The following is a 144,179-nucleotide window of genomic DNA, read 5'->3' on the forward strand; positions in this document are numbered from 1 at the left end:
TATGGAGTCTTCGCCACTGATACCTATTACCTATGTATAATCGATCTAGGTATGATCTAGGTATATATGTAGGTATTGCGTGGTAATTATCCGTACATATACAGGTTCTTGCCTTAGTACCTACTCCAAGAACAAAGTAGAAACAAATAACTCTCAAATAACAAAAATAAATGATTCAGTTGTTAGGTAGGTACTAGGTACATATATATCTGGCCAGTTAATTTGAAAACAGGCCGATCGAGTTTTAGTTGGATTAGATTTATTTAGGGTGCCCACGTCTGCTCACTGGCCTACCAATATGTCCTACCTACCTACCTACCTATCCGACATTTCGTATTATTAATTCATCGATTACACACGCATCCCAGATATAAGCGAGAGTAGGGTGACCATAATAACGACTCGAGACGTTTCCGAAATTTACTGTGTCATTATTTTTTGGTAAATTACGGTTATACCCATGGCCCCCACATACTGAAGTGGGCCCTCAGGCTAAGATCTTTGGCGGGTCCACCTACCTATCGCTAAGGATGGAGGCAGTGTGATGCTCTGCAGTAGCGTTTTTCAAAATGGTGTACGCTGTAAAATTAATGTGTAGGTATATTTAGTGTTTTTTTTTATGTATATTTTAATACATCCATTTGAATTATGGAGTTGTCGAGTATTGATACTCAATTAAAAATTGTATTACAACCGCATAATTTAAAATAATAACATTAATGAAAGAAAATAGTTCCGCAGGCGACTTTTTTTAATGTTAGAGAGAATTTGTGATGTGTACATCTGGTCGACTCGACATGCCGGGCCCTTCTTGACCCCGGGCCTCCAGTCTAGAGCCCTGTCAGCCCCCCCTTGTGGGGGCTATGATTATACCTACCGGACACAGTCGGGTGAAAACGGGAAGCAGCGGGATGTAGTAGCCCTCAACTAAACAAGAAAGCCTACAATAGGCAAGCCGCTGGGATCGGATTACGTTTATGACACTAGTTAAGTGTCTAAGTAGGTACCTAATCGGTGTTGTCGCCAACAACATTGAAAAAGTATCCACGCATATAGTCCATGCTTTGTTAAGTCAGTACCTACCAGCACCGGCGGCTCATAAAATAAACAACTTCTTTTGTAGTTTATGAATGCCATGCTTGTTTTGGGGATTTTTACGATGGTTTTCAGATTTTTTATGTTCTATGCTTAAATAGAACGTGGCCCGAAAAATGTTATAAGTATAACGATACAACGAGTTTATGCTTATAACATACATAAATAGATTAATTAATTAATTTACATAACATACATAAATCGTCTCGAAGCGGTACAAAAGCGATTTCGTAACCCCGTTAATTTTAAAGCTTAATGTTATGATTTTTCTAATTCTATTTCGACCACTGCAACTTTTATGGTACCATCATTGGAAAGTCGACGTTCTATATTAATTTGATCAATATTTTCTTTTTAAAATTATCAATGGTTTTGTTGACTCGCCAAACCTACTCGAAAGGGTGGGTTTCCATTGTCCATCAAGATTTACGCGAAACAAACCAAACTTTGTACCATATCAGTCGTAGCGATTCTAATTACGCACAAAATTATTTTATTCGGCGTTCTTGTTTAAATTATAATATGTATTTCTCCATCGTTAATCCTTTTAATAATTCACGTATTTCATTTAAACGCGCTATCTCCAAAATGTTGTATAAATAGATATATACATTTATGTACTTATATATACTGTATATTTTTTATGTTACTTTTCTTTGTATATAATTTAATTATTCATTATTCTTCCTCATTTTCTCATGTAATTTTCTTATGTAATTTCTTTATATTTATGTTATTCTTACTCTCTATCTTGTTAGGCTTAACTATATTATAATGTATACATGGAAACTTTGCTGGTTGCAATAACTTTTCATTATTATATTTTAAATTTTTGTAATCAATATGTAACTGTTTGCTTCACAATAAATAAAATAAAATAAAAATAAAAAAAATAACGAGCAAATTCAGTCTTATAACCTAGTTTGACTGTATAAATTTTGAAGAACACTCGTTTCATAAAAGTCTGACGTTATTGAAAAACGAAAAAAACGTGTGGCCACCTCGAAAATGCGCAGCGGGCTACCTCAGGTCCGGGAATCGAACCCGCGCCCCCGTAATAGCCCAAAGGCACGCGACGTCTGCAGACATGCCTCTCCGACCTGAAGATGCTTCGTGAAGAATCAAGAGTCCACCGGAATGGACGGTGGAAAGGTTACTTTGGATTGGTTGCTCGTTAAAAGGGTTGGAAGTTAAGTGAAATTATGTAAATTGGTTGCTACTCAGAAAACTTATTTTACAAGATAGATTAGTCGTTAGGTGGATATCTATGAAGTGTGGGAACCGGCAGTTAGACTATCGACGTGGTCGAAAATTAATTACCATTTCTTAGGCTTTGGTATCCACCTACCATTATATACAGTCGAACTTGGTTATTAGGGGAAGATGGGACCGACTAAATTTGTTCGTTATAAACATTACTCGTTATATCGTTGGTTGAGCTTTTTAAGTGGACTGTAATTATTTTGTGGGAATATGAGGAGGTCGGATATAGGGGTGGGGCCGATGAAACAGAATGCCAGACACTGACCTTTGTGATGATGTATGATGGCTCCGTGGTCTGGTTTCAACTTTCGCTCGAGCGGTGTTGTTGTTTTGGGTCACCCGGTTCGTACACTCACGCATTTTGTGACACAGTTTTATGGATTACATGTGTGGGTGTATGAATGATGATGATAGAATCTGAATGAGTCTATATTTATTGAGTCAATCACTTAAGCGACGGAAAGCTATTAGAAGCCCGCTCACGCCCGCTATCGAGATGCAACTGAATGTTCTTTGTAACACCGTCTCTCATGAACCGTAATTGCTTATTGATTGTCTGGTGACAATATACAATAGGAATTAGGAGGTGGGTGAGGAGATAAGGAGTGGAATGGGAATATAAATGGCCCAACCAATCGTTATATAACATTTTTCGCGCCACGTTCTATTTAAGGCTATACTTCAGCTGAGGCATGGTCTAAAACGATCGTGACTACGCGACGTGCAGATTGTGCAAACGACGCGTGACGAACAAAACATAATTTGTCATAAAAATTTGACATGCGTCCATTTAATATTATGTTTATTATTATTTAAGTAATAATAATAATAATATATTCATTGACATGTTTTGTTTTTCGAGTAAATAGTAACGTTTTTTAGTCATCTTTACAAGATTTAAGAATTAATTCCTCCGACGCCATCACAAAACAAATTGACCTGCTCACAGGTCGACTATCGCTCTCCAATTGGCTACGCGTGCGAAATTACGTCCCACCTATTGCTGAAAATTATTTGCTGTTTCACTGAAGTATGCTCTTAAGCAAAGAACGTAAAAAATCTGAAAACCATCGTAAAAATCTTCGAAACAAGCATGGCATTCGTAACTACAAAAGAAGTCGAGAGAAAGAAAGAAAGAAAGAAGTGAGCCGCCGGCGCTGGTAGGTGCATACTGACTACAGAAAGCTTGGATTTTTTACATGCAACTTCAACCATATGCGTGGATACTTTTTCAATGTTGTCGGCGAAAACACCAATTCAGTACTTAGATACTTAACTATTTTCATAAACGTAATCCGATCCCGGCGACATCGGTCTAGTTAACTGCCCGGTCGGGTTTTATTGCTTAGGGTCGAAAATGTTGTTTTTAAACGATCGACACATTAACAGTTTTGCTCGGTATACCAGAGAAGTAGCTCGTTATAAAGTACGGAGAAAATCATAAACTAAAATGTCAACGAATATTTCCTCATTACATCCGAGACCTCGCTATTTCCGTGATTGTAATCGTTCGACTTAAGTTCGACTGTTTTAATATAAACATATCTACATAATTCTGAAAACACTCATGAGAAAATATAGCCAATAGATAAAAACAGAAAAAAATAAGACACCGAGCAGGAATCAAACCAGCGTCTCTTGGGTTTCACGCCCTGTGCATTACCACTATGCTACGACTGCCATGCTTAATTGCGACAAACTTTAACTATTGGCCTTTTTAATACTTGCTCATAAGCATGTCTGGGTGTCTTACTTTTTTCGAAAAAGATTTTTTTTTATTGGCTATATTTTCTCATGAGTGTTTTCAGAACTATGTAGGTCAATAATTAGAATGGTAGGTACATTCTTAAATCTTGTGAATTATTCGTTAAATAAAAGAAATATATAAATATAATATTAATATAAATTTACCTGCCAGTGGCGAAGACACCTTATAGTAGATGATTATTTAGAGCCTTGTAATTAGTCTGTAGGTACCTGCCAGTGGCGAAGATTCCATACTAGGCGGTTACTTAAGAGTTACATGTAAATTGTACGTATTTGGTACATTTCAACGTAGCAAAGTTCGCCGAGAGCTTTCTTATCGGAAAGAGATGACCGTATACCAGTGGCGAAGGGTGGAGGTAGGCTGTTAAGATCCGCCATAAATAGTGCATACCTACTAAACTTTGTCAGTAATACGTATTTGTTTTCATTGAAATAAAACTACAATTTAAAGATGGTATTGGTTAGTTTATAAATTTCAATTGAACCATGCGAAAACCAAGCCATAATAGATACTAATAGTCAAAAAAACTCATCTATCTATAAAATATTTAAAATTATGCGATTAAATCATATATAACTTTGGATATTTTATAGATATAATAATATTTTTTATCTATTATAGTTTGGTTTAGGCAGGGCTTAATGTATTTAAAAAAAATAACCAACTGTATGTGTAAGTACCTAATATGTATTCTTAATCCAGCAAAATCAAATAAATATGAATGAAAAATTGTACAAAATACCAAAACTATTATAATTTGATTTAGGCTGGGTATAATTGTTGTTTTTTTTAAATTGAACAACTCCATCTGTAAATTGTAGTCGTAGTTAAATAAGAACATATAGGTACGTATGACTGACAAAGTTTAATGTGCACTATATACTTATGTCAAATCTTAACAGCATTCCGCCACCCTTCGTCACTGGTTAGTAGGTACCTACCAGAGTAATGATGCCACCAATTCAATTGCAAAAAGATTATTAATATTGTAAACAGAGGTGCCCAATATATTATGCAAGACGCCCCCAAAAGATATCTCAGTTTTTTTCGCAAAATCAAGACATTCACTTATCTACCTAACTATACTTATTCCGATGGTTAATTACAGGGGCATTCAACTGAGCGCCGTGTAACTCGGAGGCCGCGGTCCAACAGCGTCCCAATTAGCTGCGCCCGGTCGAGAGGAGTCGAACCGGTGACCTCAGCGTGCGCAAGTGGCCGCAGTTGCCATTCGCTGAGCGACTCCCCGAGTCGCTTAATAATTGCCAATGTTATTTATTATCTCCATTATCGAGTAGTGGATTCCGGGTTTTTATACACATGTATTTTTTATTGTTTTCTGCGAGTGTAATAAGTTTATTTATTGTTGATTAGGTGGAATTTTTTTATAATTGGTATAGCTTTCATAAACATATTTATTATTTTTTACTTGTCATGCATAGGTATTAATTATTAATTATGTCAATAGGTAGGTACCTGCAGGGGCGTAACAAAGTATTTTAACGCCCGAGGCATTAACAAAAAATGCACCCTTTTATAGTGTGTAGGTACCTACCAGTGGCGAAGGGTGCAGGTAGGGTGTTAAGATCCGCCATACATAATGCAGCCTAACTTTGTCGGTCATACGTATTTGTTTCCATTGAACTCAGACTAAAATTTACTGATGGTGTTGGTTAGTTTTTAAAATTCAATTAAGCCATGCGAAACCAAGCCATAAGTGGGCTCTCACATCAGAACTCGCCGCATGCGTCTTACGACGAATTCGTCGATGTGACGTCATCGTAAACCAAGAAACAAACGTTATCAAATGGAGCTTCGCAGATTGGCCGATGCAACTGCGACTCTGCGACCCTGCGACATGCCTCGAGTTGCATTGGCCAAAGCCTGCATGTCGATCTCGAAAAATGTCGATTCCGCGCATGCGCACAGCCTGCGGCCATCGGCCATTTCTGTCTCTGTCTACACTGTCATTGCTCGCTCATCGCTGGTCACCGCGTTTGACGTTTGTTCATACAATCAACACAATAAAAATGGCAGACGAGAGACTTCTCCTTGTGCGAGGTTGTAGCATACAACATTCACCGGCAGTCTCAGAAGTTTTGATTTATGGCCGTCAGGCACACAAGGCGAGTTGTGATGTGCGAGCCGGCTAATATATAATAGTCAAAAATACACATATATCTATAAAATAGGTATCTAGAATATCTAAAATTATCCAATTAAGTCATACATAACTTTGAATGTTTTATATGTACAATGATATTTTTTATCTATTATAGTTTGGTTAAGGCAGAACTATGAATTTAAATAAATGAACTGACAATATTTGTAATATGTATTCTTAACCCAACAAAAATAAATAGGTACATATGATATTGTTGTATCACCCATCATTATACCTTAACTATTATGGTTTAGTTTAGGCAGGATTCAATCGATTTTTAAAAACTAACCAACACCATCAGCTATGAATTATAGTTTTAGTTCAATAAAAACAAATACGTAATGTATGACTATCAAAGCTTAATGTGTAGGTACTATTTATGGCGGATCTTAACAGCCTACCTCCACTCTTCGCTACTGGTAGGTACCTACATTTACATACCTATTTCATAATTATTCAAACAGATGTTAAGGTGTGTTTATTTTTTTGGATTATGCAGATCAATCGACATACTAGTAATTTGACTTTAAACTCGGACGAGATAACTCGCGAAATTTGTTTGTGCGGTCTGCCGATCAGGTCCTTATATAGCGAGATAACTCGCTGAAGGGATAGAAACGGTTAAAGTGATTACTATTCACAATCAGGGTCTTGAGAAGTTTTCCTGGGACGCTACCAGCAAACTTGAAGAGCGCATCGCGTTTGTTACGCTGTGATCCTATATGTCTGTAAACATGGCCCCCATATACTGAAGTGGGCCCCTAGGCCAGGGTCTTTGGCGGGTGTCCCTACCTACGTTAAAGGTAGAGCGTTACTCTACAGTAGCTTTTTCAGTCTATTTTTAGCGATTTTTTTTTTGAGCTATGATTAGTTGTCAGGTAAAGAATAAAATTAGTTGTGGAGTATTGACACACAATATTAATCAAAAATTATATCTCACAATTAGTTACTTACATATTTTAAAATCTTAATAATCTTGAGTAAAATGACTTTTTTGGTAGGTAATAGAGGAAATTCATAATGTGTGTTTATCTTACTTATTTGGTTGAGTTGGGACCACAGAACAGATAATAAATAGAATACCGATAGGCTATATTCAATACGCCGCATGTTGATGCAGGCTTTTGAATGTACGAGTGTCCTAATGAAGCATGCATTATCCACGTGCAATAATGTGTGTAATACACCAACATTAAATGAGCGTAAATGCATGAACCGAGAGCAGTTTTCAGTATTTGACATAAAACGTATTCTTGACACGTGTGTACGTTTAACACGGATTCTTCCTTACTCGAGTCGGTTACCTGCTATCGCCTTACCGCCCTTACCCGTTATGTATTTCAGTTCCCATTATTTCTGAGTTCCCTGGTTGGGACCCTAGGATAGAGCCCTGTCAGCCCCACGCATGTGGGGGCCATGCCTGAAAAGGTGTAGATAGGAAGCATGTGTATAATGTTTATTCTTCAATTATCATCTGTATTTATAAATGTCATTGGTATTTATCTATTAACGAAATAATGAAATTAGTATTTATAAGCGAACACTGACAAATTGACATGTAGGTAGGTACCATGTACCTAAATAGAAATATAGCTATAGCCTCTACCTTATTAGGTGATTTTCTCTGGCGAAATAAATTCGTCAGAATATTAAAAAGGGGCAATGGGACAATTAAAACCATTCATATAATTAAGTATTAAATTAATCCAAAATCTTAAAGATACTTAGGTACCTATTGTTGTTTTTATTTAATAAAACGCATTTTTTGGTAGTACTTATTCCACTTTTATATAATAGATTGGGACCGGTTTCGTCCGTCTCAGAGGGACATTTTCAACAGAATTTTCCCTCTGAGGCGGACGTAACCGGTCCTAATCTATTGATTAAAAATGGAATAAGTACTACAAAAAAATCCGTTTTATTAAATAAAAACAACAATACAATGCTGTTCCACCATGAATTGACAGTTAACAAAATAAAAGAGATACTTACCTATGTCAATATGCAATTAAAAAATATTTTTCTTAAGAAAGTAGGTAGGCTATAAATAATCGCCTAGTATGGAATCTTCGCCACTGGAATATATAGTACGTGAATGAATGAATGAGTTGATTGAATAAATGGAACTCCAGGTTATGAGACCGTCAAAAGTCGGTACCTGTAGGATTAACTTAATACTTAATGGATATTATATACCTGCCTACTAGTAATTGAAAGAATAATGGCAACATTGGTTGTAAGCTTTGATGCATAATGATCAATACAATATTACCACACTTTATCTCCCACTAACCCAACAAACAATCGATCACCATTGGTTACCTAGCTCAAAAACATCAATCAGTTATTGTGACACAAAATACCTACTTATTTTCATCAGAGGCGTATCTTCCAAAAAAACAGGGTTTATTACATAATTACCCATGTAGGTAGGTTATAATTCACATCGACAAATTTATTATGCACTAAATTTCTTCATTTGACAGCCAAATTTAAAAAACTACACAATAACAAAACGAATTACCAAATTGTAGCTGTAAGCATGTTTCTTTGGCCATAATCTATAATTACATAGGCACCATTAAAATAATAATGTTCTAGAATAACCATAAACCATAATTACGATAAATTCTCATAAAAAAAACTTCACTCGCTGAAGGTTAAAGCTACGTCCAAGTTGATACAATATTGTAAAGGGTATGGTAGGCAACATTGCTAGGATGTGCACTTTGAGGGCGAGATTTAGGTATACCTACTAATACCGACAGAACTGTCTGCCTTCAGCAAACGGCCCCTCTATGGTACGAAAAGACCGGATCATCGCCCTCCAGTCTATTAGTCAGCTGGTCTTGAATAATTAAGTAACCCTCCTCCTAGCTACCATTCAAATATAATGAAAATATGTACTAAGTAATCATAATAATGTTAAATAAGTAGTATTAATTATATTAATATTAGAATCAGTCAACCTTAAAGGGTTAGAGACGTGGCGTGATATATACAGGTCGATCCGTATTGGTTGAGAGACCTCGTATGATGTGTCGGATAGCCTGTCGACTCTCCAAGGACAAGAAGCAAACAGGAGAAATGAAATTAAAAAAAATAGTAGTAGGAGAAATTCTTTTCTAGTGAGATGACGTCTAAGGGCGTGAGAAAATGTTAAATTGCGATTAAAGATAAATGTTATATGATAAAGCTATTGTATTTAATTTAAGTTATTGTGAGAAGTTATTTAAGAGACTTAGTGAAAATATAACAGTTAACTTATGCTGAGTTATTTATTGTGAACCCTTCCCTACTCCCGGCGAGTTAAGAAATAACAAAAAAGAAGTATTAAAAATGTGGTGAAATGTACGAAGTATCACTACCTAGTGTTTGACGTAGGTACTTGTATCTAGTCTAGCTACGAAATCGAATGAAATTTGAAAATAAATAGACGTTCGTGAAGTAGGTATAAAGGTAAGTAGGTACCTACTTTAAAAAAAATGTAAGTACCTATTTAGGTAATACTTGGTGAGAATTGAAATATAATTATCCACACGTAAATAATGATCTCCAAAGAGAAGAGAGTTCTTTTCTGTGTGCTTATATGAAGCGTCAAACTTAATAATTCTCAATCCGTAAGAACCTTTGTGTTAATCTGTTAAGGCGATACATCAGCGAAACAGCAAATAATTTTCAACAATAGGCGAGACGAAATTTTGGACTCGCTGCCATTCGGAGAGAGAACGTCGAGCTGGAAATACGTCAATTTGTTACGTGATGGCGACGGGCGTATAAATTCTTAAATCGTGTAAAGATGACTAAAAACGTTACTCATTTACTTTAAAAAGAAAACATGTCAATGAATATATTATTATTGTTACTGATAGAACTAAACAGAACATTAAATGGACGCATGTTGTATTTATATGTCATATTATATTTCGTTTGGCATGCGTCATTTGCAACCGCGACCCGCAATCCGCGCAGCCACGATCTTTTTAGACCGTGCCTCAACTGAGGTATAGCCTTAACTGCCGAAAGCGAACTTATTCGCCGTAATTACACCAATTCTTACATTAATTAATACCAATTAAATAATTGCGGCATAGAATCCCTCTAAAAATTTGAAATTGGAACAGAATTATAAGTATTTTTGAAAACTTATTAAATGATGATTTTCAAGTTTATCGTGAATATTTTTACAGCCAAAATGATAAATATTGTTTAAAAAATATGCACAAACAGTTCATTCATTCAGAAGTTATGAATTTTAAAAGAACGCATGAGTTAACTCGTCCATGGCCTGGCGTGACATACAAGCTTTGATGAGGTAACTTGGCTCTCGCAGTCATCAGGTTTTAAGAGCAAAAACAATTAAAACTACTTATCTAGTAGTAGACAGAACCTTGTCTGGTTTCTGTATCAAATCGTAACGAACGTCTATTTATTTCGTTTAGACAGTGCGTTGCCCACATGTCCTGATTGTCCAGTTATCCCATTGACCCATGCCTATCAGTAGGTACTACTTATATGATTCTCGTTCAGTTCAATATATACCTATTACCTACCTATATTTTTTACACACCAGTAAATTTGATGATTTAAGATTACGCTCATACAATCGATATTGGTGTATTTGAAAGTTTCAACACACACCATTTCATGTCTATCTATAACAGGTATGTGTTTCATTTTCGTAGGACACTCACACACAATGGCGGCTGGTCTATTAGGTCATTTGGTCAATGACCCTCCAAAAATAAACATCTTACAATCTATGTAGGTTATAATCTAAGATGTAGGTACAATGTATTATAATAATTATCAGCTAACACATCAAGGCGAGACGCACACGGATGGACGAACTGTGTGTATAAAATTCAAACAAACAGAATCCGCTTGGTCGCTATACTTTGGGTCATTTTGGAATACGCCGGGATAAAATATTTCTAATATTTCTCTTTCTCTCTCATTTTCCATATGTGAAACGGAGAAAGCACACATTTTGCCAGTCTTTTTTTTAATTTGTTTTTACGCAGCATAGGCAAGATTTTCGTCATTGTCCGAGAAAGAGATAACAATACATTTTTCAGTGTGTTAAAGGAAACAGGTATAAAACGTTGTTCTGTTATTAATTATTATTGCCTCGCGATTTCATCGAGCATGTTTTGTTTTACCTACCAAACATGCGATTTCATTGAGCATGTTTTGTTTTACCTACCAATTGTTTCAACCGTATTATTTTTATCTGGTTAACCTTTTTATATTTTTATTATTTCAAACTTCCTATTGTTGTCTGAAAGTTTCATATGCAATGTCATTGTTTGTTTTGTAATATTATAGTACTCTACCAAAAATAGCTTTTTAGTTTAGTTTAAATACAACCTTTGACTAAAACGCATCGACTGCATTCATTGTGTTAAACAGTTAAACCATTGTATAAATGTTACCCTTTAAAATGTAATCTGCTATAGGTATCAATCATAAAAGTAACCTTCTAATAAAATCAGTGGAAATATAAAAAGTGTTTATATATAAATGATCCCGCCATTTCATAACAGTACACAACACTTTTTCTGATAGTGACAGTTTAATGAAAAATGAAGCTAAAAAGCTACGGAGTTTTTATTAAATATTTTTGATTGTTTGATGTGAAAATATACATTTTTTTGAAGGGTAAGTAGGTACCTATCTTTTCTATCTTTTCTATCTAACAATCTAACAATTTATAGCACTTCTTTTATAATGTTTAAAAAGCCAGTTTGCTATACGTCTTTTAAGTGTACAACGAAAAGGCAAATTAAAATAATATAAAATTATTTAAAACTGACCTCCCATATTATCTAGCAAAGAGCCGCCAATGCTCACACATTCAAAACCCTGCTTCAAAATGTTGTGTATGGGGGTATTGCCTATCTGAATTATATTTATTAAACACTTCTGTGCTTAGCGGTAATAACAAGTAGGAATCTAGATAAGTATTCGATTTATTCATCTGAGTCGTTTTTCCAGGTTAAACTAAGAATACCGCATGAAAAAATCTTGTTTTATTTCCTTCGCTATCCGGAAAACTCTAGTAAAATGTTACATCTCGTGTGGATACAGCTTTATTATTTCAGAAAAGGAATCTGGAATTTTGAATTGTTATTATTTATTTACCGGGCGGCTTCCGATTGGTCGGATGGGAGGATGCGAGCGGCCAATGAGACGCCGCCGCCCGCTGGGCCAATCAGCGGGGAGCACACCCCCGTCGAGTGGCTCCCCGCCAATAGCACGGCGGGTAGCGGGAAAATTTACATTCCGAAGAGGCCTGCAGACTTTCTGTATTTCTCTCTCTGGCCCAACCGAGCCCGGGATTTTCCACCGAACAACAAATTAATAAATAAAATGATTTATTTATATGGTTGTGGATTCAAGTCCCATTCGAAGCATTTTTTTTGTAATACTTATGATATAACTTAGAATGTGGCATTCTTTAATTAAGGCACGCGAAACAATATAATTGTAGAACCTCAAACGGGCAACGGAAAACGTTATTGGGTTAAGTATGACGATACGCAGTAAGCAGTAGGTACCTCATGGCCCACACATTCTGAAGCGGGCTCTCTGACTAGGATCTTTGCCCCCCCCACCTATCGCTCAGGTAAAAGACAGTGTGACGCTCTAGAGTAGCATTTGTGGTGTTAGATGAGAGGTAAAACTAAGGATAAGTAAGTTATTTTTAGCGGTTTTATTTACTTGAGTATTTTTTAATACATTCACTTGAAATTATGGAGTTGTCGAGTATCGTCACGCCGGGCCCCTCCTAAGCCCAGGCCCCCAGGCTAGAGCTCTGCCCCACCCTCGTGGGGGCCATGAGGTACCTATCCGGCAGAAGTGAGAAAAACACTCGAATGCTGGACGAATTCTTTTCAGTAGTCAGAATAAAAAAGTTCTCAGGTCCTTTCGAAAGTTTTCTTTTGAGGAAGAAGACGTTCGGACGAAAAAATTGGTTCAGGAAATGATGGCTAAAAAAAACATTGTTTATGCAAAAAGAGACCTCTCGAGAGACCTTTTTGGGAAATAGCCTAAGTAGGCGATGTAGAACCATCTGGACAACTTGGCAATAAACACCATCCAGAGTTGGTAATTTAGCGTGACTTGTCTTTATTTTAATTAATAGTTTCGTTCTGGGTCACTGCCTTTTTATCGTAGATTTACTACCCTCTATAATGACGTACAGTGGCGAAGGGTGGAGGTAGGCTGTTGAGATTCGCCATAAATTGTGTACACTAAACTTTGTCAGTCACAGTCATCCGTATTTACTTTCATTGAAATAAGACTACTTTACAGACGATGTTGATTAGTTTTTAAAATCCAATTCAACCATAAGGAAAGGTATGCTATATCGTACCACTTCGTACTTAACTCCCTTTATTTATCGATTGAAAAGAGTCTGTAAAGTGAAAGAGGATTTAAATGAAAGTTTATCAAATTTCAGATAATATTTTAATAAAAAAAAACTTTTTAATAACAGAAACATATTAAAATATAAGTTAAAAAAAAGACTTTCGGTACGATTTGACGAACTGGTAGGATGAATCGTACCACAAGTTCGGTAAATCGTACCTAGGTTCAAGATTTCAAATTTGCAAGCAGGAAAATAAAATATTTTTGGCAAAATACCATTGGTAGCATTTTCTTATCGATGTCACCTGAAATGATAACATGAAAACAGTTTGTCACAAAACAACTAATGGTCTTATTGTGGTAAGGTAAATCGTACCTGTACGACTTACCAAATCATGGGTGGTACGATTTATCCAACTCTGAGTTTTGTAAAATTAATATCACCAAAACGTAACCTATATATTTAAAACATTTTTACCGTGACTCAATATTAAACTGTATGAACATGTTAGCAAAACTTTGTTTGAGAAAAAAATTAAAAGACTTCTACCTTCACCCACGAAATCACCTTACGCAAGATCCGAAAAAGTTAGATGAAGAATCCAAAAAAGCGAAATTACTCAATAACAAACGTACGCGTGCATTAAACATAAATCAAACATGACATGTCAACTATGAACTTGGCTACGCTTCGCTGAATGTTACTCGTCTTAGAAAATTTTGGCTAGTTTTATAGATATTGAGGTGGTACGATTTATCTAACGGTACGATATAGCATACTTTCCCCTATTACCTATAAGTACTGTGGCACCCCCGTATGGACCCCATTTGGGGATGTCTCTGTGTATCTGGAGAGGCCCGAATCGGTATCAAACCCAACAAATAGTAAAGCGCTGATTACGAAAATAAATAATAATAACAGAGCCGAGCCGGCAATGCCGTAGATTACGACCGTTGAAATATTGCAACGTCGCCGTCTTTCGAGAACGGCTCTCGTTGAAAAGCGAAAACACAAGATGGCGCGCAGAATGTTGAAACAGCCAAACAGTAAACGCGCGAATTTCTCTCCTCCGTAAAATAAATTATTAAAAATGTAACTATTATATAATAATAACTTAAATATACCTTGCCGCTTCCAAAACAATTCCGGTGTGTTATTTGTTCACCTCCATTTACAAAAACCCAGACGAAAAACCGGACAACTAAAGATAAAAGTGGCAGTTTGCTAATTACAACAGAACAATAATTAATGATACCCACCTTCAAAAAAAACCGAAACTGAGCTAGACCAGAAGTGTGGTGGTTTATCAGTACCTATCCATAAAATATCTAAAACTATGTCATTACTACATTACCTACGTATACCGACATAAGTAATTTTAGATAATTTAAAGATATAAGAATATTTTTTATCTATTATGGATTGGTTGGTTAAGGTGATTCATCAGTGAAACGGCAAATAATTTTCAACCATAGGCGCGACGAAATTTTGCACTCGCTCCTATTCGGAGAGAGAATGTAGAGCTGAAAACACGTCATTTTGCTTCGTGATGGCGACGGCCGTAATAATAATTGAATCGTGTAAAGATGACTTAAAACGTTACCCATTTACTTTAAAAAGAAAACATGTCAATGAATATATTATTATTGTTACTGATAAAAAAATAAAAAGAACATTAAATGGACACATGTTGGATTTATAAGACAAATTATATTTGGTTTGAAATGCCTCATTTGCACCCGCGACCCGCAATCCGCGCATCGCCTAGCGACGATCTTTTTAGACCGTGTCTCAACTAAGGTATGGCCTTAAGGCAAGGCTTACCTAATGAATTTAAAAAAAACTAACTGATACCATCTGTAATACTAAGTAGGTACATTTTTAATTCAACGAAAACAGATAAATATGACTTACAAATTTTATTGTGCAATTATGTAGAGTCTTCGCAGCCTACCTCTAGTACCTATTTTACCTTTCGTACTGGAAGATAGATAAAATTACCTGGGTAACTACCCCTAGGGAAGTCTTTAGGTAGATAATTACTTAACAATCGACATTTAGGTACTTATCTAACTATTAAAATATTTAATTGTAGGTATGTACAAATTTACGTCCTACATATTATGTAATAATACATATTAGATACCTATATATTGTAAGTAGTAGTACCAAGATAAGATACCTAATACAACATTTAATATTTAGAGTTAAAGAGTGAACAGCACTAAAAAAGATTTCTCTTTCTAACAGTACTGAATATTTTCCAGTGAAGTTAAACCGATACCCGCAACACAGATGGCATTCTGGAAAATATTACTTAATATAAAATACGTGCATATTGATAATTTCGAGATACGTACCTATAGATAGAACATATAGGCTGGTCCTACTTAGGTATACAGTTCAAAATAAAAACAACAATTATAGTAGCAAACTCTTTTAATGAAAAATATATGTAGGTACCAGTAGCGAAGACTCCATAGATACTAGGCGATTATTTGAAGCCTACCTTCTAAAGAAAAATATTTTTTAATTACATATTGACTTATTTATATAATCACCTGATTATATATTCTATAAAATAAATTATTTTGCCAACGAGAGATGCCGTATGTGTAGGAATGTATTACACAGATAATGACAAAACAATCTGCAAAGGTTTTAAAAAATATACCACAGCGCGCCATCTGTCTTGACGTAAATAAAAGTCGGATTATGTTTCAAATAATTCTCAATTTTTTTCATATAGACTGGGCGGGGCCAGTCTATCGAATTGTATGAACTAAGGTAAGCTCCGATTTCAGAGCCTAAAACTAAATAATTAATGATTGGATAATTAAAAAAAATAATTTCTATGGTGCTTAATCGAATATTAATAATAAATATAGACTGTTTTTAAAAATAAAAAGAACTTTTATCAAATGATTTTTGATGTGTATGTTTTGAAAAAATACGTACTTAATTTAAACTGATCGCTTAATAATTTTATGTCGTCAGTGAGTTTTTGAAGTTTCATTAAATTAGTGTGTCGTTGTCATTAGTGTGTACCCACCTAATCATTAGTAGTAATATCGTATTATCTTCATATTTCTCGTAAGTATACCTGACAAGTGTGTTCTATTTATCAGATCTTCACAGCATCTATTTCCAAAAGTCACCCTTCGCCACTGGTAGGTACCTATCTACCTAAGTAGATTTAGCATTTATTAACTAATTTAAGTTATCTATCAATGTTTTATTTTTTTGAATTACGTAGGTACATAAGTATTACCTAGCAGTAGCAAAGGGTGAAGGTAGGCAGTTAAGATCCGACATAAATAATGCACAGTAAACACTGTTTTCATTGAACTAAGACGACAATGTATCGATAGTGTTTGTTAGTTTTTAAAATTAAATTAAATCAGACATGTTGGATAATAGTCTAAAAATATTCTTGTACTCGTATCTATAAAATATTTAAAATTGATTAAACCATACAAAATTTTAGATATTTTTTTTATAGAAGAATATTTTTATCGATTATAGTTAAAAATAATTATAATTAATTACAAGATAAAAAGAACTTTTTATATATCTACTTACAACGTTTTTAAATTTTCTGTTGAATCATATAAACTTGACTTGACTAGCTTAAACGATCAAAAAAAAATGTACTTGACATGTCATATTGATTTCCATAGTAACGCACGTATATATTAATAATTTAGTTGCTAGGACCCCAGACCCCTAGCAACCAATAATGGTGTCGAAGTAACTTTTCATACAAAACAGAATTAACTGAAAATGAATTCAATTCTAGAGGTGAACTTAACATTTAAGACGGTCAATAACACAAACATAATATTTGTTATCCGATAGAATTTGCTTTATATGGCTACTCATTGGCCGATATAAATAGTCAGTATTATCAGTTATTTTAATTAAATTTTATTGTTAGCATATAATCTTTTAGTTTAAACTATTATTTTTGAGAACAAAAAGCTACACAAAACAGACTTATAAATTTGTACTGAGTCTACTTAAAGATGGCTAAAAATATTTAAAAAAAAATGCATTGGCATCGTGTTCTGCTATATTCTAAAAGTTTCAAATGTCTAACTAGTCGATATGTACGGGACAAAGAACCACCGGACAAATAAGAATACGAGCTAAGAAAAACGTTGTAAAATAACCAAGACCATCTTTAATTTGTAAAACAAATGAGTATGACTGAAAAAGTGTGCAGTATTTTTGTTGTATCGCCGATAGCATGCCTCAACTATTAGATATGGGCTTGGTTTACACAGAGTTTAATTGCAAACTAATCAACACTAACTGCAATTTATGAAATACCTACGTATGGCTGACAAAGTTTAGTATGCACTATTTATGTCAAATCTTAACAGCCTACCTCCACCCCTTGCACTGGTATATTCATATTCCATACCCAGTAATGTGGAGGGTAAACATGCGTTTAGTGTGTACGTTATTTAGACATGCATAGACCGTGTTTTATGTTCATTTATTGTTAATTATTCATTGACATTATTTTTCTTTATGAAGGCAATTCACAGTCACAATTAACAACCCCTGAATCGTACACTCTTCTCGCTTCCTCGCCGAGCCCCCCCGTCAGGCGCAGACGCTCCCCCCCGGAGGCGTGGCGACCCCCGACCGTGGGACCCCGCCGAGAAGTCCCGCAGTCTTCGTTCGGCCCCTCAGCCGGCTGGTCGTCACGCGAGATCGAACCCCGGACAAAAAAACGTTTAATAACAAACGGCAGCTCAACATAATAATATCCACTTATTGCTACCTAAGAATTTTCCGGAAAATTGTCGACAATTCGGAAAAATACTATTTTATATGTCTAACTCTGTGCCCAAGAGTTAAATTATGTTGACGATTTTTATGTGATTGTGAGTTTTAAATACTGTGTTATTTTTGTGATATTGTACTTACATACCTAATGGTGAATTATCCATTGTCAAATGGTTAAAAAACGACATTAAGCACTAATCTATATAAAATATTACAATATGTAGGCTTAAAGTTATGTTATACCTATACCCAATAATCATTATGACTAGATTAAAATAAAAATATGAAGGACTATGTAGGTATTATTTTAGGAATTCAAAAATTGTCAATAAAGGGTAGGTATTTCAAAGACCTTTTGATAGTTAGGTAATACCTATGTTATTATACCTACCTAGTAGGTACCTATCATTTATTATGTGACATACGTAGGTATCTATCTGTATTAGATACTTATTCGAAAGATCAACCGAATTTAATAATTATTTGCCATAAAACTCTGAAAAGGGTCACCCATATGTAGGTACAAATTATTAGGCAGCAGCGAAGGGTGGAGGTAGGCTGTTAAAATACACCATAAATAGTACAATCAATTAAACTCTGCATAACCAAACTATACCTACCTAATAATTTTGGTATCTTTTGGGTGATACAGCAAAATTGTGCACACTTTTTCATTCATACTTAATTGTTTTCGTTGGATTAAAAATGTACCTATACCTATTACATATATTGCTTCTTCATTTTTTTTTTAATTCATTAAGCCCTGCCTAAACCAAAGTATAATAGATAAAAAATATTATTATACTTATCTATAAAATATCCAAAGTTATTTATGATTTAATTGTGTAAGTTTAAATATTTTGTAGAATGACGATTATTTATGGTATCAATTATGGCTTGGTTTTCGCAGGGTTTAATTAATTTTTTAAAACCAACCAACACCACCTGTAAATTGAAGTCTTATTTCAATGACAAAAATACGTATGACTGACAAAGTTTAATGTTCACTATTATTGGCGGATCTTAACAGTCTACCTCCACCCTTTGCCACTGATATTAGGTAGGTACTAAAGTACGATTTTAAAATAAAACGATCATAATTCTGAATAATCTGGTGGTACAAAGAAACATCTTCATCAATATTGTGAAAATAAATAACTAGTGAATAAAAAACTACATAGTTTACGTACCTATATAGGTATTATCTACATTATTCACCGTGAGCTGTCTACCAGATACAGATGTCTGTATAGCATTGAGATAAATACGGGTTGTTCGTGGTGCATCACAGTCCCTAATGTTCCAATTTTATTAGATTCAATAAGAACATTAATTTGAAATTTATTGATATGTACCAAATATCTGATAATCGCGATGTCTGTATTATCAGATACATATGATATGATTGTACCCATTTATAATTTAGATACTTTCCTAGCTATTTTATTATGTCTTTCCCTTGTACCTACCTATTCCAGTGGTTTTTATTTCGTGTTTTATTTAGACTTTTTATCTCAATACTACACGATCGTCTATTTTCCGATACAGCATCTCACGGTGAACTGTGATACGGTCAACTGCATGTGTTAAAAAATCTGGACATGTTATACAGTGGTGAGTTTTCCACGGTTGCTTCATCAGAAAATAGTAGGTATCAAAATTCTGATTCGTAGTTATTTTTCTCAATATTGAATGGATGCGATTCATCGCACAAGTGAACTAAGGGGGCATTCAAACCTGTCATAGCCACAGTGAATCAAATACCTATCTTATTTGGGAAGGTTCGTGTTAAACAATTTAATATATGTACCCACCTATAATAGTTTGGCGGAATGCACCAATGGAACCATTCTGTCAATAGACCACTAAAAATTCACACTTTGCTCATTCAAATTGTTGAACCGGAAACCTCAATATAGAGCCCCTTCAAGAGTAAATATGGCACTGTAGGTACATAGGTAACACTCTAGTAGAAAATGTGCATTATTTGTAAGTTGCAATTGGGTATTCCATATAGACAATGAACATTATTCCAGTATTTAATAAACTCTAATTGAGTATTTAATAAGTGTTTGTTAATCAATCGTCTCAATTTATTCACGAAAAACCGTTTTAGGTAGGTATACAACTTTTTTTTACAGGAAGAGCTTTTTATAGTTCTTCCTATCAAAAAAAGCTTAATTTTTTCTATATCCGGTTGAACATATTCCACATCATTCAATGTGGTCCAGCGAAGTCAAAAGGTTGGACACATAGGTATACAGTACATATAATTAAATATGTAGGTACCTACCTACATTAAACAATGTAGGTATTTGTTGTCAGATTCTTTACAACATAATAACACTGCTATAATATAAAGAGTAGGTACCTACTTATTTGTCACACCCATTTTCTAAAACAGCTGTATAGACCTGATACCCCAGTGCATAAGACGCTAGCCTTTCATCTGGAGGCTCCAGGTTCGATACCCAGTGAGGTCACAATATATTTATGTGATTTTCTCAAAGCCTGTGTGTTTTAGATTGTTTCACTTCTATTACTAACTACACTACTGTCATTGTGCCTCGTTGAGCTGTTGAAAGAATAGGTAATAAAGACATATTGTATAAATATATATAACAGTGGCCAAGGGTGGAGGTAGGCTGGATCAGGCATAAATAGTGCACATTAAACTTTGAACTTAAACAAACAAATTTTGAAAATAGCCGACAGGTACCTACAATTCACAGATGATAATTGTTAGATTTTAAAAATCAATTTAATCCTGTCTAAACCAAACCATACTACTTAGTTTTGGTATACCCAGTTTGGGCGATCCGACAAAATTGTGCACACTTTTTCATTCATAGGTACTTAGGTATTTGTTTTCGTTGAGTTAGGAATACACATTACACATGTTGTTGGTTAATTTGTTTAAATTCATTAATCCCTGTCTAAACCAAACTATATTAGATTAAAAATATTCTTCTATCTAAAATTATATATGATTTAACGGCATAATTTTAGATATTATATAGATAGACGAGTATTTTTTGACTATTAGGAATCTATTAAGGCTTTGTTTTCACAGGGTTTAATGGAATTTTAAAAACTAACTAACACCATCTGTGAATTGTAGTCTTGGTTCAATGAAAACAAATACGTTTGACTGACAAAGTTCAGTATGCACTATTTATGGCGGATCTTAAAAGCCTACATCCACCTTTCGTCAGTGATATATAAGTATATATTATATTCTAAATAAAAAAGATATAGATTAGAAAAAAAAAACAATTCAATAATGTAGGTAATTTAAAAAAAAAACCTTAATTATTGGGAACTTTCCCTAAATTTGGTCAGTACCTATACCTATACTCCAACTATTGTTATAGGTACATTATAATACAACTTATAAGACTATAAAACATTTCAAGTGAATTTTAACTGTGACAAAAGAATTGAATCTTTTTAACTGTCTATTTTACTTTTTATCAAAAACAATCGTAAACCTAATACGATTATGTTTAAGACGATCAGTTTAGAGCGGTTTCAAACGGCCGATTTTTTTTTAACTTTCCTTTATAATTTTTTTTTCAGAAACTTCGAGCTTTTCAAATAAACATTCATATTGTAACGCTCTGGCGATTTTCAATAGATTTAGTTAAAGGGTTTAACTTGTTTTCTAATGATTGAGAGGTTTACAAAAAAAAAACACGTCAAAGATACTTTTGTGTCCAAAACAACGAAGGATTTTCCTACCTACATGAGATACTTAGGCCGTTTAGGTATAAGCTTTTTTGATACGTATGTTTAAAAATATATAAGTTAAGTAGGTACACAGAACAGATAATAAATAGAATACCGATAGGCTATATTCAATACGCCGCATCTTGATTCAGGGTTTTGAATGTGTGAGTGTCCTACGAAAATGAAACACGCATTATGCACGTCCAATAGTGTGAGCGTAAATACATAAACCGAAAGCAGCTTTCAGTATTCCACGTAAAACGTATTCTTCACACGTGTGTAAGTTTAACCCGAATTCTTCCTTACTCGAGTCGGTTACCTGCTATCGCCTTACCCGTTATGTATTTCAGTTCCCATTATTTCTGAGTTCCCTGGTTAGATACATCTTTACACGATATACCTTTGTACACGATGGCAGTATGCACCCTACTTAGTTACGTGTCCGGAAACTTGTACGTATGCAGTTCGCCGTATCACACTTCACCGTGAAATATTGTACCTATCGTAAATAATAATATATAGCCGTGTACTAAAAAGACTGTCTGACATAAAATTCATGTCTAAATAAACACGGCTCGTGTCGGTTTACACTTTACAAGACGCCAGCAGCAAACAAATTTAGCCTATTAAAAAAATAGCCGATATACTAGATTATTTGTTAGGTTAGGTTAGGTTAAGTTTTCATTCTTGAATTCATGATTTTTACCAAAATCAGCTATGATAATTGAATTAATGTTCATATTGAATCTAATAAAATTGGAGACCGTACTTATAGTACACGGTCATCTCTTTCCGATATGAAAGCTCACGGCAAACTGTGCCACGGTGAAATGTTTTTCGTACAATTTACATGTAACCGCATTGTTAATAATCATATCTAGACGAGATACAGAGATATGGAAATTGTACGTCTTACATTTCGCCGTAGCACTGTGATATCTACGTACAATTTACATATAACATTTTTAAATTGTTTCAATCCATTAAAAATAAGCTTTAGTCTAGTAAGAATCAGTTGCAAAGGGTGGAGATAGGCTATTAAGATCCGACATAAATAGTGAACACTAAAATTTGTCAGTCAAACGTATTTGTTTCCATTAAAAGTAAGTAATTTTTAAAATTCAATTAAACTCTGCCTATCCAATGAAGAGTAGATAATAGCTAAAAAATATTTGTTTATCTATAAAATATATAAAATTATATATAATTTTATATATTTTGTAGGTATAAGAATATTTTTTATCAATTAGGTATATTGATTTAAATTGTTGTTTTTATTTAATAAAACGCAATTTTTTTATAGTACTTATTCCACTTTCCCACTGAGGCGGACGAAACCGGTCCTAAAATTGCGTTTTATTAAATAAAAACAACAATACAATGCAGTTCCACCATGAATTGACAGTTAACAAAATAAAAGAAAATATTGATTTGGTTTAATGAATTTAAAAAAAAAAGTAACCAATACCACCAGTTAGCACGTATATTTTTTTTGTATTCTTAATTCAACGAAAACAAATTTAATAAGTAATAATGAAAAAGTGTGCACAATTTTGTCTGATCGCCCAAAACACACCAAAACTATTCTTATATGGAATTTCAAAAACTAACCACAACTTGTATTATTTGTTTAATGAAAACAAATAAGTATGACTGGAAAAGTTTAGTGGGTACCTACTGTTCGGTTATACCGGAGGCAGCGGAAAACGCATTTTGAAAATAGCCGATAAACTGGATTATTTGTTAGGTTAACCTAACCAAACCTAACCTAACCTAACCTAACCTAACCGAACCTAAACTAACCCAAACTAAGAAATAATCCAGTTTATCGACTATTTTCAAAATGCGTTTTCCGCTGCCTCCGGTATAACCGAACAGTACCGTTTAGTGTGCACTATTTGTGTTGAACAGCCTACCTCTACCCCTCGCCACTGGTCAGTAGATATAGGTACCAAATTTCCACAAACCTACCTACCTATGGTTTTCATGGAATACAATAGGGAAGTTAAAGATTTTTTGTTTTTTTTTTCATTGTTTTGTCAATGTTTTGGATTCATTGATGAGGTCATTCTCATGAGATAATAAAAATGTTATCAGTGATGGGAAAAATACACGGTGACAGCCCCAAAAACCAAATACAATAACGGCCAATCGCATGTCTCAAACAATATTTTATTATAGACGAAGGTTAGGTATCTATTGATTATCACTTAAAAAGTTTTAATTACATAACATGTACATTACCCAGCGAAGGGTGGAGATAGGCTGTTAAGTTCCGCCATAAATAGTGCACACTAAACTTCAGTCATACGTATTTGGTTTCTTTGAAACAAGACCACAATTTACAGATGGTTTTGGTTAGTTTTTAAAATTCAACGAAACCTTGAGAAAACCAAGCCATAATAAGTAATAGTCAAAAAATGCTCGTCTATCTATAAAATATCTAAAATTATGTAATGAAATCATACATAACTTTTAATATTTTATAGATAGAACAATATTTTTTATCTATTATAGATTAGTTTTAATATGTGTAATATGTATTCTTGATCCAACGAAAACAAATAAGTAGTATGAATGAAAAAGTGTGCACAATTTTGTCATATCGCCCAAAATATACCAAAACTATTATGGTTTGGATTAGGCAGGGTTTAATTGATTTTTAAAAACTAACCGATACCATCTATGAATTGTAGTCTTAGTTCAATAAAAATATATTCGTATGTATGACTAACAAAGTTTAATGAGCACTATTTATGACGGATCTTAACAGCCTACGGCCACCCTTCGCTTCTGACATTACCTATAGATAGATATTAGTTTTGATAGAGAAGAATTTATCAATAAATATTACCTAACAAAGCTTTTGTTTCTAGGTGAATAAAAAATATTTGAAAATAGAATATTTAATGACATTAGCATTGACCGTAAAAAAAAATGTGACACAAGAAACTATGGATATTAATTTTTAATCAAATAACCATAAACAATCCCGACTTTTATTAATCAAAGACAAGACAATTTTATTTAATTAACCGGACTTTATTTATGTCAGATTAAAATGTTGCCCAATACAAAGACGTTGTTGTAATTATTAAAAAAATAATACATAACAATACGAGAATGCGGATTTCTGTCTTATTTAATTTATTGAAATTATTGCAATAATAAAATAAACGAAAATATTTTAACTAATTTTTATATTTTATACAATTAAACAACAGCAAAAGTTAATATCTAAATAATGATGTTTATTTTTCTAAGAAAAACAAAATATTAGATATGTAGTTATAATAAAATAATAAAACTGATATTGTTTAAAAATATAGGTATAGAATATAGATAAATATAATATTAATGAACTAGGTATTGTATATAAATAATAATATTTAAAAAATATAAATTAATAAATGCAGAATGTTAATATTTTAGTTATGTAGAAACAACTGATAACTATACGATAAAGTGAATGATTTGAAGATATTAATAAGACAAAAGTGTAGTGATTGTTAAACAACGAAGAATATCGCAATTAACGCGATGCCTATGACATCATGATGAATGCCTTTATGGAAACGTCTCACCTGGCCTCATTCGGCCTCAAAATGTCACCACCGCAACCTCCAGCGCCAAACCACGAGGCACACCACCCCCACTCGCATCCACACCCTCTACCACATTCACAAACGAATGCCTATCACCCCCACCTGAATACTCATCCAGGATACGCAACGCGGGATTTTTTACTGAGGAGAGATGATTTTATGACGCATCAGCCAAATACTGGAGAATTATTTCCGCCACCTTTACATGACCATCAAGGATTAAACCATCATCACCATCAAGCATTAGCGAATCCTCACTTTAATCACCACCACCATCAAATGAGACTAGGCATGGAATGGAGAGGTGAACCTCACTATCATCCACAAACAACACCTCATCAATTTCACCCAATGTCTCATCACATAGGAACGTTACCGCACCATCCAGCGCATGGCGCATTTTTCCGCTACATGAGACAACCTGTAAAGCAAGAGATGCAGTGTCTTTGGGTGGATCCTGACCAGCCTACTCCGAGGAAACAGTGCGGGAAGAACTTCGGATCGATGCACGAGATAGTCACGCATCTGACGGTGGAGCACGTCGGAGGACCGGAGTGCACGACGCACGCGTGCTGCTGGCAGGGCTGCTCGAGAAATGGGAGGCCATTCAAAGCCAAGTACAAGCTGGTGAACCACATCAGGGTGCACACCGGAGAGAAGCCGTTTCCCTGCCCGTTTCCTGGATGCGGGAAGGTCTTCGCAAGGTCGGAGAATCTGAAGATACACAAACGAACGCATACTGGTGAGTCCAAAATAGTTTTTTTTGTATTAATTAGAAGTATTTTTTCCAGGTGTCTACTTTTATAATTATCTAAAGTATGGAAGCATTTATTGACAAGACACCAAGTATTTTTTACTGGTGTCAACTAGTATGTTAGGACGAGCATGTTGAATCGAATCGACGTCGATTTGGGAACTAGTTGTCAGAATTATTGTTAAAATAATTTTGTGTACAAGTCGGTTATGGGGAAGCCAGGCGGCAACCGCGCTAATTAATTGTCATAGCCGATTTTGGCAAAATTCATGAATTTTAAGAATGAAAACCTAACCTAACTTAGCCTAACCTAAATTACCCCAACCTAACAAATAATCCAGTAGGTATATCGGATGTTTTCAAAATGTGTTTGCCGCTGGCTTTCCCATAACCGACTTGTACCTAATTTTGCACGTAGGTAGCTAATTGGCTTGTAAGTAGGGTTAGTACCATCGCGGACTGAAATTTCCTTGTTACATCATATCCGGGTAGTATTGTCTTGGAACTTTATGGAAATCCATGAACCAAAATCACACCTTTTATTTCAGTAAATTTCTTGATAACTCATGAAAATTGCCGTCGGCTTCGGAGAAAATGAAAACGTCGACGGGAAGTTTTCCGGCGGCCATTTTCCGACGGATAATATTTTCATAACACCGTTTTCTTTTTTAGAAATTAGGTAAATAATTTATAATAATACATACTCTAGTTTACACCTTTTCTACACGTTTTCTACACATCAGTTCGTGTCCGGTAATTTGTACGATTATTAATAGATATTACGGGAATGGTACAACTGGACGCCAGGACAATTGGACGCCGTACTGTCGTAGATACGTATACAGAACGTAGACGAGGAATTTTAATCAGTTTCTATCTACTACTTAGTAGTTTTAATTCATTTGACTCTTAACATAATGTTTTTTTCATTGTGGATTGAGAATTACCATGCCTAAGGCTTTATATAAAAATTGAAAACTCATTTTTCGTTAGAACTTAAACATATGCACGATTAAATCATTATTTACGTGTGCATATTTAAATCCTCACCAACTATTAAATCATAATATATTAATCTAAACATAAATAATAATATTAAATATATTTTTTAAAAGTCTACCTAGGTATAAGTACATAACGTCTATTTATTTTCAAATTGCATGGCGTCCAGTTGTCCCGGCGCCAAATCGTCCTAGACCCGATATTAATTACATAATATTACGTACCTATAATATTATACATACTAAACTAGAAAAAAATGATAAAACAAATCTCTGCCATTAGTCTTGCCAAGAACTATACTAACTGGCCACGGAGCACTGAGAGCTTATCTAAAAATATTTAGGTACAAATCGGTTATAGGGAAGCCAGGCGGGCATCGTGCTAATTGTCATAGCCGATTTTAGCAAAATTCATGAATTCAAGAATGAAAACCTAACCGAAACTAACCCAACCTAACAAATAATCCAGTAAATCGGCTATTTTCAAAATGTGTTTGCCGCTGGCTTCCCCATAACCGACTTGTACCAATATTTAAATTGAGGGACGATTACTGCTGTCCATGTGACGGATATTATTATACATCTCAAACTGTGTGACATGTCATCAACGACTGTCCAATACCTACTCTAAAAAAAGCGATGGACTCTCGGAGTTCTGTGTAGATAACATAATCTCGAAATTGACCTCAAACACCTCACGAAGTACTAAACAACAAAACAACAAAAGAGCAATACACAGAAAATTTAATTCTGGCCATAAAGAACATTAAAGATATAAATGGGGGAATATAATTATCTTCATTCCTACTTCACCAAATAATAGTAATCGAGAATTTTTTTAAAACTAAACAACACTACTGCAAATGGTAGTCTTAGTTCAATGAAAACAAATACGCATGACTGATAAAGTTTGCTCTATTTCATGTCGGATATTAACAGCCTTCCTCCACCCCTCGCCGCCGGTGTATACCTAACTATCTTACTATCTTAAACTGAAGAATACAACAACATGACGTACATACATAATTATCGTCAACTGAGGATAGGAGAATTCATACGAAATCACTATTAAACCGCAATGGTTTTAGGTGTATGAATATCTTATGCACTGGCATATTTGGAAGCCCCCTTGTTATTTCTTTAAACTACGATTTCGGGGCACTTTATAACAAAGTAACCTTATCGTCCGCTTAATTCAATAGAAAATCGCCACTGTTTTCATAATTTGTTATGGTGGGATTAATTCCTTTATTTTCCGCCCTTAAGCAATGCATAGCCTGCCCACCCCCATGATACGTCAATGTTTCAAGATCAAGAAACCGGAAAGTGAACGATGTGTGTTCGAATTCCACTCGGTCCAAGATTTTTTTCTAGGATTTCTCTTCTAAGTTTCTGAGACTTAAAAATTGTTAAGTTTTTTTTTATATTTAATTCATAGTAGGTATAATCACAGGGGTTCCTTCTGTTTCTAGAATAAATACGTAGTTAGGCTATTAATAATATAAAAAAATCAACTTCTGTGCAAATGGTAGCTGGTTTGTTTACGTAATGTTAATCATTTTGAGGGAACGACACCAAAATACGATAGCTTACAAGTATCAGGTTACAATTTCAGAGGCATTATAAATATTCAGCAATTGCCAACGTTTTTAATATTGTATTTTTATATAGTGTTTCTATCAATAAATAAATACATGGAAAAACCTTTTATTTTGTTTAATTAATCCAGTTCTTCTCATTATTACATAATTTCGTCATATCGTGAAACATTCTGTGACGATATTAATAATTAGGTAGGTAAGTAGTACATAAGAATAAATCTTATTATAATATCACAAATAAAAATATTCTTCATCAAAAACTAATCTATTGTAGTTAAACTTACTTACTTGATCTACTTGTAGAGGTAGGCTGTGGAGATCAGAGAAAAAGAGCACACTTGTGGTATACTTACGGGAAATAAGAAAATAATACGATATTCGTACTACTAATGAATAGGTACGTACACACCGTCAGAGACGTTAGTGTTGCGGTCGACCATCTTACATATTACACAAATGACAGCAGTCATAACCATGACCTATTTTGGGTCAGAACCAGTGACGTCCCTAGACAAAATGCCGACCCTAGGCAGCGCCAAAATGCCGCCCTATTTTCTATACAGTATTTTTTATCATTCTTGCATGACTCCAATATCTAATAAATGTGTTGTTTGGATTGGTACATTACTAACAAAATATATAACATTAAGGGCCCGCTGAAGAGGCCGCCGTTCAAATATAATTCAGTATAAAAAGGACCTCGGCGTCGTAACTACGTCAATTTAAATCGATCTTTTCGCAAAAATCACTAATCATCGGAGATTTTATTTCAAGAAATATTATTATTATTACTGATAATTTCTGCCGCGCGGAGAATTATTATTATTTTATGAACACCTGCGAGATGAAGCCGATCAGAAAACAGGGCTGTCAAAATAATATTAAGCATTCATATTTTTTAAATGTTAATTTCATCATGGTTTTTAATCAAACCTGTGCAAGTACGTACTGATAACTTGGGTGGATTTTGTAGCAAACATACTATTGATATATATATACGGGTATATTATTATTATAACCCAATTCAAATTGAACATAGGTTGATACTCAAATACTATTATAGTATGTTTATGATTTCGAGAAAATAATACGATGGTATAATTAATCCATATCAATTATTTGAAAACATTACATTCGCACTTTGCACAAAATTTCAAACACATTCGAAGTTTGCCGCACACGTACAGACCACGTGATATTTGTTTACGCAAAATCGTCGCTTTTCAAAATGGCGAATTTGATTACCAGATTTTACTGCGATGAATCAGTATGTTCCTTTTTGTCTTTTTTTATTCGTAGGTTTGTTTACTATGTACACCGAGAAATTTCCATTTATAAACTCGGAAACGATTTTTACAGAAGAGTTTTGGAATATAATGCAACCAAAACTGGAAAAAATTCTATCATGGGTGTTGACTTCCTGAATTAGCTAACCCCAGGTCCATGCCACTACGTGAACCACAGTGGATATTAAGCCATTTCCACACTGGCAACAAGTTGCTGGCAACCTCATTAAATTTTACGATACTTACCATAATTGCTTAAGAAATTTTACAATAATCATCGTAAAATCTAACGAGGTTGCCAGCAAATTAACTTGTTGCCAGTGTGGACCCGGCATTAGATGCACAAAACTTAAATAATATATATTATAAATAAAAATTTAAAATTATAAATATATATTATGATTTATGTCTTCGACAGCCCTGATGAAATAAATGTGAAATATGAGTCGGATCAGTCACAGAGCAAATTTATTAACACAAACAACTTTGACACGACCTTTTTATATTAACTAGTAGACCAGATATTATGGACCACATGTTAAAAAATCATATTTTCAATTCTCAAGGCCAATTCTGTAGAACGTCCTCTTAAGCCAGTTCACGGTTTCAGATACATTAAAAAATACTCCTGACAACTTTCGAAACTCCAAGTACAACGGAAGTAAACTAGACATCGAAATCCCGATAAAAATACAGTCCTGTTAAACCTTTTATGTTAATTAATACATTTTGTTTCCGACCAGTGAGCTGAACTTTTTAATTGAAAGATATAAGTGTAGGTACCTTATACCTAATGATTCTTCTCGATTTGCCGCCCTTCGAGTAACTGCCGCCACCAAGCGACGCTCAATCTGCCTACCCCCATGGGACGTCACTGGTTAGAACCGTTTCCTCGTCTCGTCAAGCTTATCAGGCACCATTGGGGGTGCAAGACTAGTCAATGCGCTCCCCAAAGACATTTTAGTGATGTGCTGTGTATTTTGTTTTTGAAATTTAATTGTACAAGATTGTTTATATTTATTTTTAATTAGAAATTAAATCTCATGTTTGTATTTATTATTTAAATTTAGGTTTTAGCATATTGGGTATCAGTTTCACGGAATTGACAACAAAACTCATACGTTACATATTGTGAATAATTGTACATATTACAATTCTCCGTAGCACAGTTCACAGTAAGCTGTTTTATGGAAAAGAGAGTCGTATAACATTGAGAACAAAAAATAATGCATTGTTCGTAGACCATTGCAGACAATAATTTTATCAGATTCAATAAGAACCATTAATTTGATATTGATTGGTATCAAATATTAAGGCGATACTTCAGTGAAACGGCAAATAATTTTCAACTATAGGCGTGACGAAATTGAACGTCGAGGTATGAATAGGTCAATTTGTTTCGTGACGCCGACGGGGATATTAATTCTTAAATCGTGTAAATATGACTAAAAACGTTACCCATTTACTTTAAAAAGAAAACATGTCAATGAATATATTATTATTGTTACTAATATAACAATAAACAGAACATTAAATGGACGCATGTTGGATTTATATGACAAATTATATTTCGTTCGGCATGCGTCATTTGAACCCGCAATCCGCGCATCGCCTAGCCACGATCTTTTTAGACCATGCCTCAACTGAGGTATAGCCTTAATTTATAATAACGCCGTCATTATTATCAAATATTTGATACGTTTACGTTAAATTAATATAGAAGACTTGATACTTACAAGCACCTTCTAGAATTTTATATTAATAATTATACGATATGATTGTATTTATAATTTATTTATTTACATAATTATTCTCTCCTGTCATTTCCTTATTTTCTGGTAATTTTTACTACATAGCACCTTACCAGAATTACGATTTAAAAAATTGGTACAAGCAGGGAATTCAGAAATAATGGGAACCGAAATACTTAACGGGTAAGGAGAAGCAGGCAACCGATCTCGAGTTAGGAAGTATACGGGATAAATTAAAACACGTGTCATTAATACGAGGGTGGGTCAATAAGTCCTTAGAAAAGCCGACAGGTGGCGTGACTAGTACTGTAAGCGGTTTGTTTTCATGCAGCGGCACTACCGATTCAGTATGCTGCGAAATTTCAATCAGATTGGTCGGGTTGTTGTTTTTTATTTTCGTACATTTAAAAAAAAAATTGCTTGTTTACAAAAATGGAGAAAATTGAGTTTAGAGCTGTTATTAAACATTTTAATATAAAAGGGTTAACAGCAAAGGAAATAAAAAATGAGTTGGATTTAGTTCACGGCATATCTGCTCCTTCACTTGCAACTATTTATAACTGGTTAAATGAATTTAAACATGGTCGTACATCAACAAAGGATGAACCACGCTCAGGACGTCCTGTAGAGGTGACTACACCAGAAATGATCAATAAAATCCACGATATGGTGTTAAGTGACCGAAGATTAAAGTTGAGTGAGATAATTGAGGTTACAGGGATCTCAAAAGGTAGCGTCATTTCTATTTTACATGACAAATTGGGCATGAAAAAAGTTTCTGCAAGATGGGTGCCGCGTTTGCTCACAGTCGACAATAAACGCAATAGGGTGGTGGCCTCTAAAGCCCTGTTGTCGCTCATGCAACGCAATCCGGATGAATTTTTTCGTCGCTTTGTGACTGTAGATGAAACATGGATACACCACTATACTCCCGAGACGAAAGAACAGTCAAAGCAGTGGATTGCGAAAGGCGAACCATGTCCAAAGAAGGCGAAAACCGTAAAATCAGCTGGTAAGGTTATGGCTACTGTATTTTGGGATGCACGTGGAATTATTTTCGTTGACTATTTGGAAAAAGGAAAAACAATAACAGGGGATTATTATGCATTTTTATTGGACCAGCTAAAAAACGAAATTGAAGAAAAACGGCCTCATTTAAACAGGAAAAAAATCCTCTTTCATCAGGACAATGCCCGTGTTCACACATGTTTACGATCAATGGCTAAAATTGAAGAATTGAAGTTCGAATTGGTCGACCACCCACCGTATTCGCCAGATTTAGCCCCCAGTGACTTTTTCCTTTTCCCAAACTTAAAAAAATGGCTAAGTGGACAACGTTTTTTTTCAAATGAAGAAGTCATCGATCGGACAAATGCTTATTTTGAGGACCTTCCGAAAACTTATTTTTCTGACGGTTTAAAAAAATTGAGAAACGTCTAACCAAGTGTATTGAGCTCCAAGGAGATTATGTTGAGAAATAAAAAAAAAATACAAAAATAAAAACTGTTTTAATGCTTTTTTCTAAGGAATTATTGACCCACCCTCGTACGTAATACGTCGAATACCGACAACTGCTCTCGGTTTATGCATTGTATTGACGCCCATTTAATATTGGTGTATTACACACACTATTTCACGTCTATAATACATGTTTCATTTTCGTAGGACACTCACACATTCAAAACCCTGCTTCAAAAATGTACTGTATTGGCATATAGCATATCGGAATTATATTTACTATCTGTTCTGTGGGTACAAGTCAGAACATGACAAAACAGAATAGTGACAAAACAGAACAGCCAGAGGAACATTAATTTTTGTGGAATCTATTTAGGTTAAGTTAGGTAATTATTTCGTTGTACCTAGTCACCCAATCATTTTGAACATATTGTATTGATTAAAATGAGATATCCTAAGCTTGCCGCCAAAGTCCCGTTTATTTGAGGCTTTCTAGCGATTAGCGAATGCAGAAATTATGTATATAATTTGATTTATTATGGCGTATTAAAAATCTGTGCTATTAAAAATCTATCAATATAATAGAGAAAGGACAATTTCAATATTAAATTTATATTTTTCCTGGAAGGTCATAGTTTTATTTATCGTTATTCGGTTTTGTCACTGTTCTGTTTTGCCATGGAACCAAATATACAAGAACCCAAAATTTTACCACAGTGACTTTTTTATTACTGGCGTATTGCCACACGGGCCACGAGTAACGTAGCACTGTACGAGACGAATGTATCCGATTTCACAGATCCTTAATATTATTTTAAGAAGTTGTAAATCCTGATCGTTTATATCTAAATCTAACTCCAGATTCCTCAGACGACTGGTTATCTTGAGCCCAATATTAATTTCTCAGGAATGTGGTTATTCATTTCAAAACTCAAATAAATATAGGTACTGAAATTAGTAAACAGAGTGATATTTTTTAATACCAGTACGATACGATGGTCGAATGATTACCTTGACTTAGGTACTTACCTATTCTTCTTCTTCTTCCACGGCGCTACATCCCGGGGTGGGATTTGGCCTCCTCCACAACCGCTCTCCACTCACTCCGGTCTCTCGCCACACTTCTCCAGTTACCGGGTCTTCCTATATGAAGCCAGTCCACTTCTACGGCGTCAGCCCATCTCCTTCTTGGACGGCCTCTGGGTCTCTTCCGTTGGGTAGCCACTTCGTCATGATCCTTGGTGCTCTAACTTCAGGCATTCTCTCCACATGTCCCACCCATCGTAGTCTTTGGGACTTACGGTATCTTATGATTGTTTGCTGTTCAATCAGCTCTTCCAACTCGTGGTTCATTTTTATTCTGTAGTTCCCATTTTCCAACGTGGGTCCAAAGATTTTGCGGAGTATTTTGCGCTCGAAGACAGCTAATTATATAATATGATATAGAATTACAAATTAAATATGGGTCTAGGACGACTTGGCGCCGAGACAACTAGAAGCCACGCAATTCGAAAATAAAAAAAACGTTTTATTACACGTAATTATAACGTATTATTATGAAATTTATATTTAAATTAGATTAGAAAGATATTTCCGTTAGGTATTACTTAGTTTAGGTAAGTACCTATTCCTATATATATATATATATATATAGGTAAAGATTCTCCTCAATTTACCGCCCTTCGAGTAACTGCCGCTCCCAAGCGACGCACAATCTGCCTACCCCCACGGGACGTCACTATGTAGCCTATATTGATATATTATGATATCAGAATTTTATTTATAAATCTGTTCTGTGTATAATGGCCACAATCTTCGACCATGTTTAAAGATTTGTAATGCAACAGTGCAACAAGAAGTTATAGGTATAGTATGCAACTAGCAAAACAGTGCCAAAATCCAAAACCGCAGTTGGCACCAACACTCCATGGACATAGATTTAGAATCTACCCATTTATTATACATGCATAATATAAGAAGATGTCCCACCTAACAAAAGAAACATCTGGACGTTAGATAAACGAAAAAACCATGAGAATAATAAAACTGCTTGTCTTCGTTCAGTGGCTTGCGTTTGACCGTTTGTAAATCGTGTTTGGAAAAATTGTACGTATGCAGTAGGGCAGGGCGCGTAGAGGCCATAATGAATACCTAATAGTTACACAAGATAGGTTTTCTAACAATATACACCTACCTAGCAGTGGAGAAGGTTGTATATATGCTGTTAAGATCCGATATAAATAGTGCACACTAAGCTTTGTCAGTCATATGTATTCGTTTTCATTGAACTATGTGTAGTGTAGGTAGTGTTTGTTAGTTTTTTTTTTTAATTCAATCAAACCCTGCTTAATCCAAGCCATAGTAGATAATATTAATATATCTATAAAATATTTACAATTATGCCTTAATTTTAGTTATTTTACAGATAGAAGAATATTTTTTAACGAATATGGTTTAACTTAGGCAAGGCTTAATGATTTAAAAACAACTAGCCAACACCATCTGTACCACCTTTGTAATCCAACGAAAAGAAATAATTATCATGACTCAAAAAGTGTGTACTGTTTTTGTTTGATCGCCCATAGCATACCTAAAATACTATGGTTTGGTTTAAGCAGGGTTTAGGGCTTGCGCAGACAGAGAGCGGTCAGGCGGTCTGCGTTCCGCGTTCGGAGTTCTGCGTTCTTTGTACTGTATGGACTTCATACTGTATGGGTACACAGCCGGCGGTCAGACCGCGCCAGTCAATTGGAACGCTAGCGTTCTAGAGTTCTATTCCCGGAATTACAAAGAACGCCGTACCTCCCGTCCAGTCCCGTCATAGGAATTTGAGCAGTCACACAACATAGAGCGAAACCACACGGGGGAGTGAGTACGCAACAGCGGTGCTTTCTCACTTCCACTCGCAGTCGGAATATAGCAGTCTCGCATTATGCAGCGCCTGTGTCACTACAACGTTTGTAAACAAATGGAACGCTTATTGTTGACCGCCACCTGTCTGCTGTCCCTGAACGCTAGCGGTCAACGGTCGGTTGAACGCAGAACTCCGACCGCTCTCTGTCTGCGCAAGCCCTTAATTAAATTTATGAACTAACCAACACCATCTGCAATTTGTATGAAAACAAATAAGTATGATAGACAAAGTTTAGTGTGCACTATTTATGTCGGATCTTTACAGCCTACCTCCACCCTTTGTCACTGCGTAGACTGTATCACAGTTCAACACAAGTGGTTAAATCGGAAATATATGGTCGTATAGTACTGAGATTAAATTCTTCTCTAAGTAAAATACGTAATAAAACCCACCAGAATACAATGGAAAGACCGGAGAAAATAGGTAGGTAATTAAATTATAAGTAATACGATGTCATCGTATATATTTATATGAAATCCTGGTAAGTGCTCGTAAGTATCAAATCGTACCGATTAAATAACTGATAAAGATAGAGTTGTTATCAGATACCAATCTATATCCAATTATTAATGTTCTTATTGAATCCAATAACATTGGAACTAAGGATTCCAATCCCGGGATCCCGAGCTATTTCCGATACCTATGAATCCCGGGATTGATAAACATAATCCCGAAACTTTCGGGATTGATTTTTTTATCAATTTTTATGAAAAATAAAATAAAAACGAAAATATAACAGAAAAAATACTTTTAATAACAAATAACTACATCAGAAATAAACTAAGTTTGAATGATGTTTGATTTATACCAATGTGTAAATTGCCGATTCATTTTATTTTTTCACATAAATTAATAAAAATGAGAAATATTGGAAAAAAACAATGCTTCGCACTATTAACAAAGTAATTCCACCATGATCTCATACGTTTTACGGCAGTTTCATATTTGGCTGACTAATTAGATTTATGAAGCGGAAAGGCCATAAGTACACCATGATTTGCTTTACTATTTTAAATCTCGCTAACCCATTCATTATGTCTTTACTATCAGAAACAGCAATCTCATATTAAATTCACATTACTAATTATATTACAATATTATTTACTCCATTAAACTTATGTATTTCCAAGATTGAACGTACCTATACAATATTAACAATAAATGACTTAAATAGTATAAATTATACTAGATTTATTTTTGACCGATTTTATCAATGTTATTTGTAAATATAAAATTTTTATATTAACTATGGAAAAAATGCCAATCCCGGGATTGTCAAATTGTAATCCCGAAATCCCGGGATCAGAATTTTGTCTCGGGATTGGATTCCCTAATTGGAACATTACTGTCAAATGATTTTGTATAATTCGAACAACTTACTTCACGGTGAAATACTCCACGAACAATGCGCAATTTAATTAAATGCTACACGGCCATTTGTTTCCGGTTCACTACCTCACGGTGAACTCTATACGTGCAATTTATATGTAAACGATGGAGTGTATTTATCTATCTCTAGTATCTTCTATCTCTTTACTCTACCAATGTCAGAAAATAATAATCAACTATTTAGAATTCTAGGAATGAATCAATCATTATAATAAATTATTATGTTATCTAATATTTTTTATGTACTTATTTAAATAATAACGTTTTATTATAATTATAATAGATGTTTCGTTTTTTTAGTACGCCACTGCCCGCAACGTCAAAATGAAAGAATAATGGGTTTTCCTAAAATATAACAAAATAGTAAATTGATGTGCATTATTTTTGTGAAATAAGGAAAAAATTCAAAGCACCTTTGAATGGAAGAACAGATAGTTTTAATTTATGATCTTTTTGGGTTTTGGATATATTTTTAACCAAAAGATTTAACGACATTATTCTTTGTCGTTTTTCACAGAAATTCGGTTTTATTTTATTATTGCATTATTATACAAATGCAGTTCATCTTGAGTTGTTAAATGTTATTGATGGCCAAATAGAATTTAATTAAATGAAATACATCTACCTACATATAAACAAAACACTATAAAATACGCAATGAAAACCATCGGAAAAGACACAAGAAATAGGTAGGTATGTAAATAAATTAGAAAGACACATATAATTATCGTATAAGTAGGATTTGACAACTGTTTCCCCTTTTCAGACTCACCAGGCACCAATAGCGAGGCCTGTGCGGCTGGTCAATGCACTCCCTAGAGATGTACACATTTTTAGCGATACAATATGTTTTTTGGGTTATACCTATACGTTTATCCTGGATACAGCGGCAAACACATTTTGAAAATAGCCGATATCCTAGATTATTTGTTGGTTTAGGTTAGGTAAGGTTAGGTTATCCTGACAAATAATCCAGTATATCGGGTATTTTCAAAATGTGTTTGCCGCTGTATCCAGAATAACCGACTTGTATCAAAAAATCAGCTCACTGGTTGGAAACAAAATGTATTAATTAACATATAAGGTTTAACAAGACTGTATTTTTTTGTCAGGTTCACGATGTCTAGTTTACTTCCGCTGTCCTTGATGACTAGCTATGACACGTGCATGTTTGCGAATTAAGTTTGAATTATAAGCAAGTACATGCTTACCTAATTAATTTATCCTATGTTTACCAGTGATTTGCGAGTTTTGAAAGTTGCCAGGTGTATTTTTAAAGTAAGTATCTGAAACCTTGGACTCGCAATGGTTTGTATTGAAGTAGAGATGGGATTTAAATTAGATTTTGTGGTAGGGTAGGTATATATTTTGTTAGTAATGTATCCATACAACACATTTTTTAGATATAGTCATGAAAGGATGATAAAAAAAATACTGTATAAAAATGGGGTGGCATTTTGGCGCTGCCTAGGGCGGCATTTTATCTAGGGACGTCACTGTAGGGGCATATCTCTAAAACGACGCCACTCCCAATACACTACATTTTGACGCAGGGCTTTGAATGTAGACCTAAGTGTCCTACGAAAATTAACCACGCATTATAGACGTGCAATCGTGTGTGTTGCAACCAATATTAAATAAGCAGGCGTCTCTCGTGGTGCAGTGGGTAAGGCGTTGGCCTTTAACCCGAGAGTTCTGGGTTCGATTCCCGGTCATGACAAAAACGTTTATGTGATTTTTCAAAGCCTGGGTGTTATGATTGTTTAAAATTACTAACTACCACCTTGTACGAAAAAGCAAGGACATGGTTATTAATAATTCTATATAAAAAAAACTATGGTACTGTTCGGTTATGAGGAATACAGTGGAAAACACATTTTGAAAATAGTCGATAAACTGGATTATTTGTTAGGTTAACCTAACCAAACCTAACCTAATCTAACCCAACCTTACCTAACCCAAACTAACAAATTTTGTTTAGTAATAATCCAGTTTATCGACTATTTTCAAAATGTGTTTTCCGCTGTATTCCGTATAACCGAACAGTACCATAGTTTTTTTTTATAAAGAATTATTAATAACCATGTCCTTGCTTTTTCGTACAAGGTTGCCTGTTTCTCCACACCCGTTAGGTATTTCAGTTCACATAATTGCTGAGTTCGCTGTCATTAGATATAGTGTAAATAATTACATTTAGATACTTACCCAAATCTTAGAGAATTGTCAGTGCATATGGGCTGAATCGCGAGGGGCGTTTTAATCTACCGGTGTTGTATTTTTTTTTCGATTTTTTTTAGTTGTCATACACCTATATCTTAGATTATAGAAAAATATAGATGGAGCTATTGCTTGTGTTTGTACTTCAAAACATGACGAACTTTTTCATGCACTTGCCACGCCCCCTTCACGCTTCCTCCGCAACCCTTTCCTGGGGTATTCGAAAATATGTGTGACAGTGTGCGTGTTGCCAGATATCGAATATTTATTCCAATGTTATAATTTTACAAGCGATGTTTTTATAAATTATATTATGGAAACACTGGCGTGTTGGCTATGCACTTGGTAAAACATTACTCACTAAAATCGACTCATGCAGACTCACTCAGAAGAGTTTTTAAATTATGTCGGTTTATCGGTACAAATCGGTTATGGGGAAGCCAGGCGTGAACCACGCTAATTGTCGATTTTGGCAAAATTCATGAATTCAACAATGAAAACCTAACCCAACCTAACTTAACCTAACCTAAACTAACCCTTCCTAACGAATAATCCAGAATATCGGCTATTTTCAAAATGTGTTTGCCGCTGGCTTCCTCATAACCGACTTCTACCATTAAATCATCTCAATGATTACCTATTAGTTAGATCGAAGATCTTTTATGATGTAATTAAAATGACCCTGATTCCAGTTAAAAATCGTCTTTGTGAAAAATTATAAAATAGATAGATAGTAATTAAGTTATTAAGTATAGAAGAATTATAATACATATTTGTTTAAATAAAATTAGGTATCTACCTAACTATATTCTGTCAATGAATTGGATAACAATAGAATAGGTAGTATGTATAAATGGGGTTAACTACCCGAGTATATTATGTATAATAACTAACTAAATAAAAATACTCATCTAAAAATATTGGGGTCCCGAATAATATAATATTGGAATCGAAATGATCGTGGGCGCAAAACTGCCTAATTTATGTTTGGTGGAGTGGCGGAGGTCAAGTCTTACCAACCTTGGCTTATTAAAACGTGGGAACACGCTTCGACGTCCGATCATCCTGATGAGTAATATTTTTTTTACATAAATTAAAGCTTTCATCAATGTGTGGTACTAAATGTGCATTCATTTAATTATTATGATAAATTGTATCAGTTGTAGTCAGTCCACTACTGAATAATAATTCTCGACGAGTCTGTTCACTCGTCTTATCTTATTTAAATGGGTGTTTTTTAAGCCTGATTGAATTTAAAATTGTCAATACTAGTGGCAAAAGGTGGAGGTAGGCTGTTAAGATCCGACATAAATAGTGCATACTAAATTTTGTCAGAAAAACGTACCTATTTGTTTCCATTTAACTAAGACTACAAAGTGTTTGTAATTTTTTTTAAATGCAAATAAACCCTGCCTAATCTAATCTATAGTAGATAATAGTCAAATAATATTTGATGGCCGCTCGGTTTAATCGTCGGCCTATATGCGTCGTGAGTCCCAGGTTCGACACCTGGGTCTGGCAGGCACACTTCAATTTGTGTATGAGTCAGAGTATGGACCTAATAGGTTGAGCAAGCGGCTGACATCCATTTCTAGTGAAAACAAAACCTGTTAAAACAAACCTCCACTCCTTGGAGGCCCATATGACCTTATCAGGATCGGATATGGTCGAAAAAAAAAACTATAAACTATCTAAACTTATACCATTTAACCATACCTACATAATTTTAGATATTTTATAGATAGAAGAATATGTTATAGAAGAATATGTTTTATCTATTACGGCTTGGCAGGCAGGGCTAAATGAATTTAAAAAAATTAGCCAATACCATTTGTAATATTATATACCTATTCTCAATGATAGGTCATTATATGTCATTGATATGTCATTGCCTATTCTTAGTTCAATGAAAACAAATAAGTATGAAAGAAAAAGTATGCACTATTATTGTCGGATCGCCCATAGCATACCTTAACTATTATGTTCGGCATCCTCAGGCACTATGACACGTGTTTAAGTTTATCGAGTGCGGAAGAATACGGGATACATGTCAAGAATACGTCTTTCGTCGAATACTGACAACTACACTTGGTTTATGCATTGACGCTCATTTAATATTGGTGTATTGAAGGTTGCAACACACACTATTGCACGTCCATAATGCGTGGTTAATTTTCGTATGAGACTCACACATTCAGAACCCTGCGTCAAAATGCAGTGTATTGGAATATAGCCTTTCGGAATTATATAATATATTAATCGGTACTGTTCGGTTATCAGGAATACAGCGGAAAAACATTTTGAAAATACCGATATACTGGATTATTTATTAGTTTGGGTTAGGTTAGGTTTTAGGTTAACCTAACAAATAATGCAGTTTATCGGCTATTTTCAAAATGTGTTTTTCGCTGTATTCCTGATAACCGAACAGTACCTACCTATTAATCTGTTATAATATGTTTGTCTGCTTCTCCACACTCGTCAGGTATTTCAGTTCCCATTATTTCTGAGGTCCCTGGGTTTGAGGCATAAATAGCACGTGGCCGAGACAGGACACTTTACCTACCAGAATCATTGTATTATTTACAATATATTAACAAAACCATTTATTTTAAAGAATATTAGAAAAACAAATGAATAACAGATAGATAATAAATAACTTAATATTTGACGTATTCATGCCTAGGTCAGTAAATCAATCATGTTGTATAGAAAACGAGTAGGTAGGTATTCAGTCTTTTATGATTATTTCATCAAAATTCTAGGAAACCGAGGCATTTTTTCTTATTTTCTAAGGGCCATGGAATGTATTGTATTGTGAAATGTTTTGCACTTCAGTTGAGAAAAGAAATCGTACTCAAAGGTGGTATTACAGATTTAGCTACTTGTCACAATTGCTTATAGGGTGGTTAGTAAATTTGTCATTAGCAGCAAACGATAATCTCAGCAATAAAAAAACGGTAGATACAGTCTACCTAACCTACCTAAGTCTGTTTACAGGAAGTCAGGCGGGAACCGCGCCAATTTTCACAGACGATTTTGGCTAAATTTATGAATTCAAGAATGAAAACCTAACCTAACCTAACAAATAATCCAGTAGGTGTATCGACTATTTTCTAAATTTATTTGCTGCTGGCTTCCTGTAAGCGTAAACCGACAAGAACCAAAAACACTAATTTCTTTAATTTAGTTAACTGTCAATTCATGGTAAAAATGCATTGTATTAATAATTTTAGTAAAACACAATTATTTGTACTGAATCCACTTTTTATTAAATAATTGTACCGGTTTCGTCCGCCTCAGAGGGAAATTTTCAACTGTTCAACTGTTGTTCAACAGAATATATTTTATTGATTATGGTTTGGTTTAGGCAGGGCTAATGAATTTAAACATAAACGTACCAACTCCATCCGTAATAATAATATGTACCTATTCTTAATTCAATGAAAACAAATAAGCATGACTGAAAAAGTGTCCACTATTCTTGTCGAATCGCCCATAGCATACCTAAACAATTATGGTTTGATCTACGAAGGATTAAATTGAATTTTAAAACTAACCAACACCGTACTTAGTTCACTGAAAACAAATAAATATGACTGACAAAGCTAAGTGTGCACTATGTAAAATGTCGAATATTAACCGCCTACCTACTGCCCTCGCTACTGACGTATATTTTCGTATTTATACATTTTTTTTGTAAAACTAAACAGTAAACTCTCAAACAATTTTTAAACACACTGTAGCCGGGTAAAAATCCTCAAATTTCCGTATTGTCAGTAAATAAGCATTATTCAACTTTCTCAAGAGTCTTAACTTTGTTTGATTTCTCTAATTTTAAAATACACCCCTCATTATTTTTTGTTTAGAAATTTAGAACAATAAAAAATGTGACAAAGTTGTTTCTTTTTATTTTTCAGATATGTAGTACACAATATTTATTACTTGGCAAGGTTAGAATAATATTTTTTCTATAATCTAAGATTTTAACCAATATTTATTTTATAATATATATATCTATTGTAATTAAAAGTACCATAATATACCCTACCTACCATTTAGAGTGGGTTTACATTACAACAGTATTGTCTCTGATTATGATAAGAAAATTTGGTAGAAGTTTGTTTACTGGAAGCCAGGCGGGAACAGCGACAATTTTCATAGACAATTTCGGCAATCATGAATTCAAGAATTTTAAGCTAACTTAACACGGTGGGGAAGAGTGGAAGTAGGCTGTTAAGATCCGCCATAAATAGTCCACACTAAACTTAGTAAGTCATATGTATTTGTTTTCATTGAAATAAGACTACAATAATTTACAGATGGTGTTGGTTAGTTTTTAAAATTCAATTAAATCCTGCGAAAACCAAGCCTTTATTTTAAGAACTTTATTAGTCAGTCAATCCAGTGGATTTTAGAGTTACTATGTGGTCATTTAGTGCCACTTGGGCACCACGGTATGGCGGCACTACTTGCCTAGTAATATGTACAGTCCGTTGACATTTATATGCGACCTTTATTAAAAATCGCGTATTCTTAACATTTTTGTGGTCTATTCGCGTCGTGCCCAACATGCACCACCTTTCCATACCACGTTGTGCTACTCGTAGTTTTTATATTTCTCTTACATTTAAATGAAAATTTATCTATTAAATTGGTGCCAATGATTCGTTCTAAGTTCTATCAGTAGATATAATTGGACCAAAAGTTTTTTTTAGTTATAACGGAAAATAAAAATTAACTGACAGTCAACAAAATACAATAAAAACTCTGATTCTTGTCGGTTTACTTACAGGAAGCCAATGGAAAACAAATTTTGAAAATAGTCGATAGGTGTAATGGATTATTTGTTAGGTTAGGTTAATGCTTCAAATACACTCTATGACGATCGGTCATATATATGTCGAAAAACCCGTTTCTTATGTTGGCGTCCTGTGTCACAGGGTGTCACAGGGTGTAAATACGATGTCATAGCTGTCATACAATATGTATGTATAAATGTCGGAATGGCATATATTTGATCATAGCCACTAAAACGCTCTTAGCATATATGTTCCCGATCGTCATATAGTCTATTTGAACCTTTAGTTAGGTTTTCATTCTTGAAGATCAAAAGCGAAATATTTCGAAATCACATATGTACAAATACTCAATTTTGTATATTTATTATGGTAGATTTTTAATTCAATGCATAAAATATCTACCTACCTACCTACAAGATTCATAAATTTGTTATCTAGGATATATAATGGAATGTTTGTTAGGTTAGGTTAAGTTAAGTTAGGTTTTCGTTCTTGAAGATCAAAAGCGAAATATTTCGAAATCACATATGTACAAATATATACTCAATTTTGTATATTTATTATCATAGATTTTTAATTCAATGCATAAAATATATACCTACAAGATTTATAAATGTGTTATCTGGGATATTCGACGATCCACATCTCCTGTTTGCTGATATTTCAATGTTTTGACACATTTTTAATGCCACATTTGATCCTGCGACATATCTAAATACCACAATAGACGATGTGGGCAATCCGTGATGCTTGAAATCGAACCAGGTAATCCAAGAAACCGAACACTTCATATTTAGCCATTATTCTGCGTGGCCTTCCTACCTGAGAAATACTATACGCTGTGTGAATTCACCAGATCTTGCCGAAAATGCTGCAGTCCTGAACGTCTGGCATGCGTGCCGTGCAATTAAATTAGATAATAATATATTTTGATATTATAACAATCTTTTAAGTTATTGATGTACAAACAAATGCTGTACGATCTCAGGGGTAGACAAAATGAACAAGTTAGAATTGGTTCAAGCAAATATATTAGACAACCTGGTAGGTACAAGCCTATACCTATGTCTGGAAAAATAATATTCACACACTGTTCATTCAAAAAACTGAACAAAATTCCGAAGGGTACTAAGCACATTAATACCAAGGTCATAAAACAAATTAGATTGAAATAAATTTGATTTTTAGGTTCTTGTCGGTTTACAGGAAGCCAGCGGCAAACAAATTCTGAAAATAGTCGATATACTGAATTATTTGTTAGGTTATGTTAGGTTACGTTAGGTTTTCATTCTTGAATTAATAAATTTTGCCAAAATCTGCTATGAAAATTGGCGCGGTTCCCGCCTGGCTTCCTGTAAACCGACTTATATCGATTTTTATTTACTTTTCTGTCTTGTGTATTGAATTGTTGTTTAAGTTCTATCTACCTACATAAAAAAAATTACATCGATTCAAATAAATTTGTCTTAATAATATTACAAACATACAATGTTAATGATTGTAGGAGGCGTTTAAAATATTAAATTTGTGAAAGTATATTTTTTGTTCGCTTTAATTTTACACAAATTTAACCATTACCAATGGTTATAAATAGCTGCTCTCTTCATACAAAATAGTAACAAAACAGTCAAAATTGAAACCTCATCCGTTTATGGTGAAGAGCATAGTTAGTAGGTATCCACCTTTTATTATTATTTATTGTTGTATAGATTTCACCTTTGGCAGATTTTCAATACGAAAAGTGTTTGCAAACAACCAGGAAAGCTTTTGTATTGTTATTCTATGAGCTTTCAATATATTGGTCAAATATTTGTGAAGCTTTTCAAACTTCGTCTCGGAATACGAATGTTAATTTTATTAGGTAATAATATTGTAGTCTTAGCTGGGGATGTTTTGACGATTTAATTAAATATATCAATCGGTGGTTTCATGGCCACCACAAGGGTGGGGGGGCGCCGTGGTGGGTCGACCAGACACGTAAGATATGCACACACATAACACATATAATCTAAGCATAACACATTTGCTCAGACAATAAAAAAGGGCCTGTGTGTGTATATTATAGACAATAAAACGCTACTGTAAGGCATCACCAGTGAACTCAGAAATAATGGGAACTGAAATACACAACGGGTAAAGCGATAGCAGGTAACCGACTCGAGTAAGGTAGAACCCGGGTAAACTTACACACGTGTCTAGAATACGTTTTACGTCGAATACTGAAAACTGCTCTCGGTTTATGCATTTACGCTCATTTAATGTTGGTGTATTACACACACTATTGCACGTGCATAATGCGTGCTTCATTTTCGTAGGACACATTCAAAAGCCTGCTTCACCATGTGGCGTATTGAATATATCCTATCGGTATTCTATTTATTATCTGTTCTGTGGGCATCACACTGCCTTCCATGGCGATAGGTAAAGGGGCCCGTCAAAGATCCTAGCCTTTAGGATGTGGGGGCCATGGGTGGTTTCTATTACGAATTTTTAAATGTTTTAGTCAAACTTGCATTTGATCTCACAACTATAAAATATACCTCTTCATAAATTGACCAGTGTTCGAATTTTGAACTAAGCTCATCACAGAATAAAAAGTATTCAATTTTATGTCAAATGTTAGCATGTGGCGCCCTCACTAAGTGGATAAGTTATAATTTTGGATCTATATACGGCCATATATTTCTGAAAGCACGGGCACGTGCACTATGATACGGCCAACTGCATATTATCTGCAAAAATTCCGGACTCAAGCCTTTATTTATTCCAATGCAAGCAATAGTAATAAAATAAAACCGAATGCTCGTGAAAAACGATGAAGAATATGTCATTAAATCATTTGGTTAAAAATATTTCTAAAACTTTGTTTAAAACCCAAAAAGATCATAAATTAAAACTATATGTCCTTCCATTCAAAGTGTGCTTTGATTTTTTTCCTTATTATATACAAAATATGACCTTCAATTTACTATTTTGTAGACATTAATCTGATCTCAATAATATTGAGGGGGTCCATTTTGAAAAATTACCCGTAATATTTTTTATTGATTTGGCGAGGGAGGAGGCGGGGTTAACAAAAACTAGCAAGTGCCACTGGCTTTCACATTTTACTCCGCCTACTATCTTACAGATTCTCGTAGTTTCAACCGCGGAATATAGTACTTTTATGGGTACATTCGTCATACCCAGACACTCCACACTTTCGACCTGTAAATATAATTTAATGTGTTATTTCGTGCTGTCGCATCCACAAGCGGCCGTCATAATTAAGTACATATTATAAGGATTGTTAGTGTCCACTTGTGTCAACCGCGCTGTCTTGTCTTTTAGAATATTAAAGCAAACAAACATTAAGCGGTCCGGACCCGACACCCTCCTCTTCCTTACGTGCGCGCCTGACTCACGATGAACTGTGATATGGCCAACTCTATACGTACAAATTAATTACCTGATTCGAATTTTAAAAACTTTTAAATTCAGCTATTACTGAATATATATGCAGTAAAACCTCTGTTTTTCGCTTTTCCATAAAAATCATTTATTTCACGGGCTCCCTGTAGTACCTATGTGTATACTGAATACTATGTATTGTTACGTGGTGCACGCACGCAGTCTTATCAGTAGATCTTAAATCCATTTTTCTAACAAGATTATTTCTATGAGCGATTGATTTTGATTTCAGCTACAGATACTATCGTGCATTTACGATAACATCTTAGTTAAACGTTTGACTATGCCCAATTTACACTAGCAAGTGTGAAAGTACGTAATACGTAGATGTTTGGGGCGTTTACACAGCGTACTAACCAGGCACACACAGAAATAATTACAAGATAAAAAGAACTTTTTGTATACAACGTTTTTAAATTCTGTTGAATCCAAGGCCTGAACAAAAACGATGCATGAGTGCGAGTGAGAAAGTATTCGGCACCCTTACAATCTCTGCGACACGCGCTAGAGTAAGATAAAAGGTCTACATATCTGTGAGCTAGTTTCCAAAACTATCGCCATCAAATCGGGGTGAAACGCTTCACATAGCGTTGATAACTTGCGAGCTCGAGTTGCTAAAATTGATATTTTTTGTGTTAAACATAAAGTCAATGGTAAATATTTTTAGTTAATTAAGTAGAAAAGATGGTTCTGTGTGTTGTCTTAAAATGTGGTAGCCGTACTGATAAGCAAGAAGATGGTATTACGATTCATAGGTAAGTTGATACATGTTCGTGATAATTTATTTGTATTTTATTATATATTTTAATATCAGTGACCTAGTGTTTCTTTAAAATAACTTAAATTATGGATATCTTTACCTAATGGTTGCATTGTGACCGCTTAAAAATACTATATAACGTAAAAAAATAGAAAATTATTTTAATTCTGAGCGTCTAGTGCGAGCACTTTGGGCGAGCACTAGCGAAATGGTCTATGGTCTCGAACATTTGTAGGCGAATGCGTTCGCTCGCCCACAAACCAAACGCAAGGCACGCGGCTTCATTTAGCAATGCAACGGGTGGCGTCTAGATGTATCTATAGTCTAAGGTTGAACCATATAAACTTGACTTGACTAGCTTAAACGATCAAAAAAAATGTACTTGACATGTCATATTGATTTCCATAGTAACGCACGTATATATTATTAATTGAGTTGCTAGGACCCCTAGCAACCAATAATGGTGTCGAAATAACTTTTCATACAAAACAGAATTAACTGAAAATTAATTCAATTCTACGTAAAGATGGCTAAAAGTTTCAAATGTCTAGCTAGTCGGGAAGTTAGTTAAAAATCGATTGCAAGATTTGTACCGGACAAAAAAGAATAGGAGCTGAAAAAAACGTTGTAAAATGGTGCGGCGGGTCCATGGTCCATTTTGAAAAAAAATATCTTTGATATCATAATCCGCACATGCTGTAGGTCGTGTCCGGAAATTTGTACGTAAGCAGTTCGCCGTATCACACTTCACCGCGAATTGCTGTATCGGAAATATATTGTCGTATATTAATTAAAGACCACCCAACCTCTGTGGGTCGTATAGTACCTACTGTCATAAAATTCATGTCTGAATAAAACACGGTTTTTGTCGGTTTACAGGAAGCCAGCGCCAAACAAATATTAAATAATTATAAGATAAAAATAACTTTTTATATACAACGTTTTTAAATTTTCTGTTGAATGATGATGCTGAAACTTGTACTTGATAAGTAAATAAAATACAAACAAACAAATATAGAATACTAAAATGCTATTTTGACATTTCATTTTAATTTCCATAGTAACGCACGTATATATTAATAATTTAGTTGCTAGGACCACACCCTTAGCAACCAATAATAGTCTTTTACTTTTAACGGTTATTTCTGAAATAACTTTCTATACCAAACAGAATTAACTGATAATGAATTCAATTCTGCTTAAAGATGGCTTAAAGTATTAAAAAATGCATTGGCATCGTGTTCTGATATATTCTAAAAGTTTCAAATGTCTAGCTAGTCGGGAAGTTAGTTAAAATTCGATTTCAAGATTTGTACCGGACAAATAAGAATACGAGCTAAGAAAAACGTTGTAATAAAATAGTCGATATACCTACTGGATTGCTTGTTAGGTTAGGTTAGGTTGAAATTCTTGCCGAAATTGGCTATGAAAATTGCCATTGTTCCTGCCTGGCTTAAGTTTCTTAATTTAGACTTTAACATTTTTAACTCATTTAATATTTAGAATAACAGTTCCTTATCCAGGATGATCAGCATAGGAATAAAATATACAGAAACAATTTACTGATTGGGTGGAGTTTTTACTTAGTAATTGATGCATTGAGATATATAATTGAAGAAAAGCCACATACTGTAGCGGGCAGTAGGGGCAGGTGGAGATAATTGTTGGAGGAATTCAGGACAAGACCAGGACCCATCCCGGTTTGATGAGCCCACTCCGGGTGATGATTATGAGATGCCTACTTAGGTACCTGTTTTAATACCAACTCGCTATTGGTTTAAATCCCAGATCGCCATATTTGCTACAGTTTTTTCAACAATTTAAAATAAGGGGTGATTAAAATATCGCGTGAAGGGTGGAACTCTATTGTTGACGCATAATGCAAATTACCCTATACATAGGCATGGATCAGAGAGAAGATTGTTACAATAAAAAAACAGTTTCATCAAATCGGGGCAGTCCATTAAATTAATAAATTTATTACCAACGTATGTCCATACAGTAATACCTTGACGCTTGGAAAATCAAATTGCAGGAAGTAACAGTCTAGGTGAATATTTATGGGACGGTTCGGACATGGGGATATCACAATAACTGTGACGGACAATAAATTCTCCGCAGCCGTTTTGCCAGTCAGGTGGAACTCTATTGTTGGGGTATAATGCAAATTACCCTATTCATAGGCATGGATCAGAGAGAAGATTGTTATAATAAAAAAAACAGTTTCATCAAATCGGGGCAGTCCATTAAATTAATAAATCTATTATCAACGTATGTCCATACAGTGATACTCTGACGTTAGACACATTTGGCAAATAAAACGCAATTACAAATTGCAGAAAGCAGCAGTCTAGGTGAATATTTCTTGGGATGGTTTGGACATGGGGATATTACAATAATCGTGACCTTGGGGCGGCAGGTTATATAAACGTATGGTGAGGCAGGCTGGTAATCAATTTGCGGCAAGATTTCCACATTAACATTATATCATATGATTACGTTGTGATGGCCAAAGTAAATCCTCCGTGATGCCCAGCTTTTTTTTATCGAGTCGCTATTTCTCGTAAGTTGTCGGCTATCGTTGGCCTGCTTCGTTTGGTTGTATGAGAAAGCCGATTCCTTGCCCCTCTTTATATTTAATACCTCTATGATCGTGACGGATAATAAATTCTTCGCAGCCGTTTTGCCAGTCGCTGTATCGTGCTCGCAATCCACGTATTTAGTAACGGGCGCTCTACCAACTAGGTCACAGTAGCTGCGTACGAATAATCGCCGTCGATAATTTGGCGGTTTTTTCTATTTTATAATAATATTCTCAAAAATGACAAGGGCGGTACAGCCACTTGAAAAATACACTGCGCCCCAAAAAGATTGGCCTTATAGAAAAAATAATAAATAAAGATACTGAATAAGTAATACGTTTGTATTCAAACGCGTTTCAATGTTGCACAATGAGTAGATTTTAAGCCTTGCGTAAAAAAGGTTTTTTTGTTACTTTTCTATAGACATAGATAGCTATAAACACGTGTGTCGGAGCGAAATTCGCAGTTTCTCAAACGTTTCGCAAAAGTATGTCACTGTGTGATGTTGACTTAATCTTAGTCCCTGACCGGTGTCCGCTCCTCGTACAGATGATCATACATTTTATCGTGTCCGGAAACTTGTACGTATACAGTTCACCGTATCACACTTCACCGTGAAATGTTGTATCAGAAATATATGACCGTATATTAAGACCGTCCAACCTCTTTGGGTCGTATAGTACCTACTGACATAAAATTCATGTCTAAATAAAACACGGTTCTTGTCGGTTTACACTTTACAGGAAGCCAGCAGCAAATAAATTTTGAAAATAGCCGATATACTGGATTATTTGTTAGGTTTGGTTAGGTTTTCATTTTTGAATTCATGAATTTTTCCAAAATCAGTACGAAAATTGAATTAATGTTCATATTGAATCGAATAAAATTGGAGACCGTATGATATACGGGTATACCCACGGGACGTCACTGCATGCAAGCACCTAAAGTTATGCCCGATGCACCCATTTGGTGGTATTTGGTGGTCTTTTATCCGGAATCATACTGACTTGAACAAGACAGGCCAGATTCAGAATCTCTTGAGCATCCTTATATAGAACCTGTCGAAATATTGGGAGTAGGTATATAATTATATTATCCTTAACTTGTTATGGATGAATTTGTGGGTATATATAGCGGGCCATCAGATCTATTCCAACTACATAACACCCAATAACACCATTACTACGTTCTGACTTAACCCCAATATGTGAGAGAAATATTCTGTGTGCAAAACCGTTATCTGCGTTCAAACTCGCGGTGCTCGAAGTGAAATCGTACTTACGAAATGCTATGTGTACCTACTATCGCTAACGTCACAGTAACATGACAGCTCGAGTATTTATCTAATAATTAACATACCCAGCGAAACTACCGTTAGAGTGTTATTTCATACTAAACGCATAGAATACATCATAGCATTTTATCAGAGCTGCAAAGCATAGATACTTATTACAGAGATTCTCTCTATATTTTGTTGATGAGGGTGTATAGTTGGGAAGCCCTGTTCCACTAATGTATCTAACGAGTCGCGAACACCGTACCTTCCGCAAGGCATACAACAAATGCAACCATTCACCCAACGCTATTCAAAATAACAATGCATGAAAATCCTAGGTGCGTTATCAATGTCACAGGCAATATGTGAAGTGAAAGTATAACCATTTATTTATTTAATTGTTAATTTTATAAATTAATTATCAGGTTCCTTTGATCCCAATGGACACTACCTTAGAACCAAGATCTCAATTCAAAAGCCGACATGTTAGCAGAATAATCCAAAGTCATAATATGCAAGGAATTTATTTTTTAACTACATACAAGTTTGCCATTTTGCTATCACTATCCATCCACAATTACATGTATTATTACATTCATTGCAAACAACAATGATTTTAATTCTGTTTCATATCAGATATATCATGTTTTTTTAAATGGTTAATTAAACAACAAAATAATAAAATTAAAAAAAAACAATTTTCTCTTGTCCTGGTTAATATCTACACATTTAAAAAAAATATATTATCGACTCATCGAGTGAATCTAAGATTATGTTAAAATTCTTGTGGTGACAATAATGAAACATTTACTATAATGCAAAATGATTTGCAAAATCACAGTGGTGAAGGGTGACTTTTTGAAAGAGGTAGGATGTGAGAGTAACCATGCTTGTCAGATATATTTACGGTAAATAAGAAGATAACCTAATATTACTGATGAATAGGTACGCTAAATCGATGAAATTTCAAAAGCTTAATTGGTTTGTCATAATTAGTTTATAAAAATAAGCAATTGGTTTGAATTCCATATGTATTTTCCTAAACATTTATAAACGTAACATACACTCAAAATATATTACCTACCATCTTTGAAAATATCCGTCGTTGTTGTATGTTCCATAACAAGGCATTTTAAAATACTTATATATTTAAAACACAGACTTTGATTATATAATTACGTCAATATGAAAATAAAAAATATTTTTCTTAAGAAGGTAGGCCTTAAATAATCGCCTAGTATGGAGTCTTCGCCACTGCAAAATCATTACTCTTAGTAATATTCATTCTAGCTACATGTATGTATTTTGCCTCTGTCTATGTATAAAAGATTTTCTCCGACGTTGTTTGTATATTAATTACTTACTTCACCCAATCGCACCCCAGTTTTAGAGCATACCTAGTTCAAGCACGATATCGCGCCAATTCACACAGTTTGTCGCTACATCTCATGTTTCTCGCAGCGCGTAGACCACGGCGTTGGAACCCTAGAGGTTGTGTCACAAGGGTACCGAGTGTTTGACTCTCTGGCAGTATCTCGATAGATTATTCCGACCATGTCCGATCCTAATAGGATCATATGGGCCTCCACAGAGTAGAGGTTTGTATTAACAGATTTTGTTTTTTTACGAGAAATGGATGTCAGCCACTTGCTCTACCTATTAGGTCCATACCCTGACTCACACACAAATTGAAAAACAATATGTATACTTGCCAGACCCAAGATTCGTACCTGAGACCCACGGCGTGATAGTCCAACGCTTAAGCCGCGCGGCCACCGTGGGCGTTAGACTATACGCTCTACGACTTCTATAGACTATACGCTCTCTTTATAGTAGATTGTGAAATAAAAATATTATTTTATAATTATTATTTTGATATCTATTATAATGTCATAACTGGTTATTTTACCAAACAACCAGATTCTTACCACTAACTGCAGCTTGTCGATAATCTCCAGATCTAAATATTTCTCTCACCCTTGCAGTTGAACAGCTCAACCCCTGGTCCCCGATTGGTCAGAACCCACCCTCCAGACCAGGCGAAGGGATGTTTTTTGCACCCCGCGTAAATATTTTGTAAACACCGTGCACTTTTCGGCGAGGGGTTGAAAGCGTAACGCATTATACTGTTGTACTTGAGAGGATATGGTTGAATGAACCGAGATATTTTAAATATTTTATTGGGTGCCTTTCAATATCATCATCCGTTGGGGTCGATCCAATGCTGGATGAAAGCCTCTCCTTCCACTCTTTTTACTCTCTGGTTATTTCCTAGCATATACCTGTTTCCGCCGAGCAGTAGCGAAGGGTGGAGGTAGGCTGTTAAGATCCGCCATAAATAATGCACATTAAACTTGGTTAGTCATACGTATTTGTTTTTATTGAACTAAGACTACAATTTACAGATGGTATTGGTAAGTTTTTAAAAATCAATTAAGCCCTGCCTAAACCAAACCATAATAGCTTTAGTATATTTTGGGCGATACGACAAAATTGTGCACACCTTTTCATATATGTACTTATTTGTTTTCGTTTGATTAAGAATTGATATTATAGATGTTGTTGGTGCATTTTTTTTAAATTTATTAAGCCCTTCCTCAACCACAATATAATAAGTAGATAAAAAATATTATTCTATCTATATAATATTGATAATATGATTAAATTGCATAATTTTAGATATTTTATAGATAGACGATTATTTTTTTACTAGGTACCTACCTATTATCTATTATGGCTTAGTTTTTATGTATGATCTGTTAGTTTAAATTGCCGTAATTAGATAGGAGGCTTGTAGCATAATTGGTTAATGCACAGTTAGCACGATATCAGTGGTTATACGAGTTCAAATCCCGTCAACCATCGTATTTTATTCAAATATGATTTTTTCTAGTTGGTAGGTAGGACCTATAATATGTCTGAGGTATTTTCAGGTTATGTATGTTCAATAATGAATTTTGTTAGTTTTATATCCTTTTGAGTGGACAACGTCTGCTTATATCGGCTGTTCGATGACGACGAGTGACTTTTATTATATATCTAAACAATTAATTATTAGTGCAAGGTGTCAATACCTGACGCCATCTTTAAATCAATATAATAATGTCATTACTTCGTTTTAAATTACATTGATCATAGCATATTCTTAATGATATTTCAAGACCTCAGTTAATATCCCTAACTACTGTCCGACAAGAAGATCTAGGCAATAACCGGAAGTCGCTGGAGTCGAAGTGCGATTAACTAAACATTAGGGACTTGTGAGTTCACAGTTTTAACACGTGGACAACTTGTCGATAACCGGAAGTCCGGTTAAAAACAGGAGTAGCTTATTAGTGCACAGTTTTGACACGTTGACAAGAAGATCTTGTTCGACAGTATTAAGAATTAATCGCAAGAAAGACCGTTATAGCTTAATTGGTTAAGATTAAAAGTAATAACCCGAAAATTGATGTTCAAAAGCTACACGGCCATGAACTGTTTCTATAGTTTTTAGGCTTGAATGCTTTTCTGCCATTTATTGATCGGCGTGATGGCTTCGACCATTGCCCACTGAAGAAGGAAGCCGATACATTACACGATTGGTCCTACTTTCCCCCCCTCCCGTTGTCTATGGATGACCTTTCATATATATAGAGTGCTCATACTGACGCGTCTGTCATGTTCACTTGTCGGAATATTCTTAGTTTCAGATTTCTTTCAGATTATTTTAACGTATCTTGGAGACCTTGGAGTTCATCTGATTTAGTGGTTATATGTTATTAATAATTGTAAGTGACGATCAAAGTAAATAAACTTCTTCTGTGTAATATAATATCATAATACACTAGGACGTTTGTCAATGTGACTGTCGATTCTAAACGACAATAACTAATAACTTATTTATACTCTTCAGTCATTATAGAATATCAAACTCTGCTTGCAAGTACGTTATCAATAAATAGTATGACAGTGGACCACTCGTTGCTTGTGCAAAAAGTTATGCTTAGGCTTTATTAATCTAAAGATGGCGGTGCTTCGGCCAATATTCCATTGTACAACAATAGTATCGTACGAATATAGTATAGGTGACCATGAAGTCTAACTGAGGTGACCCTTTAGGCATATTTTTAGCCCACGACCAACATGACTAGGTAATGGTTCCTTTTAATTAATCTTAAAAAGATGTTCTCACATATTATCTGTCACTTGTATAGTTATGAATCTGAGTTAATAAAAATATAGGAATAATCGCGTACCATTATTTTCATCCCTCTTTTCTCGTCCATCCCCTATTAAATCTGCTGCAGGCGTCAACGCTCTTAATAAGCCTTCAATAATCGGCATATGTTTGGTTAGGTATTTATTTAGTTGAAGGGGGACTGTGATTGAAAAGAAAATGATCACTTTGATGTCATAATATTTTGAGACACACTGTAGGTAGGTACCGACACAAATACATAATTATTGTTAAATAATATATATTAGTCAGTTTAACTTATAGATACCTATTATTGTCGCCCTCTGTAACAATAAAATTTAGCTTGCCCACACCGAACAGAAAAATAAATGCTCCATTCAATTGTTTTGACACTTAGGTATCTATCCCCATCTGTTTCGAAATTTGATGTATGTACCTATTATGATTTTCATAGCCAACTCCTATGACCAGTGAACTTGTGTTTTTGAAGAACTTTAGGACGTTTAGCGGGGAATTTGTATTTCTTGTGTTTTATGGCCTGCTCAACATTAATTATTGAAGGCTTTCGTATTTCTTATTAATTTGTGCTGTACCTACTTGCAACCTATTAACGCCACATTTTTGATAGGTAACTATCTCAGCGTTTCCAGCCTGCTTTCACTTGTAAATCCAATTTTCGATGCATTTGGTTTACGACGATTTATTCCCCGAATTCAGAGTTCATTGCCCCATAGGAACAAACAGTATTAAATCAGTTATAACAAAACAGTATTCGCCCATTATCAAAAACATTCGACCCCCTCTCTCCCGCGATTCCACATCGGACCCATTCATCTGTAGGTAGTTATTTTATTATTTTACGATATATGAATTATTTATGTTGACAGCTGTTTCAGTCAATGAACCCATCTTCAGAAGGATCAGAAGTTATAGTAGAAAACCATAGAGTTTGGATTATAGCAAGAAGAACACTGGATAAAAATTCTGCAACGTTCAATCAATTTCTCTAAACCATTCAAAAATCATTTTCTATAAACAAATTAATTCAGTCAAACTTGGTTATTACGATCACGAAAATAGCGAGATCTCGGAATTAATGAGGAAAAATTCGTTGACATTTTAGTTTAAGATTTTCTCCATACATTTATTCACTTTAACAACGAGCAACTTATCGGGTATACCGAGCAAAACTGTTAATGTGCCGATCGTTTAAAACAACATTGTCGACCCTAAGCAATAAAATCCGACCGGACAGTTAACTATACCGATGCCGCCGGGATCGGATTACGTTTATGACACTAGTGAAGTGTGTAAGTACCTAATTGGTGCTTACGCTGACAACATTGAAAAAGTATCCACGCATATGGTTGGAATTGCATGTAAAAAATCCAAGCTTTATGATGTCAGTAGGTACCTACCAGCGCCGTGCCGTCTTTAGAATAAACAACTTATTTTGTAGTTTATGAATGCCATGCTTGTTACGAGAATTTTTACGATGGTTTTCAGAATTTTTTTTATGTTCTATGCTTAAATAGAACGTGGCGCAAAAAATGTTATATAACGATCGAAACGAGCAAATTCAGTCGGTCCCATCTTCCTCGTAATAACCAAGTTCGACTTATTCTTACTCAAATTCCTGATATTTTCCACAAAAGGTAAATTTTCCACAGTATGTTAAACTGCCCAGTTGCGCGATTCAAAACCCAGCGTTCAGGAGTGCAATACAGTTCTAATATTATTATAATATAACCCCGTTCAACGACAAAGGTCTGAAAATAAAACCCCGCGTCCTCCACTTTCTGCGAAAACGGGAATAAAAATAAATTACGTCGCTTTGATTCCACACGCCTCGAAATGATCTACGGGAGTAGCCTGCCTTATCTGGTTTGAAGATCCAACCGTTCGTTATCGATCTCAGCCGATCTGGAGTTCGTGCAACTTCGGAGAGAGGAGGGAAGCGATAGCAGCCCGCGAGTGACGGAGGGAGACAGGGTTATTGATAAATTTACGGACATGCGTCTGTAGGTAGTGGATTGTAAACAATGAAAGGATTGCTGCAGTTTTTTACATAATATTTTTTGCTAACACGCTTGGAGAGTAGATATAAAGCTTTTATTTTTTATCAAACCACAATAGATTCATTTTATATGCATCCAATTACATCTTTAGTATAGTCTATAGGTAGGTACTATAAGTACATATAACTAATAAGTAAATTAATTAATGTTCATACAATAAAGCCGATCGCAAATAATCATGTACATATTTCTACGAGTCCGGAAACTTGTATGTTGTATCGGAAATATCGCCGTATATTAAAGACCGTCCAACCTCTTTGTGTCGTATAGTCATCATCATCAGCCTAAATCTATTCACTGCTAGATGAAGGTACGCTTCTAAAACTACACTTCTCTCGGTCCTGTGCATTGCGTTGCCACGTACCTCCGCAGAACTTCAGAAATCATTTCATCGATCCAGCGGCCTCTAGTTCTACCTTGCGGACGTTTTGTACCTCTTGGATACCACTGGATGAATAGATTTGTCCAACGACTGTCTCTTCTTCGAGCTATGTGTCCAGCCCATCTCCATTTAAGGCTTTTAATACACTCTATTAAATCGAAAACCCTTGTCTGCTTCCTTATCCACTCATTCCTCTTCTTTTTCTTTCGCGTTATCCCCAGCATGCACCTCTCCATACCACGTGGTGCTACTCTAAGTTTCTGGATCTCTCTTTTACTTAGGGACCATGTTTCACACGCATATGTGATCACGGGAAGCACACACTGGTTGAACACTTTGCGCTTTAGGCAAAGTGGAAGGTCACTTTTGATGACATTATTCAGGCGGCCAAAAGCACTCCAGCCTAGCTGGATCTTATAGTACTGACATAAAATTCATGTCTAAATAAAACACGGTTCTTATCGGTTTACAGTTTAAATGAAGCCAGCAGCAAACAAATTTGGAAAATAGCCGTTATATTGGATTATTTGTTAGGTTAGGTTTTCATTCTTGAATTCATGAATTTTGCCAAAATCAGCTAAGTATATTAATGTTCATATTGTATCTAATAAAATTGGAGACCGTATAGTATACGGTCATCTCTTTCCGATAAGAAAGCTCACGGCGAACTCCACGGTGAAATGTTTTACGTAAAATTTACATGTAACCGTATTTCTAAGAGTGAACATACCTACCTAATTTGAAAACATCTCATGCAAAAAAACACGACAACTGACGGAACCTATAACCGCTGCATTCGCGCCACTGTGCTTCTTGAATAAAACTACAGCCACTCTACTTAATTATAAACAATTTTAACTAGTAGTTACATTAATTGCGCATTTTTCTACTGTGATTCCGTCGCCAACTTCATACATGTCTGCATATTTGTTCCAGACTTGTAAGTGCTACAGCACAAGCTTACACTCTATGTTCATTTGTTTATTGTCGATGACTATCCTTTTAAGGAAATAATAAGGATGATTCAAAAAAAAAATTACTATTATGTTCGATCACATATAATTTATAAATTGTTATTAAAAATAAATATTGTATTTCGTGATTATTATTTAGGTTACTTCAGTCATAACATGCTGTTCACAAATCACAGATCACGTCATGTTGACATTTCAAAGACGGTGATAAAATTTTATTTTATACTACAAAATTCAGTGTATTACTGTGTTTTGAATGTGGATAAATTATCTCATATTGTACCGAAATCATTCGTCAGTGCTTTAAATATATTTAACTTTAAAAGCATTTATTAAATTGTGTAGTGTTCCGATTGAAAGTGAAAATTGTTGTGCGATTATTCCCAAGTTTGACGTTTCTTCAAAAATCAAAAATTATCAAAGCTTGACCTTCCAAGGGTTCATTTTGATTTGAATACAGCAAAAAAACTTATATAAGACATTTTCACACCAATTTATATGATACATATACGTTTTTAACTGGCAGTTATACATTAAGCAAACTTTTTTGTTGGCCATACGCATTGTTTGCTAAAGAAAAGTCTCCGTGGAGATCTACTGGCATAAGTGATTTAAATAATTTGACAAATTCAGCGGTGAAACATATGACCAGTGTGTCGTTGTCATTAGTGTGCACCTATTCATCAGTAGTAATATCGTAAGTATTATCTTATATCCCGTAAGTTACCTGACAAGTGTGCTCTTTTTCTCTGATCTCCACAGCTTACCTCTTTCCAAAAGTCACCCTTCGCCACTGAAGTTTAGTGTGCACTATTTATGACGGATCTTAACAGCCTACCTCCACCCTTCGCCACTGAGAGGTAGCGGAACAAGACAATCTCTTAGATAGGTACATTAACATATTGGCGGACAAATATAATACCGTCGAACTTGGTTATTACGAGGAAGATGGGACCGACTGAATTTGCTCGTTATAAGCGGTACTCGTTATGTCAGAGAATAGGTATTTTTAAATGGGGGCGATCACTTGCTTTCTTTTTTTCCTCCACTTTGTTTTTTCTGATTTTCCTAACTGATTACTTGTAATTTTTATTCTAAATGTCATGTTGTGAACGTCCTGAATTAATAATTTGTTATGTACTCAACGTGTCTTTTTCAAATAAATAAATAAATAAATAAATAAATAACAAAAAATGTCGAGAATAAAAAATCTGAAAACCATCGTAAAAATCCCCGAAACAAACATGGCCTTCATAAACTACAAAAGAAGTTGTTTATTGAAATGAACGCTGGTAGGTAGGTACCTACGGACTTCACAAACCTTTAATTTTTCAACCGTGCGCGTGGATACTTTTTCATTATTGTCGGCGAAAACAACAATTAGAGACTTAACTAGTGTCTTAAACTTAATCCATCCCCCGGCGGTATCCTGTCCGATCGGATTTTATTTAATTTTTTTTTTCGGCCATGTCCAATCCTAATAGGATCATATGGGCCTCCACAGAGTAGAGGTTTGTATTGACTGATTTTGTTTTTTTACGAGAAATGGATGTCAGCCACTTGCTCAACCTATTAGGTCCATACTCTGACTCATACACAAATTGAAAAACAATATGTGTACTTGCCAGACCCAGGATTCGAACCTGAGACCCACGGCGTGATAGTCCAACGCTTAAGCCGCGCGGCCACCGTGGGTGCATAGGGTCGAAATATTTTTAAACGATCGACCCATTAAGAGTATTTTAGCTCAGTATATACGATAAGTTGCTCGTTATAACAGTGAATAAATGAATGAAGAAAGTCATAAACCAAATGTCAACGAATGTTTCCTCATTACATCTGAGATCTTGCTATATCCCGAGATCGTAATACCCGAGTTCAACTGTATTACAAAGTCGATTTCATAATTTTACTCTGTCCATTCCCGATCCATTTCCAGCACGATCGCCAATTGTTACAGACCACTGTTTCAAAACGAAGCGAGTTGACCTCTCATTCTGTGTGATATATCTTAGTATTGGACGCAAACCTGACGTTCAAATAAATAAACGAATAAATAAATTATTACACCGGGGACACTTATTTATTTTATATCACTTTTATTATTGCTTCAGCTGCCTGTATTTATTTTATTTATTGTTGCAACAAGTACCTAAGATTCAATGTTATTTTCAATGTAGGAATAGGTAACTAGCATCTGTCATATTATTGGTACCTACCTATTTGAAATCAATACATTCATGGGTACTGTTCGGTTATCAGGAATACAGCGGAAAACACATTTTGAAAATAGCCGATAAACTGGATTATTTGTTAGGTTAACCTAACCAAACCTAACCTAACCTAACCTCACCTAACCTAACCTCACCTAACCTAACCCAACCTAAACTAACCCAAACTAACAAATAATCCAGTATACCTATCGGGTATTTTCTAAATGTGTTTTCCGCTGTATTCCTGATAACCGAACAGTATCCATTCATGTCCTTTCGCAATATTCTATTTTACAACGTTTTTCTTAGCTCGTATTCTTATTTGTCCGGTACAAATCTTGCAAATCGATTTTTAACTAACTTCCCGACTAGCTAGACATCTGAAACCTTTAGAATATATCAGAACACGATGTCAATGCATTCTTTTAACACTTTTAGCCATCTTTAAGCAGAATTGAATTCATTTTCAGTCAATTCTGTTTTGTATGAAAAGTTATTTCGACACCATTATTGGTTGCTAAGCGGATGGTCCTAGCAACTAAATTATTAATATATACGTGCGTTACTATGGAAATCAATATAAATCTCAAAAGGACATTTTTTAAGTATTATTTCTATCAAGTACTTACAAAATTTTTTGATCGTTTAAGCTAGTCAAGTCAAGTTTATATGATTCAACAGAAAATTTAAAAACGTTGTAAAAGTTCTTTTTGTCTCGTAATTATTTATAATACAGTTGAACTTGGTTATTACAAGGAAGATGGGACCGACTGAATTTGCTCGTTATAAGCATTACTCGTTAAATCGTTCTATAACACGCGCCACGTTCTATTTAAGCGTTGAACATAAAAAATCTGAAAACCATCGTAAAAATCCCTGAAATCCCTATGGCATGCATAAAAACAAAATTAGTTGTTTATTGTAATGAAGTGTTGAGCCGCCGGCGTTGGCAGGTAGCTACTGACTTCACAAAACTTGGATTTTTTACATGCAATTTCAACCATATGCGTGGATACTTTTTCAATGTTGTCGGCGAAAACACCAATTAGGTACATAGACACTTAACTAGTGTCATAAACGTAATCCGATCGATGTCGCATTCAACTACTGTGCGGAGCTCCATTTGGCAATGTGTGTTTTGTGAATAACGAGATGTCATATCGACGTATTTGACATGTTGCAGACGAGACGAATTTTGATCTGCGAGCCGGCTAACCGTTCCAGATACTGTAACCAACTTCTAGATGCGAAATATTTATTTAGCGTCCATACCTAGCTACTGTATCTGCAATGGTTACAGTTACGACAGTTCACCATTAGCTGCTGTATTAGAAACAAATAACCGTATAGGATTGAGAAAAAAATTGTGTCTAAATAAAACACTAAGATATTATCTACAGATTTTACCACGTGTGACAACTGCTCATAAAGTAGTTAACGATAATTTCATAAATTAAAAAAAAAACACTATGTAGGTAGGTAATAGTCGTTTTCGAAAAATTGTACATATACAGTTGGCCGTATAACAGTTTACCGTGAGATGTTGTATCGGAAACCGATGGGCATAATATTATAAATACAATTTTATCGTATATATGTATATAGAACTCTGAATGATTCTAAAGTAGATTAGCAAGTAATTAAAATGGTCCACGAACAACGTGTCATTTTTTTATCTCAATGCAATACGGCCACGTGTTTCCTATACAACAGCTCATGTGATACGGTGAACTACATACGCACAATTTACATATTGTAATCACATGAATTAATAACCGATTTGTAGAGTTCGATTTATATGTATATATTATACCTACCTACGGCCCTGCCGAAACTAAAAAAATCCTTTATAGTCCAAAATGTTTCAATTTATAGAAACCCCGAGGCCTATTTTAATGGCTTCATATTATGAGGTCACTCTCGGGATCTTCTGCCTACATAAATTTACCCGTTTGTAAAAACTTCAAAAATAAAGAAACTGGATACCTATATTATTTATAAATAACTATAAACAAAAGGACATTAATGTGAATTTTTCGAATTCCATTCGCATTTTTCGTCCGGTCCCTGCGGGTCCCGTGTTTTGGGTCAAAATTAAACATCAGAGATCGACAACCAAATCAAAATAATTTACTAATATGAAACTGCATTTAAAAAAAAAACTACTATGACGTTTAAATTAGATCTGTGCGCATTGCGGAATCATTTGTAGGATTACATATAAATTGTACGTATTACATTTCACCGTAAAACAATTTCTAATTTAATTAAATACCTATTTTCTACCGTCTTTCCCTTGTATTTCGGTAGTTTTTATTACGTATTTTGTGTGTTTTAGGTACAAGTAGGTTTACAGGAATCCAGGCGGGTACCGTGCCGATTTTCATAGCCGATTTTGGTAAAATTCATGAATTCAAGAATGCAAACGTTACTTAACAAACAATCCAGCATATCAGTTGATTTCAAAATTTGCCGATGGTTTCCTGTAAACCGATAAGAACCATGGGTACAGTTTGGTTATGAGGAATAGGCGGAAAACACATTTTGAAAATATCCGATATACTGGATTATTTGTTAGTTTGGGTTAGGTTGGGTTAGGTTAGGTTTGGTTGGGTTAACCTAACAAATAATCCAGTATATCGGCTATTATCAAAATTGGTTTGCCGCTGTATTCCTCATAACCGAACTGTACCGAACCATGTTTTATTTAGATATGAATTTTATCAATGAAGAGCAGGCAAGCCAGGTTGAAGTTCTCTTCTGGTATCCGCAGCACGTGGCCAAGCCAGGTCCAACGTCGCCTCTTTACTTTCAGCGTGATGAGAAGCTGCTTGGTGCGTTCTCTTATCTCCTCGTTGCTCCTAAAGTCATACCACCGCACACCCAGTATTCGTCGCAGACATCTGTTTTCGAAGCTCAGTATACGGTTGCTCTGAGCCTTCGTAAGGTGCCATGATTCGCTACCGTAAAGCAGCACCATCAGAATGCAAACGTCGAATATGCGGCATTTGGTTTTGACCGAGTACAATCGTGAGTCCCAGCCATTCCGCATCGAGTTGAACGTTGCTCCAGCCATTCCCATTCGGATAGCGAGCTCTTTCTGCAAAATGCCATCTCCCGTGATGTGTACCCCCAGGTACTTGAAGCACTTGAAGACTATTTACTTACACTGAAAATACTTATTTCGACCATGTCCGATCCTAAATATTATAATATATTATATTATACATATATATCCTAGTATTTACTCTGTGATTGATCAACTGCGTTGATTTGTATAGAAAATATTTTGGTAGGTAACTTAAATGATTATTCTGTTACAAAGGCCGATGGTTGTTGACTCAGCAAATTTTCGTCTGGTGCGTGAACAAGGATTCTCCTTGCCCCGGGCGCTTAAGGATTACCGTCTGACCTGACATTTAATATTTTCCAAAAAACAAAAGAAAAACTAGACGCCAACTTGGAAAATATGTTAGACAGAAATTTTATGATCTCACAAAACGACAACCAAAGAAACAATCATAACTCATAATTATTTAGATTTTTAGAGTTATGATAGTTTACTCTCTTTTATATAAAATACAATTTTGCATTTGCTGTGGCGTAAGGTATATTAGGCGACCTTCAAAATCTCACTGTCCCCAGCGCAAAAATTGTAGGAATAACATCCTGACATACAAATGCGATAGTTCGGAAAAGTTAAAACTTTTTTGGCCAAGTCTTCAATCCAGGTATTTTAGGAGACTACAAGACTGCAATATTGAAAGAAGATAGAACGCTTCTCTAGGTTTGTTTTGTTGGAAATAATTTCCACAAATAGTGCGAAATGGTTTATCATTCAGTCCTTGGTTTTAGCAGTGTTAAGTTGAATTAAAAAAAAAAACTAACCAACACCATCTGTAAAATATTGTTGTCATATTTCAATGAAAACAAATACGAATGACTGACAAAGTTTATTGTGAACTATTTATGTCGGATCTTAACAGCCAACGTTCACCCTTCGTTTCTGCTATACACAAGGCGGCTATCGATGGTAGTTTATCATATATGTATGGGTACAAGTCGGTTATGTTGAAGCCAGGCGGGAACCGCGCTAATTGTCATAGCCGATTTTGGAAAAATTCATGAATTCAAGAATGAAAACCTAAGCTAACCTACTAACTTAACCTGACCTAAACTAACCTAACCTAACCCAACATAACAAATAATCCAGTATATCGGCTATTTTCAAAATGTGTTTGCCGCTGGCTTCCCCATAACCGACTTCTATCTATGTATGTATTGAGGCGGTTAAGTGTTACAATAAGTTAACCGTTTAAAACTTTAAACTGTCAAAAAGTGCTATGTTTTAGCAGCCCCTCTCTTGGATGTGTTAATTTTTCGATCGAAATAGACAGTTTTTGACAGTTGAGACGGCCACTTATTTATGTAACAATTATAAACCTCAATACATAAAAGTGATAAACTACCATCGATAGCCGCCTTGTGTATAGAATAGACCCACACGAATAGTTTTTTTGAAACCGCAAAAAAGCTGCAGTCAGGAAACTGTTATTTACCTACATTCAATTTATTTTTTGTGAAATAGTAAGTACACTTGATACTTCTGGCCGCTAATTTGCGACTGGTGCGTCCTGGCCCTCACGAATATTCACGCCAATTAGATAACAACGTCATAATGACGTCATAACGCTCAAAGCTAGGCAAACGGCAATAAATCATGCGTTACAAAAAAAAAGTAATTTAAAAACACGAGATTCCGTTGACAGAAACAAAGGCTGTGGAATGCCGACGGCACGTACAACGAGGAGTGGAATCCTGATAAGGGTCGGACTCGACGCGAACTTGCCCGTACAAAAAACAGCCACGCTAAGAATTCCGAAAATGGACGTAGGTACAAAAAAATGTTTTATTACCTAGACGGAAAACATTTTTATTTAATTTTATTCGTCGTGAGTGGTTGGTTTTTTTTTTTTTTTGAATAAACGGTTAATATACATATTTTTTTAAATATGAGATATTATGGGGATTTTTTGGGAATTCCGAGATTTGTTACGGTGTTTGATTTATATTATTTCAGTGGAATACCTACGTGAAATAATATTTAAATTCGTTTGCATATTTTCCGAAATTCCTCTTGGTAAGGTATGTGGAAAGGACCGCCTGTTAAAAATTGGTAAACAATTCTGTTATATCTCATAGAAGGTCAATACCTATTTCAATTTCAATTTATTTATTTTTAACATATTGTGAACATTACAAATTATAAGTTTAAGACGTTAACAACATGACATTTAGAAACAAAGAAATATATTTTAAGAATTTATAAAACAACGTCCACCTATACTCATCCTCACGTAGGTGGAATATATCAACACCCGAAGCAATTTCGTTGAACATAGTTATCGCCCTCCCAATTGGCATTACCAGTGGCAGGTTGGTTCTGCACCTTGGGAGAACGCTACCTACCTTATAAAAAATATGCATGTTAAAAATAAATTATTAAACCTGACATAAACTTACTGTTATGATTTATCCAATTCCATTTCGACCACTGCAACTTTTATGGTACCATCTTTGGAAAGTCGACGTTCTATATTTGATCAATATGTTCTTTTTAAAATTATCAATGGTTTTGTTGACTCGCCAAACCTACTCGAAAGGGTGGGTTTCCATTGTCCATCAAGATTTACGCGAAACCAAACTTTGTACCATATATCAGTCGTAGCGGTTCTAATTATGCACAAAACTCTTTTATTCGGCATTCTTGTTTAAATTATAATATGTATTTCTCCACCGTTGATCCTTTTAATAATCCACCTATTTCATTTAAACGCGCTATCTCCAAAATATACTTAATTGTATTTTTTTTTATGTTACTTTTTTGTATATAATTTAATTATTCTTCCTCATTTTTCTCATGTAATTTCTTTATATTTATGTTATTCTTACTCTCTAACTTGTTAGGCTTAACTATATTATAATGTATACATGCAAACTTTGCTGGTTGCAATAACTTTTCATTAATATATTTTAAATTTTTGTAATCATTATGTTTCTGTTTGTTTCCTTAATAAATTAAATTTAAAAAAAAAACCGAAATACATAGGTACATACCTACTAACAAACCGCCCTCTTGCTCCAGATGATTACGATCGCGAATCATGGAATAGTAGGAGTGGAAATTCTATCTTGTATGAGGATGGAATAAATTAGGTCTGTTTAATTAACTTTTTTCAACATTCATAAATGATGTCTTATTTTTATGACAATAAAAAATATTGTTTTTTTGTAAGTAGTTGACCTTGAAAAGGTGCCTACAAGTAAAATCAAAATATTTAAATCAGATACGTTGCTATAAAAATAATTAGGTAGAATGTGCTTGTATAAAATTTTATAAAAAGAACCTACACAGGAAAAGAGTTTATAGAACGTAATCCAATGTTAAAAATAAAATACTCCACACAGTTACACCAATACTTTTAATACAGCTTTGGTTTATGACTTGATGACGGTAAGGCTATAAAACGCAAAAAATACAAATATTACAAATATTGAATGCGCGTTTCGTTTACGCGACAAAATTGAATGTATGTAGGTATGCGTAAATATTGAAAAATATCTTTATCAACCATTTAAGTTAATCACATATTTATCCACACTCGATAATCGTACTTTATTACAGCCACACCCAGATTACTTGCTTGACTTACAAGTCAGGTTAAAACATTCAAATCAGATACCTACGTTGTTTCAAAAATAATATTATAGTTACCAACACAGGAGAGGAGTTCAAAGAATTTAATACAAATTTATTAAATATTTTTTTTATACAAATCATTTTCGCCCTTAATTAAGAGGGTAGGTATGTGCTGATGCGAAAACGGCCCCTAACACTATATGTCATAATATATAGGTACCCTTTCAATCCTCAGCCAATTAATTAGTCATTGCATGTGTGGCTTCATTTACCTACTTATAATATAAAATATAACTATTAGGTTCTTATCTATTAATTATTGAAAGCCAGAGGCCAGAAATGGCCAATACATATACCTACTGGATTATTTGTTAGGTTAGGTTAGTCATCATTCTTAAATAATTCATGAATTTTGGCAATATCCACTAAGAAAATTGCCGCTCTTCCCGCCTAGCTTCCAGTAAACAGACTAATTGTACCATACCTATATTACAGTAGCGAAGGATGGAGGTAGGCTGTTACGATCCGCCATAAATAGTGCACATTTAACTTTGTCAGTCATACGTATTTGTTTTTATTGAACTAAGACTACAGTCTACAGTTGATTTGTTTTAAAAATCAATTAAACCCTGCCTAAACCAAAGAATAATAGATTTGGTATACTTTGGGTGATACGACAAAATTGTACGCACTTTTTCATTCACACATATTTGTTTTCGTTGGATTAAGAATACATGTTACACATAGGTATAGTTGGTTCATTTTTTTTAAATTCATTAAGCCCTGCCTAAACCAAACTATAATAAAAATATTAGGTATTCTGTTTATCTATAAAATATCCAACGTTATGTATGATTTAATTGCATAATTTTAGATTATTTATAGATACTTATACGAGTTTTTTTGACTTATTATGGCTTGGTTTTGCAGGGTTTAATTGAATTTTAAAAACTAATTGACATCGTCTGAAAATTGTAGTCTTATTTCAATGAAAACAAATACGTATGACTAGGGAATCCAATCCCGAGCCAAAATTCTGATCCCGGGATTGGCATTTTTTTCCATTGTTAATATAAAATTTTTATATTTACAATAATAACATTGATAAAATCGGTCAAAAATAAATCTAATATAATTTATACTATTTAAGACATTTATTGTTAATATTGTATACGTATCTTGGAAATACATAAGTTTAATGGAATAAATAATATTGTAATATAAATAATAATAATGTGAATTTAATATGAGTATATGTTTTTGATAGTAAAGACTTAATGAATGGGTTAGCGAGATTTAAAATAGTACAGCAAATCATGGTGTAGGTACTTATGGCTCTTTCTGCTTCATAAATCTAATTAGTCAGCCAAATATGAAACTGTCATAAAATGTATGAGATCATGGTGAAATTACTTTGTTAATAGTGCGAAGCATTGTTTTTTTCCAATATTTCTCAATTTTATTAATTTATGTGAAAAAATAAAATGATTCGGCAACTTACACATGGGTATAAATCAAACTTCATTCAAACTCAGTTTATTTCTAATGTAGTTATTTGTTATTAAAAGTATTTTTTCTGTTATTTTCATTTTTATTTTATTTTCCATAAAAATTGATAAAAAAATCAGTCCTGAAAGTTTTGGGATTATGTTTAGCAATCCCGGGATTCATAGGTATCGAAAATATCTCGGGATCCCGGGATTGGAATCCCTACGTATGACTGACAAAGTTTATTGTCCACTATTTATGGCGGATCTTAACAGCCTACTTCCACCCTTCGCCACTGCTATATTATCATTATTATTATTATTACTAATTATTTCAACATAGGTAGACTAAAAAATACTATTATTTATTTATAGTAGGTAGATATTGGTTTCACGTTTCACGATTTGTATTGTGTATGAGTTATCTTGGGTTAATAACCCCATTTCTCATTACATTTACTAATTAAAACAGTTATATTTTCACTCGATAAATAACAAAAGAGGCAATATTGTGGTAAAAATAACGACAGTGTAATAAATAATAATGTTTTCCCTATTAAAATAAACATCGCCTCACTAAACGGCCGGACGGATTATAATTAAAAAGCGTAAACGAAGAAAAAGAAAACACAAACATTCCTAATTTGAAAATCACGACGCGCGTAAATAAACAAACAACGATGTTCCTAATTTGAAAATTTCCCGCGCCTCCATTACATTATTTTCACCCTAATAACGTTTTAGAGAACAACGATTATCATGCGCTGTAATTTACATGTTACACATACTCGCACACAAATGCTAGCGCAAATTACGTCCACTTTCACTATCGTACATCGCCACTTTTTAAATTAAAATACGACACTAGATACCAATTCTCTATCTATACTCTATTTTCGACCATGTCCGATCCTAATAAGATCATATATGGGCCTCCACAGAGTGGAGGTTTTGTATTAACAGATTTTGTTTTTACGAGAAATGGATGTCAGCCACTTGCTCAACCTATTAGATCCATACACAAATAATTGATAAACAATATGTGTACTTGATACCCAGGATTCGAACCTGGGAAACCATGACGCTGTAGGCCGACGCTTAAGCCGCGCGGCCATCGTGGGTGTTAATATTCTATGGCTACATATTATTATATCAATGGCGAGAGGTGTGGGTAAGCTGTTGCATGGCCCCTACAAGGGGTGGCATGACAGGGCTCTAGCCTGGGGGCCCGGGCTTGGAAAGGGCCCGGCGTGGCGGATTGACCAGTTAAATAAGAAAAACACACCACAAATTAATATTCTCGAATAGTTAAAAAAAGTAGCCTGCGGCGCTATTTTCCTTCAATAATGTTATTATTTAAAATTATTTGTTTTGTACCATACAATTTTTATTTGTGTATCCGATACTCGACAATTCCATATTTAAAATGGATGTATTACAAATAAAATTAAAAAAATACCAATTAATTAATTTTACCGCGTACACCATTTCGAAAACGCTACTGTGGAGCGTCACACTGCCTTTATCCTTAGCAATAGGTAGGGGGGCCCGCACAAAGATCCTACCCTAGGGGCCCGCTTCAGGATGTAGGGGCCATGATGGTGTTATTTGATGTGATATGATGAATTATATAATTAAAAGATAATTTAAGTGGTTAAGTTTCAAAATCCGGACTCGCGAGTTGAATAATATATTCCTGGGATTAATTCTCGAAAATCTCATTGTCAATTTCTCATTACCTCTTGTGACGGGAATTCGCTATGACAAATTTTAGGTGTATGGTTCTGAAAATTGACATCCCAAAATCATATGAACTCACACAAACGTGTTTATTACAACATTATTGAGATGGGGTTGTATTGATAATGCAATGTATGATAAAGTTTAAATATATTAGTCAGGATGTATACGTATATTGTATTAATAATATGTTTGTATGTGTTTGTAAAGTGTAATACATAAATATACAAGTGTCCAGACCACAGGCCGAAAATGAAATACTGTCTTGGGAAACCTCTTATTCACAGTTCTCTCGGCGCAGCTCTTGTCAACAAGTGGAGAGCGAACTTATTTCTTTTAAATTAACAATTCGGAAAATCCTAGAAACATATTTTCGACGAGGCATGTCCAATTTATTACAATTAGACTGTGAATGCTGAGATCTACTGTCCAGTATCAAAACTGACAATGATCTATCACAATCTCCCATTGTTATCGTTTACTTTTGATAAACGTATTATATTTTAATTCTAATGGATTTAAGTTTTGTACTATTCGTCGTTTTTTGCGACCGGGTTTCGCCTTTCGGCATCTTCAGGCACTATGCACACTCAGCAAAAGGCAAATATACACTGTCAACGAATACGATAATTAAATCTAACTTATATAAGAAATCAATAAAATAAAGTAGGTAAAAACTTTATCACCTACTTATTGAATCAATAAAAAAATATACAACAAACAAATTATGAATAGTTGAAGTGTTTGTAAAAACCCCCTACCTCATTAATAATAATACATCAAATTCCATCAAGTACCTTCGGTCGATAGTATTAATATGAATAATATAATAGTATTATATTTGGCTGATGACAATTAAATAACTACACTTGTGTCTTTTACCACCACAAATAAATACTTAATTTCCCATATGTCGTGAAAATTATAAGTTTTGGACTATTTTTTGTAAGTAGCTACCTTCTCATTGCACTAAACGTCAAAACTATTTTCCTAATACGTAAAGAGCCTACTCCTCAACGGTAAAGGGAAAGTACTCTCATATATATTCACATCTTCTCCATTTTTCACTTCTTCGGCAGACCGTGATGTACCTAATACTAATAAATTATTGTTACAAGATCACACGGGTTTTGTCATAGTATAATTTGAAAACTTCTTTCACGTAAGCTGTTTGAGAAAATAAAAATAGGATTTGTTTATGTTTCCCATATTTTGTAAATAATATTGGTGCCGGACGCGACTTGAACCCGCATACGACGGATTAGTGCGTTACCAATTTTGTCATGTGAATCATACTTAATAATGACGAAATTAACTAATAATTATGCGGCCGTGGTGAAATAAAATTGTAATAATATCAGAGACCAAATGTTTTAATTTGAATCAAGAATATGTATGCATTTATCTTAATTCATTCCTAGACGTCAGTCTGGGGTAGTTTTTACGTACTTGTACTTTCTTATATTTTTTAAATAAACCACTTCTTCTATTCAATGTACAATGATTATATAAGCTTTAAGAATGTGGACTCATTAAATCTTGTATGTTGTTTATTGTTTTACTCATCACTTTGGTAAACTGTTTTTTTTAATACCTTCCTACGTCTCAATCCATCTGCACCATGCAATAAAACAATGTTAACGATTTTTGAAAGTAAAAAAAAGGTAAAACGATGACTTTCTACTATATTGGTACCCAAAGATATTGCATATAGAAGATGCGGTCTTCTGTGATTTCTCTTAGCGAATCACCGAAGCAATTTGTCATAAGTGCATATACACAATAAGTTTCCTCTCATCTTTTAAGTTTTTGTATAAAATGGGTCGACCAGGGGTCTCTTTTTCTTCACTTTCATAGGCTCCGTCGATACTTATAGAATAAGGTTTTATTTAACATCATTGAGGGTTAATTTGCATATTGTGTATGGTCGCTATCGCCGACAGTGTTAACTCAACTTCTGTCGTATTAGCTTGCCTAGTTTAGTCCCCTTCCAGCCTCTTCCTTCTTACTTCCCACCAATCATAGCTATAAGTATATACTTATAATATAGTGTTGATATTAAAATGGTTAAAAAAAACTCACTAAAAACAATAAAATCACACATTTCTATTGTTGGAAACCTTTTTAATGCAATTTTTCTTCTTATATAAACAAAAATAAACTTATTTCTCTACTCTAGAATCTAAAATAACAATAGATTAATATTTATTTATTTTTTTAGTTCGTGATCCAATGTTTTCGAATTTCTGGAACAATATGTCTAAAAAACGTGTGACACGAATAAGTGGAAGCGAGACAGCATCGAATTCAAATAATCAAACGCATATAAACCCAATAGGTGCGAAAGAGAAAGCGTTACGTTTTCCCAATGCTTCGAGAAGTAGTTGGTCGTTTTTCCGAACGGAATATATATTCCAATGAAAATTTTAAATTTTATGTCACGTGTCAATTCTGAAAAGTCGCAAGTGCTAAACGCGCTCCGCAATTGTGGCACAATTTTTATGTAATTATAAGGTCCATAATTTCGTATCAAACGTTTGACGGTTGTGGTATTCTTGTTAGGACGTTTACTCGCATCCTGGATCTGATGTTTATAGATCGTTTCCCACACAAGTGAGCGATGTTTTAACACAATTACCTAAAAGTAGTGATATGCGAAGTAAAATGTCACAATTACCTACGCAGAATGTACGTATGAACGAAATGTGAGAAAATTATGAGGGCATCATGATATGCGAGGATGTTATCAGTTCTTGGGTAAACTAACGTCAATAAAATAAAGACAGATAAACTTTAAGCTTCATTAAAAAAACATTGATTAACCTATAACACAAATGGTTATTTTATTCGCATTTCGATGTGCTAATTTCCTAGGCATAAAAATTGACAATATTATGTTTTTTATAGTAGGTACCTAATAGGTTTTAATATAAACAAATATATCTACCACATTAGCGTTTAACATTAACAAGTTTAATAGTTTTGAGAGAAATCAAGATATTATAATCGGAGCGGTGCCGACCAACAGAAATACAATAGGCTTGATGTAAAAGCAATCGAGCAACCGTAACAATAATCATATTTATTCTGCCTTATTGGTGCACACTAGAAGAAATCGCAATTCTGCATGCTCGAGGATTTTCTTCACATTTATAAATTTCAATATGTTTCAGATGGTTAATTTGTAATTGAATGGTCATTACGAGGTTTTAAGTATCTATCTATTTGTTGTAACACGTATCTACATTTTTTCAATTACAATTTATTATTTACGTACGAAACGTATTAAAATCGCATTTGGCTCGAATAATACACCTCATTTTTCACTGATTGATTTATTAATAATATCGATAAGATTTAAAAATGCGAATTAAATAAATAAATAAAGAAGAAGAAGAAGAATAAACAATATTCATAATATATCTATACTTACACACTTCTCTATTATTTATAATTATTGAGTAACGATTTAAACTTCTATCTTATCATGTTTGATCTTAGGACGATCATAATATTATGGACCTTCTCGAAGTGAACAGACTTTTTATTTTACGAGGAACCATTGATATACTACTGGATGAATCATATGCTTCTTAAAATGACGCCCGATTTTCAGCGACTCGGCCAGTGTTAAAACTTACTGTTTTAATATCAGCGGACTTAACTCGATATAAGCTCACTTAATATTTGTCTCGAAAACGACCTGGCAATAATTATGAGTAAGCCCGACCTAGCTTGCATCTTACTCTAACTAATATTCAGCGCATGACGACTTGCTCTGTCCGCTCACACATGAATTTTTGGTATCTTGCAAGCTTTTGGTTGCAAATACCCTTAGGGTCACTATTCCAAGAACGCAAATTTAGTTTTACAGCCAAAGCAATACGGGTGAAATTCGGGAATCCATGTTAACGGTCTTAACGCATTATACCTACAAGGAAATATTATAAGACGATATTCGTAATATCTTCTTTTGTGGTACATTTTTAAAATGACACTTGTATGGGAACTCCTCATCTAGTAGTATATCAATGCGAGGAACGGATGATAATTTTCCAGACCAGGGATTTGACCCGGGACCCACGATATTATAAGCTGAAACGTTACGCTCGACCATCATAGGCGATAATAGTTGTCTTATTTTATATTTCGTTGAGCTGTAGATATATTTTAACTATATAGGTACCTAATAATTATATAACTTAATATAATATTATTATTTCTTAATATTGCTCATCTTTGCTGGATAGTATTTTTTATACGTTCTATAAATCGAACGAAATTTGAAATCTTCCTTCATAGAATTTGTATCTCGGATCTTCATCTCAGAACAAGAAGGTAACACGTATCTTACGATATATTAATATTTTGATTACACTATTGTAGCACGTATTCATTGATTCGATAAGAATTAATTTCCTCTGATCTTATTCACTCAGCTTAGGAAGGTACTTGATATCATTTTTGTTTTTAGTGGGCCCGTGTCTCGATTCGAATGTTTATATTTTATTTACGGTTGTCATGGCAACACTGATTCTAAATTTGTGTTCCTTTTTTGAATATAATTTTTTTGATAAATCGTTTTACTCACGAAATTTTTCAAGCGTGTTCGATTATGACACACACAAGCGAGCATTTATCATAACATGCGTGTTCGATTATTCAGATTTTATTTTTTACTTTTACCTGGTCCAGTGACAGCTGCTCTAGAGAGTTATAAAATAAACGAATTAATTATACCATTAGGCAGGTACCTATCTACCAGTGGCGAAAGGTGGAGGTAGGCTGTTAAGATCCGCCATAAATAGTGCACAATAAACTTTGTCAGTCATATGTATAAAAAATTATATGTGTTTATATTTATTTAGAAATTTGTTTTTAAATTAGATAAATTAACACGTAGGTATATTATTCTATCTATAAAATATCCACATTTATGTATGATTTAATTGCATAATTTTAGATTTTTTACAACGTTTTTCTTAGGTCGTATTCTTATTTGTCCGGTGGTTGTTTGTCCGGTACAAATCTTGCAATCGATTTTTAACTAACTTCCCGACTAGCTAGACATTTGAAACTTTTAGAATATATCATAACACGATGCCAATGCATTTTTTTAATACTTTTAGCCATATTTAAGTAGAATTGAATTCATTTTCAGTTAATTCTGTTTTGTATGAAAAGTTATTTCGATACCATTATTGGTTTATAGGGGGTCCTAGTAACTAAAAAAATAAATTATATATACGTGCGTTACTATGGAAATTAATATGAAATGATATTTCATTATTCAGTATTTCTATCAAGTACAATTTTTTTTTGGTCGTTTAAGCTAGTCAGTCAAGTTTATATGATTCAACAGAAAATTTAAAACCATTGTAAGTATATAAAAGTTCTTTATATCTTGTATCATCTACATTATCTTACATTATCTATTATGGCTTGGTTTTCGCAAGGTTTAATTGATTTTTAAAAACTAACAAGCACCATCTGTAAATTGTAGTCTTATTCCAATGAAAACAAATACCTACGTATGACTGTCAAAGTTAGTGTGCACTATTTAAGACGGATATTAACAGCCTACCACCACCCTTCGCCACTGCATCACAAAGAATACCTATAATTTATTCAAATGTTAAAAAATTAACCACACTAAAAACATCTGGAATCGCTATTAGATGTTTTAATACAAAAAGTATCTACTCAGTGTAGGTCTTACAATCATAAAAATAACTCCTAAATTGGCTGTGTTCGTATGCTACGTCTGGAACATGATATCATTAAAAATTCAATAACGCTACGCTACTGATTCGAGCGCATGTACGAACATACGTCCATTTGTAAAAGGCGCGCATTTTTGTCTGTTCGATTTTTGAATCTGTACGGCTGTCAGGTTTTTATTTTATAAGCCCGATGACTCTCTGATTTGTTTCGGTTTGTAAATAATTACATTTTCGGACGGGAGGTGGGCCCTAATTTTTTTTGTATTTATTTTAATCGAATTAGATTAGGTTTTTATTCACTTACCGATAATATACTCAGCAGTGATTGATTTGTAAGTAATGATTTGATTGCAATTAAAATTTAACAGACTGGCAATGTAATGAGTCTGATTCGAAGGATGGAGACGAAATCAAAATAAGCAAATATTAATAGGTACCTATCATAAAAAGGTAGGTTAAGCGCGAATCAAATTGAGGTGCATGTCGCCTACTGTCACGCCGTCGCGGCGACAAATTTAATCTATGGTTTCGTCATTTTCCAGAATATTTTGAACGAGCACCATCTCCGTAAATTCACTGATGAATGACACTGATGAAGAGTGCCAACTGTACTGTATTAGTAATTTGAATTATTATTAATTATTCATGCTAATTTCAATTAATTCTAACAGTTTCTACGCGTGTGTAGGTTAAAATGACTTCCGACATGACATCCATAGATAATACTTTGAACAGAAACCAACCTGCAGATCATAGATAATAGACAACATTCTTATAGAAAATAGATAGTGCCAACCGTTAAAAAAACGTGATTTTGACATGACGGTCTAAAAGTGTAGGCATGTAGAAGATGATAAAAACGTTCATTGAGTCATGCATGTATCGATGCAGGGCAGTTCAACGTGAGGTGACCTCATTGTTGTTCTGGTGATTTCGGCAGATTTTGCCAACCAACAATTTTTGTTCCAACGTTTAAAGGTTGAAAATATGCTACGGGATGGGAGCATCAGTATGATAACATTTTAAACACGTTAGATAAACGACGTTATACACTTCTTTCCCGTAGCGGTAGCTTACTGTGACATCACGTGATAATCCGCGACATGCACCTCGATTTAGTTAGCGCATAAGCGACCACCTTGTAACAGCGGTTACAATACTCCCATCACACTGGTTCGAATATTATATATATTTGTACGATAATATTATCATTGTAAGTATTTCTAATTTACTCCACCATTGATAATTTATATAGTATCTACGTAATTGATCGATATAGTAAATCTAGATTTACTACAAATGCTAGCGATAACTTATGTGTGAAATTTTGTTACAAATGAATAATTCCACCGCCATCTTTAGATTAATAAAGCCCGATCATAACTTTTTGCACAAGCAGCGAGTGGTCCACTGCCATAATATTTATTGATAACGTACTTGCAAGCAGAGTTTGGTATTCTATAATGGCTGAAGAGTATATATAATAAGTTATTAGTTATTTTTGTTAAGAATCGGCTGTCACATTGACAAACGTCCTAGTGTATTATGATATTATTATACACAGAAGAAGTTTAGGTACTTACTTTGATCGTCACTTCCAATTATTAGTATTTAGTAATTAGTATTTAGTGTATTTTTAAAACTTACATCCACTTGAATTATGGAGTTATCAAGTAATGACGTAATTAAAAATTACATCGAAAGGAAAATAGCGCGACTTTTTTACTATTAGAGCAAATTTGTGATGTGTGTTTATCTCACTTAATTGGTCGACTCGCCACGCCGGGCCCCCCGTGGGCCCGGACCCCCAGGCTAGAGCCCTGTCAGCCCCCCCTTTGTGTGGGCCATGGGTAGGACCAGTCGTGAATGTATCGGCTTTCCTCTTCAGTTGGCAATGATAATTCGCATTGCAAAATTATTTCCCAATTCAGTTTACCTTTTTAGGCACCGTTTACAGAGAAAGTTTTGTTTAATTTATTTGTCTATATCGGAGTTTCATCCCAAAAAGAGATGTCGGTAGATAGAAATTTATTTGTTTATTATTAAGGTAACTTCAAAAGCAGGTAGCAATAGCCTCAGGCAACAAACACATTATTTAAAACAACAGAGATTAAATTCATCTCCCACATTACAAACCAATCAAAGGGGCGGGGTAGTTTCGGACCCCTAAGTGGCTCCGGTCCTCCCATAATCATTTAGGCCCCGGGCTCATCAGTAGGACGACCACTGAACAAACACTGCCTTTAATATAGGTACAATTTAACACCTGAACGTAACTTCTTAATGTTGCACTACCTGATTCCGGTCATTTAAAGATGATTTAGGGCGGTTTTTTTAGATGTTTATAAATGGGGTTTGTTTCAGCTGATAAGCAAATAGTTCCTGCCCTCAGGCATTTAGGGGTTAAAGCGTTAATTACATGGTTGGTTTATTTAATATTAAACTTTTGTTTAAAAAAAAATATAGTAGGTAGGTAGTTTTGAAAATATAAAACATACGATTCGTTCAGTGACGTCCCTAGACAAAATGCCGCCCCTAGGCAGCGCCAGAATACCACACCATTTTATTATACAGTATTTTTTATCATCCTTTCATGACTCCAATATCTGAGAAAGGTGTTGGATGGATACATTACTAACCAAATATACCACTAAACCTAATTTAAATGTCATCTCTACTTTAAGGCCGTTGATGCACGGTCTAAAAAGATCGTTGCTAGGCGATGCGCGGATTGCGGGTCGCGGGTGCAAATGACGCCTGTCAAACGAAATATTATTTGTCTTATAAATCCAACATACGTCCATTTTATGTTATGTTTATTGTTCTCCTACCCCCACGGGACGTCACTGGATTCATTATTGTAGGTGTGTCAGGTGTGTGGCTTATCTCAATATTATGATGTAGGCAATATCGTACATATTTTTTACAGGATAAAGTTATGATGCAGATGACAATTTTGGTGACATGTAAATTGTACGTAAAACATTTCACAGTTCGCCGTGAGCTTTCATATTGGAAAGAGACGACCGTATACTATACGGTCTCCAACTTTATTAGATTCAATATGAACATTAATTCAATTTTCATAGCTGATTTTGGCAAAATTCATGAATTCAAGAATGAAAACCTAACCTAACCTAACAAATAATCGAGTATATCTGTTATTTTCAAAAATTGTTTGCTGCTGGCTTCCACTAAACCGACAAGAACCGTGTTTTATTTAGACACGAATTTTATGTCAGTACTATACGACCCAATGAAGTTGGACGGTCTTTAATATAGGCTATATACATATTTTCGATACAACATTTCACGGTAAAGTTCAAGTTTCCGGACACGCCTTGTATGCGCGTCTGGAATCAAGCAAGAACCACTAGAGTTTGAGTCAATTTTCTGTAAACTGCAACGCCGTATATTTTAGCCCTAAAACTTCACAGGGCGGGGAAAGAGACTTCTATTGGCTGATAGTGACAAACCTGGTATAATAGATCATTATAATAGATAATTTTTAAAAACTAACTAACACCATAATAATAACTATATGACTGAAAAAGTGTGCAATATTTTTGTTAATCCCCCATAGCATGCCTAAACTATTATGGTTTGTTTTTAGGCATGGCCCTCACATCCTAAAACGGTCCCCCCGGCCAGGATCTTTGGCGGGCCCCCCTACCTATCGCTAAATTTAATGGCATGTGTGACGCACAACATATGCGTTTTCAAAATTGTGTTAGAGGTAAAAGTAAGGGCCTTCGGTTTATTTTTGGGGATTTTTGTAGTTTTAATTTAATACATCTACTTGAATTATGTAGTTGTCAAATATCAACACAAAACAATCAAAATGCATCTAACGACCTCATTTTTTGAATGTAAAATTCTCACTTGTGAAATAGCGCCGCAGGCGACTTTTTTAAATTTGTGATGTGTGTTTATCTTAAATATCTGATTGACCCACCACGCCGGGCCTCCCCTGAGCCCAGGCCCCTAGGCTAAAGCCCTGTCAGCCCCCCCTTTGTGGGGGCCATGGGTTTAGGCAGGGTTTAATTATTGAATTTTAAAAATAAACCAGCACCATCTGCAAATTGTATTATTAGTTCATTGAAAGAAGATAAGTATGACTGACTAAGTTTAGTGCACACCAGCCTACCCCACTGATACATTGTCAATTTGACGTTATTTAAATTTAACGTAATTCAATACTCTGTGCATCTTGGACTAAGAATTGAAGGCGTCCCCGGAAAAGGGGTCTATAATATAATACGTCATCATGTCAAAAAGTGATTTTATTGACTAAAATGGGTCTATATGTATAAATACGGCATTGCTCGCGATCAGGGAACTAAGAGATAATTATTATCTGTTCTGTGCTCACGATATTGGAAAGTTTTATTATTTTAACTGCCACACTTTTTGAGATTTATTAGCAACACTAAAATGCTTACGTAGAAAAAGGGTCTAAATGTATCTATAGCAAGGCCTGAACAAAAACTATGCATAAGTGCGAGTGAGAAAGTATTCGGCACCCTTATAATCTCTGCGACACGCGCTAGAGTAAGATAAAAGGTTTACATATGTGGAGATGGTTTGCTACGGTGTAGCCGGCAAATCTTAGCTTATTGCTTAAGTAAGCGTCGATAACCGTGTTGCTAAAATTGCTATTTTTTGTGTTAAACATAAAGTCAGTGGTAAATGTTTTTAGTTAATTAAGTAGAAAAGATGGTTCTGTGTGTTGTATTAAAATATGGTAGCCGTACTGATAAACAAGAAGATGGTATTACGTTTCATAGGTAAGTTGATACATGTTCGTGATAATTTATTTGTATATTATTATATATTAATTTAATATCAGTGACTTAGTGTTTCTTTAAAATAACTTAAATTATGGATATCTTTACCTAATGGTTGCATTTTGACCGCTTAAAAATACTATATAACGTAAAAAATATAGAAAATTATATTTTAATTCCGAGCGTCTAGTGCGAGCACTTTGGGCGAGCACTAGCGAAATGGTCTATGGTCTCAAACATTTGTATACGAATGCGTTCGCTCGCCCACAAACCAAACGTACGGTACGCAGCTTCATTTAGCAATGCAACATGTGGCGTCTAGATGTATCTATAGTCTAAGGGTCTATATGATTATTTTATTAGATATCCAAATTAAAAAATAAATAAATAATTGTCAATGATATTAAAGAGTGTTTTCATGAACATAATTATTATCAGAGATATACTCCAAAAGTCCGCATGATCGAATAAAACATTTTTTTCCTCTCCTGAACAATTTTCTTTTGTTCAGGAGATGTATTTATAGACCCCTTTTCCGGGGACGCCTTCAATTAAAGAATTAATATTGATTTAAAGTTTCTTTTATGAGAGGTTTACTGACCATACCGTAAATCACGGCAGATTTTTTTTTACTCTCTTTCGTGACGTAGTTCGTATACAAATTCCGATTTTATTATTATTTGCGTTCCAAATTTAATTTCGAATTATTATTTTTTTTTGCTCTGCGTTTTGATTTTTTTGTTATTATCTATTGGAAGTTATTTATTTCGATTTGTTTATGGTCGAGCTCGGATATTATTATCACGTCCAGAGATCGATAACATTGATCATAATATTGTAGGTATAACTCATAAAAATATTTTTATTATTTATTATCATGAAATAACAAATTATCGTTATCTATAGGCAGGGTCGATTCAACGGGAATGCGACAACTGGACGCCAGGACAATTGGGCGCCGCACTGTCGAATGAAATAAAATATACCATACATAATTTTTGAAAACACTTCGGAGAAAATATATTAAAACCGATAGGAAAAAATCTTTTTGAAAAAAGTAAGACACCCCGCAGGAATCGAACTTGGATCTCTCGAGTTTCGTGCCCACGCCCCTATACCTACCACTATGCTAAAGGTACCATACTTAATTACAACAAATTTTAACTAATGGCTCTTATAATATGTACTCTCTGAAGCGTTTTCTAAATTGAGCTACTATTAGCTATCGGCTTTTGTATTTTAAATCAAAGTAGGTTACTTTAATTAAAAGATGTTTTCTATTAGTTGTAATATATTTTCTGAGATGTGTTTTCAAAAATTATATATATTCAATAATTAGAATGTTACATTCTTAAATCTTGTAAATTATTCGGTGAATAAAAAAAATGAATTAAAATAAATAGACGTTCGTTGCGATGGTATACAGAAAGTAGACGAGGAATTTTAATAAGTTTCTATCTAGGTACTACTTAGTAGTATTTATTAATTTTGCTCTTAACATAATGTTTGTTTTATTGCGGTTTAAGAATTATCATGCCTGAGGTTTTATATAAGTAAGTACTTAATAATAAAAGAACTCTCTTCTCGTTGGAATTTAAACAAATGCACAATACTTAAATCATTATTTACGTGTGCATAGTTAAATTCTCGCCAAGTATTAAATAAATTCGATAGGTATTTTAAATGTACCTGCAATTCACGAACGTCTATTTATTTTCGAATTTCATTCGATTGCGTGGCGCCCGGTTGTCTCGGCGCCGAATCGTCCTAGACCCGATACCTACCCCACTAATTCTCTTTTTGCCTTTACTCGAAAGCACTATCGCAATATTACAATGGAAAAGACAAGTCTTTCAAGCAAAAACATGACCTTCATCTACTTTAATAGAGATCAAACGCGCGCACAAGGATGGGAGGGAGGTTTCGAGCCCGGACCCCCCCCCCTCCCCGTCAGAAACGGAAATGGAATATTTATTCTTCAAAAATATTCTTCGTCAAGACCTCATGGCTGAGAATCGTCACCCAGACGGACACGTGTTGAAGCTATTTTTAATATATAATTTTTAATATTTAATATATTATATTATGCTATTTTTAATTTCAATAATTACATGTGTAACATAATATGGATTTGTCACGTAAACGAAACGCGCATTCAATATTGGTAATATTTTAATATATTCAGCGCGCTTTGTGTTACTTCGCTTACCGTCATTAAGTAATAAAGCGAATCCAACTTCAGAGCCTTGGTCCATGGACTGTAAATTATTTTTGTTTTATCTTATTAATCTGTTATGTGCAATATCTTATCTTAGGAATTATTTATTACCTACCCAAGACCAGGCGATGTGCACATTTCCACACCCTTCGTCGCACGTTGTCGAAAACTTATATTTTTTAAGGGTGTCTCACCTAATGTAATTATTATAAATTAAACAATTTATTGTTCGCTCTCTCACCACGGGTGTAGATCGCTGCAATTATTATTAAAGGAACGATGACAAATCATTTTGTATTGATTCGCTCATTTTGTTTTGTGGCAACATTATTTTTTAAATTTATTATTTTTATTTAGTTACGTTGGTATCCATCCATCTCTACATAAGTACCTACTTGCGTACGGGCAATGTTACTAATGTTTTAATTATTTATTGTTATGTTCAATCCATGTTCCGTTTAAGTTTTTTTTGTTGCTTAAAAGGTTTTTTAAATATCTACCTAATAGCACATAGGCGTAGAGTCAGGCATTAAAAAAAACTTTATATGGGGTCTAATATCTATATCAGAAAGTTACCAAGCTAAGAGATATCAGCTTGGCTCATTTCTAAGTCGAATCAAGATTAGGATAGTATTCCAATGTAAAATAGTTATATCACATCGTTACTACGTCAACGTCATAGATGAGGGATCTAAGACGATTCGGCGCCGGGACAACTGGGCGCCACGCAATCGAATGAAATTCGAATATAAATAGACGTTCGTGAATGATAGGTACCTACTTTGAAATATATATTTAATATTATTATTTATATTTAAATTATTATAGGTATTATTATTTAATACTTGGTTAGAATTTAAATATGCAGACGCAAATAATGATTTAATTGCCCATATGTTTAAGTTCCAACGAGAAGAGAGTTTTTTTATTGTTATATAGCCGCAGCCATGACCTATTTTGGGTGAAAGCTATAATGTCTGGCTCACCAGACACCAATAGCGAGGGCTGTGCGACTGTTCAATGCACTACCTAGAGATGTAGACATTTTTAGCGATGCATTATGCATTCTATTTTATTGTTTCATTTGTATTTTTTTTTTGAATTATTGTTCTTTTTTATTTCTTTTCTATAAAATTGTTTTTTATTTTGTTTTTTTTCTCCGGTTGATTTACTTGTACTTTTTTTCCTAAATGTCATTTTGTGAACGTCTTGAATTAATAATTTGTTATGTGCTCAACGTGTCTTTTTTTAAATAAATAAAGCCTCAAACATGACAACTCTCAATCCACAATAAAAAAAAAACATTATGTTAACATCAAAATGAATTAAAACTACCAATAGATAGAAACTGATTATAATTTCTGTGTTAAATCCTAACTAACGTTTATTTATTTCATTCGAGAGTGCGGCGCCCAATTGTCCTGGTGTCCAGTTGTCCCATTCCCTAGGGCCTAGATAATGACATTTTCTTTGCTCATTACATTAACATCGACTAAAATATTATTGTATACCAAACTAAAGACAAAATATTACACCATACGATCTTATTATTTACTTATTTATTCATGTACTTATTTGTATTTCGACATTATTAACACTTGCTTTGTGTCATATCCTGAAAGCTTTGTTTACCGTATTTGTCTCTTGGTATACCTATAAACGTGCCAACATGACAATATTATATCGAATTATTTTAATTTAACGGAACATCACTGCTAATAAATGGGGAAGACAAAACCTATTCATCGTATTAGCCACAAAATTAAAAAGAAAAAACAAACGCATCAAGTCAATCGGCCGTTTCGAAAATGGAACGACGCGTCGCCCCTCCCGCCCTTTCGCGTCTGGGCCATAGACAAAACGGAAACAATATGGCGTCCGCTTGAGGTTGTTAATAAGAAAAATGGTGTTGGGCAAAGCGTTTAGTCACGGTTAATTAAATTTGGGTCGCTCGGAATGATCGCTTAGTCGCGGACAATTAATATTAGGTACACTGGGACGTTCACCGCGTAGGTAGGCATCTATTATTATAGACAAAAATATGTCCGTATGTAGATACTATGTTGTTTCAGACTTACAATATTGGTTGCTTGTTATTTAATTTGATTAATGTGCTTTCACCGCTGATTCTTCTTTTTTCTTTCCTCGACGTTTCGATCACGTTGAAGAGATCAGACTTCGTACTCGGCAGTCGTTTACGAGATAAATTTTATTGTCGTGGAAGTAAAAATAATTATATTGGGCAGACGCCGGGGACGATTGAAAAACGTATTGGTGACATTCGGTTTTTTGTTGTGTGATATCGAGATCGAAATACTGCGCTGAAATACTGAAATGAGATCATCGAAATGCAGCAGAACTGTAGCAGGATGATGGGTTTCGTTTTAAGTCGACATAACTTCTGGCTCTTTCAGCAAAACCCAAATGTCCGATCTCCCATATACCTACCTATCTCTTCTAATAACCATGTAAACTACATTGTTTTAATCTGAACAATGTTCTCTGTCAGATAAACCGAATGCTTTTTTGAATTTCGACATACTTTGGCGTGACATGCGGTGTTTGCATACATACACTTAAAACCACACTTTACTGTGTGAAAATGGCTGCTGCAATGAGCCCTAAACGTCTAGGGAAAAGGGCGAAAAAATACACGGTGACAGCCCAAAAATTAACCTTATCACTGCCAGCCAATTTTTATTAGGTGAATACATATAGGCCAGCTATATTTGAAATAAAATAAATCCTTTAAAAATATGTATAAATACAACTAAAATGATAAAAATTGTTTAAAAAATATACACAAACAGTTCATTCAGAAGTTTAGACGTTTACAATAACGCACGAGTTAACTCAGTAGTTAGTTAGTTCAATAAAAAGAAATACGTATGCCTAACAAAATTTAATGTGCACTATTTATGGCGGATCTTAACAGCCTACCTCCACCCTTCGCTACTGCATGGCCCATGTATACAAATTAATCTGAGACCCACACGATTGATCTAATTAAATCAAATCGTAGATCCAAGGAAGGTTGTTGGAACTTTGTAATCGTTGTATAGATTAAAGATTAGACTGATTATAGGGTGGGTATGTCATTGTTTTTTTTTATATATTTCGGTATAACCTCACCACAATGTACAATAGGCATGTTCTATGACGATTTCTCGTGAAAAAGTTATTCTCCAACAAAGGTTTCAATAATGTATAGAAAACCGAAGTGAAAACGATTTTCCTTCCGAGAATCTCGACCATCATGACAAAAACGGTCGCAAAATTTACGATCTGCAGTAAATCAATGCATCCACTGGGACACCCCGTATGCAATATCTTTAAAAATAATAATATATTGCACGACGAAATATGTATTTAACATATTGTAAAAAAAACAAGGTAAAGATTGTCTTTGTTTGTAATTTAGGAAAGATAGCTTAATTTTACCATACACTCGAAGATTTATAGTGGAGTTTTTTTAATTATCTTCTTTTTATTTATTTATCATTTACCGAGTATCTAAAATCATCACTAGATCTACTGCTGGTTGAAGATATCTCCTAGCTTCCTGCACTGTTTGGTCCCCAGTAGAGATGGGAAAACTGGTCGATTTTGGAGACTAAGTATACTTACTACCAGTATAAAAAAATACTTAGTATCAAAACTTGTTCCAAAATACTTACTAGTATTTGAAATACTATATAGAGCGTTTGGCGTGCGTAAGCGACAAAAGTTTCGTACTCAACTCAAACTAAAACCAACTCAATATTAATATTTGAAATATGTATCGGCTCAGGGAACTCAGACTGTGTATCGGCTTCAATAGAATCGCTAAAAATACGCTGAGCTCCGCTTGCAATATTATTGTTAACAAAAATGAATAACAGTGATTTTTTTAATTTTAAACATGTTTTGAGCGGTATATAACAAGCCTAAGCCTGTGCGTCATCTCACCACTGAGCTGCGACACAAAATTTATGACCTATTATTATTCATACATTCGAACGCAATAGACTAATAAATTAAAATATACCTATATTCAAGTGCTATTTCGTTCGTGTGCATTTAATGTCAATAGTGTTGAAAGTCTACCAACTGGCGAGTGCACAGAACAGCGACTCGCGATGATATCATCACAAGTTTTTTGGAATAAGTTTATTGGGCCACAAATACTTAGTATGGGTAGTTTCATCTGAAACTTGAGTACACAAACTGGTGACAGTATTTCCAACTCACCTCTAGTCCCTAGGTCTTTTATGCTATTGACATCCGCCGGACTTCAATAAATTCGTTGGTCCGGCGGGTTTTAGACCAACCTGTGTTTTTGTATAGTGTTACACAGGGAACTCAGAAATAATGAGAACTGAAATACCTAACGGGTAAGGAGAAGCAGGCAACCGATCTCAAGTAAGGAAGAATACGGGATAAATTTATACACGTGTCCCCGCAGGAAGCCAGTATCAAACAAATCATGAAAATAGCCGAAATACTGGATTATTTGTTAGGTTAGGTTAGGTTTTCATTTCTGAATTCATGAATATTGCCAAAATTAGCTATGAAAATTGAATTAATGTTCATATTGAATCTAATAAAATTGGAGACCGTAGATACTTAAAGTATACGGTCATCTCTTTTCGATAAGAAAGCTCACGGCGAACTGTACCACTGTAAAATGTTTTACATACAATTTACGTAATGTAACCATCCTATACCAGTTTCCAAGAGATTTAAGTTAATTCCAATACACGAACGCATTGTTTCTGACTATATTCATTTTTGAAGTTAACTTCTTTAGGCGCGTTTGGAAAATCAGATCAAATTTTATTTTTGGCGTGTGACATGTAACACATAATTTATTTTTTCACACAAAAAAACACACTCGATTGGATTCGAACCAACGATTGTTCGGTTATCAGCCGAACGCACAACCATTTCGCTACATAATGATACTGCAATCGTGACGATTATACAGTGTAATATTATAGTTTAGAATTAATCCGCTGCTAGGCAGCAAATTTATTATTGTCGGCCATTTGCAATTCATTACGTAAACAAACTATTAAACGTTATAGTGGCAGTTGTTACTTTAAAAATAAAAACAAGGATAAATAATTATATAATATAGTAATATAAGTTAAGGTATATAGAAATAAACCAACGGCGTTCCAATAAGCGGTCCTTTTTCTTGAGTGTGTAATTTAACAAGATAATCAACTTAATAACAATAAGAGCGAGTCGAGGAATCTAGTTTATCACAAGTTTTGTTTTTGTTTTGTTACGCTAAGGAAGTATAACTTCTAACGCGCGTAAATAAGTACACACACCGATTTTTTTTTCTTAAGGCTATACCTCGGTTGAGGCATGGTATAAGATCGTGGCTAGGCAATGCGCGGATCGCGGGTCGCGGGTGCAAATGACGCATGTCAAACGAAATATAATCTGTCATATAAATCCAACATGCGTCCATTTAATGTTCTGTTTATTATTCTATTAGTAACAATAATAATATATTCATTGACATGTTTTCTTTTTCAAGTAAATGGGTAACGTTTTTAGTAATCTTTTCACGATTTAAGAATTAGTGCCCCGTTGACATCACGAAACAAATTGACGTATTCACACCTCGACGTTCGCTCTTCTAATGCCAAAATTTCGTCGCGCCTATAGTTGAAAATTATTTGCCGTTTCACTGAAGTATCGTGGCACGAAATATCCTTCGACTGTATCAATTGGCAATATAAACGAAACCACGTCTTCAATCATTCGGATCGAAGGCCTCGGATTTGATCCTCGGACCTTTGCGAAAGTCCACCATTGTATAGCAACACACTATGAATAATGATAATGTGCAGTAAATACAAAATTTATGAGGCTATAAATAACCGCATTTAGGCAAAACTTAGAACAAAAGTATTTTTTTATTATCATGTTCGACTAAGTCTCAATTATTTTCGTTGTTTTAGCATTTTCAATGGATGTGATTTCACCTTTATGGCTCTGCTTATGTTATGATTTATGGCTGCGTTATGTTTATATTATCTATACAAATAGTAAAATGAAGATTTTTTTATTTGAAATATTGAGGTAGGATAAATTTGTTTTGAAGTCATCAATTTTATTTTTATTATATTTTGAATTTTGTTCATAGCTATTATACCCACGTAATGTTGTACTTATATTTTATTTGGACTATTTTGAATGCTATATTAGGTACTAGTCGGTTATCCTGGATACAGCGGCAAACACATTTTGAAAATAGCCGATATACTGGATTATTATTTGTTAGTATAACCTAACCTAACCTAACCTAAACTAACCCAAACTAACAAATAATCCAGTAAATCAGCTATTTTCAAAATGTGTTTGCCACTGTATCCAGGATAAACGTATAGAACCCTATATTATGTTGAATAACACATAGTATTATATCCTTAATTAAAATTCTACCTACATTTTAAGTAAGTCATGTTGCTTTATAGATTTGGTTTTTGGACATTATATTCATCATCAGAGTTTTACAGGCATAGATCACAGAACAGATAATACCTAGTTAATATAATTCCGATACTCAATATTAAATACACTACATTTTTATGCAGAGTTTTTAATGTGTAAGTGTCCTACGAATATGAAACATGCATTATGCACGTGCAATAGTGTGTGTAATACACCAATATTAAATGAGCATCAATGCATAAATCAAGAGCAGTTGTCATTTTTTTTTTTAATTATTAATAACCCCATCCTTGCTTTTTCGTAAAAGGTGGTTGTTAGTAATTTTTAACATTCACAAACACCCAGGCTTTGAGAAAAACACATAAATATTGTGTCCTCACCGGGAATCGAACCCAGAACTAGACCACCAGACTAACTACAGAATCGAATCCACTCTCGGGTGGAAGGCCAGCGCCTTACCCACTCCACCACGAGAGCCGCCTAGAGCAGTTGTCATTATTCGACGTATGGCGTATTCTTGACAGATGTTTAAATTTATTCCATTATCATAAATTAACTTTACAGTAACACATTGATACCTATTAGTGTTGACAACGTAAAAAAATCTCTTCAGAAAAATATCACTAATATCTTATGATTTTAAAATAAACTAGTTTTGTTCATTCTCTGGGGGGGGGGCGTTCATTCACTGGAAAGCTTACCCTATTGCCAGTTTGAAAAATTAATATAATTTTCTTAAAGCATACGATTCCATAATATTAAAATAACACAGGCACAATATTAGATCATAATTATTAAGTATAAAATAAACTATTGTAATGTTAGTAGGTATAAACCCGTTTTAGTATGGATTCCAAAATATTGTATCAGGAGGTACCTATAAAGATTCTAGAAAATATCTTATAGGTATCTAACATAGATTAAAATAAAATAATTATGTGATTTTTTACTGCCATCTGGTTTAGATAGACTAAAGCCTTTTTAACGAAAATTGATACTTATAGGATTTATAATAGATGGCATTAAAAGTCACATTTCATCATAAATACCTATAAAGAATTCACATTAAGATTGTTTTGGGTATGGTCAGTATTAATGATTAAATTGCAAAAGATTTTATCACATTTTCGATATTTTGCTGTCGCTTTGAGTGTGTATGTGCGAGCCCGCTAAGAATAACACGAATAATATCTACTAAGGCATCGTTAGCAATGTCACTACATTCCAACAATGATCGTATTCCCTTATAATTCTTCGAGTTTAACACCCATGTCGCATAAATCACTTTAATTCTTGACAAATTAAAAGAAATGCCTCGCAGCGGGTACGAAAGAGCTGAGGTGACAACTCTAAAAGAGCTCAAGCGGCTAAGCCCATTTAAAAATATGTTAAAAAACGCATACAAAAAGTCAAATAAAGTCATATATCTGACTTAACTTCAGACGATATTATGTAATATTTTGTTAAATTACAACGGCATAAGGATGCGTTTAAATTATTACATTTTTTATTAATTTTATCAACATATGAAAAAAATTTAACGTTGAATTTTGTATTTTATAAAAGAAGGACACTTTGATAGCGTTTCTGGAATTTTTTAGTGTGTCGATTTTGGTAGTCAGAATATAATTAATATGTTTTGAAGTTGGCGTATTGAAATTTAAACATGGCGACTTGTTTACAGTTTGTTTTACTGTTCGATACAAATGACTTAAATATTCTCGAGTGTGGATAATTATCGAATAAACTTATATGTTACGCATTCAAGTTTTGACACTTGTAATATTTGAAGACATTCGGCACGCTTTGTGTTTATTGCGTCTTATGACATGGTCACCTTAAATTAATAAACTGAATCCGCCTTCAAATCGTTGGTTTTATTTTCTGTTTTATTTTCCCATTTATTAATCTGTTATGTGGTTTAACGCCATGTTGCCCATATGGCTGTCTTCATCTTATAACAATTCAAAGGATTTTAAAAGTAGGTACCTATAAACTGCTTCACTTTTCTTGGAAAACTAAAATCGTCATTTCTCTGAATCCATGTGTCATTCTATATCCGGATTGTCCCATGGTAATTTTAACAATAAACTGACATAATAATATGTAGGTATGTCTACAGTAATGGCGAGGGGTGGAGGTAGGTAGTTTTTATACTTATACGCGGCGTAAATGTGAACTCTGCCATTCTTGGTGGTATTGGCTTGTGTGTCTCTGATAATTACCTTAGGAATCGAGGGCATCCGTTGTTTGGTCTGCCACGGTGCAGAACTAACATGCCATTAGTAATGCCAATTGGGAGGGCAGTAACCATGTTTAATGAAATCGCTTCGGATATTGATATATTCCACTTACGTGAGGGTGAATTTAGGTGGACGTTGTTTTATAAGTTTTTAAGATAGGGTCTATCAAAGTTCACTCTGTGTGCTTCCATCTACTTTTATTTTGTTACTTATTTTCTTATTTTATTACTTATTCCCTGTATTTTTATTTTTAAAAATTATTAACACTTATTTTATGTCATGTCGTGAACGCTTTGAATTTATAATTTGTTATGTTCATTATATGTAAAATAAATAAATTTGATTTGATTTGATTTGATTTGATTTAGGCTGTTAAGATCTTACATAAATAAAGCACACTACACTTTGACTTTGTCTTATTATATATTTTCATTGAACTAAGAATACAATTATTAGTGATGGTTAGTTTTTAAAATTCAAAGCCCTGCGTAACCAAACCAAAATGGTTTAGATATTATTTATTATGCTAAGGGTGATTCGACAAAAATAGTGTACACTTGTTTAGTCATACTTATTTATTTTCGTTGAATTAAGAATAGGCAGTAGGTACATGAGGTCACAGTAATGTATTAGAATGCTCGCGAGTCAAAACACTCCATGTGGACAAGGCCTTAAAATTATTTACTATATAGTTCTCTTTATTGTGTGATCGACCAAATCTATCAATGCGTTCGTTGGACATGCCTGCCCTATATGAACCGCAAAGCGGAATGCAGAATCCAATATTTCGATCTTAAGGGGGGACATGCTCGTCGAAGGTCAAAATTGAGTTTTTATTATATTTTCAAACCATGATCCTGGACACTCCTTAAACGTTGTAGATAATCGATTTATATAATTTTGAAGCCTTATTATCCTTTATAGTTATTTTAAACATTTGATGACTGCATGAAGTATTTTTGTTACATAAAATAGTATTCTTTTAAACCTCTCGCTCTAATGTTTCAGAATATAGTCATATTTCGGTACATAACTGTGCAGTGGTGTTAAGATTTTTTACATTTATTAATTTTTAAACGCATTTATAAAACCATTAGTATAATTTATTACGAGATAATTTTTGTAGAATATTCACGATAAAAAATTATTTTGATAATCTCTGTGATCCCAAATTTGACAAGAATTAGGCATTTTATTATTCAAAAAATCGGCAAGATTAACACATTTGAAGATAATTCTAAAGATACTTATTATAAGCTATGTCTTTGACCATTCAAGTGTGATAAACATCTTATGAATAATGATCGCTTTATAATAATTATTGACCTAAGAATAAGGTAGTGTTTTTTTGAAATACGCCATTTATTTTGTCATTCCCTAGTGGTTAAGCTACAATATACGGCCGTAGCCATAAAATGACAAACTATAATTAAAGTAGGGAGTAAAATTATGTTAACGCGCGTGTTTGAACATGTACCTAACCGAATTTTTTTTTATTTTTTTTTAAACGGTACATGTTCAAACACGCGCGTCAATATCATTTTACAAAAATACTTTATGCAGTCATCAAATGTTAAAAATAACTATAAAGGATAATAAGGCTTCAAAATTATATAAATAGATTATCTACAACGTTTAAGGAGTGTCCAGGATCATGGTTTGAAAATACAATAAAAACTCAATTTTGACCTACGACGAGCACGTGGGCCGTTAAGGTTAAGTTGCCGAAAAGGATGACTTAACTATAGACTATACTGACTATAGAGTTAAGGAATCCTTAACCATAGACTACTTTTGTTATGAACACGCCCCCTTCAGTATTACCATTTACCACTGACAGCTTCTGTCAAAATAAATTCGCGTGTCTATAAAACAGTCCATACACTCAAATTTATTTAACAATTTATCTCAATATGGATATTGATAGTGTTAATTTACATGCAGAATATTATTTTACCTTTTATACGCCAGTCCGCGCAGATGACAGACAGAATGACACTTGACGCTAGTGTTACCATGTTAAAACAAATATCTTGCGGTGCCTGTGAAATCACGTATAATGACTGATAACGGAAACATAAGAGTATTGTAATTAAATATTAATTATATATTTATAGTTATTGCATATATAAAGTGCAGTTGTCATATTTTTGTCATCGTATAACAATTACAAAATAATTTATCTAAACTATAGGAAAGATAATTTTTAAATATGGTAATATTTTCAATAGAAAAAACGAACGAAGCTTTTAAGACGAGGTGAACCATAGACAACATGATCTTAACTAAGGACATCTTTATGCATGTTTGTAGTAGGTATATTGTAGTGTTTTGTGCTAAAGAAATTTTAGTTTGACAAATGTTTCTGCATTCTGCTCTAAGTTTATAAAAAAACAGAATTAACAATGGATATGTTAGCAGAAGAAGCCGACGGCAAATTTATAATATCCACTCATATTGTGCAATGCAGGTAGAATTCATTGTATGCTACCTACACAGCAACAAAATGCATTGTAAATATGTGACAGTAGTACCTAAATATTCATACGACTAGTATTTCTGCGGCCCTCCAAATGGGAAACGCTGATCTAAGGGTTGACAACCGCTTTTACAATACATACATACATATACTTGACCTAATCGTTATACAATTGTCCATTCAAATTTCTTAATACAGTTTACTTTGAATGCCATGTACGCTAATTCGACAATCCGATTTCAGTATTTTGTAGAGCTCACTGCAGCTGTAAACCCGGCTTAGGTATACTAGATCGGATAGAATTATTAAGCCGGGCTTATGTCCTATCGATATCTATAATATTGAAAACTTTTGGTGTAATACCTGCATACTAAATAAAATAGAAAGCCAATGAATTTCTGAAAGGGAATTAAAAACTAGTTGCCTAACTAACGTCATGTTATTATTAATAAACTGTTTGTTTTATTCAACGAATATTTCACAAGATATGCTAATGTAAGATTCTATATATTGAATATACATAATTTGAAAACATCTCATGCATATACCCACTAAGAAATCCCTTTTGAAAAACACCGCTCAGTAATTAGGGCATTTAATCATATTGTTACCTACCTTGATTTAATACGCGAACCGATACCAAGATTATTAAAGGCCCACATGCTCAGCGTAGGTCAAAATGGAGCTTTTATGGAATTTTCAGAGCATAACCCTGGACATTCCTTAAACGTTGTAGATAACCTATTTATATAATTTTGAAGCCTTATTATCCTTTATATTTATTTTAAATATTTGATGGCTGCATAAAGTATTTTTATTACATAAAATAGTATTCTTTTAAACCTCTCGCTCTAATTAGTCTTAGAATATAGTCATATTTCAGTACGTCCATGTGAAGTTGTGTTTTTAGATTTTTTAGTTTTAATAATTTTTAAACGCATTTAAAAAACCATTAGTAAAATTAATGTTAACATTATATAGTGACATATTTACGATAAAAGAATATATTTTATAATCTTTTTGATCCCAAATATGACAAGAATTAGGCATTTTATTTTTAAAAAGACCATTCAAATGTAATAAACATCCTACGAATAATGATTGCTTTATAATAATTATTGACCTAAGAATAAGGTAGTATTTTTTTAAAATACGCCATTTCTATTGGCATTTTTCAGCGACTAAGCTACAACATGCGGCCGTAGCCATAAATTGACAAACGATAAATGAAGTAGGGAGTAAGATCATGTTAATGCGCGTGTTTGAACATGTACCTAACCAATTTTTTTTTTTTTTTTTAAAACGATTTGATAAACATTGCATGTAAGAACTACTAGTTAAATTCGTCGTAATTAAGTAGGATACCCGTAGCTTAACTGGAAAATGCGAATCCAGTGGTTACAGGTTCAAGTCACGACGGGTGTCGTATTTTTTTTCAAAACAGATTTTTTCTTATCTTAGTAGTGGTTATTAGCCATTCAATTTACATATTGGGTTTATAAATATAATTATGTCACATACCAATAGAAAATAAGATGACAATTTATTTGATCAGTTATAATTATTACAGGAATCTAACCAGTGACCTACAAATTTAGAGGCAAACTTTATGTATTTCGGTTTTATTTATGATCATATCCCAGATGATTTTCAAAGTCTGATCGAGATAATTCTTACCTATAAAGTTAGAACTCAATCAACAAACTAAATTGCGTTTTTTTTTCAATTTCCAGGAGAAAAGCCGTTCAAATGCGAGTATGAAGGCTGCGACCGGAGATTCGCCAACTCTTCAGATCGGAAGAAACATTCCCACGTCCACACCTCCGACAAGCCCTACAACTGCCGCATATCCGGCTGCGACAAGTCCTACACGCACCCTTCAAGCCTCAGAAAACACATGAAGGTCCACGGCGCGGGTCACGGAGACGACCGCTCCACGCACGGCTACGACAGCGACGGCGAAGACTCCAACTCATCAGAGAGCATCAGCATCACCAACGGCCCGGCGAGCCCTATTCCTGCGCCCCCCGTCAAAAACAACATCAACCCTGCTTCTATAACTGCCATGGGAACAATCCACGACCAAAACCATTCAATTACAACCAAATTAGAAAGCCTAAACGATAAATACTTTAATTCAGATCACAAGATTAGCGGCCTAGTACCATCGTCAAATTTAACCAACTTAACAAACTCTAACAATATTAATTTAAACAATAATAATAAACACTCAAATATTGAAACAGATAATTTTGGTCTGAGTAACCACCATCACCATTTACACCCACAAGTCAACACCCATCCTCATCACCATTTAAATCACCTCAACCACCACCACCAAGTAGCTACAGCGAATCTTTCCGAGTGGTATGTCTGCCAGTCGGCGAGCGCCGGTGGATTACAGACGCCACCTTCGCAGGACCACTCTCCGGCACCACACCCTTTGAATCACCACCACTTTGCAAATCACCACCACCATTTGGTGCACCACCACCACCATAGTGGGGCCGCGACGGCTTACTGACTCCAGTGATCTTAGGGACTATTTTAAATTGTTGCTATACATAAAGTTTTTTTTATTAGGGCCAAGGCACACCAGACGAAAAGTACAGCCGACGGTTGCCAAAAAAACACGACTGTATTTTTCAAAATCAATAATTTTGACCGCATTTAACTGCTGGTGTGTCTAAGATCTTTACTTGCACTGTAATTATTATTATATTTATATTTTTACTGTAAATATATGCAAATATTTTTAAGAGAAAATGTTTATTTTTAAAAAAAGAGTCTTTCAATTTATGCCGTCATGCAAAAACATTATATAAAAATATTAAACAAAAAACCTTGTTTCCGCTTAAAAACTAAATTAAAATTCTATACAAAATGTTAACTTCAAAATATTTTATTTATCAATGAAGCTTTGTCAAGCATTGACTTATTAATAATGCACAGTACCTTCCTACCAACTTGAGAATAACATATAAAGCGACAATATTATAATATTTTACACGTTGGACAAAATAGTTCGCAATCTGTACCCATATTATAATATGAATTATGTTTTCATGTACTTGCCAATATTTAATGCCTAAACCATAAGGCGCGGCAAATTACCACGTTGGCGTGAATTCTGAGTCAATTTGGTGATTCCAAATGTGGATTACGTTGTATGTCCGTCAAAGCAGCGCGGACGCGGTAACTAACAGCGCCGTGTGTACCAGTCCTAACATTTTACTTGTGAAAATAATGTCATCAATATGCATTAAACATGGCCCCCACATTCTAAAAGCGGGCCCCCCTACCTATCGCTAAGTTTAATGTCATGTGTGATTCACAACATAAGCGTTTTTAAAATTGTGTTAGAGGTAAAAGTAAGGGCTTTCAATTTATTTTTAGCGATTTTTTGTAGTTTTAATACATCTACTTGAATTATGGAGTTGTCGAGTCAACACAAAATAATCAAAAAATTCCATCTTACATTATCATTTTTTAATGTTAATGACCCCGTCATGAAATAGCGCCTATTAGAGCATATTTGTGATATGTGTTTATCTCACATATCCCCGATTGACCCGGTACGCCGGGCCCCTTCCTGAGTCCGGGCCCCTATGCTAGAGCCCTGTCAGACCCTTTCTTGTGTGGGGCCATGGTATTAAATATATCTATTAACGAAATAATAAAATTCGAATGAGCAGACCCAAATGTGTATGAGCAGGAAAAGCAATTTTATTTGTAATGTGCAGTGTTCATTAGTAAGTCAATGTTGTCGAATTATTGTTTTCCATATGTGCCTAGCAGTGATGCCAGCATATTTTTAAAATTTCATTAAAATCTATAGTTATAAGCCGCGTACTCATTAGCTAGCCGTAACTGTGACCGTTGCAGATACAGTAACTAACTAGTGTGGACGCCAAATAATTAGTTCGCATCTAGAGTTGGTTACAGTATCAGAAATGGTTACAGTTACGACTCGCTAATGAGTACCCGGACTTACGAACAGAATATCGAATCGTATATCCATCCAATATAAGTTACCTTATGTTCGAAACGCACCAGCCGCAAAACGCGGTCGATAGGGACCCAGTAAAACTTGAGAATATTTATTTGTCTGTGGACAGCGGTCGTTTTGATCCGCCGTTAATTACGACGGTTATACGGAACTACAAATCGCAGGAAGTAGCAGTCTAGGTGGCTAGTATATTGAGATATTTTGCAGGAGGGCTTGGATGCCCATCAATCTGCAGCACACATCTTGATCCATCTGCTGCTCCCTTCAAAATATTTCCATGTGAGAATCGTCCCATAAATGTTTAACTATCTGTTACATTCAGCGATTTGTGGTTTTATCTGGCGGCAACGAAACTTCTTGTTTTACAGTTGGTTTTACAGTTGGTGCATCATGTAACCTTCGTCTTCTTTTGGTACCGTCTTCCATCGAAGGTCGGCAGTATACCTACCTATCCTGAGGACAACCAAACCATAATAGTTTAGGTATGCTATGGGCGATCCGACAAAAATACTGCACACTTATCTGTTTGTGTTGAATTAAGAATAAATATTATTACAGATTAGTGCTGGTTAGTTCTATTTTTAAATTCATTAAGCCCTGCTAAAACCAAATCATAATCGATAAAAAATATTTTTCTATCTATAAAATATCTGAAATTATGTAAGTATGGTTTAATGGCATAATTTTAGATATTTTACAGATAAACGAATATTTTTTTGACTGGTATCTACTACGCCAACGTTAGCCGTGTTGGCCTATAGCGTCCTGGGTCCCAGGTATAGGTAAATCGTTTTACAGTGGCACTATAGGTATGGCAAATACGGCTTGCAGTTGTAGTGGTATTGTTTGCTAGCATTGAAACAGGCATTGTCGCAAGCAATTCAATACACGCGCGAATCGCCTATGGTGCCACAGTATAATGATTTACCTATACGAATCCTGGTTCTGGCAAATATACATATTGTTTTTCAATTTGTGTTCGAGTCAGAGAATGGACCTGATAGGTTGAGCATGTGGCTAACATCATTTTCTCGCGAAAACAAAAAGCTGTTAATACAAACCTCCAATCTGGGGAGGCCCATAATAATATGATCCTATTAGGATCGGACATAGTTTTAGATATTTTATAGATCAACGAATATTTTTTGACTATTATCTACTACGGTTTGGTATAGGCAGGGTTTGATAGAATTTTAAAAACCAAACAGCACCATCAGAAAATTGTATTCTTAGTTAAATGAAAACAAATAAGTATGACTGACAAAGTTTAGTGTGCAATATTTATGTCGAATCTCACCTTGCCACTGATAGACATCACACTGAACTATTTTACATACTCACCCGATTTTCCGAACAGCAAAAAATTAAGTACCCTTAGTTATGACTGCGTTAAAAAGGGTGATTTTTAAAAAATCTGTATAATAATTAGTAAATTTTGTGATTATTGTATAATATTTTTTTTTTGCACAGCGTTTGTTTATCTATATTAAGATTTGTATGTTTTGTGCTATATTTTTGAAAATTTTTAGTTATCACCATTTCTGTAAAAAAAAATAAACGAAAACAATACCAGTGCTGCCTTTGGCATTTATAAAGATGTAATTATTATATTGTGCGAAACTTGCGACGTTGAGCAGTTTTGCAGTGCTTCAAATGCATTTTTTCGAAACTGCGAAATATCGACAAGTTTCAATGAATTATTGTTATTTTTATTGTTTGAAATAAAAGAATCATTCTTGAAATTGTCATATGAAAGAAAAACATGTTATTAATGACCTTCTCCAATCCCAATCAATTTATAAACTAAACGAAGACACAATAGAGCTATGGAACCACAGATACACAACATCCGCCACAGGATCAATAACACAGAAATTTATGCCAAAAATAAACTCTGCCATCACTCAATTGCCAGGAACATAAAAATATCAAACGAACTCACACAGATACCAACAGGCCACGGAGCGGTGCGAGCTTATCTAAAAAGATTTAAACTGAGGGACGATGACTGTTGTCCATGTGACGGTAACATATCTCAAACTGTGTGGCATGTCATCAACGACTGCCCTATACTAGAAAGGGAGCGATGGACTCTCAGGACAGGGTGTAGACAGCATAATCATGAAATTGACCTCACGAAGTACAAAGCAATAGAACAACACAAGAACACTACACAAAATATTTAATCCTGGCCATAAACAAAATTAAAGATATAAATGGAGGAACCTAATTAGCCCCCCCATCAATGGAACTAACCTACCCAACCACCTTGTACGAAAAAGCAAGGGCATGGTTATTAATAAAAAAAATCAATTTATATTTATCACATTAACGGTGTCTACATTAAAATTTATTAATTTTACACATCTATACATACCCTAGCTATACGGAAACAATTCAAAATTTAAATTTACTATGTCTTTTATTAAACGAATAATTCACAAGATTTAAGAATGTACTATTCTATTATTGAACATTATATACATAATTTTGAAAACACTCATGAGAAAATATATCCAATAGAATACAATCTTTTTTGAAAAAAGTAAGACACCCGGCAGAAATCGAACCAGCGTCTCTTAGGTATCGCGCCCAGCGCATTACCACTATGCTACGACTTCACAGAGAAGGTTGCGTAGTCGCATGGTTGTACTGAAACAATCACAGAATATCCAGGTTTGATATAATATGTAATTACAAAGATATACTGTGACCTCAGCGAGAATTGAACTAGGAAGGTACTGTTCGGTTATCAGGAATACAGCGGAAAACACATTTTGAAAATAGCCGATAAACTGGATTATTTGTTAGGTTAACCTAACCAAACCTAACCTAACCCAAACTAACAAATTTAATAATCTATTATATCGGGTATTTTCAAAATGTGTTTTCCGCTGTATCCCTGATAACCGAACAGTAGGTACCATATAAATCTCTAAAACATTAATAGTTTATAGCACGTGCCATTGCTGGTCTTAAACGACGTTGAAAGGCGATGGAAGTAAACCAGCCATCGCGTAACCAGATATAAAAAATACATTGCTGTTAAACCGTTTAAGTTAATTAATACATTTCGTTTCCACTTTCAATCCCGAATATATCGGTATGGTCCGATTTTTAAAACCGATATTTTGATTACTGAGGTACCGGTTTTAAAATACCGATATTTCAATCCCTACGTTGGACTACTAAGGTTGCCACTGATGAAGTTGTGTCAGTTTTGACCACAGAACAGATAATAAATAGAATACCAATATGCTATATTCAATACGCCGCATTGTGAAGCAGGCGTTTGAATGTGTAAGTGTCCTACGAAAATGAAGCACGCATTATGCACGTGTAATAGTGTGTGTAATACACCAACATTAAATGAGCGTAAATGCATAAACCGAGAGCAGTTTTCAGTATTCGACGTTAAACGTATTCTAGACACGTGTGTAAGTTTAACGCAGATTCATCCTTACTCGAGTCGGTTACCTGCTATCGCCTTACCCGGGATGTATTTCAGTTCTCATTATTTCTGTGTTCCCTGGTTTTGACCATATCCATCGCTCGATTAAATAATAATATTAAGAATTGTATAGTATTTTATTTAATTAAAACATTTCATATACATACAATATGTCAACCACAGACTCGACTGCTAATCTGCAAACCAGCTAACTCCACTTTTGACCAATGAAGTTTCAATGGCATCATGTTATAAAATAAAGCATGTTTCCTATGCTCACACAAATTTTCAAACTCCTAAACCTAAAAATAAATGAGTTATCGTTCTTAACACAAAACAGCCAACTGCTAGTGCCAAATTTCCAATATCGTAAATGGAACAACTCTGCTCTTTATATAACTTAGGGCTTGCGCAGACAGAGAGCGGTCGGAGTTCTGCGTTCAACCGACCGTTGACCGCTAGCGTTCAGGGACAGCAGACAGGTGGCGGTCAACAATAAACGTTCCATTTGTGTACAAACGTTGTAGTGACACAGGCGCTGCATAATGCGAGACCGCTATATTCCGACTGCGAGTGGAAGTGAGAAAGCACCGCTGTTGCGTACTCACTCCCCCGTGTGGTTTCGCTCTATGTTTTGACTGCTCAAATTCCTATAACGGGACTGGACGGGAGGTACGGCGTTCTTTGTAATTCCGGGAATCGAACTCTAGAACGCTAGCGTTCCAATTGACCGGCGCGGTCTGACCGCCGGCTGTGTACCCATACAGTATGAAGTCCATATAGTACAAAGAACGCCGAACTCCGAACGCGGAACGCAGACCGCCTGACCGCTCTCTGTCTGCGCAAGCCCTTATATATAAAAGGGAAGCTAAACTAGAGTATTAATTTATAGTGCAGCTTCTTTGTAAAAAAAAGTCCAAGTGTGTATTTAGTATTTGTTTGGCAAATCATCATGGAAAAATACACAGTTATACAGGGTGTACACATAGTTATAGTTGATTACATCAATAATGAATCTATTCATGCTACATTTTGGGCATTACGTGGAATTTATAGTCAAAATAATAGACATGCAGAGCTTACTTACTATTTGTAATTTATTTGGAAAATTGGCCTTTGTGGCGACCAGGTTGGACAGTCCGGTGGGCCCAACAGCTGGTTAAACCGACTTGAGGAGCTCTTCCCTTTCCGTACACATTTTAGGATATTTCCAGATTATATGGTTTGCAGTGACGAAGACTCCATCTAGGAGATTATTCGAAGCCTACCTTTTTAAGAAAAATATTTTTTAATTGCTTATTGACTTATTTACATAATCACTTGATTATATTATATTCTATAAAATAATTTATTTTGCCAACGAGAGATTTCGTATGTGTAGGAATGTATTACACAGATAATAACAAAACAATCTGCAAAGGTTTTAAAAAATATACCACAGCGTTCCATCTGTCTTGACGTAAATAGAGGTCGGATTGTTTTTTTTTTTTTATTTTTTTTTTATTAAGCTCTGAAGTCTCAATTGAGTCTTATTTAGCTTTACTTTTTAACATACACTATATATACACATTATAACAATAATTTCTCATACAGTTATTACAATACAAATTTACGGTAGAGGAAGAAGAAAAAAAAAAAGAGAAAAAGAAAAGAAGTTTAGACTTGTAGGCCACACTCACTCAGAAACATTTGGACACACTGGAACGCCTTGATATTCGGCCGAGCCAAAAATATCGTGAGATCCAGTGGCAATTGGTAGTTTTGTTTACTTAAATCTTTAAGAAGCCGCTGTCTCTGGGTGTCATACAAAGAACATTGCCAAACTACGTGGTTAACATCTTCAGTCTCACTTCCGCACCGGCACCCAGGGTCATTTATTATACCCAAGCGAGCCAGGGATGAGGCAAGATTATAATGGTCTGCTCTGCAGCGATTGATTGTGACGATTGTTTCTCTATTTAGCATTTTATTGGTATACCATGGTTTGGTTTCAGGATTGTAATAACTTTGAAAGTACTTTTTCCCCTTTGTTAGACCTTGTTCTTTTAATAAACTATCTGTTTCAGTTTTGGCTATTTTCTTGAATGTTTCAAATACGTCTGTATACGGTATGGGGAGTTTATCACTGCTCCTCTCAAGAGTTGCTGTTTTTGCAAGGCTATCTGCGTTCTCGTTCCCCAGAATTCCAACGTGTGAAGGAATCCAGTAGAATGTAATTTTGCTGTTATTTGAAGTTGTTTGTATAAATTTGTTAAACCTTTTTTTAATCTCAAGTATATATAAATTGGTTTTTACGCCAAATTTTTTGAAAAAATACTCAATTTAAACTGGTCCCTTAATTTTATGTCGTCAGTGAGTTTTTGAAGTTTCATTAAATTGGTGTGTCGTTGTCATTAGTGTGTACCTATTCATTAGTAGTAATAATAATTCTCGTAAGTATACCTGACAAGTGTGTTCTTTTTATCAGATCTCCACAGCCTACCTCTTTCCAAAAGTCACCTTTCGCCACTGATGGTTTGTATCACAGAACAGATTAATAAATATAATTCCGATAGGCTATATTCAATACACTACATTTTGACGTAGGGTTTTAAACGTGTGAGTGTCCTACGAAAATGAATCAAACATTATAGACGTGCAATAGTGTGTGTTTCAACCTTCAAAAGCACCAATATTGAATGAGCGTCAGTGCATAAAACGAGTGCAGTTGTTGAAATACAAGCGTATTCTTAAAACGTGTTCCAGTTTATCCTATAGGTTACCTGATAGGTTACCTGTTTCTCTATATACGTTAGGTATTTCAGTTCCCATACGTGGTTTGCATCCTGTATATTTCTCCACCATATAGACATGTTGAATGGTCATAATTGGTCTGGTCAAAAGTCCGAAAGGATGTCGAAGAGCTACTTACAGAAAGACAGATCAAGTCACGGATTTTTCACTGACACAGAGCCTATGTACCGCTGAATGTTGAGTGTGATGGACCCAAACCGTGTAGAAGGCTGTTAAAAGGTAAAATTTAATTTTGATGTTGATTTACTTGTCCAATTCTTTCCATTATCAGCACCTCAATTGAAGGGGTTATCGCAAGACAATGATATGTCACATTATGAATTTGTTGATTTTGATTAAAACCAATTCCCAGGGCATACACTCACGTTTTACTTAAGGCGACACATCAGTGAAACGGCAAATAATTTTCAACTATAGGCACGACGAAATTTTGAACTCGCTGCCATTCGGAGAGAGAAAGTTGAGCTGGAAACACGTCAATTTGTTTAGTGATGGCAACGGGGGTATTAATTCTTAAATCATGGAAAGATGACTAAAAACGTTACCCATTTACATTAAAAAGAAAACATGTCAATGAATATATTATTATTGTTACTGATAGAACATAAAGTGCCCACCACCTTCGTCATATATGCACAGCCGTGGATATGCACGGCCGCTTTCTTTAAACGTGTCTGAAAGAAGTGATTTTAAGTGCTCATTCCGTCCCGAGACGGAGCCGCACGGGACTGATGCTACAACCATGCACCGTAGTGCTTAAAAAAGAAAGTTAAGAAAGAAAATTTTTGTTTTTTGGACTGGCTCTGCTGTCCGCTGACGTTAAACGCTTAGTGTACCCATATACTGAGTGTCACGATTGAAATAGATGGGTCTACAGAAGAGTCGGGACTATCCCGCTCCCCATATGACGCTGCAAATTTCTCAAATGCCGCAAAGTTGGCCTCGGTTGCTATTGGATCTCCATGACCAATTGGGCTCGTGTGAGGACCGACCCTGGCAAACAGCTCCGCTCGTTAGAACAATAAACAGAACATTAAATGGACATATGTTGGATTTATATGACAAATAATTATATTTCGTTTGACATGCGTCATTTGCACCCGCGATCCGCAATCCGCGCATCGCCTAGCCACGATCTTTTTAGACCGTGCCTCAACTAAGGTAATAGCCTTAAGACACGTTTTTTAAAAAAATACACAGATGTCTCAATAATTATGATCAATTTGTAGTTCTTACAAATTCATTTTTTTTTATATAAAAACGGTTATAAGTCCAGTCAAAATTGATATCGGTCAGTCATCCACGCCTTCTGCTCCAAACAGAATAATTAGATGTGAGATATATCGAACATTTTAATGAGGATAGTAATTTTTCCTGTTACAATAGTGAACGAACAAGAAAATTAAATTGCTCATATCTCCAAACTATGTTTCTGTGGCATATCTTTGTCTTACAATCAATTGCATTCAATTGTGATCTCATGAAATCATGAATTATAAGCTTTAAAATGACTCGATAATGTTTGTAAATAAAACAAAAGAATGAAAGAATTCAAACAGATGTTTCGGGTCAGCGCGACCCCTTGACACCTTGTCTGTTGTTACAGTCGACACCTTTGCTATTCCAAAAACACAAAATGTTTTCATTCACTGACAATTTAAAAGCAACCGTCGCTATTTTTACATTGCATGATAATGGATGAAATCGATACTTATTCGGTAGGAAAGAAAAACAAATTGAAAATGGAGCGGTAAGTTATGGTAAACACAAGACAAACGAGCCTCGCATACAATCTCAGTAGATAGAGTAGTAGGTATATTACATTTTACGCTCGAACAGGTGAAAAACTACATCTATCTGGGACAAGTATCTATAGATGGATTTATATTTGATGAAATCGTTCGCAGCAAGGCCTGAACAAAAACGATGCATAAGTGCGAGTGAGAAAGTATTCGGCACCCTTATAATCTCTGCGACACGCGCTAGAGTAAGATAAAAGGTTCACAGGTATGGGAGATGGTTTGCTATAGTGTCGCCGCCAAATCTTAGTTTGTTGCTTAACTAAGCGTCGATAACCGTGTTGCTAAAATTGCTATTTTTGTGTTAAACAGTCAGTGGCAAATATTTTTAGTTAATTAAGTAGAAAAGATGGTTCGGTGTGTTGTATTAAAATTTTTATAAATTTTTAATTTTTTTATAAATGACATAGCATTGGTAATAAAAAATGCTATGTTTTTGTTGTTCGCTGATGACTTGAAACTCTTTTTGGAAGTTGTCACCTTGGACGATTGTCGTTAGCTAATTGATAAATGCAATCTTTTGTCGATTACCAGAGTCTCAAAAGTGTTGTTTTTCCAATACTCGATGCATAGCAGAGTTGTCACAAATATCATCTGTAAGGGATCTTGGCATTACGTTTGACATTTATTAGCCATATAGTTACCATTTGTAACAAGGCGCTTAAAATGTTGGGCTTCGTCATGCGTACTTCCCGGGTCTTTTCGGATGTTACGGTATTAAAACTTTTATTTAATTCTTTAGTTCGAAGCAGACTTGAGAGTGGGTCTATTGTTTGGGCACCGCATCAGTTGAAGTATGGCCTTATGGTGGAGAGGGTTCAGAAGAAATTCTTGAGACTCCTTTATTTAAGGTTTTACGGATACTATCCGTGGCTTTATCCAACTGACTTTCTCTTAGGCATGCTTACATACTGCAGTTTGCAATTTAGAAGAAATCTTTATTTAGCTACGTATTTTTTTCGACTTATACGAGGTATAAATGAGAACTCTGCCGTTCTGGGCAGTGTTGACCTGTATGTCCCTGATAACTATCTTAGAAATAGAGAACATCAGTTGTTTATTCTCCCAAGATGCAGAACCAACCTGCCACTGGTAATGCCAATTGGGAGGGCGATAACTATATTCAACGAAATTGCTTCGGGTGTTGATATATTCCACCATTTCCACCTACGTGAGGATGAGTATTTATAGGTGGACGTTGTTTTATAAATTCTTAAAATAGGGTCTGCTTAACTCATCCGGTGTACTTCCTTGTACATATCTAATTAATATTTTTGTATGTACATATTTCTACTGTTTAATAACATACTATCTATTTCTATTTTTATGAAATACTTACTGTTTTATAGTTCTTTGTTTCAAAATGTCATGTTGTGAACGTCTTAATTTTATAATTTGTAATGTCCACAATATGTTAAAAATAAATAAATTGAATTGAATTGAAAATGTGGTAGCCGTACTGATAAGCAAGAAAATGGTATTACGTTTCATAGGTAAGTTGATACATGTTCGTGATAATTTATTTGTACCACCTATATTATTATATATTTTAATATCAAGTGACCGTGTTTCTTTAAAATAACTTATATTGTGGATATCTTTACCTAATGGTTGCATTTTGACCGCTTAAAAATACTATATAACGTAAAAAAAATAGAAAATTATATTTCATTTCTGAGCGTCTAGTACGAGCACTTTGGGCGAGCACTAGCGAAATGGTCTATGGTCTCAAACATTTGTATACGTATGCGTTTGCTCGCCCACAAACCAAGCACGCAGCTTCATTTAGCAATGCAATGGGTGGCGTCTAGATGTATCTATAGTCTACGGTTCGCAGAGTAAAGCTAGACTGGAGTGCTTTTGGCCGCCTGAAGAATGTCTTCAAAAGTGACCTTCCACTGTGCATAAAGCGCAAAGTCTTCAACCAGTGTGTGCTTCCCGTAATCACATATGCGTGTGAAATATGTACCCTAAGTAAAAGAGAGATCCTGAAACTTAGAGTAGCACAACGTGGTATGGAGAGGTGCATGCTGGGCATAACGCGAAAGGACAAAAAGAAGAATGGGTGGATAAGGAAGCAGACAATGGTTTGCGATGTGATAGAGTTCATTAAAAGCCTCAATTTATGGAGATGGGCTGGACACATAGCTCGAAGAAGAGACAATCGTTGGACAAATTTAGTCATCCAGTGGTATCCAAGAGGTACAAAACGTCCGCAAGGTAGACCTAGAGGCCGCTGGAACGATGAAATGATCTGCGGAAGTACGTGGCAGCGCAACGCACAGGAACGAGAGTAGTGGAAGCAGCTTAAAGAGTCCTTCATCCAGCAGTGGATAGATTCAGGCTGATGGTGATAACTTTGCACTTTTTACTGCACTGATACGCCTCTTTGCCTGATTACCTCGCATAAAATCAGATCAAATTATATTCACTTGAATTAATATATGTAAGAATAAGAAAATAAATAGATAAAAAATGTAAAAAATATGTCTTTAGAATGATATATTACATTAATTTCATCCTAGAGTCAGAGTGCAAAGCTATGAAGCATTACTCTATCTATCACCTAAAACAGATTTGGATTAAAATTTAAAATAAATACAAAAATATATTGGATCGACGAGGATGGGATTCGAACCCACGCGTGCAGAGCACATTGGATTAGCAGTCCAAAGCCTTAACCACTCGGCCACCTCGTCATGTAAATCACTATTTAACATTATCAAATTTATTAAATTTCATTATTACAGCTTGTACGCACAACTGCAACCTATGTAACTAAAAAAGTCATTAATTGTTGATGTATTTATTTACCACTTATCAATATTGATAATAAATTGTTTATCATTAACACTTTAACGTCAATGGTGGCTTTGCCTACAGCGAAATTATCAGCATACATGGTTACTAGGACCTAATATGGATATTACACAGTGGCTAAGGGTGGAGGTAGGCTGTTAAGATCCGTCATAAATAGTGCACACTAAGCTTTGTCAATCATACGTAGGTATTTGTTTTCATTGAACTAAGACTACAATTCTTTACAGATGGTGTTGGTTAGTTTTTTTAAATTCAATTAAACCCTGCGAAACCAAACCATAATAGATAAGTACCTAATAGTCAAAAAATACTCGTCTATCTTTAAATTATATCATTAAATCATATAAGTATGAATGAAAAAGTGTGCACAATTTTGTCGTATCGTCCAAAATATACCAAAACTATTATGGTTTGGTTGAGGCAGCGTTTAATTTATTTTTTAAAAACTAACCAATACCATCTGTAAATTGTTGTAGTCTTAAATCAATAAAAACAAATACGTACCTAAGTCATACCTATGACTAAAAAAGTTTATTGTGCACTATTTATGGCGGATCTTAACAGCCTACTTCCACCTTTCGCCACTGGTAGATAGGTACCTGCCTAATGGTATAATTAATTCGTTTATTTTCCGATTTAGATGCGACATAAATAGTACCTACACACAAGTCATATTTATTTGTTCTCATTCAATAATTCAATAAAATTGCAGATGGTATTGGTTAGTTTTAAAATTCAATTCAACCCTGCCTAACTAAACCATACGTAATAGATATCTTCTTCTTCTTTTGCCATATCCGCCCCTTAATTGGAGCATATGGACATCACGCGGCGACTCCAAGAATCCCTGTTGCTCGCCAGTCTTCTTGCTTCGTTCCAGGTTAAACCAGCATCCCGTAGCTTCGCCGTATACACTCTGTAGATTGTATTTAGCGGCCTTCCAGGACGCCGGAATCCGGTCGGCTTGAAGAACAGGCAAGCCGGATTGAAGTTCTCTTCTGGCATCCGCAGCACGTGGCCGAGCCAGGTCCAACGTTGCCTCTTCACTTTCAGCGTGATGAAAGGCTGCTTGGTGCGTTCTCTTATCTTCTCGTTGCTCTTAAAGTCATACCCCACCGCACACCCAGTATTCGTCGCAAACATCTGTTTTCGAAGCTCAGTATACGGTTGCTCTGAGCCTTCGTAAGGTGCCATGAATCGCTATCGTAAAGCAGCACCGTCAGGATGCAAGCGTCGAATAGGCGGCATTTGGTTTTGACCGAGTACAATCATCGTGAGTCCCTTTTGAATGTTGCTCCAGCCATTCCCATTCGGATAGCGAGCTCTTTCTGCAAAATGCCATCTCCCGTGATGTGTACCCCCAGGTAGGTACTTGAAGCTGTCGACGCTCTCGATGTTTTGTCCGTCGCTAATCAGAGGGGAATCTGGATCAGGACAGGTGCTATTACACAATAGATATTAGGTAACATAAAATGTTTTTTTCTATATTGATATAACGTAGGTAATACCTACCTATACCTACAATTTATTTTTATCAAGATAGACTTGAAATAAATGCCTAGTAAAGGGTATTTGCCATTGATAAACATTGATCGCAAAATAAGTTAATACGTATTAATAATAGGGTCAGCAAAAAGAAAGAAAGTATTGTCACATAATAAAAAGCGCGAAATCTACAAAAATAGCGGTAAAAACAATCACAAATCACTTTGTTATCATTGGGAAAAATCCTATTTTTCTGCTCACTTTGCAAACAACAAAATCACGTTATCATTGCAGACTAATCGCTTTTATTACGGCCCATCCAGCGATAGACCCTTTTGTCGACCAATCCGAGTTGTAATCCCTCCCGAGATAAGAATCTCGCATCCTTCCACCCGCAAGTGGGGCACAATGAAACCAATCGGCCACGTTATGTTGGTATTTTTTTAAACTCCGAATAACAACACTTGGAATATTTTTATCCTAACTGCCGATCTGTTGGTGCGTGCTTTACGCGTTTGGCTAAAGACCTTGAATCAAGCGGGCACTCAAGGAGGGGGGGGGGTTTGATTACGAACCCCCCCCCCACTCATGAACGAAAAAAAATATAAATAATTTATCATACATAACTTGAAAACACCTCAGATATTATATAGATACCTACTAAAAAAAATTATATGTATTTGAAAAAAAATACGATACCTACTCGACGGGATATCGTATTTTACAACGTTTTTCTTAGCTCGTATTCTTATTTGTCCGGTGGTTCTTTGTCCGGTACTCGCAATCGATTTTTAACTAACTTCCCGACTAGCTAGACATTTGAAACTTTTGGAATATATCAGAACGCGATGCCAATGCATTTTTTAAATACTTTTAGCCGTCTTTAAGCAGAATTGAATTCATTTTCAGGTAATTCTGTTTTGTATGAAAAGTTACTTCGTTTAAGATCGTTTAAGCTAGTTAAGTCAAGTTTATATGATTCAACAGAAAATTTAAAAACGTTATATATAAAAAGTTCTTTTTATCTTCTAATTATTTTTCAATAAGATTTTATATAGTTATCTGAGGTGTTTTCAAGTTATGTATGTTCAATATATGGAATGTTACATTCTCATAATCTTATAAATTATTCGTTGAATAAAAGAAATGGTTTATTTCAAATAATTTAGGTGAAATAAATATCCCAACTTCTTCTTCTTCGTCAGGACCTCATGACTGAGGATCGTGACCTGGATAATTTGGTTATCGATTGGCTCTCTCATCTCGGCAAGGCCGAAGGCCTGTATAAGTGGATGACCCGTGGCACTCATTATATTGATAGAACCACCAGGGCCTGGGGTAGCCATTGTTTTTTTTAATATGCTGATGCAAATGCCTAAAATATAAGACCTAATAATTATGATCGTAAGGCCAAGCGCATTCTACAACGACTTGTGGATGCGACAAGTAGCAATAGCTCGTAAGTAATATAGGTGCAGACCAAGTTTTCGTTGTTATAAGTGGTACTCAAAGTGCGGAGTGTCTGGGTATGGGGAATGTACTCAAATAAATACGGAACGACGAATTTGAAGCGACGAGGTGCTGTGAGTTTTTTTGACCATGTCCGATCCCAATATGATCATAATATAGGCCTCCACAAAGTAGAGGTTTGTATTGAGAGAATTGGTTTTACGAGAAATGGATGTTAACCACTTGCCCAACCTATTGGGTCCATAAGTACACAAATTGAAAAACAATAGGTAGGTATGTATATTTGCTGGACCCAGGATTCGAACCTGGGACACACGACATTATAGGCCGCCGCTTAAGCCACTCGGCCATCGTGGGTGGAGTAGTAGTCGGGGTAAATTAGGATGTGAGTTGCACCTGCTAGACCGCCCCCTTAAAAATTAACAGGTAATTAGTAATTATAATAGATATTTTTCTGTGTGCTCGCCTGCCTTGTAAACTTCTATAGAAAACTGAGCCTAAATACCTACATGAAAAAGAAGCTACCTTCGTGTATACTGTGGTGTAACGACATTCGATAATATTATTATCCAAGCATGTCAAACGAATTCAACTTTACGCAATCTGTTGACAGCGTAAAAATTGACATAAAGGCACGTCTTCATTTATAGAAAATAGCGTGACGTCTTCAGAATAACAATTTTGTTATTTCACAATATTGTGGCGATAAAGTGCAAGAGAATAATGATAAAATAAAAATGTCGTGAAAGAATTGAAAAAAATACCAGCACGACAAAATGGATGATACAAATCCGCGTTCCGGTTGACGAACACACTAAAAACCGGACGGTAAAATATTAAAGACGCCTTGAAGTTAACATTCTGTCAGTGGTTTAAGGCTAAGTGGTCAATGGTTTCTAAATTTTCCCTACACATGAACTTGTACAGTCATTTCTTTGAAAGTTTTGAACCACGACACAACATAACAAGGTCCAAAAATATCAATATCAAAGTAAATGTAGTTTGGAGAGTTCACATCATAAATCACGCTCACTCTAGTGCACGCTAAACAAGGTCTTGGGACGTTGCTTCTTAGACACTCTCAACACAACTTTGTAGGGTGCCTAACATTCGATGTCACAGTATACGCCTGCATAACGGATATGGAGACATGGCGAATGGTGGAGGGAAAATTCCACATGATACAAATTTATGCACATTAATCAAAACATGATTAATGTGCATAATTATGTGCATTAATCAATCAAAGGATGGCAAAATTTAAATATGGTCACGATCCTCAGCCATGAGTGCACGACCAAGAAGAGAGAAGAGAGAATCAAAACATACCTACACATAAAATTTTCACCCCAAATAATATTAGGTACTTAAAAGCAACGTTCCCTCTTATTTTTCTATTGTGTGTGCGGATCATCAACGCACCTGAGCAGTGGCGTAACTAGGGTTGGTGTCACCCGGTGCGGTAACATTTACACCCCCCCCCCCCCCTCCTACAAACATATTTATTAAGTTCAGTGATTTTATATAATAATAACACTAACAAATTTTGATTTACTCAAAAATGAGTCGAATAATTGATTGTGTGTGAATGACGTGATGGTTTCGTGCATTCGAGTAAAACTAAAATATGGCAAAGGAAACTTTCTTTTACAATACTTTTTGTGTGAGGACTGTGCGGGGGATAAAAATATGTGTACGGACCAATGACATATTAAATGGACAACTCACTTCATACCGGCGCGCACGAGAAATTGTGCATGAAAGTCATTCACAGATGTATAGGTAGATGTCACGTGACCATATGACGTATCCATTTCCATTATGCGATACAAGCTTCGAGAATTTATAGTAATATAACCTTTATTGTAATGGCGTATTAGTGTCATGGCTCATTGCGTTAGAAACAGATTCTCGGTTACTTACGACTTCTCGGAGATTAGACGCAAGTGAGCCCAGCGTATCACAGGCGACTGTCCAATGGTTTCTGTCATTCAATTGCGTTGAATAAACATTATCTTAAAATGGCATTTTATAAATAATAAATAATACTAACACATGAAAAGTGATATCCCATCTTTCTTGGAGTGTTTAGTAGATTTTTTTTACAATTTTTAACTAGGCACATTGGCATTTTGTAACACAATAATAACAGTGGAGTCGAAACCTGACAGTCAGAATTTTGAAAGAAGAAATTTTGTATGGGCAGACCCGGCGGTGTCGCCAGACCGCTTGCAAGCAGAATGTTCATTTGAGCGTAGGATACCGATATTAAAATATGAATTTCGCCATCCGGCAGACCCGACACAAAGTGAGTGTCATTTTATTTTCTAGATGCTTCGTCCATATTAATGTCATTGGTACGGACACATTTTGGTAGGTGTGCGCGCGCACATGCGGGAACATTGCTTATAAGTACCTACATTTGTCCATATGGATTCCCATTTGCGGTGGAATTAAAAAAAACATTCAAATAAAAACACTTTAAATTCATTCAGTGCTTCCAAAACTTTTTCTTACTGCGCCACCCTAAATTTCACGAAGACACTTTAGACAGCTAACTTATTGTAACAATTATAATACCTCAATACATAAATATGATAAACTACTACTTATGCTCGATGGTCGCCAATAGCAGCCTTGTGTATAGAATACTTAGATGCGCTGAGATGTTTAAAGTAATAAAAGTCGATTTTGAGATAAGTATGCCAAACGATTGCCGAAACCTATGGCTACAGTACCTATTATATTTATACACAATGAATCAATGAGATTTTTTTTCAAATTGTAATACCCCATTGATAAGAAAAAATGTCATTGTTGCATTTATTAAAATTGTCTAGTAACTTCAAAACAACAGTGGAGTGGGATAACTGAGATAACACACTGTTAAGACGAGACATCAGTGAAACGGCAAATAATTTTCAACTATAGGCGCGACGAAATTTTGGACTCGCTGGCATTCGGAGAACGAACGTCGAGGTGTGAATACGTCAATTTGTTTCGTGATGGCGACGGGGCCATTAATTCTTCAATCGTGTAAAGATGAGTAAAAACGTTACCCATTTACTTGAAAAAGAAAATATGTCAATGAATATATTATTATTGTTACTAATAGAACATACGTTAAAGTGCCCACCACCACCCGTCATATATGCACAACCGTGGATATCCACGGCCGCTTTCTATGACGCACATTAAATGGACGCATGTTGGATTTATTTGACAAATTATATTTCGGTCGGCATGCGTCATTTGCACCCGCGATCCGCAATCCGTGCATCGCCTAGCCACAATCTTTTTAGACTATGCCTCAACAGAGGTATTGCCTTAATAATGATATACAAAACATCCTACCATTATCATTATATATTATAAACCACAGAAAAAAAACAAAATAAAAATAATATGGTTAACTTGTTAACTATAAATATACCTATAGTATGTCACTAGAATTACACAAGCATTATAGTTATTTAGCTTTTATTATAGGTACCTACCTGTTTTTTCGAGTTATCCAAGTGTTACTTTCACGTAGAGAAATCAAGAGTGGTGTAGTGAAAAATATCTATCGATTGGATACTGTTCCAGAATGTGTTAGTAAGATAAATTCGAATTGAGAAGCCTGTGACAGTAATGGCGGATAAAGATTTACGCGCGCACGTACACGATTGGTCAACCGAGTAGGTACTGCGCGCGCACTTGATTTATGTAACCAGTAAATGCGCAAACGCTTAATACCTGTACTGCGCATTGAATGATACAGCGTTCCTCAAAAATTGTGACTACAGCAACCCCCGCGGTAATCAATCAACTCAGAAAAGTAGGAACATCTGCTGCCGATAACCAGTACTGGATATCGAATTCATCTATTACTAGGTTTGGCGCTATCATCCAATAGAAGTCTTTTTCCCTCTCCTGTAAAATTTTAGTGCTAAGATATACGGCGGAAATTTACATAAAATTGAAGCAAACTCTGGTGGTTCTTGCTTGATTCCAGGGTTTTTGAGCGCGGTCCCGACAATGAAGAAAATGTAGAAGATTCTATTTACATACAAAATTTGTATTTTTTCCGTTTCTGAGGGGGCGGTTCGGACCTGAAACCCTTCCACCTTTATGTGCGCGTCTGATAACTTGTTATTACAACGTTTTTCTAAGCTCGTATTCTTATTTGTCCGGTGGTTCTTTGTCCGGTACAAATCTTGCAATCGATTTTTAACTAACTTCCCGACTAGCTAAACGTTTGAAACTTTTAGAATATATCAGAACACGATGCCAATGCATTTTTAAATACTTTTAGCCACCTCTAAGTAGAATTGAATTCATTTTCAGTTAATTCTGTTTTGTATGAAAAGTTATTTCGACACCATTATTAGTTGCTAGGGGTCTAGGGTCCTAGCAACTAAATTATTAATATATACGTGCGTTACTACGAAAATCAATGTGATATGTCAAGTACAAATTTTTTTGATTATTTAAGCTAGTCAAGTCAAGTTTATATTATGGTTCAACAGAATTTAAAAACGTTGTATATAAAAAGTTCTTTTTATCTTGTAATTATTTTCTATCTAGGTAAGAAGCAAGAAAAAAAATTGTTCACTTAACTAGGCATCATAGAAATTTCCCATCTCCATTCTTCATGTATGTACAGCCGTGGATATATAGGGCCGCCTTCAGGGAACTAAAGAATAATTGGAACTGTAATATCTAAAGGGTAAGGAGTAGCAGGCAACCGATCACGAGTAAGGAATAATCCGGGATAAACTTAAACACGTGCCAAGAATACGGCATACGTCGAATACTGACAACTGCTCTCGGTTTATGCATTGACGCTCATTTAATATTGATGTTAAATTCTTAAATCTTGTAAAGATGACTAAAAACGTTACCCATTTACTTGAAAACGAAAACATGTCAATGAATATATTATTATTGTTACTGATAGAATACGTTAAAGTGCCCACCACCACCCGTCATATATGCACAACCGTGGATATGCACGGCCGCTTTCTATGACGCTTTAAACGTGTCTGGAAGAAGTGATTTTAACTGCTCATTCCGTCCCGAGACGGAGACGCACGGGACTGATGCCGCAACCATGCACCGTAGTGCTTAAAGAAGAAAGTTAAGAAAGATTTTTTTTTGTTTTTTGGACTGGCTCTGCTGTCCGCTGACGTTAAGCGCTTTGTGTACCCGCATACTGAGTGTCACGAATTGAAATGGATGAGCCTACAGAAGAGTCGGGACTATCCCGCTACCCATACGACTCTGCAAATTTCTCGAATGCCGCAAAGTTGGCCTCGGTTGCTATCAAATCTGCGTGGCCAATTAGGCCCGTGTGAGGACGGACCGTGGCAAACAGCTCCGCTCGTTCAGGTTCCATAAGCGGGTAATCCCAGAGGACGTGTTTAATGTCTTTGTAATCATGCCCGCAAGTACCTACAACCCGGCCCATCTACTATTAAGTCAAACTCGTGGAGTTTGGCGGCAAAGCTGCCATGGCCGGTGAGGAACTGGCTAATCCAGTGCGAAGGTTTGAGTCTTCTAGTTTGGTGCCTGCAGAATACGTCTGGAGTTGATTCAAGACTTTAAGTTTTTACCTACCATTGTCTATAATATCCGTACACTTACACCTGCGCAAATTGATTAGTAGACAGGTAGATAGTAAATACCGCATCAAGAAAAAAACATCTCAAAAAGCGATCGAGCGAAGGGGACGATCTGCTGCTTGGAATTCTATGTAGCACTTCCTTCGCGACTTGAGTTGAATACTAATCGATTAACCAATCAGCGACGGATATCATAACAAACTGCTTAAATTAATTCGCAAGGTACCTATCGAATAATATTAATTATTAAAATGGCTTTGTAAAAAATCAACGAATAAGAAAAATCTTTCCTCTTTGAATCAATGCATAGAGGGGCTGCCGTCCGGGTGTAAACCCATGATTTAAAATATTTTTTTTTATAATTAACTATTTCTTTTATTCAACGAATAATTCACAAGATTTAAGAATGTACCATTCTGATTATTGAACATACGTAATTTTGAAAAACACTTTCTGAGAAAATATATTATAACCAATCGAAAAAACCTTTTTGAAAAAAGTAAGCCACCCCAGCAGGGAATCGAACCCTGCATTTCCTGGGTCCGTTGCATTTACCTCTATCTGCTACAAGGCGACATACTAATTGCGACAAATTTTAACTATTGGCCTTTTTAATACCTACTCATCAGCGTTCTTCTAAATCAAGCTACTTTGGCAATCGGTTTTTGTTTTATTAAATCAAAGTAGATACCAGTGGCGAAGACTCCATACTAGGCGATTATTTGAAGCCTACCTTCTTAAGAAAAATATTTTTTAATTGCATATTGACATATTTATTTAATCACTTGATTACATTATATTCTATAAATTAATGTATTTTGCCAACGAGAGATGCCGTATGTGTAGGAATGTATTACACAGACAATCTGCAAAGGTTTTAAAAAATATACCACAGCGCGTCATCTGTCTTGATGTAAATAAAGGTCTGATTATGTTTCAAATAATTCTCAATTTTTTTCATATGGACTTTCCGTCACGTAGCCACGCCTAGTCTATCGAATTTTATGAACTAAGGTAAGCTTCGTTCGCAGAGCCTAAAACCGAAAAAAAATAATTTCTATGGTGTTGAATCGAATATTAATAAATATAGGTAGACTGTTTTTTAAAAATAAAAAGAACTTTTATCTAATGATTTTTGATATGTATAAATGTTTTGAAAAAATACGTAATTTAAACTGATTGCTTAATTTTATGTCGTCAGTGAGTTTTTGAAGTTTCATTTAGTTAGTGTGTCGTTGTCATCAGTGTGTACCTATTCATTAGTAGTAATATCGTATTATCTTCTTATTTCTCGTAAGTGTGTTCTTTTTATCAGATCTCCACAGCCTACCTCTTTCCAAAAGTCACCCTTCGCCACTGGTAGATACCTATTACTTCAATTACTAACCGACGTCGTGGATTTCTCCAATATTTTTTTATGATGTAACTTACTTGAACTTGCTACTAATTTATAATCAACTATTTCTTTTATTCAACGAGTAATTCACAAGATTTAAGAATGTACCATTCTGATTATTGAACATACATAATTTTGAAAAACACTTTCTGAGAAAATATATTATAACCAATAGAAAAAATCTTTTTGAATTCTCTCATTATTCTCTCTTATTAGCAATCTTCGTTATTAAGTAGGTACTCAGGTTACGTAGCTATTTCTATATAATATACCAAATGATTCTCCTCGATTTGCCACCCTTCGAGTAACTGCCGCCCCTAAGCGACGCTCGATCTGCCTACCCCCACGGGACGTCACTGAATTGACGGGTGAATAGAAATTTACATTTTCCAGGATATCAGGATTTTAAACTTTATCGCGTGAGAGCACGGTGACCTACGAGCTTGAATAGAGTGGAAAGCGAGCATAGCTTGAAGAAAATTAGTCGGAAAACACTCGTTTGAGAAACTATCAAAAGAAAAATACATATTTATATACCTACATTAAGACGATACATCAGTGAAACGGAAAATAATTTTCAACTATAGGCGCGACGAAATTTTGGACTCGCTGGCATTCGGAGAGCGAACGTCGAGGTGTGAATACGTCAATTTGTTTCGTGATGGCGACGGGGGTATTAATTCTTCAATCGTGTAAAGATGACTAAAAACGTTACCCATTTACCTGTAAAAGAAAACATCTCAATGAATATATTATTATTGTTACTAAAGCGTCAATTACATAGAGCTACTTTACGAGCTGTTTGTTGGCGAATTTACAATCTGCCTGTAAAGTCGCCCAGTGTCAAGCTAACAAAAAGGGTTGTAAACAGTCTACCGATAAAAGTTGAAAGCCGGTCAACTTTACACGCTACACGCCGGCGTGTGGGCCTACTGCGTCTGCGCAGTAGAGACCCACGGTAAAAAAACGAACTACGTTCTGTCTAAACAGTAGCTGGCTTGTGGCTTCTCAGCGAATGGAAAGTTTTGTGTGTCATCATCACAATCGCAGTAGCTGAATCGCCCGCTTTTAAATTCGCCAACAAACTGCTCGTAAAGTAGCTCAATGTAATTGACGCATAATAGAACAATAAACAGAACATTAAATGGACGCATGTTTAATTTATATGACAAATAATATTTCATTCGGCATGCGTCATTTGCACCTGCGACCCACAATCCGCGCATCGCCTATTCACGATCTTTTTAGACCATGCCTCAACTGAGGTATAGCCTTAATAATGATCGGTTACTTCCACTCAACGGACAGTAGGTATTCGCCACTGATAGGTACGTACAAAACCGAGCGTAAAGAAAATAATGATTTGTTTTTATTTTTTATTTTAAACTTTTTTATTTATTATATCTATTCATTTATTTACATAAAACATGACGCAATCATAAAATACGGTTGTATAAAAATATTAAGCACTATTTAAAATCGTCGCTTTGGATCGCCTCGCGGTCGTAACTTGTGGGACATTACAAGCAGAAGAAGATGAAGAAAAAAGTAATAATATAAAATAAAATGAAATAAAAAAAAATGTCCGTGTGATGGGGACTTTTTATTGTGACGCGTATGTAATGTATGGCACGGAAAGGGTTAGGTGGATATCACACTTGAAGCTTTCAAAAACTCTCTAGAAAATTTGGTACAGTTCGGTTATGAGGAATACAGCGGCAAACACATTTTGAAAATAGCCAATATACTGGATTATTTGTTAGGTTAACCTAACCCAACCTAACCTAACCTAAGCTAACCCAAACTAACAAATAATCCAGTATATCGGGTATTTTTAAAAAAAAATTTCCGCTGTATTCCTCATAACCGAACTGTACCGAAAATGTAATTAATAATTATAATTATGTCGGTACTTAACTAACTGAATATCCATTGATAGCTTTAATTTTGGTATTGTTGCCGAGTTGTGATATTACTATGCAATCATGTAAAATAATAATTGTAGGTTTTGATTTATAATCTGCATTGCATAAGGGCAGCACATTTCAAAGGGCGGCAAATATAGGAACGAATACATAATAAGGAATCAGAAACGGTAACCGGACAAAACAGAACAGCCAATGGAAAAATAAATCATTCATTTTTGTCGCATATATTAACTAAATACTTATAAGACTTAAGTTTATAAAATAAATATAATATATAAATATTTAATATAGATAATCACTGCATGTTGGCTATTCAAAAATCTCAATGTATCTGTTTAATTTTGATAATCATCCACAACTCACACAGAATTATTAAACTCATTATTTCGTTATACCTTACGCATTTTGAACATATTAGATTGATTAAGACAAGATACCTAGCTTGGCGGCAACTCCGAGTTGAATCCCGTTTAATTGAGGCTTTCCAGCGATTAGGAATGCAGCAAATTTTTACGAGGTATTAAAAACCTGTGTTATTAAAAATCTATACTTATAACATTATACATAATATACAACAATTTCAATATTAAATGTTACATTTTCCAAAAATGTCATGGTTCTGTTTTGTCACCGTTCTGTTTTTTCGTATTTTGTTTATGGCAGTTCTATTTATTCAGGTTCTGTTTTTCCATGGCACCATCAAAAACTGTGTACATTTATAACAGTAATACTTCGTAAAAAGTCCTTGGAGTGATTATGGACGAATGGTCATCGTATAAATACATAATTATCTGAGTTTCACATATTTCTATAATCCAATCTCATAAGAAAATAATAATATCATCTTTCATTAAAAGTGTTGACCCCATATAATATATTCTATATTTTCGTCATAAATAATAAGGCATAACAAATTATTTACATTATTACAAGATAAAAATAAATTTTATATACCACGTTTTTAAATTTTCGGTTGAGTCATATAAACTTCACAATTCTATGTATTAATAATTTAGGACAAATAAGCCAATTGTCAGCAAATCATTTTTTTGCTATTTTGCAACAAACAAACCAATATAGAATACTGAAATGTCATTTTGATTTCCATAGTAACGCACTTATATATTAATAATTTAGTTGCTAAGACCACTCCCTTAGCAACCGATAATAGTGGATTTGATTACGGATTTCTTCCGAAATAACTTTTCATACAAAATAGAATTAACTGAAAATGAATTCAATTCTACTTAAAGACGGCTAAAAGTATTAAAAGAATGCATTGGCATCGTGTTCTGATATATCCCAAAAGTTTTCGTCGGGTTTAGTCGGGTTTAGTCGTAGTTTAGGTCGGGAGGTTAGTTAAAAATCGATTGCAAGATTTGTACTGGATAAACTAAGAGCTAAGAAAAAAGTGGTAAAATAGATATTTTCCTCAAACTAAGCCTTTGGAAATAGCTCCACAATCAATTCTACGGGAGCGTTATTTCATATTTTACTTTTAGAGTATGCTGTGTCTCTGTTTCGTTACACGTCAGTATAACTTCACGGGTTTCTATCACGGTGCTGCAAACTTTTGATAAATATGCTAGTCGTAGTTTTTTGTGTCTCGAAACTAGTTGTGTAACCGTCCCAGTGGTTTGAGTTCGGGGTATAATATAAATAATATTTGTAAGGGCATTAAAATATTCGGGCGGGCGCCATTTGTCCGAATATGTTTATGTTGGCGCCCCTGCGACGCGCGACAGACTGCCTTCCGTCTCGCTCGCACCTCGTAAATATTCTACAGTCGTTCAGGACCGTATTCGAAATAGGTAAAGTTAGTTTCTAGTTTCTCTAAAGTCGTATTGATGTTAAGTGTAGCACAGTTGCCGTCTACATGAAGATTGGATCCCAGACCATGATATTAAGATAAGGATAGAGATGGCAAAAAGCGCTTTTGGAAAAATTAAAGATATCTTCTTAAATATATGGAAATAGCATATTGCCAATAGTGACCTGCATCAATAATGGCTTACTTAATTTATCAAATATTCATTTATATAAATAGACAGTCATAATTGATGAAATATCATATTTAGAATTCAGTACCTATCTCAGTAGCAGTACACTCTATCATCGTACCTCGAGCTGAGCCTATCTCACCGAGCGTTACTCGATCTCGACAAACATCTCCGACAAGCATATCTCACAAGTAACCTGTACTATACTTCGCGCTTGTCATTGCACTTGTCAACCAATCTATAAAGTCGCAGCCTTCTGCTCATATACTCTCACAACAAATCTTCTTCATCCTCCAACTCCTTCACTACCAAAATGGTCCTCGTCCCTCTATAACACTAACCTAAATAAAGTTCACTACAACATGTACCTACATAAATAAAATGTAACAGATAGGTCGATATTAACTGTCAGTAATTCCCAGAAGCTGCAGATGTCTGAGTTTAAAATCATGCAAAAGAATTTTAAGTGAAAATTTAAATTATATGTCATCATCATCATCCTCAGCCTGAATCTATCCACTACTGGACGAAGATATCTCCAAGCGGATTCCACTTCTCTCGGTCCTGTGCGTTGCGCTTCCACGTACTTCCACAAAACTTAATTATTTTATCGATCAAACGGCCTCTAGGTCTCTACCTTGCGGACGTTTTGTACCTCTTGGGTACCACTTGATGACTAGATTTGTCCAATGATTGTTCTTTCTTCGAGTTATATGTAGCAGTAGCGAAGGGTAGAGGTAGGCTATTACGATCTGCCATAAATAGTGCATATTAAACTTTGTTAGTCATACGTATTTGTTTTTATTAAACTAAAACTACAATTATTAATAGATGATTTTGGTTAGTTTTTAAAAATCAAATAAACCCTGCCTAAACCAATCCATAATAGTTTTGGTATACTTTGGGCGATACGACAAAATTATGTAAACATTTTCATTCATACTTATTAGTTTTTATAAGAATGATTAAAAATACCTACATATTACACATATTGTTAGTTCATTTTTTAAATTCATTAAGCCCTATCTAAACCAAACTATAATAGATAAAAAAATATTATTCTATCTATAAAATATCCAAAATTATGTATGATTTAATTATAGATTTAATATTTATTAGACGAGTATCTTTTGACTATTATTTACTATGTCTTGGTTTCGCAGGGTTTAATTGAAATTAAAAAAGTAACCAGCACCGTCTGTAAATTGTAGTATTAGTTCATTGAAAACAAATACGTATGACTGACAAAGTTTAGTGTGAACTATTTATGGCTGATCTAAACAGCCCACCTCCACCCTTCGCCACTGACATTATGTAGTTAGGTATATCGAAATTATACGTATTTAGTAATGAACAATATATTATTTAATAATAAATACCCAAGTTCCGATCCGCCTCTGTGGCAAACCAAATGAATAAAATTTGAATACGTAGGTACTTGCGACAGGCAGCATAATATTAATATCATTAACTTTGACAAAACGAGTTTAGTGTCTATTTTAGTTCATAAAAATGTACACGAAATATGTTAAAATTTAAAAAAATATATATGTAGGTATTTTAGTAGAATAATTTTCTTTTACGTTGGTTTACATTGGATTTTTAATTATTTCGAAGTGTTTTTTTTTTTTTAATTATTTCGTATGTGGCAACATTAGCTGTATCATAATTCGATCTGGCAACATTAAAGACACTGTGTAAATTTAACAAAAATACACATAGTTACACAATATGAGGAGTGGTATGTTATAAACATTTGGGTACTTTAAAAAAATGTGTAAGCTACTAAATAATTGTAGAATAATTTATTATGCATCTCGTGGTAAACACGTATCGCAAAATGTTGCAAGTCCTTCAATATTACGAGTCAATTGCAAACTCCGATAAAAAGTTTTACCCTTTTCGTTGCTTTTTCGTACAAGGTGGTTGTTAGTTATTTGAACAATCACAAACACCTTTGGTCAATCACATAAATATATTGTGTCCTGGAATCGAACCCGGAGCTCCCGAGGATGGAAGGCCAGCGCCTCACGTACTGCACGTACCTACTGCACCACGAGACTCATACCCAGGGAACTCAGAAATAATAGGAACTGAAATACCTAACGATTAAGGAGAAGCAGGCAACCTATCTCGAGTAAGGAATAAATTTAAACACGTGTCAAGAATACGTCATACGTCGAATACTGACAACTGCTCTCGGTTTATGCATTGACGCTCATTTAATACTGGTGTATTACACACACTATTGCACGTCTATAATGGGTGGTTCATTTTCGTAGGACACTCATACATACATTGGTAGGTACATACCTAGGAATTCTATTTATTATCTGTTCTGTGGTCATCCCCTTTTCCTGATTATATTTTCCTAAATTACACTCATAAGCCTGGCCTACGGAGCCCTAATTGGTAGTGCGGCCGTCTTTGAGGCCATGGGTCGAATTTGACAGTCTTCAGCTGCATTCTACGACATGCAACGCCTGTGTCACTCATGAACTGGTGCATCCATCAAAGGAATGAATGTTTGTTCTAATATTCTCACGTGACATGTCTAAAAGATAAGACAGCGCGGACAACACAAACAGACAATAACAGTTCCTAATAATTATAGAATATGCGCACTCGATGACAACTTGTGGAAGCGACGGGTTGCAGTAACGCCCGTAGTTATAACTGCAGGCCAGGTACCGGCTAGATTGTGTTAACCCCCCCCCCCCCCCCGCTTTAAAAAAATCTATAATTCATATGTATCTGTATATTTTTGGTGCTGACCCCTCCCCAAACCATTTTATATGTGCACACCTACCCCTTTTGGATCTTCTGACAAATCGATTACGTCAACTGAAGCATGAGGAAGTCTTCATCGAGCGTAGATTAAAAAATATGAAAATGCTTCCTTACACCTATATTATCACAATACACCCAACGTTTCGGTTACAAAATCCTCAATCATCTTCAAGGAATTCAATAAAATATTGTTTTTCACGGCTCGTCATAATGAAATATGATAAAGTGATCTCGGGTTCAAATCCCAGAGAGCTGCGCGCGTTTTTTTGGATCTTTGTATTATTATTTTTCGAAAAAGTTCGACATGAAGAATTATGAAAGTCGATTTGTTATGTACGAGGTATCCCTCAAAATTTTCGATTTCGTTTATTTTTTATTCGTAAATATATTATGCGAGGAGCATGTGTATAGTGCGAAGATAGTATTTTATTAAAAATATATCTATTTATTTAATAAGGAAGGATACAAAGTACAGGTAAATTAAATTAGTAGGGAAAAAACAAACCAAAAAATAATTGTATAGCAAAAGAAATAAAATAAAAAAACAACAATAGGTAATTCAAGAAAAATACAAATTAAACAATAAAATTGAATTAAAAAAACAAAATATGATATATTGCATGGCTAAAAATGTCTACATCTCTAGGGAGTGCATTGACCAGCCGCACAGCCCCAGCTATTAGTGCCTAGTGAGCCTAACATGAAGAAACAGTTTTCACCAAAAATAGGTCATGGCTGCGACCACACATGTACTTATTGACGGGTGCATAAAAATTCAAATTTTGCAGAATATCAGACTTGGAAACTATACCACGTGAGAGCAGGGGAAAATGCTTTAAGAGCAGAAGTAACTTATGAGCTTCAATAATGACAGGCGAGCATGCCTTGAAGAGAGTTAGTCTTGTCTTAACTGTTCTTTTTATTTAAAATAATGTCATGTTGTGCACGTCTTGAATTAATAATTTGTTATGTGGTCAACGTGTCTTTTTTAAATTTTATTGATAATAATAAAATTGTTCTACTGTGCGTTATACGCTATAAGCGCGGCTTAAAAGTAGGCCCTCTCTATAATTATATTGTAGTAATGGTATATTATACCATTACTCTGAGGTTGGAAGCATGACCACCATATCCAGGCTCTAAGAGCCCTGTCACCCGTGGTTGAAAGTTAATTTGGTACAAGAACACAATATGTAGATCAACCTAATAATTGCGAACAAATCATGGAATAATTTATTCATACATTCTCAAAATCTTGTGAATTATTCGTTGAATATAAGAAATAGTTTATTTAAAATATGTTATTTATTACAATGTTTTTATTAGGTCGTATTCTTATTTGTCCGGTGGTTGTTTGTCCGGTACAAATCTTGCAATCGATTTTTAACTAACTTCCCGACTAGCTAGACATTTGAAACTTTTAGAATATAACAGAACACGATGCCATTTTTTTAATACTTTTAGCCATCTTTAAGTTGAATTGAACTCATTTTCAGTTAATTCTGTTTTGTATGAAAAGTTATTTCGGAAGAAATCCGTAATCCAATCCACTATTATTGGTTGCTAGGAAATTATTAATATATACGTGCGTTACTATGGAAATCAATATGAGTGCCAAAATGACATTTCAGTATTATTTTTATCAAATACAATTTTTTTTGATCATTTAAGCTAGTCAAGTCTAGTTTATATGATTCAACAGAAATTTAAAAACATCGTATTCTTGTAATTATTGTTAATAAACTCATCAATAACTTCTAAGTTCTCCCTCCCATACAGAACCGTTTCCCAGTACTACATTCCACCTTGTCATCGTTTTTTTTTCTCCTCGAAGTTATTTATTTATCGAGCCTTGGTCCAACCTAAGACGGATTGGCGTTCCGCGGGTTGTGGGTTCGAATCCCAAACCGAATACCGATGCCCGATAGAGATAACGTCGCTTACTAATCGTAATTCCAGCCTAAATACCAAATATACGATTGTTGATTAATTGTTCTTGCATGCTAATACGGAATAGATTTTTTTCTCTTAGCGAATATACCTCTGTTATAACTATCAGACCATCATTAATTGTTTATTAGCCTCAGTAACCTGTTTTCAACTACACTTTCAAACATTACAGTAAAAAAAAAACATGACTTTTGTTAAACGAATAATTCACAAGATTTGAGAATGTAACATTTCATAATAAATTGAACATATTATAACTTGAGTTATATTCTTAAGCGTAGGGTGTTCAACTAATGTGTGCTGCCCGTGCTCGCGTATGGCTGCGAGACGTGGACCCTCAACACGAGAGATGTCCAAAGGCTAAGTGTCGCACAGCGAGGCATGGAGAGGTGTATGTTGGGCATCACGCGAAAGGACCGTAAGAGAAACGAATGGGTTGGGAAGCAGACAGGAGTACGCGATGTAATAGACGTTGCCAAACAGCTGAAATGGAGATGGGCGGGGCACATTGCTCGCCGAAAGGACAAATGCCGTCATCCAATGGTACCCAAGGGGCACGAAACGGCCACAGGGTCGCCCTAAAAGCCGCTGGATTGACGAACTGGTAAAGTTCGGCAGAAATACGTGGCAGCGAACGACACAGGACCGAGAGAGTTGGAAGAAGCTAGGGGAGGCCTTCATCCAGCAGTGGATTGACCCCGGCTGATGATGATGATATAACTTGAAAACTCCTCCGATATATAGGTAGGTACTTACTAAAAAAATCACATTTGGAGAAAGTAACACGCCTGACGTGATTTGAACCCGTATATCCACCGGTGTCGCGCCCATATGCTTTTGGCAAGATAGGCCTCCTACTTACTTATCAAACTAGTAGGTCATACATGAAATGCTCACCAAATTGCATTACTATTGACTATCGGTTTTGTGTTTTAAATCAAGGAATATTAATTCATAATTACTAGCCGATGCACGGCTCTCGCAAAATATTTAGGTTATATCTTATAACGTCTACTTGAACCCTCTAATAATTTTTAAAAAACCATTTCTTTTATTCAACATTGAGATTTGAAAATGTAACATTCCATATATTAAACATATGTATATTAAGTAACTTTAAAACACCTCATATGTACTTTATCTTATATCTTTCAAATCACATTTGAAAAAAGTCATGTTTTCAAGCATACTATGTTCAAAGGTTCCATCATCAAAGTTGACACTTTTTTCGACATTTTCAATTCATTAATTAAATTTTGCCAATTATTAACCTCGCCAACTGGTTTTATTTTGATCATGCCCAGAAAATTGTATGTATGCAGTTCGCGATCACAGTTCACCGTTGTTACCCTATTGTATCGAAAATAGTTTTTATTTGTGATTTTTTTAGGTGTCAGACAAAGTTTTAGAAATATTTTTAACCAAAAGATTTAACTACCAACTTACTATTAATTTTTTATCGTTTTTCAAGGACATTCGGCTTTATTTTATTATTATTGCTTGCATTGAAATGAATGAAGGTTTTTTTTCACGTGTCCTGAAATTTGTATGTATAGAATTGGCCGTAGGTACTTATCATAGTGCATCGTGAGCTGTTATTTCATTTAAAATAGATGGACCAGGGAACTCAGAAATAATGGGAACTGAAATACCCAACGTGTAAGGCGATAGCAGGTAACCGTCTCGAGTAAGGAAGAATCCGGGATAAACTTACACACGTGTCAACAATACGTTGTATGTCTAATACTGAAAACTGCTCTCGGTTTATGCATTTACGCTCATTTAATGTTGGTATATTAGTATATTACACACATTATTGCACGTGCATAATGCGTGCTTCATTTTCGTAGGACACTCACACATTCAAAAACCCTGCTTCAACGTGCGGCGTATTGAATATAGCCAATCGGTATTCTATTTATTACCTGTTCTGTGAGATGGACGTATACACAGTGGCGAAGGGTGGAGATAGGCTATTAAGATTCAACATAATATATAGTGTGCACTGAACTTTATTAGTCATACATATTTATTTTCATTGAACTAAGAATAGAATTATTTGCAGATGATGCTGGTTAGTTTTTAAAATTCAATTTAACCCTGCCTTACCAATCCATAATAGTTTAGGTATGCTACGGGTGATCTGACAAAAATAGTTCACACTTTTTCAGTCATGTTTATTTGTTTTCGTTGAATTGCAAACTGGAAAACTCTTAATTCGGACGAATTCCAACAACTTAAAGATTCTGCTAAAAAATGTTGGTTGGTTTTGGATACGTCCTACACTATGTGAACAAACATTTTCAATTATGAATATCAATAACAACTCTTTACGATCAAGCATCACCGATGAACATGTAGGTACACCTGTAATTAAAAAATGTTGAAAACATAAAACAGTTTCATTCTTCTCATTAAATTGTTGGTTATTAGAGAATCATTTATTTTTTATGTTTAAATTTCTTTTTCATGATAATAAATAATGTACTTATGTCTAAAACAAAACAGTATTTTACTTGCGGCCCACCGTTCGTTTTATATTCCTAATGTGGCCCTTCATCCAAAAAAGTTTGCCCAGACCTGGTATAGCGTTTCATAGGTAAGTTATGTTTAATAAAATAGAGGTTCTACTGCACGTCATACGCAACGAAAACGGCTTCATATAGCCAGACAATATTGTCTCTCTATATTCTAATATTATTGCTCAGAGTAAAATACAATACATTTCAGCGTACATGCAAGAGTTTTTCAAACTGAAAATAGAAATAGAGTATAGACAAGAAAACATTTTAAAATATCACCTTACGGAATGCATTTGACATTTGATCCTGCAGTTAAAGTGCATCGGCCAGAGTGCAAAAAGCAAACATATTTTTCTAACACCTACTTTGCCAAAGAATACTTTGAAATAACCCAGTTAAATTATGTCGTGTCCGGAAACTTGTACATATGCAGTTCGCCGTATCACACACACTTCACCGTGAAATGTTGTATCGGAAATATATGGCCGTTCGTTAAAGACCCTCCAACATCTTTGAGTCGTATAATACTAACATAAAATTCTTCTTTCTTTCGACCATGTCCGATCCTAATAGGATCATATGGACCTCCACAGAGTAGAGGTTTGTATTAACAGATTTTGTTTTTTACGAGAAATGGATTCAATCACTTGATCAACCTATTAGGTCCATACCCTGACACACACAAATTGAAAAACAATGTGCGTATTCGCCAGCCCCAGGATTCGAACCTGGGACCCACGGCGTTATAGTCCAACGCTTAAGCCGCGCGGCCACCGTGGATGTACATAAAATGCATGTCTAAATAAAACACGGTTCATGTCGGTTTACACTTTACAGGAAGCCAGCAGCAAACAAATTTTGAAAAAGCCGATATACTGGATTATTTGTTAGGTTTTCATTCTTGAATTCATGAATTTTGCCTAAATCAGCTATGAAAGTTGAATTAATTTTTATATTGAATCGAATAAAATTGGAGAACGTATAGTATATGGTCATCTCTTTTCGACAATAAAGCTCACGGCGAACTGTGCCACGGTGAAATGTTTTACGTACAATTTACATGTAACACTAGATTAAATATAACTCATGTAACCAAAGTATATAGGTAGGCTTTTCCACAGCTGATTCCATTTTTAAAAAAATATCCATAATATTATTTTATTGATTTTTAAGGCGGCGGGAGAGAAAATCTAGCGGTTGACACTGACAACATTCAACTCGATGCGTAGTGTCTGGGAATCACGATTGTACTCGGTCAAAATCAAATGCTTTGCATTCTGACCGTTCTGCTTCACGGTAGCCAATGATGGCACATTACGAAGGCTAAGAGCAACCGTATACCTACCCTATGAGAACAGGTCTTTAGTAGGGAATCCAATCCCGGGATCCCGAGCTATTTTCGATACCTATGAATCCCGGGATTGATAAACATAATCCCGGGATTTCAGGATTGATTTTTTTATCAATTTTTATGAAAAATATAACAGAAAAAATACTTTTAATACAAAATAACTACATTAGAAATAAACTGAGTTTGAATGAAGTTTGATGTGTAGGTTGCCGATTCATTTTATTTTTTCACATAGATTATTAAAAATGAGAAAGATTGGTAAAAAAACAATGCTTAGCACTTTTAACAAAGTAATTCTACCATGATATCATACGTTTGACGGCAGTTTCATATTTGGCTGACTAATTAGATTTATGAAGCGGAAAGGCCATAAGTACGCCATGATTATTTGCTTTACTATTTTAAGTCTCGCTGATCTATTCATTATGTCTTTACTATCAGAAATAGCAATCTCATATTAAATTCACATTATTATTTATATTACAATATTATTTACTCCATTAAACTTGTGTATTTCCAAGATTTAACCTCGTAACAATAAATGTCTTAAATAGTATAAATTATACTAGATTTAATTTTGACCGATTTTATCAATGTTATTTGTAAATATAAAATTTTTATATCAACAATGGAAAAAAATCCCAATCCCGGGATTGTCAAATTGTAATCCCGAAATCCCGGGATCAGAATTTTGGCTCGGGATTGGATTCCCTAGTCTTAAGGTATGGTTTTATGAGTAACGAAAAGATAAGAGAACAAACCAAGTAGGCTTACATCGCATTGATAGTGAAGAGGAGACGTTAGACCAGACTCGGCCACGTGCTGCGGATGCAAGAAGAGAACCTCAACATGGCTTGCCTGTTCTTCAAGCTAACCGAATTCCAGCGTCCTGGAAGCCTATGAACAGGTACTATCTATAGAATGTATGCGGGACGCTGGTATAATCTGGATCGATCCAAGAAGACTGGCTAGCGACAGGGATTCTTAGAGGCGCCGCCGATTTATTATATATGTATTTCTTTTTCTATATTCTCTTCTCTCTTGTGAGGGTAATGTTTGACTTATATTGTAAATCTCATGTTGTGTACGTCTTGAATTTAGATTTGTTATGTCCACAATGTTTTATATTCTTAAATAAATAAATAAATAAATAAATTACCGAAGAAGAAGAAGACACTGCCACATTTACTCCGCCTACTACTTATAGCTTCACATCACTTCAACCATGGTATACCACACTTTTCCAGATGCATTCCCCATACCAAGACACTCCGCACTTTGAGTATAATATATATTAACACCTGGCCTTATTACGAGCTGTGGCATCCACGAGTGATTACCGATTGCGCATGGCTTAACGGTCGCAATTATCATGGCCATTAGTGCCCGTTTGTGTCATCCGAGTTACCTTGTCCAGTGACGTCCCTAGACAAAATGCCACCCCTAGGCACCGCCAAAATGCCGCTCCATTTTTATACTGTATTTTTTTGTCGTTGGTAATACAGTGGCTTCTTACACATCGCGAACCCAAAAGCACAGTTCTGTTAAACCTTTTATGTTAACACAGCGCACTGGTTAGAAACAAACATTTTGTTTCCAACCAGTGCGCTGATTTTTTTTAATGGAAAGATATTAAACATTATATAATTTTAGAAAAACACTAACTGAGAAAGTATATCACAACCAATAGAAAAAACTTTTTTGAAAAAAGTAAGCCAACCGGTCAGGAATCGAACCCGGCATCTCCAACGGGTAAACGCCCCAAACTCGTCGCATTCAACCATTATGCTACGGAAGACATACTAATGACGACAATATTTAAGCTATTGGCTATTAAATACCTACCACTCAGCGCTCTTCGAAATCATGTTACTTCGGCAATCGATTTTTGTTTATTAAATCAAAGTAGGTAGCTATTTTACTATTACAAATAAATGATTAGGTACTAACCGACGTCTAGGAATTTCTCCAATATTTTTTTAAGCACCTTCTTGTACTTGCTAATAATTTTTAATTAACTATTTCTTTTATTCAAACGAATAATTCACAAGATTTAAGAATATACGAGTATCATTCTGATTATTGAACATTATATAATTTTAGAAAAACACTAACTGAGAGAGTATATCACAACCAATAGAAAAAACTAAGCCAACCGGTCAGGAATCGAACCCGGCAGCTTTATAATTTCTATTGGTTGTGATATACTCTCTCAGTTAGTGTTTTTCTAAAATTATATAATGTTCAATAATCAGAATGATATATTCTTAAATCTTGTGAATTATTCGTTTGAATAAAATAAATAGTTAAGGAAAGATATTATTACTAAGTTCAGATAGCTATTTATTAAATATACGAAATGATTCTCCTCGATTGGCTGGCCATTGAGTAACTACCACTCCAAGCGACGCTCAATCTACCTACTCCCACGGGACGGCACTGATCTTATCTTTAAGACATGCTGCATCGGAATATTAAAGTAAACATTAAGTAGGTATATGCTCCAGATAGTTTCTAGGTATTTGGGTCTTTCAGTGGTTTTCTTAAAAAAGCCGAAAGGAGTGGACCCTCAGGTATGAGGTTCTGACGAAAAATAATCAGAAATAATATTTTGATTACCTAATCTCGAAACCACCCCCTATCCTCCCCACCGCCCTTGTGTGCGTGCCTGCGAGTAACAGTAGAGTAAAAATCATGCTGCCTTTTTATTACAGCAATACCTATTGTCATAAAACGCTGAGCGACTCTATCGCATCCAGGGTTGTCATTGATTGAAGAGATGTGGCTGGTGATATGAGACATCAGGGCTGACACCCTCCGCGATCAAAATTAATAGATAAGTAAGAGGCGATCATCCGCACTGTACGTGTGGCCGTGGGCTTTTTGATCGCAGCACCTGGATTCGCTTTGGGGCGAGTTCAAAATTGACCGCATTTTTTTATATCCAGAAAATAAAAACTATTACTAAAAAATTACTAAAATTAAACTAATCGAGATTTTCAATAGTAACCATGATTTCCATTTAAATAAAAATGATTTCTAATAAACTAATATCCACCTATTCCTTTTTCTGCCACTTGCATACAAACTATGTTTATATGACAATTATTGCATCAAATATTATTATGATGCACGTCGTGTACTATCACGTGACGTCACAGTAAGCTGCCGCTACGGGGGAAAAGTCTGTAATGACGTTTTTCTTGGTGTTGTTAATGTTATCAGACTGATGCTCCCATCCCGTAGCACATTTTAAACCTTTAAACTAACATTGTCAGTTAGCAAAATAGGCCGAAATCACCAGAACAACAATGAGGTCACCTCACATTGAACTGCACTGCATCGACACCTGCATGACTCAATGAACGTTTTCATCATCTTCTACATGCCTACACTTTTCGACTGTCATGTCAAAATTAATTGAAATTAGCAAGAATAATTAATAATAATTCAAATTACTAATACATTATAGTTGACACTCTTCATCAGTGTAATTATTCAGTGAATTTACAGAAATAGTGATCGTTCAAAATATTCTGCAACATGAGGACGTGACATTAGGTGATATGTACCTCAATTTGATTCGCACTTAAGGCCATTGGACCCGTTTTTTCCTGTCTTCTCGGAATCGCGGAAATGATAAGCATGTTTAAAACGAATTGATACACAATACACTCTTTATTTATTTAAAATCTAATAAATAGTATTCAACTAAAACGTTCTGTGTCATTAAAATTTTTCGAATCGCTTTACTTTTTAAAATAAATGACAAATAGTAAGTCCTGTTTTCGAAATTGGTCAAAACGACTGTCACGCCACAATGAATGTTGAACTTAATAATAGTTTTGCAGGTATATATTGTATGAAAGAAATAGGCAAAACAATACATTTCATTGATTAACTCACGTACTTTTTTTAATTTCAGAAAAATAAAGATTTTAAAGCCATTTTAGTTTGAGTATACATCAGCCAATTTTGAATGATTTTTTCTCACAAAATAATATATACCTACTGCACAATAAAAATATTTTTTTATTATAATATAACATTTCCGTAATACTATAAATAATAATTTATAATAAAAAAATAAATAAAACCCCATAAATTCGGTACAATTAGTGACGCTATATTACCAAAACACGTCGTACATTTTCATGTATTTAACCTGTTTTCAGACAATTTAGAAATATAATTATTTTGCAAAATTAACAAAAAGAGACCATTTGATCGATTAATCCATACAGTTTTTCTAATTTCTTATTTCTAACGTTAGTACATGGTTAGTACGATCTGGAATTTCAACGGGTAAGGACGTCTTTTTTTTTCCCAAAATTTAGTCCGAAGCAATATTATTTGACTCATGGAAAAATGACCTCTACTCTCTTTGCAGTAACAATCAAATTGGCAAGTCGCAATTATTTGTATCGTTCTATTCCGAACACAGGACGCATGCCAGGTGTTATAATTTGTGTTGACTAAAATATCAAACATCATTATAGTACCACTGAATGTCAAACTGAAAAAAATGTAGTTTTATTATATTTATTATATTATTTATTATCTTGTAATTGAAATGGTTGCAGCATGTGAGATATTGTAAGATAATTGAATCTAACAACCACGATGGCTACAAGGAAGTACTGAAGGTATTCGTTCGGTGACCCATTTATAAAAAAAAAATATTTTGGTCTTGAGCAGTTTAGATAAAATATAGGTGGACTTTAATTGTTTTGATAAATATGTACCTACTTGGTTAGGCTTTAAGCGATTTGAAAAACTTTGCATGTACTTAATACAGTTTTTATGTACCTGGGTGGCCATGTTTTGTTATTTTCAAAGGGACGTACGTATCCAGGAGTATGTTTATTGGCATTATCAAAATGCGTTTTCCGCTGTATCCGCTTTAACCGAACAGTACCGAAAATTTAAAGTAAAATACGTTTTCGAATGCTGTCATCGTAATGGCCACTGAAACATGTGTCACAATTTTATTAATCGTTAAAATAATAATAAAAAAAGTCTTTTGGGGCACAAAATCACGTATATGTTTTATGATATATGTATTTTTCAGATGGTTTGTGGTAAAATCTTTTTTTTCATACTGCCACAATTCAACTATTCATAATTAATTGTTTGTTAAATTTTTCATAGTGATCTTTGACTTAATAGGTAGGTGATAAAGTTTTTACCTTACTTTATTGTATTAATTTATTGTTAAGTGAGAATTAGCTGCTTTCGTTGTCAGTGTGTATTTGATGAGTGCGCATAGTGCCTGACGATGTCGAAAGGCGAAACCAGGATCGCATAAAACGACTCAAATGAAATAGTACAAAACTTAAATCCATTAGAATTTAATATATTTAATGCCGAGTTGAATTGAATGGAATCACCTTAGGCATTTATTAGTAATTATTTAACACAAGTAAAAAATATAATGAGGTAAGAACCTAGTTCATTGAATAATAAAAACAATATTACTCTTTACATCACAACTGACAAGATTTATATGAATTGTATATTGCCTGAACTCGTTGATCCTAGACTAACACGGTTGATGGATATAAGAAACCCTCAATATAATAATTATATTAGATGCTATCAATAGAGAAGAAAAAAAATTTTAAAAATAATAATTTATAATAGTTATTCTAATACATTACATACCGTTAAGCCTGTACACTAATTAAAGAACCAATTATCAATTTTCTATACACTAATGCTCCGAAATCCTCCGCGGCGACCAAAACGTACTGCCGTCAAATACACGTTATTATAATAATGGTTTCTTAAATCTTGATTGTTGCGTACTAAATTTAAAAAAAATTGTGCCTCGACAAATATTCATTGAATTGCTTTCTTTTATGAGTCATGTTTTTATAATTCAATAAAAACGCAATAATAACAGACATCTTTTATGCCATCTTGTGAATGTTTTAAACTTATAATTTGTAATGTTAGCTCATGAAAAAATGAATAACTTTTGTATTCATACACACCGATATATATAAATAATATACCAATTTGAAACACCTCAGAAACATACATAAGTATTAGATTTTTTTTTGAAAAATATTTGGACTGAATTTGAACCTACAATATGATAGGTTCAAGAAAAGGTGTCACTTCACAAATTCAGCATATCAATAATATGAGGTTTTTATTTGGAGGTCTACTATTTTTATTATTATAATTTATTCTACCTACCACAAAAATGTTTATAAAATATGTTAGAAAAAAAAATATTATTAATTCAACACTTTTAAAACCTCTGATTTCGTATCTACTCCCGGAGACGCCGAGCGAAGCGTTTTTGTTTTTTTGCTTTGATATGCGCTGAAGCTTATGGCTAATTGTTGAGGCGCTTACGTCAAATTTGATTCTTACGAATGAACCCATAGGCCTTAAATCTCTAGCTTATCATTTTTTTCATTAGAAAATAGCGAATCTTATACCATATCACATTTGCTCCCGTATGGAGTTGTTCCGGGAAGCTATAATAATTTAATAAGTTTTTTTGAAGTTATCCTTCTAACCACCCCCAGATTTCAAAAGGGTGACACGATTTTGTTATCTTAATTGCGACATCTACAAAGGACCCAAAAGTTTGGTAGCTGACTCTAAAAGGTGTGTTGTACAAGAATCCAAGCGACATAGCTAATTTTATAAAGCCAATATTAAATTGTTTGTTTTTGACAAATAAAACACTTAAATGTTATGCGGGCAGATTGCTATCTAGAATTAGAACAAAGGGGGTTAAATTGAAAAAACAATAATACATTAATTAATTTAGATTGAATCGTCAAATTTATTACCGTTTTTTGTTTTCATAATATCTATTATTAGAATCTGCTTATAGGTAGCACCGAATTCGCTTTCCATCCAGTGGCGCTCTAAGAACTTGGAGGCCCGAAGCACTCATTTATTTTGAGGCCCTCTACAACTACAAAATGAAAACCCTTAATTTCAAGTACCAACGCACCTAGTAAAAATGAAAATATATTCGCCATCAATGAGCATCTATTCTATACACAAACACAAGACTGCTATCAGTCGCTATCGGCGGCTATCGAGGGGCGAGGGTAGTATTTCTTATTTTTACTTATTATTACCCTCGATAACCGCCGATAGCGGCCGTTAGCAGTATAGTGTGTGTATAGAATAGATGCACTGGTGTAGATAGTGTTTGTTAGTTTTAAAATTCAATTTAACCCTGCCTAATCCAAGTATACCTATATATAAAAGTCGAAAAATATTCGTTTATCTATAAAATTATGCCATTAAAATTAAACCATATTATATAATATATTATATTTAGATATTTTATAGATAGAAGAATATTTTTTATCGATTATAGTTTGGTTAGGCAGAGCTAAATGAATTTAAAAAAAAAACACTATCCAACACCATGATTTAAGTATACATATTACTAATATGTATAAGTACTTAATTCAACGAAAACAAATAAGTACCTATGACTGAAAAAAGTGCGCACTATTTTGATCGGATATCCTATGGTATAGCCAGGTATATACCTCAACTAGGTTTTGTTTAGGCAGGGCTTAATTGAATTTTAAAACCTGCCCAGCACTATCTACAAAATTTGTAATTGTATTCTCAGGCATAAAGCCCATTGACGCAGCGAGTGCGGCGCTCGCGCAAAATTTCTACAAGTGGCGCGTAAATCAACGAAAATACAACGTAATCAAATACGCCAGCGCCCACTGGATTTTACGACGCATTATACGCTCCCGCCGCATGAATCATCGTTTTTTCGCGAATCACCGCTTCTCGGCGATACGAATGAAAGAAAATACAATGGAGTCCATTCATTGAACACGGCTACCAAAATTACGCTGCTTGAGGCCTCGTCGATCGACGGGCGAAAAGCAATTATTTAATAACAGAGAATCATTGTTTAATTTTATTGCGTGTCAAGTTTATCGCTGGTTGAATAATGTCGTCGTAAATATTTATTACAAGCCCCGAAATAATATAATATTTTTATTGCTTTGTTATGAGAGACGCTTTAAAAATAATTGTTTTGTGCTGCTTGGGCCGCTTATTACATAGGTGAAGGGTAATGCGCGGCACGAGACGTGTGATTATGGTTATGAATAAACACTGCAAACGCGGACTTTGCCCGCTCGACGCATTCTGTGGGCACCATCGCTTAGTTCAATGAAAACGAATGAGTATGACTGAAAAAGCTTAGTGTGCACTATTATGTCGGATTTTAACAGCATGTGGAGGCATTCACCATTGATATATATAGATGGAAATCATTCAGCATAGTATATATGTTATTATGAATGGTTTGTTTTAATTTAATTTTCAAAACAAAGCATAACTATCTGAAATTTGTATTCTTGGTTCAATAAAAAGTATGACAATGGGTCTATATTCTATACTTATCGACCGCTAAAGTGATAAAATGATAAATATTATCAAACTTAGGGTAGGGTTGTATCAAACAATTACAATTAGTTGGTTGTAATTGTTGCCACAACCATCTTATTGTAGTTGTTACTATAAGTGCTAATACTTTGATAAAAACCTACCCTAAGTTTGACAATATTTAACACTTTAGCGGTCGATAAGTATAGAATAGACCCACTGATATAGTTTAGTGTGCATACTTCCATCATTCACCACTGCTGTCTCGACATTACCAATTTTGCACTTAGCATAAATTTACCAAAAACTACAGTTACTTACTTTCCTGCATATTAAAAAAAAATCAACATTACAAATTCTCAATTTGTTCCTACAACATTGTTTATTCTCAACTTATAAATAATAAACAAATAAATCGGCCGCAAACAAGACTGCGAAAATTATACTTTTCGTGGCAGCAAAAACCTTTCCCCGATTTACATTTTCGCAAAAACCCTTTGCACTCGGCCGACCGAACGGAAAACGCTTGAGGGGAATTAATTACCATTCGTCGCGATACTTTTTTTTGCGAAAGTTCGTAATAGCTGTAGGTTGATTTTCATAAATTGACCACCTTGGTTACTTTCTTGCTTTCCGGATGCCCTTCCATGGATTTTCCATGGATGACATTGGATGATCCTTCCAATGCGTTTAATCATGCGTACATACTCATAGGCAGTCATAGATGTTTCTTGACCCAAAATGCCACCTTTTGCCAAATTAAAATACCTATCTACTATTACCTGTAACCTGAGCATGGCCCCCACAAAGGGGGGGCTGACAGGGCTCTAACCTGGGGGCCCGGGCTCAGAAGGGCCCGGCGTGGCATCACAAATTCTCTATAATAGTAAAAAAATATTTAAAATCTATTTTTCTTCAATTATTTCACCTATTTAAAATTATGTGATTGTACGATACAATTTTTAACTGTGTATCAATACTCGACAACTCCATAATTCAAATGGATGTATGTATTAAAATATACAAAAAAAACACTAAATATACACATTCATTTAATCGCGTACAGTACAGGTACACCATTTGGAAAACGCTACTGTAGAGCGTCACACTTTATCTTTAGCGATAGGTAGAGGGGCCCGCCAAAAATCCTTGCCTGGGGGCCCGCTTCAGGATGTCGGGGCCATGAACCTGAGTGTAATCTTTAACTCTCCCGTCGACTGTTTGTAATATAATACCATATAACTGAGTAACTGACCATATCTAAAAATAATTATTAATCTAGAATAAATTTCATAACTGCCCTTACCTACCTAAATTATATTTTTTGCGATTGATCCAGTTGCTGTTTTGTACACTTATTGACCATAGAACTTGTATGCTATTTACTATGCTATAATTCTTATTGTTTATGACAATGTGATTTGAATTTGGAACAGGTAATAATTGAAATTGACAACCACGATGGCCCCGCGGCATATAGCGTCGTGGGTCCCAGGTTCGAATCCTGGTTTTGACAAGTACACATTCTTTTTAAATTTGTGTTTGAGTCAGAGTATGGACTTAATAGGTTGAGCAAGTGGCAACAAAATATGTTAATACAAACCTTCACTCTGTAGAGGCCTATGATATGATCTTATTAAGATCGGACATATAATGTCGAGAAAAATATAAATATAGGTGGTATATTGTCTATTATAGTGAGTATTAATGCTTCATAACTTTGC

At 34.7% G+C, this 144,179-nt stretch overlaps 1 protein-coding gene and 1 non-coding gene across 2 annotated transcripts; one reads left to right on the top strand and one right to left on the bottom strand.

Moving 5' to 3' along the window:
- The first annotated feature begins 25,629 nt into the window (after positions 1 to 25,629).
- On the top strand, positions 25,630 to 99,368 carry opa (Zic family member odd paired). The gene is made up of 3 exons (XM_085950966.1): positions 25,630 to 26,538; positions 98,425 to 98,847; positions 98,938 to 99,368. The coding sequence occupies exons 1-3, from the start codon at positions 25,746 to 25,748 to the stop codon at positions 99,213 to 99,215; spliced, it is 1,494 nt and encodes a 497-aa protein (XP_085807092.1). The 5' UTR covers positions 25,630 to 25,745; the 3' UTR covers positions 99,216 to 99,368.
- An 11,992-nt stretch (positions 99,369 to 111,360) lies between these two features.
- TRNAS-GCU (transfer RNA serine (anticodon GCU)) lies at positions 111,361 to 111,442 on the bottom strand. Its single transcript has one exon. It is a non-coding gene; the product is annotated as a tRNA-Ser (tRNA).
- Positions 111,443 to 144,179: the final 32,737 nt, after the last annotated feature.

This window comes from Rhyacophila brunnea, unplaced genomic scaffold (assembly GCF_057557595.1).
Source record: "Rhyacophila brunnea isolate RB1 unplaced genomic scaffold, BYU_Rbru_1.0 scaffold_24, whole genome shotgun sequence".
Classification (NCBI taxonomy): domain Eukaryota; kingdom Metazoa; phylum Arthropoda; class Insecta; order Trichoptera; family Rhyacophilidae; genus Rhyacophila; species Rhyacophila brunnea.

What these genes read in the sequence shown, in the direction of transcription:
- opa (XM_085950966.1), top strand. Translation starts at nt 25,746, where the DNA reads ATGATGAATGCCTTTATGGAAACGTCTCACCTGGCCTCATTCGGCCTC. An exon ending in ACACAAACGAACGCATACTG is followed by an intron (nt 26,539 to 98,424) that starts GTGAGTCCAAAA and finishes TTCAATTTCCAG; the next exon opens with GAGAAAAGCCGTTCAAATGC. An exon ending in TTCAGATCACAAGATTAGCG is followed by an intron (nt 98,848 to 98,937) that starts GCCTAGTACCAT and finishes ATATTGAAACAG; the next exon opens with ATAATTTTGGTCTGAGTAAC.